This window comes from Haliotis cracherodii, unplaced genomic scaffold, assembly GCF_022045235.1.
Source record: "Haliotis cracherodii isolate W230 unplaced genomic scaffold, xgHalCrac1.p SCAF_15, whole genome shotgun sequence".
Classification (NCBI taxonomy): Eukaryota; Metazoa; Mollusca; class Gastropoda; order Lepetellida; family Haliotidae; genus Haliotis; species Haliotis cracherodii.
The window spans coordinates 12,188,284-12,332,462 of NW_027266270.1; the positions used below are offsets into that span (position 1 = coordinate 12,188,284).

The 144,179-nt window shown below is 40.1% G+C and overlaps 1 protein-coding gene and 2 pseudogenes across 1 annotated transcript; 2 read left to right on the forward strand and 1 right to left on the reverse strand.

Annotated features, from left to right (window-relative positions):
* Positions 1 to 13,978: 13,978 nt before the first annotated feature.
* On the forward strand, positions 13,979 to 20,754 carry LOC139461810 (phospholipase A and acyltransferase 4-like). The gene is made up of 5 exons (XM_071243286.1): positions 13,979 to 14,040; positions 17,871 to 17,964; positions 19,064 to 19,178; positions 19,957 to 20,086; positions 20,605 to 20,754. Exons 1-5 carry the CDS (start codon positions 14,029 to 14,031, stop codon positions 20,752 to 20,754), a joined length of 501 nt encoding a protein of 166 aa, XP_071099387.1. The 5' UTR covers positions 13,979 to 14,028.
* Positions 20,755 to 46,373: 25,619 nt separating this feature from the next.
* LOC139462124 (uncharacterized) lies at positions 46,374 to 47,315 on the forward strand (annotated as a pseudogene).
* Positions 47,316 to 49,927: 2,612 nt separating this feature from the next.
* LOC139462707 (uncharacterized) lies at positions 49,928 to 116,579 on the reverse strand (annotated as a pseudogene).
* Positions 116,580 to 144,179: the final 27,600 nt, after the last annotated feature.

Consider the following 144,179-nt stretch of genomic DNA (forward strand, 5'->3'; position numbering starts at 1 on the left):
ACTAGTATAAGTTCGTGATAAAGACTATACTTTCTGAATTTCCGTTCACTTATAAACCTGGCGAGGAAAACATTTGAAATATGTTTTACCAGCTAATCACCGTATGTCAGAAAGACTGGTGGCCTGGTTTGTCGTGAAAGTACGGGTTAAGCGTAAATGCAAACATGTTCCCTGTCTGCAAATAATCGAGTCTGGACCAGACAATCTAGTGATTGATATCACCGATCCATGCCGTCGGGATACCTCAACTCACAAACCCATGTCGGGAATCGAACCCGGGTCTTCGGCGTGACGAGCCAACGCTTTAACCACTAGGCTACCCGACCGTCTCCACCGTAATGATCAGTGTGTAGATCAAAGTTCCTCGTCCTTATCCTTGTTGTGACCTTGCCCTTGTTTGAGGCCGTTACCGACGCAATAATTCGAGCCGACACGTCAATGTGGATTTCACTTCTTCAATCCAGTTGTATAAATAAAAATGAAAATCTTTGGCGATCACAGCGGTTTCCCTTTTCCAAAATTGTACAGACATGTTTGATTTTTTTGTTTTGTTTTGTTTTTTGTGGTTTTTTTGGTTTAACGCCGCAATCAGCAATTTTCCAGCTATACAACGACGGTCTGAAAATAATTGTGTCTAGTCCAGGTATTCCATTGATTGACATCCTGAGCATCGATCCAAACAACTAGGATATGATGATGAATTGTAACTGCACCCCCTGGCCCCCGGCTGGCTACGGCACTGACCCATGTCGGGAATCGAACCCGGGTCTTCGGCGTGACGAGCGAACGCTTTAAATACCACTAGGCTAACCGACCGCCCCCACAAAGCCTGACCACCAGATCCATATGGTCGCCTCCTTCGACTACTGAAGGTTTAAGAGTGAGATACCACGAGTGTTGTAAAGTGTGGAGATACCGGTAGGGGTAGGACCCGTGAAGATCCGGGGTAGAATAGGTTTTCAGCAACCCATGCTTGTCGTAAAAGGCGACTAACGGGATCGGGTGGTCAGGCTCGCTGACTTGGATGATGCATGTCATCGATCCCAATTGCGTGGATCGATGCTCATGATATTAAACAGTGGATTGTCTAGTCCAGACTCGAATATTGCTGGAATATTGCTGAGTGCGGCGTTAAACAACAAACCAACCAACCACAGTGACGACACAGGTCCAAGGACAAACAATTATCTAGAAGGATGGCACAGTCACCTCAACAAGACGGTCCAGCGTGCCCATCCAAACATCTTCGCCTTCATCCGAGTGTTGCAGCAACTGGAGGAGACCGCAAGAAACAAACTGGTACAGTTCCAGCAAGGTGCGCGCCCCCTCCTCGCAAACGAATCTCTGTTGAACTTGACCAGAGACTGCAGAGACTGAAAGATCAGCTAACAAATGGAAAGAAAAGCGCCCTTGAATTCCTTGATGCTTCTGGTCACATCATTAAGCTTGACTGAGTGAAAGACATGATCAATGCAGAGTGACAAGTTGTTAATGTGCTATTGTAATGAGTGAGATATGATGAAGGGAAAAGGGTGGACGTTATTTATTATTTTCTGACGCAGTGATGCGCTATTTTAATGAGTGAGACATGGTCATATCAAGTGATGTCTTGATGTCATGATTTGTAATGTTTTCTTGTAGCATAGAAAAATTAAATTGTTATCACTTATCAAGGATGTTTTTCTCAGTCTCTCATTGTGGGAGAGTCCATTCATACTGAAGGTAATGGGAGCTCATGACAGCCACTGGTGACTAACATTGTTTTGATAATACTATAGGAAAAGTGCACTGTAGGTGAAACTAGACCTAACCCCGGTAGCCATATATATTGTGGATCCAAATTTCGTATTTATGAGCATGTGCGGAATGAACAGATATCTTCTCATGTTCTTGTATAACCACAGGGCCTTGTAACGCTATTCGTAAAAATAGCAGCTACAACATATATGGCCACGCCCAGTGTCAGTATACTCTATAAAAGGAAAGGGATTTAACGAGGCCCGCTGTAAATACCCTACAAAATATACACTCATTTCAAGCCAATACATCTAGATGGAGAAAATTAAAGCCGTACGTTTGGTTATAGCGTCTTCAGAAGCTCAAAATATCGTGATTTTTTATATTCCGAGCCAAAATCCCTGCTCTGAATTTGTACCGCTAACTTACCGATTTTTTGGCTTATAGGATCGTGTACACAAAAACCACGCGCCAAAACATGTCCAATCGATGGTACCTGTCAGCCCGCCCATCGTCATTCCTTCCGCGACACATAATAACACTGATGGTATAATGAGTTTACATACATTTATTTGTCTCAATAAGCCCTTTGCCCTGCGACCGCCTCCGTGGTCTAGTGGTAGAGCGTCCGCCCGGAGAGCGGAAGGTCCGGGGTTCAAAACCCGGTGGCGTCATACCAAAAGACGTTAAAAGATGGTACTTGTTGTTACCCTGTCTGGCGCTCGGCATTAAGGGGCTAAAACAAGGACTGGTCGGCTCGGAGTCAGTATACTGTGTCTGAGTGGGGTATTCATGTTAAACTGCGGCATATAAATCGGCATCAGTCCGGACTAGTACAAGCAGCCACACAAACACACACACACACGTACATGCACGTCGCTGTATAAGTGCAATAATCTTGGACGCGACGTTAAACCCCATTTCACCTCACCTCACCTCACCTTTGCCGTGCTCCGTCCGCCATAGATGACACTGGCTTTGACATAGTCCTGAAAAAGGTCACGCATTCATTTAGCAGACGATATAGAGGAAATCTTTTTTTCTTTATAGCCAATCAGATCGCTGGCTTTCTTTTTATACAGTATACTCACACTTGGTGTGGCCATATATCTTGTAGGAGGGAGGGTATTCTGGGATTTTGCATGGTGACTTAATTTTTTTCAGGTGCAGCTGCAAAACCAGATATTTTCTTATCAAAAGTATAAACCTGAATATTCTCTAAAGAAAAACACATCGCAACGATGTAATTGTTGGATGAGACAAAAAAATGTTTCAACAGTCTGAACAAAATTGTTTGTCTGCATGCATTTCTTTTTTCGTTACCCCCGACTGCCTGTCATCGTTCTCGACATCGAAGGACCTTGCTCATGACATAAAAAATCATCAATTTTCCGGTCCAGACTCGATTACTCAGTATTTACGGTCTGACATAGCTTGCATATCGCTGATTACGGCGTCAATCGACTTTCACTGTTCACTCAGCTGATTCACTGGTCAGTGAACAAAACAACCATCATAGACACACGTGTATACTTTTACTGGCGCTTCAATAAACAAACGTCTCGTTCTCAGAATTCCATTGCGTACAGTTACGTGCGCTTCTGCCAATAATAGAACACAAACATCCGTCTTCGCCGAAATAAGCGGCCCGTGTGGTCAGAAATTTGACAAATAGAGGAGCTTATTTAAACCACAAACAACAGTTAAATTCAAGATACAGAGATCGAGCGGTCTTGAACAAGCATAGTTCAAACGTTGATGAAACTAATTATTAACGATAATAGTTACTTGACAATAATATATCTCTTCTGCGCTGTTGAGGGGCGGTCGGGTAGCCTAGTGGTTAAAGCGTTGGCTCGTCACGCCGAAGACCCGGGTTCGAATCCTGACATGGGTACAATGTGTGAAGCCCATTTATGGTGTCCCCCGCCGTGATATTGCTGGAATATTGCTAAAAGCGGCGTAAAACCATACTCACTCACTCACTCACTCTGCGCTGTTGTTAGGCGTAAACACATCTGTAATAAACGCAGGAAACGACGGACTGTCGTGAAAATATTCTTCCTAAGGGAGGGGCCCCTGTGGGCGCTTTTAAAGATTGGTCTAAAGTTGAACAGGGCGCTTATCAGAAAAAGGCTTAACATGGCGAATGCGCTACTTCAATGGTCATGGTTATCTTAGCTGTTCTCGATAAAACACACACGTCCACGGACATTCAATCGCAGAAGGTACATTTGGCGCCAAATATGACAAAGTTGTTGACTGTGTTTAATAACCCAGACCTATATACCACTGTAAAATGTACATTTGTAGACACGGAGTTCATATAAATGAATCTAAACAAACATTTAAAACATAAAACTGATAATTAACTTGACATTTCCAAAATTGTAAGATATACTAGTTTCTAGGAATTGTTGTATGATGATAACGAACGCGTTGGGAGCACATGCCAACAGCTAGCGAAGTTTGACAGTAGAAGTTATGGCCGCCAACCCCCCGTAGCAAGATAAGGGTAAGACGGATTATATAAGTTGACGCTTTTGGATCAGAAGTACGTAATACCGCCACGTTTTGGTAAATATTCAGTCACTGGACCTGTCTCTCAAAGACGATTTGAGGAAGTCTGTCCCACTCCTTTTGCTAGGCCTGGCCAAGTTCAGCCAAAGTGGTCCGAACCTATGACCTTGACTCAGACGCCTCCCTATCATCTCCCAGACGTGTTCATTGGAGCAAAGGTCTAGGCTCTTTGCTGGCCATGGCAGTCTTTTGTTGTTGTGCTACTGGAGGTGAGCATTGACGCCTCGTGCACGATGATCACGGGCGTTGTCGTCCCGAAAGGCAAAACGTCGACCCGCACGCCTTGCAAACGGTACAACAACGAGTGCGAACTCTTACAATGTCTAATTACTGGGGATATAGGATATTAAAATTAAAACTCGATCCAGCACTTTAAAATTGCCTTTCATTTCAAACTCCAAATTTTCCATATAATATATTCCATAAATTCAGTAAATCTCCATGCAATGATTGAATAATATATCACACACTCCAAGAACAAGTCGTGAACACTCGTAGTATAATGAACAGTTGCAGAGAGACTCGCAGACAGGTTGAAAAAGCAGTATACCCCTAGGAAAATAGCCTAAGATATCCGCTGGCCGCACGGGCTGGCTGATTCTTATGTTTAATCTCATATTTATACTAAAAACATGCACACACGCACACACACAAACTCTGACAAAGTTACAATTAAAACGAGTTTTTTTTCCATGTACAACAAATAACTCAAATTCGGCTCTAACCTTCCGGCCTCTAATGGTTACTTGTATATGAATATAACAATTACCAAGAAATCATGGACAGAGCAAATTTTGAATGGACAACAGCGTCTCCCGAAGCAACTAGAATTAGCTAATTAACTAAATTCAATAACATATGATAATCCTGTTTGTCTTAGTTACAATCTTAGTGTCATACATTATACAATAACACTTCAAACATATAAGTCTCAAAGTCACAAAGTCCACATCACAAATCTCACATACAGTTTAAGTGTCCCTCTATAGAAGCAAGCACATTTTGCTAATTGGATTGTCCAAAACCTTTGTCTGAGTTTTCACCCTTTCTGTCAGGCATAAGCTTTACAACTTCGCCCATTGACCAGGAGTTCTTAGGCGCAGTATTGTCCACTACGAGCACAATGTCACCAATCTTCACCGGCTTCTTCTTAACTTCACCCACTTCTGTCGCTTCTGTAGTAATGGCAGGTACTCTCTTAACGATCTCTTCCTCTTCCGCCCTGTACTGCACTTGAAACCACCTCTGTCTTGGATAATGGTGGCAAATTTGTTTTTCTTTTCAAGAGCAACAAGTGATTTGGAGTGAATGCTTCCAAGTCATTTGGGTCACTTGATGCTCTGGATTGATAAATGATTATTGACAATAGCCTCTTCCTCTTATAACACTGTTCACAAAGTTTCGTCATCTAACGTTTGTTCTCGTACCAGTGTTCTCAACACTTTTCTAACAGTTTTGTTTTGTTGAACCAGGATTGAATGTTCTTTCAACATTTCTTTGTAATATCTCATGATGAATCGTACATTTGTTCCAGTTCATAAACTCAATCTCTGGGCTCACGTTCACTTCCAACAAGTGATATCTTAATCTGATCTGATGACTTTCGCTTGACTCTTCTTGCGATGAAACGGTACAATGTATTAATACAAGAGTCAGTGTCTAAACTATACACCATTTTAGGTGCACAACACACGTTACAAAAACACGTGAACATAAACTCCATACCATTTCTCATGTTTTCGTCCACGTTTTACATCAAATGGATCAAAGTAATCCACTCCAACAAAGGTAAAAGGAGGTTCACCAGGAGTCACACGTTGAGCAGGCGAGTCAGCCATTTTTTGATCACCTGCCACAGCATGATTGCTTCGGCAAGTTACACAGTGTACATCTGTGTATTTCTTGCCTCGCTGCTGCATTGGCTTTGATTATCCAATATTTCTCAAACAGGTTTGAAAGTTTCTGCCTGAATGCCCACATTCAAGATGAACATGACAAATTATCAGTTCCAAGACATGCGATTCCTTTGGTAGAACCATTGGGGTGTGGAGCATTCAGGCATGTTGTGGACCAACTCACAGTACACCGTCTTCTACAAATCTTGCAGACTCGACTACCTTTGCTCAGATAAAGTTAATTGGGTGAAGTAAGTCTTTCAAGTTCACTTGCAAAGTCTTGCTTTTGAATATAGCGAATCTACCTTTTTCAGTGCAAACCAGTCTGAATAGTGACTGATAAGCCGTACTCAGCTTGTTGTAGCAACCTTCTTTAATTCAAAAACTTTCTTCGGATTTTTTGTTAAAATGTGTGTTATGTTGAGGCCACATGTCTTCATTCTTCCACAGTTCCTGATGGCCACCTGGTATCTTTCAGAATTCTTTCCCTTACATTTTTATTGCATGTAGATCATTTTCACAATTACACGAAAAGCATATGACATGTTGACCATAACTTGTAAAATGTATCCATATTGCTGGTCATAGCAGCTGTACATTCTGACAGTTTTAATTGAATATTTGGGAAAGTTGGCAGTCTATTCTGTGTATTTTCGTAAATGAGTTTTTTAAATCAAATGTCATCAATCACGTTATTAGATGCTTTTATCTTACTCATTGAAAATCAAACAGCCAAACTATATTAATATATGTTACTTAACTTTTAACCAGTGGGACATTTATGATTGCGACCTCACGACAAAAGCATATCCTTAATAACTCTCACTCGCCTGCCTAATATTCCCTATCATTATGTTGAGATACACAGTCCTTTTGGTCTAATCCATATTTTCTGATGTCCCCTGTCGTGATATTGCTGGAATATTGCAAAAAAGCGGCGTAAATCCACACTCACTCAATGTAATCCATATAAATTTCAAGCCGTGTTTGCGGCAAATGAGAGATGAATAGAAATTTTTGGAAAATAAAGTTTTTTTTGGTAAGCGTACACTACTGTCGAGTCGTCTGGACTTGGAGGCGGACACTTAAATTTCCAAATTGCACATTTTAAACTCTTTATTCTTAATGGTTTAGTTACATTTTCTTATATTTAGCAAGCTTTAGGCAACAAACATTTACTTTTTGTGCAAATTGTTTGGAGGGTGCTACCGGTAGGGCAGGGCATGCTTCCTCATTTCGCGAACATCTGGTGTCATCAAAGAGTGGTAGTGTTATATTTCCGGATTCAGCTTAGGCAGATGGGTGTCCTGTTGGTTATTTAACACCTTCGCTTGTTACTGCGAAAATCTGGGTTCAAGTTTTAGTAGCCCCTGTTAAGCTGTCATAGCGTAGTTATGTAGTGAGTTTTCACTTTCTGACATCCACCACTCGATAATACATAGCTACTACACAAGCCTTCAAAGCATTCCACTAAATTTTTCAAAGGCTTTCGCAAGGTCCGTTAGAGTGTACAATACAGAATATCTTCGTAATTGGCATACCCGCTTGCTCCCAAACCTTTCCTTTAATAATGTGTTTTGTATGAGCCTAAAAAGACGAAGGTGTCGAATTTGACACAGCGGCCGAGGCAGTAATACCCCCGTCACACTTATTCGGAATCAAGCAGGAATCAAGCAGAACCGACCGGAATGAAGAATTTTCAAAATTCGTGCCCCATTCGGGAATAGAATTTCAAAGCTTTGTATGAATGCCGTTAGAATACTCAGAATGCACTTCGAACCCGCCTCGAATGATTCTTGCACATTCCGGGTGTATTAGCTCTCGAATGCAGCTTGAATGTAGTTGGTACCCAGTAGGAATAATTTGAATGCTGTTAGAATGCAGTCAGAATATACTTCGAATGCCATACGATTGCTGCCCGAATACCGCCCGACGTCTGGTTGAAAGGTGCCTCGAATGCTGTACTAATTCACCTCGAATGAAGCCAGAACGCCCCCGGAATGACCGCCGAATATGGTTCGAACGTCCAAGAATTTGAACAGAATGCAGCTCAAATATTTAGAATGTACTTCGAATGTACTTAGAATGTAACACGAATGTCACGAGTTTATCAAGAATGCCGCCGGAATGGTCCCCGATAGGATATAAAATGCTGCCGAATCTAGCATTTTCATGTCTCAGCCCAACCATCATAGAGTATGGACCCCCTGGACGATGTTGCTTTGCTCCAGATTGCTGTCCTCCAGCAACACCTGCTTGAAAGAGATGTGGAGGAGGCCAGGAGAGGAAACAGGAGGAGAAGATCCAGAATCTATCAGACCCGACCATGGCCGCGGCCAGTGGTGGAGTCCTTGACCTTGGCTCCCTTCTTCCTTGGCGGCATGACGTGTTGTTGACCAGGTGTCTGCTCAATGCAGACCGACGTTTCAGCGGCAGCTGGTCGCGTTTTTATGCGATTCCGTGTTCTGAATTAAGTCCAGACTCATTCGAGGGCCAATCGGGACATTCCGACTGCATTCGAGCCGCATTCAAGCGGCAATCCAAGGATTCTGACGGCATTCGAAGTGCATTACAGCTGAATTCTTTTAATATCGAAATAGATTCCGGCAGCAATCGAGATGCATTCGAGGTGCATTTCGGCTCATTCGACGCGCATTCGGGACATTCTGGCAGGATGAAGTGGCTTGGCGTTTCGATTCTCCCTATATGCGATCAGAATGTTTCAGATGCTGTTGGAATGCCGTAAGAATATTTGGAATGCAGTCAGAGTGCAGTTAGAATACTCTTCGAATGCACATTGAAAGTTTTGAGCATGAGTCACAGGAATGGGCCCGAATATTTGTAATTCACTCAGAATGCAGTCAGAAGTCTTAGAATGCACTTCGAATATCCGAGAATAAACAAAGAATTTTCATTCCAACGGCATTCCGGCTCATTCCGCCTCTAGTGTGACTAGGGTTTAAAGTACTTGTAAATATATCATAAAGAATATTCTTTGTGTTAGAGTATCAGCTACGGTGATTATGATGATCATCATCTTCAAATGGAATGTCACGCTTTCGTGAAAGAATGAAACAATCCTCGATCTCTTGATATAGCTACTCAATGAACACGTAGAATGACGTCATCGAGACAAAGAGGAGAATGTACTCATTCACCATTGATCATCACAGCCGACCGACAAACCTTAATCTTAGAAAAATCTTATTCAACCAATACCACTAACCATTTTCACACGAATAAATAAATAAAAGTAATATATTATTTTAAACATTCTCTACTTTAGTAATCTTTAGTGATATATTTTTTTAGTAAAAAGTCAGTGTTATTCTTATTTTCAATCTTTTAATTTCCACCTCAAATCTGAAAAACCTGCTTTTCTCATTTTGTACCCTAATTTTCCTATCTAAACCCTGAATCCGTCCATATGCTTCCTTCTTAAATCATATCTAGTTCACATGATATATTTTTCATCCCAAATATGATGAATGAATGTAAGTATGTTGTAAAAGCTAGGTTGAAATGAAACAACCCAAGTTCTTATTAAGGATACATGAATAGTTACAGAATATTTTTACATACTCTTCATGAAGGTGTACCATTAAAAAAGTTTTAAATGAAAATATAATTATTCAAGTAGTTGGCAAACATCACATAAAGTCATAATCTCACTGCTAGTCTTCTCCAAATCCTGTTGAAATTCACGAAACACATATCTCCGTATAGCATGTATCCCTTATTCCACACGACTTTAGAACTTGTCTCATACGTTGAGATTATGTTAAAGTCTTCAATTTACTAGCTCAACCCTATGCTGTGATATACCGAAATTAGTCTTATAGAAATAACCGCCCCCTTACGGTAACTTGTGTTTAAGTTACAGTGCCTTGTTTAGAGATAATACGTTAGTATCTATTCTGAAACTAATTCGGGCCCCATCCCACGTCTTATGTCCACACATGGCTGGCTGTATGAATGGACGGGACACTTGCTGTAATCTAGTGGCTAGCCAAGCAGATAGATGTAGGCATATATATTGTCTTCAGATAACACCCGTTTTTGTGCAGGTGAATCGATCAAAATTATGTGCACAGCACTATAGTGGCAAAAGTGTTTTTTCACGTGCAACTGGTCACGTGGCCATAATACTGCACGTGTTTTCAGCCATACTTGTTAGCAGTCATTAACCAAAAAAGAAAAACACAAGAAAACAAAAGTCTTTACGGCCTTTTGTCATGCCACGCCTTTCAAATGTGCAACGTGAACGTGCCATCGGCATGTTGCAGACGGGAACGTCCATAGCTGAGGTCGCAAGGACGATGGGTTGTAGTCGACGGACTGTTTATGATTTACAGACGCGTCTACAGCAAACGGGTACCACCGCTGATCGCCCTCGGCCAGGTCGACCACGTGTGACGTCACATGCAGAGGATCGTCAGATTGTCTTACGTCACCTCCGTAACCGATTTTTGACGGCTACATCAACCAGTAATGAACTGTTTAGGGGTAGACTGAGTGCGCAAACTGTTCGAAGCCGTCTGAGAACTGCTCACCTTCAAGCACAACGGCCATACTGCGGGCCGATTCTGACTCAATTACACAGACGTCAACGTCAATTGTGGGCACAGCGACACTTGCGATGGACTTAAAGGAATTGGAATCAAGTCGTCTTCAGTGATGAATCCCGATTTAATCTTCGATTTGCTGATGGTAGGGCGAGGGTGTGGAGGCGCCGTCATGAACGTTACGCCCAGTGTTGTGTACAGGAAGTTGACAGATTTCGAGGCGGAAGCGTCATTGTGTGGGGTGCTTTCTGTGGCAATGCACGTTCAAGGCGTCTTGTCATCCGTGGCAACCTCAACGCTGCTGCTTACCGCGACCAGGTACTGGCACCAGAACTTCTGCCTTGTATGGCAGCACATGGACCCGGTTTGATCTTCCAACACGACAATGCCAGACCCCACATAGCAATTTGGACAAGGAATTTCCTTCAGAATGCGGGAGTCAACGTCATGGACCGGCCGTCAAGGTCTCCCGACCTCAATCGCATCGAACACGTCTGGGATGCTCTTGGCAGAAGTCTGCACACTCTCCAGAACCAACCAAAGAATTTGCAAGATCTTGGCAGCGTTTTGCAGCAACAATGGCGTCGTCTTCCCAATCATGTGTTCACAAGCATCACAAGGTCCATGCGGAGGCGTTGTGTGGCAGTTGTTAACGCACATGGTGGCTATACACGCTACTGAACTTGTGTGCCATCAGATTCTCGTGCTTGGGACTTATGATTTAAACTGTTGATGTTATTACCGAATACCGTAGGTGCTTGGAACAAATTATGGTTACCACCGTTAATTAAAATCCTTCTTTGGACATTAATGATTAAAATTTACCTTCTCTGATACATTTGTCCGTTGTATTTCATATATGGGATTAATTTTAAAACTGTGAAGTTTTTATTTTGACTCAGTTTATATGCTCTCTGCCTCATAGCATATATTCACCGGATGAGGGAGTGAGACTATACTCCGAAACGTTGTGTTCCTCATAATAAAGAAATTGACACCCATAAATTCTCTTCCTTATGTGTATCACTTCTAAATGCCTTTCAAAGACTTAATAATAATATACTCTGCACAAAAGAAACTCAAAAGTATTTTTATACGTATATTTTATACGTTGTATCAATAATCAATAGATGGTAATCGATTGTTCAAAGTTGGCAAACATCGTTGTCATTGATCCAGGTTTCATATGGCACACACGAAACAGTAGATTGTCAAGGTGAAGGTCATCTGTTCTCAAAATCTCGTATGGCCACCATTAGAGTCCAAAAACTGACTGGCATGCTCGCAGTCGTTGATCCAGTGCGTCCCATATTCTGAATCTGTCCTGTTCACTGGTAATGATACGTGACCGACCGTGATTGTGTTTTAGAGATATTTCCATGTTTTCACCAAATTTCTGCCTTACCCCATCTTCCCACCTAATCAATCCCAATCCATGCGTAAATTACCAATTCATTTTTGGTGTTAATTTTGTGTGGATGTCGGCAACACTTTGTTAGATATTTAGGATTTTACTACTTTTGCGTTTCTTTTTTGCAGAGAACACTCTTCAAAAAAAGAAACGCACAGGTTGTATGTAGTTCATTGAACCTGACTACTCAAAACATCCGGTATATATATTGGATATATGTTATTGCAAAATGTTGGTGGCCTGATATTCGACAATGTCTTAAACGGCATTGTTTTCACACTTGTTCAACAATGTCATGGAGGTGGTAGTGGCTATAAAAAGGCAAGCGTAAGCAAATAATAATGTGTCATTTATTTGTCAACATTTTTCAAGTTCGAAAATGCCGAGACTGAGCGCTGCCGATCGGAACATCGCCATAGGACGTACCCGAAGAGGAGAATCGCAGTCCTCTGTTTCACGCCACTTCAACGTCCATCACAGCACCATTTGCCGCCTTTGTGACCGATACACACAGTTCAATTCCACTGCAGGCCGTCCGAGAACAGGCCAACCAAGAGTAACCATCCATGCACAGGATCGCTACATTCGACTGTTCCACCTACGTCATCGCAATGCCACAGCTACGGAGACTGCAGGCTGCATCCCTGGTTTGAGGAGGATATCTGTCAGGAACCATCTTCGCAAAGCTTGAATCCGACCCAGAAGACCAGTTATCGTCCCTGTTTTGCAACAGATCCATCGGCAGTGACGCTTGCGCTGGTGCCATACCTTACAGCCTTGGAATTTGAGAAATTGGAGACGAGTGTGGATTAGCAATTTCTTCTTCACCAGCGAGATGGAAGACAACGTGTTTATCGTCGTCGAAATGAGCGTTTTGCCCCACATTGTGTACGTGAATTCGACCAATTCGGTGGCGGTAGTGTCATGGTGTGTGTGTGTGTGTGGGGAGGGGGGATTGCTACATGAATCAAATTCTCAACCTCACCTTCTTACAATCATTGACTGCCAGAGAGAGCTGCTTCAACGGGACAACGCCCCACCACACACAGCTCGTGACACGGTAGACTACCTTCATAATGCCAACATCAACGTCATATTTGTGTCTATGATATTAAATTAAATTCATCGACTCTATTTGGTACAATAAATTTACTTAAAATCTACCTGTGCGTTTCTTTTTTTGAAACGTGTATATGTAAGCGTGACAGGAGTGAGACGGCAACTTAAAAGCACGCTGGAATGTCCATTTCCTTTCTTATGAATTCGAACGTTACTGTTTAAATGGAGTACCTGTTACGATTATCTATGAACAGTACATGCTTAATTGTTTCGCTAGACTATTGCCTCGCTAGACTCTAACCGTATGCGTATCTGTATAACGGTAACGTGCAGATTCAAGGTTTATGGATACAATTACCATTGGTGGTCATTATAGGTCTGCTATATTGCATTATTCATACTACAAGTGTTAAGCTACTTCACAGCTTCACAAAGTTAAACTACTTTTCTTTTACACATTCACGCAAGCCATATCTATGTCTCAACACTCGTGTCGTATTGTTTGCCTGAAGGATAAAGTAAATTGTCGTTCCTCGAGAAGACCGTATTACAGGATTGCAAATAGCTGGACACGGTACATGCACAAGGTCTGAATAAATAGGCGTTTCTCCTTTAAACATGGATGACTCAGCAGACATTTGCGTTCCTCGGGAAAACCGTATCACGTGATTGCATGTTGTTCATGGGTACATGTACAACCGTCCTACGACCACCACATCAGCAGTGCCCAAGGTAAAACCGGTTTCAATCTGTCTGAACAGGTAGACGTTTCTCCTAAACCATGGCCGACTCAGTAAGTAACCTTATTCATTACATTTGTACTGAACGTTTAGATACACAACTTGGCTAGTGTTAGCATAAATTACATTCTTACATTAAATGTATCTGCATCTATGGTCCAGTATCTGTACACGGTGTGGAATTTCCGGGGAGAATGCATTTTCCTCAGTTATCTATGCTTGTCAAACTCGGGGCTTTGTTGGTAGCTTGTCATCGTACTACTATAGGCACGTTTTTTCATAATATACTACCGATAAAAAATAAGGGAACTATGGAAATGATAGCGAAGGTGTAATCATGATAAATGTCTTTAAAATTAATTTCGGGCGTGTAGATCAGTATATCTGGTGTGTCCACCATGTTAGGCGATACGCGCACAACACCTTGAAAACCTTGATTAGTCGTTAGTTGATAAACGCCCGTGGTTGCGCACAGCCCGTCCATGATATTGCCCAGCCCATCTCAATCTTTGCCGCCTATGGTAGGCTGTTCGGGTCACAACCTTCACAGGGCGCTTTGCTTTCAGGCGGGCTGCATAGATCTGGTTTCAAGGGTAGATGTTGAAATACGCCTCTCTGTCATTGTACAGAGTTCTCTAACAGGTGTTGACAGTACTTTATTGCGTAGTGCATTTATTGCAATGATACGATCTTAATCTGTAATTGAAATATTTGCAAACTGGTGACTAATATTATGATAACCAACAGACGTCCGTTTGTTTAATGTGATTAGTTGCAGGTAAGCACAAACACATGTTGTTATGTAACATGCGACAGTCTTGAATAAACGGCCGGTCAGGTGACTCATCTCCCTTCTTCCTCGTATGTCGTTCCTCTCTGAGAACCCAATATTCTCTATGCGGTGGTGGTTAAAGCGTTCGCTCGTCACGCCGAAGACCCGGGTTCGATTCCCGACATGGGTACAATGTGTGAAGCCCATTTCTGGTGTCCCCCGCCGTGATGTTGCTGGAATATTGCTAAAAGCGGCGTAAAACCTGACTGACTGACTATGCGGTGGCCCAGTCGCCAAAGGCGCAGCAATTTGCTGTGCAGAGTTACGTTCCTTGGCCAATCCAGAAATCTAGGATTGTGGGTTCGAATCCCGGATCGCCCTGATTGTGTTTCTAGGTTTGTCAGCAAGTGGTAAACGTCTAAGACCTGCATCACTTCGAGCTTTCCTCCCACACAAAGTTGACACGCAGTAATATAACCGAAATACTGTTCAAAGCGACGTTAAAACAAACTCGTTCACCCACTCACATGAACCAAAAGATATTCTTGATTGAGATGGACGTTGTTGTACCTTCACCAAGGATTGAATCACTAATTGCTTCATTGCACAAAAACAAAGTTCGCATTCTTAAGATTCTTGACATGTGACGTTCTGCACCACGTTGCCTATTAATGAATTATGATGCATTTCATAGTTTGAAGGTTTTAACTTAATACTAGATTTCCATATCTCTAAACAATACGTTCTAGATCCTGATGATAATAAACAGATGACATAAAAAATATGTATGAAAGACAAAATATCCACGTGCTTCGTCAATTATTTAGAAAATATGCCAACATCTTCTCCTTATGACTCTTTCATCATTTGTAAACAAAGAGCACGTTTTTATAAATAAATCTTCAAATTTACTGATGTAACCACATAAGACAGTTTAAAAACATCATAATGACCTCATGTCTATTTTTTGTTCTGTGTCTCAAAGTATTGTGACGTTACAAATGAGCACACCCGATTAGGGGTGGGATGCGTCTTAAAATAGATCCTCAAAGTTCCCGATGAACCACATTTGTTAGCTTAAAATTGCTTAAACATCACAATAACCTCAGTGAAAGTCATTCGTAAAGTATTCTTCTTATTTTCACTAGGATGCCTTTTACTGCAAAAACTTGTGCCATGCACATAGTGGTTAAGCTTAGGGATATAACATCATACATATCTCCTTCAAGGAACTGTTTCATCATGAAGGTCATAGCCTACATGTAAAGAAAGGTTGTTTACCGTCTCGAGAAGGATTTACTGTAGGTCAGTGAAACTTGCTACATCTCATCCTTAGCCAAACAGGATGTGATGAACATGTTGCCAGTCATTCAGCGTTTTGTGGCCTTAATGTTTTGGGGGCACGGGTAGCCTAGTCGTCTAAGGCGCCGTGATTCGCTGTGCAGAGTTGTGTCTGTTGGACACGTCTAAAACATATGATTGTGGGTTCGAATCCCTGTTCGCCCCTTTTATGTTTCTAGGTTTGTCAGCACCATACCCGTGCTCGTGGGTTTCACCGAAGTGGTAAACGTCTGAGACCTGCATCACTTTGGGCTTTCCTCCCACATAAAGTTGACACATCGCGATATAACTGGAATATTGTTAAAAGCGGCGTTAAACCGTACTCACCCACTCACTCTTAATGTTTGATTGGGCCAGTTTTTGTTCAAGAGTTGATAAGGCGCACAAACATTTATTCATGAACAAAGGTAGATCAATTGATTCCATTCCTCCTAAATCAACTTTGTATCAACATGCCAAAATAGCTGCATTTCAAACTGGCCACTGTTACTGGTACGAAGCCTTGGGGCCGAATAAGACCTTTCTCACACCAACTGAGTGTGGATGGGTAATATCAGTAGCACATGGCTATGAGCCTTTGTTGACTGCACTACCACAAGCTTCTACGTCATGCCAAGAGCTTCTGAGGTGAAGTTATAAGTCTGAGAGGGGATGAAGGGCAAGGTGTGACTGTTGTGCAACGTACACCACTTTTAATTGACACTAGCGAACCAGCATTAGTCATGTACAAGCATATTTAAATAAATTCAAGTTTTGTTATTTAAAAATTATGTTATTTTCCATGTGACTATACAATCTTGGTATAGTTAATTGTATTTAACGATGTATTTCTTAAATACATGGCAAAAGAGAAAGAAAAGCATATTTTTGTCACACTTTAGATTACTGTCATTTTTTACCCTCTAACCACTAGACCACGGAGGCGGTCGATTAGACAGGAGGTGATGGCATTACAGTAGGTTCCTCATTATGTTAAATAGAGACAACATACGCCCGAGGCTGTTGTTGGCATGCATTTCAACAAAAAGGATAATGGTATGATATTGGAAATGCATAGGTATTTTTTCTGGGGAATTCTTCAAATGGCGGTAAGGGGTATCTTTCTTTTTTTAAGTGTTTGCAACTATTCTTCTTTAATTTATAAAACTAACTTCTGTCATGTATTCTGAAATTGGTAAGTGTTGATCATCATTCAAAATGACCTATTAAATATTAAACGTCGGAGACATTTGCCATACTTTAATGAGACATGGTTCAACACGGATACAAAATATATAGATTATGGTTCATGTCTGAAAACAAAAACCCTGGGCACTGTAAAAAGATTGGATGGTCAGGCTAGGTAACTTGACTGATTGCATGCCATCGTACCCTGACGGCGTGGGACGTTATTCATAACATCGATCACATGGTTTGTTGTTCGTCTGATCTAGATTTCAAACAATAAAGACACAATGTTGCGCCAATGGTTTTTAATCAAGAAACAGATAGTAAGGCTTGGTTGGTTGGTTGGTTGTTTAACGCCGCACTCAGAAATATTCAAGCTATATGACGTCGGTCTGTAAATAATCGAGTCTGGACCAGAAAATCCAGTAATTAATATCATGAACATCAATCCAAGCAATTGGGATCGATAACATGCATCAACCAAGTCAGCGAGCCAAACCACCCGATCATGATGTCAGATAGTAAGGCATTGAAGCACGAAGGTTGGTTGGTTCATGTTCCTGATGCATCTAGTTCATATTTAACTGATCCTTTGTCTTGCAGGTTGTTTGTCGTGATTCAAATCAAAATGATATCAAACCAGGCGACATCTTGAAGTTCCAAAGAGAAGCCTTTTTCCATTATGCTGTATACATAGGTACGTAGTTCCTTCCACTTTCTTTAATTGTGCACAAGTACAGTAGCGCCTGATAGTCTGGACCTAATTATCGTAATTGCTTTTAATCCTCAATCTGTTAAACACTGTAGTATTTTACTCTTATGTTAACAGTAATTTAAAAAAAATAAAATATGTAATGATTGGTGTCTTGCCTATCCCCTCCTCCCGGCCAACTCCCCACCTCGGGAAAAAAACAAATCTACTATAGGCTTCTCACTCATTTAAAAATGGATTTGGATTACATGCTTCATACTCAATACCAAAACTAACACTAAAATAGTTTTCGCTCTATATTTTGATAATGGAATGGGTGCACAAAGAGATAAAGCTGAGCTCGCCTTTGGGGGATATCTCTATGCATCAGAAAACGTTAGTGGGGGAAGTAGAATCGTGTGAATGTGAAACAAGAAAACAAAGTTAATACTTAAGTGGAAGGACATGAAGGTCGTTTTCATGACCATGCACCCGACAGTAGACTGACAGATGTGTCAAAGGTCAGAAAGAGCATTAGCGTAAGGCAATGGACACGCGTGAAACGCCTAGAGATTTTTGACGCAGAGAGCGTGTTACCCCACTTGATGAAACCTCTGCCTCACAGCTACAACCCCACCCACCGCTCATAACACTCCGACGAGGTACAAAGAGTCTGCAAAGGTGCCCTACAACATCCCCAGAACCTCAGCTGACATGATAATCCCAGAGGAAGTGACACGGACCTTACAAGGAGAAGAGTTCCTGTTCCATAACAGCGGCGTTGACCCATAATGTTCTCTCCATGAGGAAGAGAATATGCTGATGTGAACCAATTTCATTCGCATATTCAATATTTAGTCATTTGTTATAGATGTAAGAGTTGGGCTTTGGACAGAATTCCAGTCATATCACGGCGTGTCACCTTGATGTGGGAGGAAAAGCCCAAAGTGATGGAGATTACAAACGTTTACCACACTGGTCAAACCCACGTCCACGGCTATTACAAAACATATTTGGAAAAGAACTCTAAAGTGCGCTTTCGCTGAGCAGGTTTCCTATTTCATTTGTATTAAGGGAGAAGTAAAAGACGTTTGGATAATTTCAGGTGAGGGAATGGTAGTACACCAGACATGTGATCAAGGAGTTCTTAAACAAAGTCTCGGCGATGTGATTCAACAGTGCAGTTTCTACATCGATAACAGCTTGGATTTGGAAATAAGGTAGGGTCGTTTTCTCCAGTACTAATCCTAAATCAGATGAGTTAGAAAGTCGTCACATAAAACGTACTGAAATGTAAAACGTTAAGTGATTTGACCGTACGGATTTGCGTTGTAATTACTAAAATTGATTGCACAAACATGAAGCCTATTCGAACCCAAAAATGCCTTCTAGACATTGGTCCTCAATTTTAGTGATTGGGTGAAATATAATGCCCATTAACCGTTACGCAATAGGGAATTAAACCAAAGTCGTCCGAGCTAATGATTTAACCACTGGGCTTTGGCAGCACTAGCTCCACCCCACAGTAGTTATGAAAAAAAATCCCCTTATCCATCTGTACAGCAATGTCTAAACACAAGATGGATTAGAACCGAAACAGGACACCTTTTCCTCAAAGCCCCCGCAAATTTCCAAACAGACCCATGTATCACATGAACCACCTGATGTCACCAGTATATATGTGTATTCCTCTTAAATTCTTTCAGTGTTTTCTAAAGCAGCCTACATGTAGCTACACGCCTTTAGCAAGCCTGATATTAGATTAAAAGCACTTCCGATTTTGTGACATTACTCCCGCATTTAGGGAAATCTCTTGTTCAACTGTTAGACAGAACTGGACATGCCTCTAGCTACCCTAATAACGAAGTTATAAGCACTTCCGTCAGTCTATTCACACTCAGGATAGTAAGTGACCGGGTTAAATTAACTTGGCAGAATTAGACAAAGCAAAGATAAAACACCAGAAAAATTCCGATAATGATATTCTTTTGTTTTCAGTCCTAAAACTAGGACTCAGATTGTGAGTGATGCACTCAGCCGAGTGGGGAGACGCGGATATCATATCTTGACAAGTAACTGCGAACATTTTGCAACCTGGTGTAGAAATGGGCAAGCAAGATGCAAACAGGCGAGTGGTCACGTTGTTACATCAGTTAACTTCTTGAGGTATTAAGAATACAGAAGTCAGACTACAGGAGCCAACAGTTTCATATTTAACAGCATGTCAATAAGTTAAACTTTGTTTCCTTAGTATAACTAACAAGTTGTCATTATAATTGAACACATACACTACACGGCGCCTATTTTTCTCAACGGCTCATTTATTGTGTGTTATCTAGTATGCTGCACTCAGCAATAGCCCATCTCTGAGGCGTGTAAGTAATAATGTTGGGCTGGGATGTTATCGAAATAGTAAATTGTTCCCTAAAATTCTTGATAAAAATAATTATGTTTCAGACTGTTGGAAAACAGGAAATTTGCATGCCCCAACAATTTCATTATTGCAACGTGATTTAACAAATTTAGACTCAAAGCTTTAAATAAAAAGTATCTGGTTCTGTAGCTGAAACTGAAATATGCCTAACCCTGACAGAAAATCCCTTATTCACATGTTAATAAGTGTTTTGTGTCTTTTGTTGTGTACAGATTGGTGAAAAGATAAAGCAGGGCGTGATAAGTGTCAGCAGTGCTGGTCCAGGCTCTGTGTCATCATCTTCATCCAAAGGAAGCGACGTTGCGGCCGCTGACGTGTTCTGCATGGGCTGTACATCTGTTTCAAAAGCCAAACAGCAATGACATGTCTCTACAGCTAAAAGTATTGTTCGTAGTAGCTTTGATCAATGTTATTCAAACACTCGCTCAAAATTATAATGGTAGTTAATTGTTGTTTTGGCATTTGACATTCGTGTTCCTAATTAACTTCTCATACCTGATGTCTCCTCTCGTGCCTGGAAATAAACAAGGTGTACAGTGCAACATTGGTTTGCGCAATAATTTTGAAAAATATGAACTACTGATACAATATCAAGACCTTTACGTTATATTACATATTGAAGTTCAATGTATGAGTTACGCCACTTGGAACAGTATTTCAGTTACATAACGGCCTGAGAACACGATGAGAGGAAAACTTAAGCCTGGCGTGAAGCATGTCTTAGAAGAAGGGGTATGTTTTTTGTTTAACGCCGCACTCAGCAATATTCAAGGTATATGACGGCGGTCTGTAAATAATCTGGACCAGACAATCCAGTGATTGACATCATGAGCATCGATCAATGCAATTCGGATACGATGATAGTATCCACAAAGTCAACGAGCCTGACCACCCGATCCCGTTAGTCGCCTTTTACGGAAAGCATGGGTTGCTGAAGACCTATTTTATCACGGGTTTCAAGGGGTATGAAAAACAGAAGAGTTTACAAGAACATTTGCCTTTCTTATAGTCGTTAAACGATTAATTTTTTTGTATTTAACACTGACAGTGTATTTGTGACCATTTTTTGTTTTATTTTGTTTATCCACGCACTCAGAATATACTCCAGCTATATGCCGGCGTTCTGTAAGTAACAGAGTCTGGATCAGAAAATCCAGTGACTGACATGAGCATCGATCTACACAATTTGGATACGATGAAATGCATGCAAATCAGCGAGCCTGACCACCTGATCCCGTTAGTTGCCTCTAATGACAAACATAGTCGCCTCATCCGGCAAGCGTGCATTGCTGAAGATCTATTCCAAACCGGATCTTTATGGGTAGTTTGTTCAAATCAATATACTGATTAAACAGTTGGGACATTGATAACACTGTCTTGTTGAAGACGTTTTTGGACGTTTTGTTCGTCCACGTATTCCCTCATGGCATTTCAACTTCCTTTCATTTGGCCGCAAATAGCTGCAAACTTCCTCATGCGGCGGTAAGAAATAACGCATTCAGACTCAGGTTGAACAAACCCAGCAAAACAAAATTTTCCAGAACCACAAGTCATTGTACGATTCCGATTATAATTATAAGCATGAGACCCGTGAAGATTCCGGGGTAGCATAGGTCTTCAGCAACCCATACTTGCCGTTAAAGGCGACTATGCTTGTCGTAAAAGGCGACTAACGGGATCGGGTGGTCAGGCTCGCTGACTTGGTTGATGCATGTCATCGATCCCACATTTCGTGGATCGATGCTCATGATGTCAATCACTGGATTGTCTGGTCCAGACTCGATCGTTTACAGACCGCCGTCATATAGCTGGAATATTGCTGAGTGCGGCGTTAAACAACAAACCAACCAATATAAGCATGTGTTTATGAATTTCTGTCACATAATGATTATAACAGGTGTTCGCAGAATGGTGAGCGTATCCTGCTCCATCAGTGCCAACCGTCACAAACACATGCAAAACCAAATCTGAAAAAGCTCGGGAACATGTGGTACAAGTCAAAATAGTGAATCGCATCGGGCATCATTTTTGTCACAGATGCGTTAAATATTGAAATGTCCCCCACATTTCTTATCCTTGATAAACAAACAACAAACAACTTTTGAGAAAGAGTTGCATGACGCTCTTTGATGTGAAGCCCATTTCCTGTGTCCCCCGTCGTGATTGCTGGAATACTGCTAAAAGCGGCGTAAAATCAAACTCACTCACTAATATCTTCGTAGAAAGAGCATGCATTGTGTAATGTAGACGTCAAAGTGAGTGAGTGAGTTGGGTTTAACGCCGCTTTTAACAGTATTTCAGTGATATCGCGGCGTGTCAGCTTAAGGCGGGAGGAAAGTGATGCAGGTCTCAGACGTTTACCACTTCGGTGAAACCCACGAACACGGATATGGTGCTGACAAACCTAGAAACATAATCGGGGCGAACCGGGATTCAAACCCACAATCACAGGTTACGGGCGTGCCCAGGGGTGCAACTCTGCACAGCGAATCACGGCGCCTTTGACAACTGGGCCACCCGTGCCCCCTGTAGACATCAAAGACTGGGGCTGCTGGAATATTACTCGACATTGGCGAGTTTGCTTTTGGGAAGTTTAAGCCATTCCTCTTGTCACACTGTCATGTAGATAGCATTTGTCTCTCTAAATGTTTATGCGTAGATCTAAATGTGAAACAGATGCGTCAGTCACTGGATACGATGACATGCATCAACCAAGTCAGCGAGCCTGAAAACCTATGCCACCCCGGATCGTCACGGGTTGTCCAGCATTTCACATCTTGTTTTGTCAGTAAACTTCAGATAACATGTGCTTTCTTTTTGGAACATTTGTCCTGAACCTCTGACGATAGAGATGTAACTATGGTCACCACGTTAAGTAACAAAAGCCCCATGAGATTAAGGAATGTAGTTTCTCCTAAGTTTGTCGTGTGGGATACAGGGGTGTACAGAGTCGAAACATCAAATGTATTGGAATACTTGATCTTGATTCTTTTTATCCCCCGGCATATAATGCGGGGAGATACAGCGATCAGTCAGTCCGTCCGTAATCATTTCAGAACTCTATAACCATTCAGTGTATTTGATCGAAACTTGGCAAAATTATCAGTCACATACTGAAGTGGTGCCTTTTGATATTTTGGGATTTTTCGAATTTTTATTTTTTATTTTTTTTATGGAAATAAGTTCCACTGGGGATGGGGTTCGTTTCCGGGGCAGAATTCAGTATATTTGATCGAAACGTCAAAGATGTATCAGTCACATGCTGAATAGGTGCATTTTGCTATTTTTTACTTTTTAATTTTTAATTCTTGATTTCTATTGAAACAATTTGGACTAAGTCTCAAAAGGTTGTGGGTAGGTGTCGATTCTGTAGCACAACTTGAAAACTGTGAGTAAATTTTCATCCAAACTTGGTACATGTATTAAGCAAGGGCTGGAGTGGTGCACTTTGCTATTAAGGAATTTTAACCAAAAACAATTTTCCCGTTTCCATGGCAACAGGTTTGACTTTGCTGAGTGCGGCGTTAAACAACAAACAAACAAACAAAAAACTTAAAAGCGTAAGACTTGAAAAACAAGGAAAACAAAAGCTTGGTTAGTTGGTTTGTTGTTTAACGCCGCACTCAGCAATATTCCAGCTATATAACGGCGGTCTGTAAATAATCAAGTCTGGACCAGACAATCCTGTGATTGACATCATGTGCATCGATCCACGCAATTGGGATCGATGACATGCATCAACCAAGTCAGCGAGCCTGACCACCCGATCCCGTTAGTCGCCTTTTATGACAAGCATAGTCGCCTTCAACATGAAGGCAACTTCTATTTAAAAAACGAAGATTAATTTTTTTTAAATCATTAAGAAATCTTCATTCAAATTGGAGGACATTTCTTTAAAACCCATCTTCTTGCAGTATGGCTTCATGTGGCATAAATAGTACAAAACTTGTCCTATTTTAATAACTGATCCTGAATTCATACACTTTGTGAATGTATTTACATTGGAGAGACACAACAGAAATTGTCGACATGAGTCGGCCAGTATAGATCAGGCGTCAACAGAAATGTTTCCTGTGGTATATTTACATGCTAGAAATTGGCGCTATCTTGTATGCGCTATATTCCCGCCAATATATGATGATGTCATAGATATGACGTCATGGTTAAAGCACGAGTGTGAGCAGTTGCGCAGTGGCGGTCCGATGTACCAGACGTGAATGAAGTTGTGTTCTAATCAATATGCTTGTGTTGCGTTCTGTTATAAGTAAAGACTACCATCAGGGCAGTACATGACAATTGGCGACGAGGATGGGATCGATCGCTGCAAATAACTGACAAGATCGCCCGTGATCACACCAGCTAAAGGCTTCGCGTTCTACAGGTGCTCGTGTGTGAACACTTCAGCGGCGTCAACGTTAGTGTGAAAATTCAACAGGAATTTCTGGAAAAGAAGACCAAGAGACTGTCTAAAGGATATTTGGACATTTAGTTCAACAAGTGTGAACTTTTGAATATCGCGAAACATGTGCGTGATTCAGTGACAGTGGATTCAAGTGGAAATTCACCGGCAAGGATTCTAAAGGAATTCATGGATGTGTTATGGATTATGTGTAAGGATATTCTGATATAGGATACTGTACAAGCTATTATCATTTACTGGCCAGGGATCGCAATCTAGAACTTTTTAGGAGAATTGATACGGTAGTTTATAAATAGATAGAGATTTAACGAGATCTCGTGATATCCCTGATGGCGGCGCCCATCGGTTCAATGACTGAATTTGTTCCCGGTAAAGAAGATTGGTGTAGTAATAGAAAAAGGCTAGAAATTTGGAAGAGGGCTAACGAAATAAGAAACGAAGATCGAGCAAATGTATTTCTGGCTACAATAGGTCCCACAGCGTTAGAATTATTGGTTTCATTTAGGGCCCCGGAAGATATTGCCGATGTCAGTTTTGACGATTTTCTCTCACAACTCACTAGATATTATCAGCCTATCAAAAATGTTATTTGGGAAAGACAGGCATTTAGCGAGAGGAAACAGGCAGAAAATGAATCCATATCAGATTACATGCTAGCTCTGAAACGTCTCAGCAAATATTGTGAATTTGAGTCAACATTGGGAGAAAGGCTAAGAGATCGTTTTGTGGGTGGAACCAGAAGCGTGGCTATTCAGAAGAAATTACTTACAGAAAGTCAGCTTACATTGGATAGGGCCTGTGAATTAGCTTTAGGAATGGAACTTGCAGATAAAGATTCCCAATCATTCAAGCCTCAGAATTCCCACCAGGTTAACCATGTCAATAGGGAAGGAAGAAAATTCACCAAAACCCATAGGCAATCCTGTTTTCGATGCAATGGCAATCACAATCCTGCAGACTGTTATTACAAAGAGAAAGAGTGTAATTACTGTCACAAAAAGGGACATTTGGTTAGGGCATGTAAATATAAGAACCAGGATCAAAGTTCAAAGAAGTCTATGGGCAAATTCCAATTTAAGCGAAAAAGGGGCAAGCAGAACAAATCAGTACATTGTATTGAAGAAGATGATGATGGGAGTGATGATGAAGATGACTTTGTTCGTACAGAAACCTTATATTCAGTGTTTGCTTCATCATGTGAGAATGTAGATGACGGGGGTTATGAAGTTCCCATTAAAATGGCAGCGATTCCAGTTAGCTTCTGTTTAGATACTGCAGCTGGGGTCACAATCATAGGGAAAAAGATGTACAAAGAGAAATTCCCTCATATTCCATTGAATGATTGCAAGTTAAGGCTAAATGGTTATTCTGATCATCGAATTCCGGTAATTGGAGAGTTCATGGCTACGGTAGAATATGAAGACCAGATAGCAGAGCTGCCAGTGATAGTTGCTAAGGGGGATAAGGTCCCGCTATTTGGAAGGAATTGGCTGAAACAGTTCAAGTTGAACTGGCTGAAAGTATTTTCTTTGAAAGTCAATTCATAAAAATCAGATATCTTGGAAGATATTATCACAAAGTATCCATCAGTGGTTAATGGAAAAGGGTTAATGAAAGGGTTCAAGGCTGATATCAGAGTTAAACCAGGAACGGTATCAAAGTTCTACAAGGCTAGACCAGTACCATATGCTATGAGGGAGACAGTAGAACAAGAGCTAGATAGGTTAGAGAAAGAAGGCATACTGAAGAAGATTAATAGATCTGAGTGTGCATCTCCAGTAGTGGTAGTACCAAAATGGGACAAATCCATTAGGATTTGTGGTGATTACAAAGTGACTGTAAATCAAAGTTTTGAAGAAAATATCTACCCAATGGCCACAGCAGAAGACCTTTTTGCTAAACTAGCAGGTGCTAAAGTATTTACGAAGATAGATTTGGCTAATGCTTATCAACAAGTAGAGTTAACTACAGAGTCCAAATCCCTACTGGTAATCAACACTCACAAGGGTCTGTATGAATACCAACGCTTGTCATTTGGTGTCTGAACAGCACCAGCATTGTTTCAAGCAATTATGGACCAGATCATACAAGGTTTAAGATGGAGTTGAAAGCCTACATGACGATATTTTGGTTGGTACAGCTACTGAAGAAGAACACAAGGTGGCTCTTGAAGAAGTTCTACAACGACTTGAGCACTATGGGGTCAAGGTCAAGTTGCCAAAATGCAAGTTCATGACTTACAGTGTTGAGTACTTGGGTCACCGAATAGATGGCCAGGGAATCCATCCATTGCAAGACAAAGTCGATGCCATTGAGAAAGCACCTTCACCACAGACTGCAACTGAGCTTCATTTCTGGGTATTGTCAACATTTACGGAAGATTCCTACCAAACATATCAACAGGTTCTGGCACCCCTCTTTTCTATGCTCAAGAAAGAAAACAAATGGAAGTGGACGAAAGTGGGAGAAACAGCATTTAGAGAATACAAGATGCTCTTATCCAGTGATGCAGTCTTAGTTCATTATGACACAAAAAGAGCCCTTACTCTGGCATGTGATGCTTGACAGTATGGTATTGGTTGCGCCCTGTCCCATATTATGGATGATGGAACAGAGAGGCCGGTAGCTTTTGCATCAAGAACACTCACAGTGTCGGAGAAGAATTATGCACAGATAGAAAAGAAGGCCCTTTCCATCATATATGGGGTGAAGAAGTTCCATAAATATATATATGGAAGAAGGTTCACAGTGATCACCGATCATAAGCCTTTGACAACCATGTTTGGCCCCCAGACAGGAATACCAACATTGGCAGCAGCTCGCTTGCAACGTTGTGCATTGATATTGATGACTCATGACTACGACATCCAGTACAGGAAGTCTCTAGATCATGCTAATGCGGACTCATTGTCACGCCTACCATGGGAAAATACAAAAGAAGCAACAGAGGCAAGAATTTACTACTTTTCACATGTTGAAGACCTGCCGGTATCAGCGAAAAAAAATAGCTGAAGCAACCAGAAAGGATCCAGTACTATCAAGAGCATGGCTGTACACTGCTGAGGGATGGCCAAGCTATGTGACTGAAGAAGAACTCATTCCTTAATTCCGTCACAAAGATGAACTCTCAGTTGATCAAGGTTGTCTATTATGGGGGCTTAGAGTAGTGATTCCACAAAAGTATAGGAATATGGTTCTAGAAGAAATACATAGCCAGCATCAGGGTATGGTTAAAATGAAAGTTGAAGCTAGAAATTACTTGTGGTATCCTTGCTTAGATCAACAAATAAGAAATGTGATATTTGCCAGACATTACAAAGAGATCCACCAGTCTCACCACTTCATCCATGGGTATTTCCAAGCAGAGTTTGGGAGAGAATACACATAGATTTTGCTGAATACAGTGGAGACAGATATCTCATTGGTATTGACAGTAGGTCAAAATGGATAGAGGCAGTTCCCATGTCAACCACAACCTCTATGAAGACCACAGAAGTTATGAGAAACCTATTGGCCTCATATGGGTTACCTGAAGAGGTGGTATCGGAAAATGGCCCACAGTTTACTTCTGCGGAATTCAAGGAATTCCTCCAAAAGAATGGCATTAAGCAAACATTGTCACCTCCGTATCATCCAGCTTCCAATGGAGCAGCAGAAAGCAGTTCAGTTGGTGAAAACAGCGCTAAAGAAACACATGTTGGCAAAGAGAAAAGGTTTAGAGAACTTCTCAGTCAAGCAAAAGTTAGCAAGTTTCTTACTCACCTATAGGGCAACGCCGCATTCTGTTACTGGAGTCAGCCCAGCTGAGTTGTTCCTTGGGAGGAAATTAAGAATTATATTATCTTTACTCAAACCGGACATAAACAAGAAAGTACAGCAAGAACAACAGAAACAGAAGATAGCACATGATAAAACTAATTCTGTGCGTGAACTTGCTGTAAATCAACCATGTCGAGTGAGAAACACTCGGAATGGAAAGGAAGAGAAGTGGATCCCAGGTAGAGTGGTCAGAAGGTTAGGTCCCCTCACATACTTGGTAAGGGTTGGAACAAAAACTCGTTATGTTCACATTGATCACTTAGTACCAGTGCAAGACAACATTCCACGTGTTCTGGTTGAGAAGTCCAGTGAATTAGCAGAGACAATCATGAAAGATTTTAGTGCAGTACCATATGCATTGTCAGCAGAGTTACCTGTGCAGGCCACACCTGTTCCAGAGACTGTGACAGAACCTGTTGGAGGTAAATCACCAAGAACACTGCGTCATAAAGTAATGACACCAAGTGCAGTGACACCAAATATGGCATTTACACAGAGACGCTATCCTGAACGAAACCGGCGTCCATTTAAAAGACTGAATCTGTGACTGTTGCAGAACCGTGATATATTGAAGTTCCAAGACTGTTACAGAACTGCATTATATTGAAGTTCAAGACTGTGTTACAGAACTGTGTTACAGAACTGTGTTCAAGATTGCTGAAGTTTAAAAGTGACTGTCCGTTTTAACTGTCCGTGTTAATTCGTAAATTACAGTGTGCAGCAAAACTAGATCAATTATTTGAAAGACTTTAATGGTAAGCTTATATAAGTATCCTCCTCTAGTCATTTCTTGAAAGGGCTGACTTCAGATAAAGGGCCAGGCTTATTGGTAACTATTATGAACTTTTAAAGTTAAAAAGCTACATTCATGGCCATATCAGTTATTAGTTAATAGTCTTCGGATTAAAACGTAAATAAGGGAAGGAGTGTGGTATATTTACATGCTAGTCATTGGCGCTATCTTGTATGCGCTATATTCCCGCCAATATATGATGATGTCATAGATATGACGTCATGGTTAACGCACGGGTGTGGGCAGTTGTGCAGTGGCGGTCCGATGTACCAGACGTGAATGAAGTTGTGTTCTAATCAATATGCTTGTGTTGCGTTCTGGTATAAGTGAAGACTATCATCTGGGTAGTACATGACATTTCCAATTGTGTCTACGAACATTTCAATTTTGAAAATCCTTTGCATGAAAGTTAGAATATTGGAGATGATATACCATCCCCCTAATAGCTTCACATACAGTCGACCTCATAGAATGTCCAGAGAAAACTCATTGGATTCGACTGTGTACAGCGATGCCATATGGATGTAATGGCAAAGGACGTTGGCAGTCTTTCTAAAAAATGATTTGATAATGACAATATATTGAATCTGTTTCCGGCATCCCAAAGACGTCGCGCAGCCATGGTCAAAGGAAAGAGTGAAGGCCAAATGATGCCATTCATTTTGAAGATTTGTTGCCTCTCATTCAGGGACCATTGAAACTGCTCAAAGTAAGAACAAGACTATATATACTCTGTGTCATTGAAAGAAATTTCACGACTCCAGCAACAGCATAGACTAGAGAGTATAGTTGTTGATATTGCTTTAAAAAGCCTGGACAAACCAGAAACAGACTCCACTAAATCAGACAAAGACAAAGACATATCTAAACATTTGTAACAATTGAATTGATGCCTAAAATCGAAACAACATTCTTAGACAAAGATCAGTTACACAAAATGTCCTACGACCCGTGAAGATCCGGGGTAGAATAGGCCTTCAGCAACCCATGCTAAAAGGCGACTATGCTTGTCGTAAGAGGCGAATAACGGGTTCAGGTGGTGAGCCTCGCTGATCTGGTTGATGCGTGTCATCGATCTCAATGGCATGGGTCGATGCTCATGATATTAATCACTGGATTGTCTGGTCCAGACTAGATTATTTACAGATCGCCGTTACATAGCTGGAATATTGCTGAGTGCGGCGTTAAACAACAACCCAACCACTAAAGTCCTACAATATTTAAATTTCAGGAACCAACAACAATTTCATCCAGGTTGTTCAATTATAGGAAAGACGTGTTGCAGAACATGGACTTGGACGCTCATCATGTAAAATCCACTACTTGTGGCTGCCAAGATTCATCATACTGCTTTAACCTGCAGGTCATATAATCACATGTGACTTCTCTATTGTTGACAATAACATCCTTATTCACATATGGACCAAAGTACCATGAGCGACCTCCTACCAATTGGGATCACAACTTAAAAATCATTATGGATACTTTCGAAGAATATGCCCCAAAATGGGCCAAAACAGAAGAGGGACCTGTTGAATGTCTTTCAGACTGGATTATTTAGGTGCGTGGTGTTGTCATTGGTAGAGTACACAAACCCATTCTCTACCAGGCAGCTGTCAAAGAAAGTCTCGCTGCCCTACATGAAAAGTTTGTAGTTGTTCCAACTCATAAGGCCTTAAATTACATAACCATTGTATGTAAGCATCACTACATTAATTGTTTGATCAAAGAACTTGGTACAAACGTCATAACAAATAATGTCTCATATAGGGTCAGTATGTTATCGGAGGACGAAATCTGCCAAAACTATAAATAAGTACTGTCGTAACTGCTTTCGGATGTCCAGTGCGACCCTACTACAGTTAATGAAAGTATTGCCGTTCTTGGTCATCATGGTCAGTTAAGCCATGACTGGGAAACTCCCTTTGTGAGCATCGGCCCAGCTCAGTCAAGAAGTGATTGGTCTAACGACCCTTACTCCGAATTGTCTCCATCAGCATTTATACTCGCATAATTAAAAAACGCAACATCAGCTTCATACTCACATTAGTTTTACTGACTCTCAGCCCATCTATCAATACAGGATCAGACCGGCCAGGCTCGTCACTAACTGGGGAGAACTTAGATCGATGGGGATTCGACTCGATAGATTGCAAAGCGAGCTCTCTTCTAATGTTGAAGCTATCATTTTATAGTGCTCGGGCCTGGCCTGTCTTTGTCACATGTCACAATACCTCATTTTCATTCGTTAAAAGTTAGATCTGACCATGAACTCGTGTGTCGTAATCGGAAAATACAGAAGCCTATGTGCCAGATTGATCATCTCTCTATTGATTTTGTGACTCACTCTGGATGCTACAAATGAAAAGTATCTTACCTCTGTGCTTGTTTGATTTAACTAATCAACAAAACATGGAACCAATCCAATGATAAATATAAAATGTCCAGAATACTCTCGTGAGAAATGTGAAATGTCTTTTCTCTATCAATTCCTTTCGATCTCAAAGTTCTGTCACAAACTTGGTTTATCTAATGCAATTCATCATTGCAGCTATAACGGTTTAATTTGTTACCATTTTCTAATGTTTTTGAGACGCGTTTTAACCTTATAACATCCTCCGCCTGTTGACAAGAGCTGCCAACAGCTGGGATGATATGAGCAGGAGTTTTGGTCTGAGATGTAAAAAACAATAGAAGTAAAACAGGATCGATCATTCCATATATTTAATTGTAACCAATTTCAAAATTATATAAATATCCACAAAACAGTGAATACGTTAACAATCAAAAAGTATTTACATGCTAAAGAATATTAGAAATGATCCTTTGTAACTTCTCATAACCACAAAGCATAAATATCACGATATAGTATTCAAGTACAATATATAACTGATTAAGAGTGATTTATAAATGTTAAATGTCACTGCTCATGGACAAAAATGGCACCACCATTCACGAAAGTTCATGTGTCGCTGGTCCCAATCGAATTCATTGGCTCCTTTCTTGTTTCGAAAAGTCAACTGGCGGAAGGCTGTCCAATATTCTTGAGGCCTTAACTGAAAAGTTAAACAAACGGCCTGAGGTAGACTTTTCTTGTCACTGCGTGAGTGTTGACTGGACGCTGTCTAAAGATGTATAAATGTTGTATGCCGTTAGAGTCGCAGCTTGTATGCGGGGATCGTGAGCACATGTCGATGTAGAGCCCTGTCATATAAGTATAATAACAGCATGAATCGAATTTCTTGACTACGCATTACAGGTTCACATGCTTCGACCAATACAATATGAAAACACTGGACAAAATATCATCCATTCCAAACAATCCAAAACTTGGAAATACCACCATTCCAAAATTTGTCAAGGTCATATTTCCAAGCTTGGATTTTGTTTGGATTTGTTTGGATATGTTTGGATATAACATGTCATAATCATATCTGTTAAACGTTGTACAACTTTTGACCTTATGTGAGATTATTAATGACATGAAAGTAAATAATTAAGAGTATTTTGGCACTATTTACCACGAAAAGACCAAATCATGAGCAAATTTAACTGAAAGAATTTCTGTCATTTAAAGTGGTTACTCTTTATATTTAATTTCTTATCTTCCTTGTCTATTATCATATGACATTGACTATGAACTTTGAACAATTAAACAAATATTTTGTTTTCCCATACCGACTTACGGTTGTCGTAGAACAAAGACCGTTTCGAGAATAGAGGGCCTCATTATTATGATTTGAACTAATATACATATGTACATACAAATACTAGGTATAAATGAATTTTGATAAGTGTGTTCGTACAAGAATATGAACTTCGAATTATCTCGGCATTATGCGCAACACATAGGGCTGGAAATGTTATAATTGGTCTAGAACTATCTGACGGTAATTCAAAACAGGGAAACTGCGGCATGGTATCTCAGTGTGCTAGCACTATAAATCGGCATCAGTCCGGCCTAGTACAAGCAGCAACACACACACGCGTGCATGCACGTCGCTATATAAGTGCAATAATCTTGGACGCGACGTTAAACCCCATTTCACCTTACCTCACCTCAAAACGGAACAAGATTTCGTCAAATGAATCATTGAGCCAGGACTGCAACGATTTAAATGCTGACAAAATTAATCTGGAGCAGAGTAGACTTTTCATGCGGACAATTATATGCTACGTCTATTGCCAATGAAGTTTATCACCCCATGTTATAGCATTTGTTTCATATAAAATATAGAAGCCAAATAAATGGGACAATTAGTTGTTACGAATAAACTTTACCTCTGTGACATATTACGCAACTAAAGGTGAATATGTTTTTCAAATAATCGATTACAGTAATTAACCTAGTGTCCTTATTTATACACAATTTAATTACGTATTGGGGTACAATATATAATACACATATACACGGAATGATTTCTTATTTTGTCAATTTAATCATAACCCAAATCATACAAATCGAACATGTAAAAATAAAAGTAGTGACTAACTTTATGATCAAGGGTATAAATACTCAATTGTGTCTATTAATCCTAATAGTATAACAATAAATCCTGTGTATTTACTGAGCATATTTAGATACATCCGGATCTACGACCGCAGTCATATAATCAATCAAGGAAAGTATAAAGTATATTAGATTGAATTAAAAATGTGCTATCACTAAAACAAAATTATCCGTTATCCACGTAACTGACTGACTGATTTAGGAGATTTAACGTGCGCTTTCCGACTGTAGCGTATTTCGCACACGGGCCTGGCCGGACCATTTATTGTATTCCGAAAAGGGTGAAAGTGGTGTGTGCAACCCAAGAGGGGGCTTTTAGGGGTTGCTTATATTGAAATTTTGGAATTTTTAAATAAATGCCGAGGTGGGTGGAGGAGGGAACTAAGGGAGCCGGGTGAGGTGGGTGTTTGTATGTTTATTGGGTTTTGGAGTGGCAGATTAATTAGTTTTTAGATGCGCTCAATTAGGTCTGTTTTGATGAGGAATAAGCCTAGGGCCTTGAAGTTTTCTAGTTTATTTTGAGGGTTTAGTATTTCATCTAGAGTAGGAACCTTATTTAGATTGAGGGTGGTTTGTAGTGTGGTTCTGTGTGTTTGGTAGTCAGTGCAGTGGATGAGTGCGTGTTCTGTGGTTTCGGGTTGTTTGCAGTAGGGGCAGTTGCCTGTGGTTTGTCTTTTAATATTTTTTAGGTGGTGATTTAGGTTCGTGTGTCCTGAGCACTTTTTTTTATTTGGTTATTTGAGTTTTGATATTGATAATGCCATTTTTTGGTTATTTTTTGTTTGTTTACACTTCTTGTTCAATATCTGATTTTGAGATGGGTAGGTTTAGGCTTATTTCTGGTATTTTGAGAGATAATTTTGCTGCTTTATCGGCGCTTTCGTTGCCGTAAATTCCTACGTGGGCGGGGATCCACAAGAAGGTTATTTGTTTTCCTGCTTTTGTTAGGTCGTTGGAGCTTTTAAGTATTTGGTTTATTAATTTAGGTCGTTTTTTTGGTATTTTTGTTTTGGAGGGCTTGTAGTCCACTAAGGGAGTCGGTGAGAATTAGGATTTTATTGTTGTTTTTAGATTGTTGGTTATGCAGTGCTGAGGCCGCCATGCCCATAAGTTCGGCCGTGAATATAGATTGGTTGTTAGGGAGTCGGTAAGATTATGTGGATATAACTGGTTGTGTGGTATGGACTCCGAAGCCTGTGTGGTTGGAGATCGGGTCTGAAGATCCGTCAGTGTACATATGTGACACCAATTTGGCCAATTTTCGTGTATGTATGCAAGTGTGGTGGTTTTAGCTATGTTTGGGTCGGTTTGTTTGTTTATTTGGTTAGCTAGCGTTGTGTCTATTTTGGGTATTTTGAGTTTAGGGGTGAAGATATTTGATTTTTTGCAGTTTTGTTTAAGATTTTGAGTTTGGTGTTCATTGAGGTAGTTAGTTATTCTTTGGGATATTGGGGTGAGTAAGGGGTGTTTGCGAGCTAGAGCTTGGTTTCTTGGGCCAAATGTTTTGGTTAATTAAGTTTTGGATTAGAGGGTTTGTTTGGGACGCGGCCCACAAATTAAGGCTTAGATGTTCCCTGCGTAGATTTAGTGGCATTTCTCCTGTAAGGGCCTGAAGTGAGGTGTAGGAGGTGCCATGTTGGGTGCGTGTAATTAGTTTAAGGGCTTGGTATTGTATTGATTCAAGTTTTTTAGATAGAGAGTTGTTTAGGGTATTGTATATGGCGCAGCCGTAGTCTAGTTTTGATCTAATTAGTGCTGTATAGAGTGAGAGGAGGGTATCTTTGGAGGCTCCCCAGTTAGAGCCGGTGAGACATCTTAGTGTGTTAAGGTCTTTGCTGCATCTAGTTTTCAGGTTTTGGACGTGTGCCTCCCAGGTGAGGTGTTGATCGAAAATGAGTCCTAAGAATTTGGTTTGTTTTTGGAATTTGATTGTTTGGTTGTTTAGCTGGAGGGTTTAGCAGGTAGGCAGGTTTCATGTTTTTATGTTTGAATACTACTCCTGTTGTTTTATCTGAGTTAAGGGAGAAGCCCCATTTGTCTGCCCATTGTTGTATTTTATTTAGAGATTTTTGGATTAAGTTTTCTGCCATTTTAATGCTTTTAGGGCGGATCCATAGGGCTCCGTCATCCGCGAATTTTGAAGTGTTTAGTTCAGGGGATAAGCCCTCGAATAAATCGTTTATCATTACATTGAAGAGGGTTGGGCTGAGGATGCTGCCCTCGGGAGTGCCATTTTCTAGGGGACACTGGTCCGATAGCGTATGGTCTATACCCACGGTTATTTTGCGATTGTTTAGGAAATCTTGGATGAAGTTTATTATTTGGCCTTTTAGTTCTATTTTTTTTTAGTGGTGCCATACCACATCGAAAGCTTTAGAGAAGTCGAGGAATATGCCTATGGTGTATTGCTTGTTTAGCTGTCCTGTTTTTATATCCTGTTCTAGTCGGGCGAGGTTATCGAGAGTTGATCGGCCAGGAGTGCCGCTTTGGTCGGGGTTTATGATGTTGTTTTGGTCTAGGTAGTGCTGTAGCCTATTTTTAGTCATAAGATCCATTTTTTTGCAGAGATTTGAGGTTGGGGAGATGGGCCTATAGGAGTTAGCCTGATCTGCTGGTTTATTTGGTTTAGGTATTAGGATTACTAGAGCTTCCTTCCATGAGGATGGGACCTGTCCGTTTAGGTAGACTAGGTTGTATAGTTTAAGTAAAGTTTGGAGTGGTTTGGTAGTTAAGTGTTTGATTATTTGGTAAGAAGTGAGGTCTAGGCCAGGGGCTGTTCCTTTTTTTCTATTGTTTAGTACGTGATTTAGTTCTTCCATGATGTAAGGTTGGTTTATTTCTAGATTGTCTTGTCTGTTTTCTTTGGAGAATTTGGTTTCTTTTTTTTTAGTTTATCTTAGAATTTCTTACTGAAGTTACTGTTGGTACTAACTTTAGAGTAGTGTTTGGCTAGGTTGTTGGCCTTTTGGGTGGGGTTTGTTGAATTGTTTATATTGGGGCTTTTTTGTGGCGTTTGATGCCTCTGATGGCGTGAATTTTGCGCCACACCTTCCTAGCGTCGGTGTGGTGGTTTAGCTCCTCACAGAACTTTTTCAAGTTTTTGGTTTTAGCAATTTTAACTAGGTTTTAGACTTGGTGGTTAAGTTCATGGGCTGTTTTGAGATGAGAGGGGTCTCGTTTAGCTCTGTTGAAAGCTGATTTGCGTTTTAGTCTAGTTAGCTCTATTTCCTCATTCCACCAAGGGACAGTGGGTTTTCCTGGGTTGGATGATTTGAAGGGGATAGCGGATTTGGCTGCGTTGATTATGAAGTTAGTTTTGACAGAATGTTTCGGGGTCTTTTGTTTCTAAATCGTTTAGATTAGCTTGGTTGCATAATTCTTGGAATTTGTCCCAGTTGGCGTTTTTGTACTGAAATTCATGTTCCTGTTTAGGGGCTTGATTTGGTATTTTAAGAGTTCCTAGGGTATATTCATGGGGAAGTGGTCGCTGCCTAGAGGTACTGGGTGGACGTCCAAAATCAGACTTTGTGCTAAGTCTGGCGTACATATTGTAAAGTCGATAGCCGACATGGTGTGGTGGATTTTGTCGTATCTAGTTGGTTGGTTATTGTTTAATAGTATTAGGTCATTTTTTTCGATCCACTCTGATATTAGTTGTCCATGGTTGTCTAGTTTATCTGCAATGCCCCAGGTAGGATGATGGGCATTGAAGTCTCCTAGGAAGATGGTTGATTTATTTCCTAATTGGTAAAGGATGTCTAGGTCTGTATCTTTAATTGGTTTTAGTGTTGAGTGATAGATGTTAATGATTTTTATTTTTTGATTATTGATGGTGACTTGGATTCCATTAGCTTCTAGATTAGGAGTGTTTACTTTAACTTCCTCGTAGTTAATATCCTTCCTAACGTAGATGATTAGACCAAAGATTGTCCATTTTATGATCTTAGGCACATGTCGGCACTCTTACATGTGAGCCGTCTAGACGACTGTCTGTTTTATAATTAAATGGCAGCTGCCATCCAGCCAAATACTAATCTTGAGGCTTATTATTGTCTAGTCGAGTCAAGTGGGTGGCGTCCACTAATGCCGGTCTCCTCCCATTAGTAAGAGTTGTGAGACACCTTAAAACAACAATGTCATACAGTCTACAATAAACAAAGTCATGCACCAGTGATTATCAGCAACACCTACTATCAGTGCTACCCAACCTCTAACTGGACAAGTCCACTTTAGTGGAATAATGCCTATAAGCGACAAAAGACAGAAAATTGAATGAAATCACAAGGCTCTCACTCTAGAAGCAATATAGCTTGGTTAGGTGACGTGCGTTGTGAGCTTGTGATAGGTGCTGGCTGGCTAAACGAGAGTCTATGTTTAGTGTGTGGGTAACTGAGTTTTAGGCGCAGACGTCGGAGAAGACGACTCGCGGTGAAAATTTGGATCCCGATCCGAAAATGACAGGAGTTTGTTGGCTAATGTAAGAGTGAAATTGTTAAGTTTTGTTTGGGAAGATCTAAATTTTGTCGAGGAGGTCGGCTTTAATGATGAATTGTGTTATGGCATCGAAGATGTGGAGGGGGTTGGAGGGATTGAGGAGTAGTGGGAGGTTTTGTTTGTAATTAGGGGGGACAGCTTGGTAAAGTTCAGAGTGGAGAGAGTTGTAGAAAGGACAGCTGTTAAAAATATGATACAAGTCTTCAGGTTTTTTACAATATGTACAATTTCCGTCGGGGTGTCTTCCTTGTTTGTAGAGATTGTGGTTAAGGATTGTGTAGCCGCTGATAATTCTGGAGATGATATTGTCTAGATGGTTGGATTTGTTAAAGTTGCAACATTTCAGATTGGGATGGGTAAAAATTGATCTGAGCCATTGGGAGTTACAGTTTTGAATTAAACTATGGTAGTTTGGGAGTTTAATGAATCTCTTTATTTTATTCTTAATTTCTGCTTTGGACGTGTGGAAGTAGATTTCTAGGGATGGTTGTTGGGTCGCTATTTTGGCTGCAGTGTGGGCTGTATTGTTGCCTGGTATATTGATGTGTCCTGGGGCCCAGAGTAGATTGATTTGCTTGTTATTATCATTAAGTTGGTTGGTGAGAGTGATTATTTGGTTGATAAGGTCAGGCCGAGTTCTGGAGTGTTTATTTTGTATTTGTTTGAGTGATGTTAGTGAGTCGGAAATTATTAGGAATTTATGTTGGTTAATTGTTTTAATGGCGTGTATTGCTGTAAGAATTTCTAGTAGTTCCCCGGTGTTATTGTTTGAGTAGTTTTTATAGTGGAAGTTGGTAGTGAGCGGGGGTGTTTGGTCTATGTGTATTCCTAAACCTGTGATATTGTTTGAACGTAGTGTCATTGTTTAATTGTTGGAGAAACAAGTTATGTTCCCTATATGGGCACGGAAACCTAAACAACCATCTTAGGACACACTTGGTATAACAAATCAACAGCCAAATCATTGTAAACAACAACTCGTCAATCAACTCAAACTACTGGGATCTCGAACTTCCAACCTGGACACAAGCCCAAGCCCGGGATTCGGACCCCCTGTGTAAGCCGGCCGGCCAGCCGCCATTACAAACCATCGCCTCACCCCCAAGCCCCCCCACGGACTCGGGACAATCTGTCAAGATAGATAAGTTACCATCTTTTCTCCCCTACCTTTTCAATAGCGTTATCCATATTCCCAACTTTTATGTTCCCTCATGTTATGCTTGCGCTTTAAAAGCTCAATGCTCCATCACTGTAAATAGACTGTAAATACTACCAATTATTCACCATTTTTATATATAGCCTTGTTTTGTGTATTACCTTGTGTTGTATATATCCCACCACCGTCACCCTCACCCCCCCCCCCCCCCCCCCCCCCTCCCAACCATGGACTCTTACCATTTCGCCCCCAGGGACCTCCCCTCCCCTCTCCTATCCACTTCCATCTTCTCAACCCCCGACCCCAAAGAATTTCCAGGACTCCCAACTACCCAAAACATTAACATAATCCCCCCAAATTTTGGATTAGACCTGGAAATCATCACCCTCTCCCGACCAATCACTAAACCCTTATCCCCCCCAAAAAAAACCCAAATACCACCAAAAATAACAAAAGGTCTATTGACTCCCCCACAGAAATTCAACAAAATACAAAAAAAACTGTGATAAACAAACACCCCAACAAAACAACAGCTCCAATCCCCCACCCACTAAACAAATCCTACTAGCTTTCCACGCCAACTCTACCACCCCACTTAACGAAACCTTCTCTGCAAACAAATTTGCAGTTTGCCTGAAAAAATCAGCCCTCAACTTCAAATCTATTAACTCCTTCGGGAGAGGTTTTAAAATCACTTTCCATGACCAAGCCTCGCTCAACTCAGCTATCAGAACCCCCATAATGGATGGGCTAAACATAAACTGGCAAAATTCCTAAATGGCAGTCTGAAATACAAGGAGTCATTTATCTGGACGCACGCGATACCCAAGAGGACATACAAGATTATATCAATATATCAAACCAATTCCCCACACAACCCCAAATCACCAATTTCCGAGCCATAAATAAACGCCAACTCACCCAAACAAACCATCTTTCTTACTTTCAAAACAACTTCCTGACCAAACTACATCACTTTTGGAGCACTAAACTATAAAGTACACCCCATCAGAAAAAAACCTCCCAGTGTATCTACTGTCACTCTTTCGACCACAAGTCTTCTGACTGTAAAAAAGCCGCCCCTATGCCCTAAATGTGGCTCAGAAAACCACTCCATTCAGGAATGTTCCTGGGCCCCGTACTGCATTAACTGTAAGGCAGAGGGCCACACCTCAAATCAAAATACCTGCCCAACTAAGCAGAAATATATACTAAATCTGAACAAAAACCTTAAGCAAACTGACCTTCCCAAACCAGCCAAAATCCCCTTCCTACAATACTTCTCGGAGGATAACCCAGATGATCCTTACCACGCCACTGACCACGACCTGGATTCATCCTTCAGCTCTTACACCCAACCACCCACCCACCCACCCCAGCCAAAATCACAAATCACTTTCCCCCACCCAAGGGCCAACAACCAAAAAGTAGCCCAAAGTGTTCTCCCTAACACCACCACTATCACAGCAGATGTACACCACAACCCACCCCACAAGCCCGCCCCCCTTGCTCACCTTGCCCCCCCCCCCCCCCATCCACTACCCCTCCATCAATTCCCCTGGTCCCAGCCCTTCCCCCTGTCACCAACCCATCCACCCTGCCCAAACATATTCAAACACCCCAACTCCCAGCCCTGTAACGGCCTGCGGGCCAACGGCCATGAACTCAAAGCCTTAATCTCTTTAAAAAAAATACAACCCCTCATCATTGCCCTACAGGAAACCCCCCTCTCACCTAAAAAAGAATTCCCAATTCCCGGGTTCCAAACGCTCCGCAAAGATCGCCCTCGCCCACAAAACACCCCCGGGCCCCCACACGGAGGACTCGCATTGTACATCCACAATTCACTAAATTATAGCACTGTCTCAATCCCTACCCCAAACTTGGAAACACTAGCCATCGATACAACTTTCCACAAAACTAATCTTCGAATAATAAATATCTACCACACTAAAACCATGCCGTTTAACTCACAGGACCTTGATATATTATCCCAGCACTTAACCCAAAACACCATAATACTTGGTGATTTTAACGCCCATCATCCTCTCTGGGGAACAAAAAATTATACAGATAAATTCGGAAGACTTCTGGTGGATTGGATAGATAACACTAATCTCATATCACTCAACGATAATCAACCTACCAGATACCCAACATCCTGCCTACAAAACCCTACAGCAGTCGATTTAACATTAATAACCAACAAATACTCACATCAAATCAGCTGGGATGCCAACACGGACATCTGGGGCAGGGACCACTGCCCCATCAAAATCGAAACAACTCTCATCCAATTCAATCAAGTCAATTAAAGGAAATTTCCGGAAATCTGCTCAGCCCAACTTCAAAAATTGCCCATCTAATAAAGACAAAGCAAACCACTTAGCCAACCATTTTGCTAACACCAGTAGCACGGCCAACTACCTTCCCCTATTCCAACACTCAATCAAATAGCCCCTCACCCCCCCCCCCCCCCCCCCCCCCCCATACCAAACGCCCCGACCTAGCCCATCTCCCCATTAACAAAGCAATTAATATACACGAACTTCTACATGCACTGCACAACAAAAATACAGCCTCAGCCACTGGAATTGATAACATAAGCTACATAATGCTAAATAAAATACCACCACAAATACAACAACTACTACTACAGCTCTACAATCAAATATGGTCATCAGGCACAACACCTCAAACATGGAAACACGCAAAAGTCATCCCAGTCCTTAAGCCGGATAAACCCCCCAATGACCCCGACTCTTTCCGTCCCATATCCCTCACGTCCCACATATGTAAAATCCTTGAATCCATTATATATAACAGATTAAAGCATCACATCTCTTCCAACAGACTTATAAGCCCAGACCAGAGCGGCTTCACAAATAACAGACAAACACTAGACCACATCCTCCATTTAGAACAAGACATTAGAACAGCTCAGTCAATGAAACAATACACACTGGTCATTTTTATAGATTTCAGCAAAGCTTTCGACATGGTTTGGCATACTGGCCTTCTAAAAAAACTTGAAAACAACCAAATCAATGGGAGAGTACTAAACTTCATACACTCGTTCTTAACAGACAGACACATCACCGTTAAATCCCACCAAACACTCTCCGACACCCACCCCATTTAAACGGCACCCCACAAGGAAGCATCCTATCACCAACGCTATTCAATTTCATGATTAATGACATCTTCTCAATATCAAATACTCGGAAAAAATCACTACTGCAAAAATCGCAGATGACGTTTCCTTTTGGACCTCCTCGGCCTCTATTAAAAATAAGAATCCAATCTGTCTTAAATAACATTCAAAATTGGGCTTCCAAATGGGGTTTCCAAATGAACACTAAAAGAACCATTGGCATGCTATTTAAAAAACAATATATGCAAAATTATACACCCAAACTTCACCTTAATGACCAAAAAATCACTTATCAAAAAGAAGCTAAGTTCCTAGGTATTACATTTGACCAACACCTTACATGGGGCCCCCAAGTACTGAAAACGGTCAACTCTTGTGAAAAAGATCTAAATCTAATGAGAGCTATTAAAGGTAATAACTGGGGGTCCGACAAACAAACCCTCCTCAACATATTCAAAACACTCATCCAATCTAAAATCGACTATGCCGTTCCGGTCCTATGCGGCATCTCAACCACTAACTATAATAAATTAAAATCAATACAATACAAGGCCCTTAAAATAGCCACCGGCACAAGGACTGGGACCTCACACAACGCCCTACTATTACTTCTTTGATAGGCATTTAGAAGTTGGAGTACTAAGTAAGGATGCCCTACTATTAATCACCAATACGCTCTCCATCAAACACCGAATACAACAAACCATCCTCAACTACTGGGCTGGGGCACAAAACAACCCAATTTTCAAAACAATAAAACAAAAATACGACAACATCAACAAACAGACGGCACACAAATTTCAAAACTCCCCCGACAAGGCTCCATATATAACCCACCTGCATAAACTACTAATCACCCACAATCTAAACAGTATAACCCATACATGATAACTCATGAAGTTTCTAAAGAGTATTTATCCTCTACTCAGTTAGTTCGGTTAATCCTCTGCTAAAATCACAACTACGAGGAGCATGGAGATCAACTCGTGTTCAACAATAACTTGACATAATCCAGTTAATTATATTTATGTTGAGAAATGCAAATCTCCAGCTGAAATGAAAGAGCATTAGTGGATGTTGGCATTAGTGGACGCCGCCCATCTAACTTAAGATCGCTTCTCAAAGAAATCTAATATTGGAAGAGTTCATTCCTAGCATGGGTATGTTGTTTTCATTGTGTACACATTATTCCACACTGCTTTATTTTTTTGTAGGCAATAGTAACTGTAGGCAAAAGTGGACGTAGGCATTAGTGGCTGGAACCGTCAAGTGCGGGTCTCTTTCTCACCTTAGGGAGAATGCGACTGTATAAGCCCCTCGCTAGACAGACAAGTAGTGAATGTTTGAGATAAGTTTATTATTTATTATATATAGTTTAAACTCAATAGATAATTCATAGTCTTTTTATTGTTCAAATTACTAATAAAACATATTCTAACTTGTTCCTTCTAAACATACTTCCAAACCATTCCAAACATTTCCTGTGTTGGAAATATGTTTGGAAATGTTGCCAATCCAATTTTAGATTTTCCGTAAAGATCGATCCTTCCAAGCTTTGGAAAGGTTGGAATGAGCGATCTTTCCAAAGCAATCCAACGTTCATTCAAAATTGGAATGGACGCTCCATGGTCTTGTGAAAGTTAATTGATAAGCACGAACAAATCGCAAAAACTTACAACTTTCAGTAAATGCTTTGTTGTTAATAACACCAGAACGAACAAAATATATAATTATGGGATGGACTGAGAGCACACATTGAAACACCGAGAGTAATTGGACGGAGCGAGTAATATAGAAGATATACAATTGCAATAATAAAGTTAAGTAACGTATTGTAACCAAGTGACCATCATATGAGAGAACCCAATTCTAAATACAGGTCTTGACTCTATAGAAAAGTAATTAATTCAATATTGTCACAATATTGACATGTAATTAGAAGAAATAAACTTTCTCCTTAATTTGGTATCTGTAAAGGGGGATAACTAATATGAAAACATATTTCAAATTCGCAACCATTTTTTTTTATAGTCTAAAATTCTCACTGTACCCAACTGACAATCGTTTATAACACTCACAAATAACTGGTCTGTAAATGGTTAAAACAAAGCCATTACAAAATGAAATATCACGGGCAAGAATAACCTATCGTCTCATGGCAGACGGCAATTAATATATGAATTATGTCAGAGGTAACGGAAAAACGATACCACAATGTTGAATACCATAAATGCAAAAATTTTCAAAAACATTTTTTTATGGGAAAAAACCCAGTTGCGCTTCATGTGCGCTGCCCGGTTACACCTCATGGCGAGAATCAATACATCATTAAAAAGGATATGACGTAAACGGTGACGTCATCCACGTTAGCTTTCTGATTAACGCGCATCTCTGCTTGGATAGCCGCCCGCTCCAGACGTGTTTTGGTCTCATTTTAGCAACTTTAAATTACTTAAAAGGACGTAAAGGGATTGAGGACTTTCAGTTCTCTTCAAATCAAATCGTAAGTACGATCCTTTCTAGCGTCTTGGTGTTGTTCGATTGTAATCATGGATGTATCAAAAAGTCAGCTACATAGAATGCCTGGGTCAGAACGTATTTTGATTGTAGGACATTCTTTCATTGCTAGGCTAGGATATCAGGCCCCTATAAACAGTTTCCACTAAAGGATTTTCATCTATCCCCAAAAAGTCCCAGGTCAATTTGGAATGATCCATCACCTTTCTTATCCTTACAGTAACTCTGTCAAACGATGGTATACCTGAAAAGGCGAGCAATGTACATTATGCTTCCTGAAATGAAGCAATTGAAATTATTGTTAGGATGGGTTTAGGGTCTTATATGGGGAAGTGCGACATTGAATCAGCTTTCAGAATTGTAGCTATTCACCCTCAAGATTATCACCTACTTGGTTTCACCTGGAAAGGAGAATATTATTTCGATAAGTGCTTGCCAATGGGTTGTTCGTCAGCATGCAAAAATTTCGAGACGTTTAGCATTGCGTTGAACTGGATTGCAATTAACAAGCTCGGGATAGGACATATGCTGCATATTTTAGACGACTTCCTCATTATTTCTCAGGGCAGGGGCAAGTGTCGTGGAGAACTTGAAGCTTATGCGGAGATATTGGGGTTCCTTTAGCGCCGGAAAATACAGTAGGGCCTGCCAACTGTCTCCAGTTTCTAGGTATCGAAATAGATACTATTGCCATGGAAGCCAGGTTACCTTCAGACAAATTAGTTAAGGCTAGAAGCTTGACCGCTGATATGTGCAAGAAGAAGAAGGTTAGACTTAGTGAGCTGCAATCCTTATTAGGCTACCTTAATTTCACTTGTAAAGTGTGGTACAAGTTAGGGCTTTTCTTAGGAGATAGTATGATTTAACTGTCGGGACCCATAGACCCCATCATCGGATACGGTTTAATAAGCAGGCTCGGGAGGATCTTAAATTGTGGCTGCATTTCTAGGTCAGCATAACGGGATATCCGTATTGCGGAAACAGGTGTGGTTGTCGAATAGTGCGCTCCATCTCTTTACCGACGCTGCAGCGGAGCGGAAGACATACCGGGAAGACATAATGAGTCGGCAGACCCAACTTTCTCGTTTACAGATATTAAAATTTCTCAGTCAGGCACCATGGGCAGACAAGCAGGAAACGCGGATTCCTCCGCCCCTACAACCCGAGAATTATCTATTCACTTAGATACTTTATTAGGGGCAGCTCTATGTAAGAATAGTCAGGCTACATATACCAGGTCGTGGGATTTGTACAATGAACTCTCTCGGGATTGTCTAGGTATTTCGCCGGCGCTACCGATAGCAAGACCTAACTGGGCACTATTTTTGGCGTATATGTTTCATTTGGAGTTAGCACCTTCAACAATGAGGACCTACATTTCAGCGTTAGGTTACATTCATAAAATTCGCGGTTAAGAGGACATATCAAATTCTTTTCAAGTTCAGGAGTTGTTACATGGGGCTAAGTGTCTAAACTCTTCAGTAGACCAGCGTCTACCAATCACAGAGGACATACTGGGCAGGATGATTGACTCATTACCTGTGGTGTTTTCCAACCCTTCAATCAGACTACTTTATGACACAATGTTTTTAGCCTTTCACAGTTTTTTTCGGATTGGTGAACTGACGGTGCGTAGTTCGGATGAGGAAGCGCCCTTGCAGGTGCAGGACGTTTCACGTTCCAGCTCCGCGGCCTATCTTAACATATCGACGTATAAACACAACAGCGGTAAAGCTAGCAAGATCGTAACACTAGACAAGTTAGACAGTAAACTTTGTCCAGTTGCTGCGCTCAAACGTTACCTACGACAAAGGTCTCTCTTCCCAGGCCCTCTGTTTTGTGACAGATGCTTTAAACCGGTAACAAGATCCTCCTTTAACGAGGCACTCAGAGTTGTATTTAACTTTTTAAGGTTAGATTCTAATAGATACAAAGGACACAGTTTCCATATAGGTGCAGCATACTCGGCAGCAAAGAAAGGCTGGTCTGACGCAAAAATTCGGTAAAGGGGCCGGTGGAATTCAGATGCATTTAAAGCATACATTCGCGTTCAGCTCTAGAGAAAGGGTTGTTGTCGGTAGCGTAGCTCAGCGGAAAAAGAGCCTATTCGCTGAATAGGGCCAATTAGCAAGGGCAGTTTGGCTATCTAGAGTTTTATTTATCACTTAAAGGGCAAGTTCACACGGAAATGAACCTTTTTTTCTTGTACTTTTTCCACATTAAAAGTGTTAACATAGAAGTGTCATAGACAAAAATATAAAAACATCATATTTAATTAACATATTTTTTGCACTAAAACGATTTATATTTTTCACATTTACCAAGTGTTCTATTTCCATAACAAAAACACCATGGCTTATGTCCCTTGCAATATGACGTCATTGGTGCCAATTGATAAACATTATGACGTCATCATGCTTTGATAGAGCCGCTTCACGTGGTGTAGGTATAGTTTTGTGATTCTAGCATCTCAGATGCCAGCCAGAATTGTGTTATGCTGAGTCACCACTGCGCCGGAGTGTGTCGTAGACCATGTTGTTTTACCGCAAACTGGTCCTTGATATCTTTTGCGTTGAGAATAGACAGGGACCAAGTTGAATTGGCACCAATTACGTCATAATCTAAGGGGGATAACTCAGGCCTATTTCGCTCGTAAAACGAAGGCCTCATAACGGCATATCACTTTCACACTATTGTGAGCTTCCTACTTTCGCTGTGAAAAAAAATGAGTGTATATTTTCAAACACAGATACTAACTAATTCTAAAATTGCGTTTTGTTTAGAAAAAGAAAGAAAGTGATTTTTGCGTGTACACTTCCCCTTTAAAGGTAGGGAAAATGCGATTGTTATTGATCTACTCATACAGCTGCGATTACAGAGTAGAGTCTGTTGTTCAATGTATCACTTACTATGTTATAATGTGTGTTAACTTGTTATGGTTCATTATCCCAAGACAGGGAGTGTGGTGTTTCGCATGGGCAGACACTATGCTTCATGGTCAGGCGAGTTTGTTCAATTAAAGTCTGTCATTAACTAATTTTTGAGTAGTTACATGTAAATATTTACACGTCACAACAATGGGCCTTTATGAATTACAGAGTAGAGTTGGGTGTTGTATGGTTGAATTTTATACCTTACTCTTATAATAAGTGCTAAGACAGGGGTGTGGTGTCTCACATGAGCAGACACTATGCCTCAGGGTCAGGCAATTCTTGCATAGAGTAAGGGAGGGGGAAGCTGCTTTAAATTTTATTGATACGTTACTAAAACTCGTCCCGAGACCGTCGTCGGGTGGGGGCATAGTGTTCCACTATTGTGGCGTCGATTCCCCCACCTTTGTGGCTTATTCATACAATTTCGGATTGGCGAATTGTAACGCTTAGGCGTTTATATATAGCTTGTAATAAATTTGTCCGCCTTTTGTGCTGGCCTAAACAACAATTTTTATTGTCTGTAATTTTTGCCACAAATGAACTGGACGTTCTCGGGTCTGAGGGTTTTTGAGTATAAAGGCAAAAAATTTCAAAATAATTTTGTTTATGGGAAAAACCCAGTTGCGCTTTATGTGCGCTGCCCGGTTACACCTCATGGCGGGAATCAATACATCACTTAAAAGGATATGACGTAAACGGTGACGTCATCCACGTTAGCTTTCTGATTAACGCGCATTTCCGCTTGGATAGCCGCCCGCTCCAGACGTGTTTTGCCCTGTCTCATTTTAGCAACTTAAAACCACCTCCTCCCAACTCCCCTCCTCTCTATCTCTCTAGTTATGTTTCCTTTTTTTTCTTAGTCATGTGCGTGTATGCGTCGATTCTCCCGCCTTTGTGGCTTATTCATACAATTTCGGATTGGCGAATTGTACGCTTAGGCGGTTATATATACCTTGTAATAAATTTGTCCTCCTTTTGTGCTGGCCTAAACAACAATTTTTATCGTCTGTAATTTTTGTCACAAATGAACTGAACGTTCTCGGGTCTAAGGGTTTTTGAGTATAAAAACACATGTCTTTGAAGGAAGCCAACTTACACAAATCTTTCCCGAAATATGTATATATATATATTGTGTCGGGGTTCGAATTTCCAAATTGTGACAATCAAACAGTAAATAATAAATAAGGAATATCCTCTGAATACAAAAAATTAGCTAAAGGATTTCCAGCCAGTTAATGTGAGGTCTCGGTGACAAAGATAAAATTGTGAGACAACAATTTCATGACAAGCAAAGGAATTTGTCAAATGTGACACCAACGACGTAAATTGGTCGATTGACTTTTTTTTATTCCTCGAAAAAGTAAATAAATACTAGAAATAGTGTCGATATGATCAGAAAAACACATCCTAAATCTAGGAGGGGATAATTTCGAGAGGGTGTAGTTTGAGGTGTCTTCTAAATCGTCAAACCGTCAGTTGGGGAGCCTGCCGTAAGTAAGGTCAATGCAAAACATAAGCGTCGAACTTTAATCCATAGGAAAAGAACGATTATTAAAAGAAATAGGGATAAACCCGCGGCTGTGCTTGCCGTTAAGGGCATGGTGGAAGGGAATCCGCCCAATTACCATCAATTAAATTATCCGAAATGACCTGCGCCTTTTCATACGTTGCGAAATAAGGCGTAAATCAACATGAAATTCGTCCCTTTCTACGAATTTCATCAAAATAATTATCATCAATTAATAAATGTGGGATCTTAAAAGCGGAATCCTCGAGAAGAGGTTGTAAACTTTCAATGTTTTTTTTGAAGATGGATGCATTAAAAAATTTCGATAGAAGTAAAAGATTAGGTGAGTATAATTTTGAAGCAGTCTTTCTCTCACAATTATGAATTCCCATGTCTTTGTCGAATTCATCCAGTGTCAATGCACAGTGACAAGGAATTTTAAATATACAAAACTGACAAGCTGGACGCTTCTCAATGCGACCCTTGCACGTTAGTATTATGTTGTTGTTTTTTTATGCCAGTTAAAAGAATTGTGCCTGGTTTGATTTCGAGGGCGATTGAACATAGCCCACTTAACCGGAATATTGTAGCACACATGGATTTAATTTCTTTTGTGTCTTGAGTAAACAAAGCAAGTGCGCATGTGAGCGATGTTTTTGGTTTCGGACAATGAAAAATAGGACAGTGTTTTTCTTGTTCACCATAACATGTTTGAAAGTCCCTAGCCGAAAATTCAATATACTGATCTTTAGCCTCCGAAACAGCAAGAAAATCCGGTAAATTCATAACCCGAGTGACATGCGTACTTGATTGATTAATTGGCGAGTCAAAAGAATGTATTCGATATACATCAAGGAGAGTAGAATGAGTCTGGATGGGAACAATAAGCGAAATTAATATTGAATTTGATTTCCGAGAACAGTGAACAGTGCGTTCCCGATAATAACAAGAGTCATCAGAAAGATGACATATCCCCCCGGCAGCTGTCTGTAAAGTAACCACCAGTAAATGTGCAATTCTGTATGTAATGAGTCAACGGTTGAATGTTCTTTAAGAAGCATACATTGTTTACCCACTGAATGGTTTTCGAATTCTGACCCGGAAATGAACCCGTTCCCCAATGGAGTCTATGTGCAACTTTCTTTCCATAATAATTGTAATAAATAAAAATTCGTACATTTTTTTTATCAAAAGGCACCACGTCAGTATGTGCCTTATAGCTATGCCAAGTTTCGATCAAATACATTGAATGGTTTTCGAATTCTGCCCCGGAAACGAACCCCATCACCAAATGAGTCTATGTCCAACTTCATTCTATAAAAAAAATTAAAAACATAAAAATTAGAAAAATCTCAAAATATCAAAAGGCACCACTTCAGTGTGTGCCTGATAGCCTTGCCAAGTTTCGATCAAATACACTGAATGGTTTTCGTATTCTGCCCCATAAACGAACCCCATCCCCAATTGAATCTATGTCCAACTTCATTACATAAAAAATTTAAAAAATAAAAATTAGAAAAAATCCCAAAATATAAAAAGTCACCACGTCAGTATGTGCCTGATAGCCTTGCCAAGTTTCGATCAAATACACTCAATGGTTTTTTAATTCTGCCCCGGAAACGAACCCCATCTCCAATTGAGTCTATGTCCAACTTCATTCCATAAAAATTAAACAAAATTAAAATTAGGAAAAAAAAAATATCAAAAGGCATCACTTCAGTATGTGCCTGATAGCCTTGCCAAGTTTCGATGAAATACACTCGATGGTTTTTTAATTCTGCCCCGGAAACGAACCCCATCTCCAATTGAGTCTATGTCCAACTTCATTCCATAAAAATTTTAAAAAAATAAAAATTAGAAAAATCCCCAAATATCAAAAGGCACCACGTCGGTATGTGCCTGATAGATTTGCCAAGTTTCAATCAAATACACTGAATGGTTTTCGAATTCTGCCCCGGAAAAGGAAATGATTACGGACAGACAGACTGGTTGATCGCTATATCCCCCCGCATTATATACCGGGGGGATAATAACCTGGATCCTTATTTGCAACGTGAAACAACCGGTATTCTGCATTGAGACGTTTTTGAATCATTTGTAATGCTTTCTTTACTTCCGAGACTGCGAGTAAAGATGGACTCAGTCGTTGATTAACTTCCTGTTGAATGCCCAAATACATTTCATCAATTTCTTGTCTAATTGTAGTTAGGAACGTGAGGCGATCTAACAAGATTTTCATCATAAGAAAAATAAATCTTTTAAAAATCTTGTATTTGTGCAGTGACTAGTTTGATATCGTTATGGTTTGTTTGAAAACTCGCGAGAGCGGATGAAGTGCGTTTATTTGATTTAGTCACAAAAGACGACATCTGACGAACTTGCGATTGAAAAGCACGTGAAGTATTAGCAGCAGGCAACAACAATTGTTGAACATACTGCGCCAGTCGTTCAACATCCTCGACTGTAGCAGTACCAAACAGCGAACGGCTTATTGAACCAATACACGGAAGTATCGCTAGTTTCATGTGGGAATCCTGGTGGAAAATGTTAATATGGGGAATTATTTTAATGTCTTTATTGACATTTGTCCAATACGCGAGCAACTCTCGCTCGGCCTGCTCTATATATCCGTCTACCGCCGTAACGGTATAACAAGCCAAAGCATTGGTTGCACATAAGTCTCGATATCTTGATCTATTGCCCAACCCATCTAAATCAGGTAATATATATTGAAAAATATGAATGTATTTATTTTGAGAAATGTCGATTCGTGACATATGTATGAAGACAACTCCCCGTGGATGTCGGAGTTCCATATGCATGGAATTAACCCGATTCTGGATGCTAACAAGCACAATGAGACCCATACTGGTCGGAGGAGGCCTCTGGATTCTAAAATTCAAAGAAATAAGTACATAAACATAAATATTAACTTCAAATAAAATATCATGTATCACTCTTGTTTCGTAAGAAAGGTTTCCATGTATTGTGAAACCTAGTAACTGTCTGACTCACCCAAGTCACCATACTACTGGCCCCTACTACTGTCAGGCTCATTGACAAGGCTGATCATCGCACCCCGACAGCGTGGGACTCATAATGTCAGTCACTGGTTTGTCTGGCGAGTTATAGGTAGAATATTGCACAGTTAATATATATAGTCCTGACTAGAACCCGAGTTGTGTCTTCTTAGATCTTTCACGCTACATATTAATACGTAACCTATAGTACGTCTGTATCGCCAGACAAACCAGTGATTGATATTGCGAGCAAAGTACCACACTGTCGGGGTTTGATTACATGTAATCAAGACACTGAGCTTGACAGCTGACAGCCCGACCTAACGTCAGCAGGTGAACCACAGCGTAATGTGAGATTTAAAAGTCGTGAGTTACAGTGTCTGGGCACTATCTTATTTTTATGAAAGGAGGAGGCGAACACAATGTTCCCGTCATGTGAAATCCTACATTATCCTCCGTGGTCTATTGCATGGTCCAGTGTATAGAAAGTCTCCCCATCCTGTTACCCTGCCTGGTGATCGGCACTGAAGGGATAGAACAAACACTTGTCGGTTCTAAAGGTTCTATCATTGTGGGCTAGCACTATAAACCTGGCATTAGCCTGGGCTGATACAAGTCAGACACACGTCACCTCACCTGTATTATTCAACAGAACTACATCATTCAAACAGTTTGTTTGTAAGCTTTTATTGGTCCTGTTACACACAAGAAAACGACGAAGTTTCGTTACAACAACATGATGTTTTAGAAACATCGCAGTGACTGCCTGCATGTACTGGACGGCAATTCGAGCATCAGCAATCTAAATAGAGAGATGCATGTTAATGTGGGGTACACGAATTTGGAAAAACTTACAATCTCATTAAAATCAGATCTGAGTTCTCGCTGCCGCTAAACAAAGATCTGAGGACACCCCATTACGGGTCACGTCAGAACGACCTTTTGCGACCACTGAAATGACTAACAAAAAGTCGACATCAGTCAATTAGAAAGCAGCTTTCTCGAGCTTTACGGCAGTCGTTTCAACCTGATAACTTCCATTTTAGACTACGCTTGAAAAATATGTTGACACAGTTCTCGATTAAAATTTTGAAAACTGAACAAACGAACATGCCGGAACGTCTAATATATGGTTGAGATTGTATGGCAGTGCTTCCACGGAAGCGAGAGATAGACGATAATTTTGACGGAATCAGTCGTACGGCCGTAACTGTCGTTCGGAATACCCCATGTTAACGTTTGAGGATGCATGATTAGACAAAATTCTGACCGTCACTTTCATGATCTGGTCAGCGACGCTTTGATTGGTCGGATGAAAGGTCGTTCTGACATGACCCGTAATGGGATGTCCTCAGATTTTTGTTTAGTGATAGCAAGAACTACGATGTGATTTTAATGAGATTGGAAAAAACTTATGAATTAATCTCATTAATTTAATCTAAAACTGTGCACTGAAACGATTTGATAGCAAGACTCTCCCTCGCCTCGCATTGCCTTATGAGTATTTAGCGTAAAGCACAGTTTTTTAATCAGATATGAACACAGCAAATGTGTCTACTACAGCCACATTAAATATTGTCCAACCTGCATGGTGCAAAAATAAATATTTAAGGAAACAAAACAAAACACCAATTTAGATTAAACATATCTTGACATGAAAAATAGTTATTGTATGAAAGTGGCACTTTTCATAATCAAAAGAAATCTCTGCTACAAGCAGAGCTGATTGCACGATTGAGGTCAAAGACATAGAATTACGGGTCTCAATTTTCCGCCGAAACAGACTGCACTGGGTGTAAAAAAGAAAACAATGATGGCAATTATACGACAAAATTAGTTTGAAATTAGGGATGAACATAGCCATAACTAATACCCCATGACCAACTGATTGATGCCTTTATGCCACTTACAGTCTGCAACATACTTACCCTTTGATTCACAATGGCTCCCAGTGAAACCATTCGGACACATGCATCCGGACGCTGCGCAGACTCCCCCATGCTGACAAGGAGGGTTACACAGCGGATCTGAAAGTAAAGCTCACTTCATAGAGATTCAATCATATTTAATATCCTGGAAACAGTTGCTGGTTTGACGTGGTCATCGATTTGATGGTAGGGTCGATATGTGGCGTAGACGCTTACTGATTTGAATGTGGTCATCTATGTGATGTAAGGGTTTGCAATGTGGCGTAGACGCTTACTGATTTGAATGTGGTCATCCATGTGATGTAAGGGTTTGCAATGTGGCGTAGACGCTTACTGATTTGAATGTGGTCATCCATGTGATGTAAGGGTTTGCAATGTGGCGTAGGCGCTTACTGATTTGAATGTTGTCATCTATGTGATGTAAGGGTTTGCAATGTGGCGTAGGCGCTTACTGATTTGAATGTTGTCATCTATGTGATGTAAGGGTTTGCAATGTGGCGTAGGCGCTTACTGATTTGAATGTTGTCATCTATGTGAAGTAAGGGTTTGCAATGGTTCGTAGACTCTTACTGATCTGAATGTTGTCATCTATGTGATGTTAGGGTTTGCAATGGTTCGTAGACTCTTACTGATTTGAATGTTGTCATCTATGTGATGTAAGGGATTGCAATTTTTGGTAGACTCTTTCTGATTTGAATGTTGTCATCTATGTGATGTTAGGGTTTGCAATGTTTCGTAGACTCTTACTGATTTAAATGTGGTCATCTATGTGATGAAAGGGTTTGCGATGTTTCGTAGACTCTTACTGATTTAAATGTTGTCATCTATGTGATGAAAGGGTTTGCAATGTTTCGTAGACTCTTACTGATTTAAATGTTGTCATCTATGTGATGAAAGGGTTTGCGATGTTTCGTAGACTCTTACTGATTTGAATGTTGTCATCTATGTGATGTTAGGATTTGCAATGTTTCGTAGACTCTTAATGATTTGAATGTTGTCATCTATGTGATGAAAGGGCTTGCAATGTTTCGTAGACTCTTACTGATTTGAATGTGGTCATCTATGTGATGAAAGGGTTTGCGATGTTTCGTAGACTCTTACTGAATTGAATGTTGTCATCTATGTGATGTTAGGATTTGCAATGTTTCGTAGACTCTTAATGATTTGAATGTGGTCATCTATGTGATGTAAGGGATTGCAATGTGGCGTAGACTCTTACTGATTTGAATGTGGTCATCTATGTTATGTAAGGGATTGCAATGTGGCGTAGACTCTTACTGATGTGAATGTGGTCATCTATGTTATGTAAGGGATTGCAATGTGGCGTAGACTCTTACTGATTTGAATGTTGTCATCTATGTTATTTGTAAGGGATTGCAATGTGGCGTGGACTCTTACTGATTTGAATGTGGTCATCTATGTTATGTAAGGGATTGCAATGTTTCGTAGACTCTTACTGATTTGAATGTGGTCATCTATGTGATGTTAGGGTTTGCAATGTTTCGTAGACTCTTACTGATTTGAATGTGGTCATCTATGTGATGTTAGGGGTCTGTGTGATGTAAGGGATGCAGATGTTGAAGTTGAAGATACATAATTATCAAAGCACATTAGCTTGAACATATAACATGAAATATGTACTCATATTCACATATTCCATGTATAGTGCTTGCATCGGTTCAAATCAATTACCTTAGCTGAATAGACCATTTTCTCACTTCCATAACAACTGCTCTCTCACTTCCATAACAACTGCTCTCTCACTTCCATAACAACTGCTCTCTCACTTCAATAACAACTGCTCTCTCACTTCCATAACAACTGCCCTCTCACTTCCATAACAACTGCTCTCTCACTTCCATAACAACTGCTCTCATACAATGTAAGCCACAATTTGTACACTTACCGTTTTCAAGAATTGTGACGGGAACAACTACGTCTCCTGCCACTGAAAACCCTGTGTCCACACTGAGGCGAAACTTCTTGTCAGAAGTAGGTTCCTGGAACCAGAGTTAAATGGTTTTGGTGAGAATAATTGAATGGACTGTGACCGCATTTCGTGTTCATTTTAAGTTACATTTAAGATAATACTTTATTTGTTACGTGAGCCTCCGTCCTCACCTAAGTACCCTCTGTCTTAAGATATAATTCTGGTGTTTCGAAAAAGCTTAGTGTTGATCATGTCACTTTTTCCAAAGCTGGATCATGTCAATTCTCAAAGCTTCTCTTTCCAAACATGCAAGCGTGACTCGCCTGACTACAGATGGGACAGGACATGCTGGTCCTTTTCCGCGAGCGTCAAGTGTCGTCACTGAGATCCATGCAAATCATGTTCACTGCTATTTTGCCTTTTACCCCGAATGGAATCTGTTTCGGCGGATACTCGAGGCTGATTATTCTCTGGCGTTGACATTTTATATTTAAAAATAAGATGAGCCACAAGAAATATCTTAAAGGTTGAATAATAATACTCACGGTGTCATCAGTCAGTGGTATAACAACAGACACGATGTTGGCATCAAAAGTACAAGTATATTGCGTCCTTGAGTACATATAATCCACACCTTCTGTAGCAGTGCCGTCTGAAGCCACAACAAAAAATGTGAAACTATTCGAGTCAGATGGAAATGCACAGGTTAGGTTGATCATAGCTTCTGTACCCTCCTCGAAGACAGAATCCGAAGCGGTGATGGTAACAGCTGAAAGTAATAAGGATAATGAGAATGCAACTCAAATGCGAGGTAGATGAAAAATCAATGTTATATCCAATTTTCCTTTCATGCAGCGTTGGTAGAATTAAATTAGATTCGTGGTTGACAATATTTTGGGAAAGCCTGCTTTATTTAAGAAATAAACGACGAGTGGGAGTTATTTATCGTTCAACACTACAGGGAGAAAGAGGTGAGGTCAGGTGAAATTCGGTTTAACGTCGCGTCCAAGATTATTGCACTTATATAGCGACGTGCATGCACGTGTGTGTGTGTAGCTTCTTGTGCTCGTCCGGACTGATGCCAATTTATAGTGCTAGCCCACTGAGATACCATGCCACAGCTTAACATGAATACCCCACTCAGAATACTGACTCCGAACCGACTAGTCCTTTTTTTAGCCCCTTAATGCCATGCGTCAGACATGGTAACAATAAGTACCATCTTTTTACGTCTTTTGGTATGACGCGGCCGGGGATCGAACCCCGGACCTTCCACTCTCCGGGCGGACGCTCTACCACAAGACCACAGAGGCAGTACAGGGAGAAAAAACATGAAGGGTGCAGCGCAATGACCGAACGATCCCAAAAGGCTGTACAAAATGTTGATATCTCATATAAGAAATAAACGACTTGTGGTCCCTGTTCATCGTACAATAAAACACTGGAGGGAGAATAAACCACTTCATAAAAGACTTGATGTGGCCACACGGTCTCAGTTTGAATTTGAATTTGCCACCAATACAGTCTATGGTCCGGTCTGGACACACCAGTGATTGACAGAATAGAAACCAATCTACACCATTGTGGTACATCTATATACGGCACGCCACGAGTGAAGATCCAGGTTAGAATATGTCTTCCGCAAACCATGCTTGTCGTAAGAGGCGACTAACGGGATCAGGTAGTCAGGCTCGCTGAGTTGGATGATGCATAGCATCGTATCCAAATTGCGTAGATCGATACTCATGGTGTCATTCACTGGATTGTCTGGTCCAGACCCGATTATTTACAGACCGCCGTCACATAGTTAGAATATTTCTGAATGCTGCGTTAATCAAGGCAGCGAGCGTGACAATCTGATCCCGTTAGTCGCCTCATACGACAAGCATGGGTTGCTGAAGACCTATTTTTACCCGGATCTTCATGGGTTGAATCCGATCGTATTGTGTCTTCTCTTAAAAACAATGATGTTTGGGTTCTATTCTAAAACGGAATCCCCCTTGGTGTCGTAAAGAAAGACGCATTATATAACCTACATATCATTATGAATATGTGTAAAATGTTTCGTAGATTTTAGACCGTACCATAGGGACAACAAATAAAAGTATCTGACATTATCATTTGTCCTTCTGGGCTTATTACCGAGGTGCTGACATTAGGATGATAGATATTTTAGTGTTTGCAAATGACTCATTTATTTCTTTAGACTGACATTACTGTTTAAAAATGTTCATAGACCTCATTTATCGATTTTTGGATTAAAACATTTCAGGAGGCATGGCCCCTCATCTAATATTTGCCATCCATGTAACGGGGACTACATGTAGGTGTTTAGAAAATCGAAACATGAATGGATTAGGAGCCTACAATGAAAATAGTTTTCTGGGACCGCAAAAGGTATATTCACTTACGATCATTATCCTCGATAGTGATCTCGACGGTTGTCTCGTTTCCTGTGGCCTGGTCCCTTAGGGTAATAATCAGGTTCTCCAGTTCCTCATTTTCCTTCAAATTACACAGTTAATAAGCCAAAGGCAACATATAGACCAGTTATATACTGACAACATGATCAAATGACAGATGTTGGTGTTCAGTTTTAATAGTGCCAGCTTCACGTGAGAGTTAAGCCACACGTCCTGCCACGTATTTCGACAAAACTCTTTCCATATTCATAAGAAATCTATGCTGAAAGCAGAGTCCATTGTACGATTCCGGTTATCTGATAAGCATGTGTGTGTGTGCATCACTGCCAAATGGGGGCGATACCAGGTGCCCGCGAATAGGTCAGCGTATACTGCTCCACCGGTGGCACCGATCACAAACACATGCAAATTTTAGTCAAATTGTCGCTTGAATAAATACAGTAAACTACGGTTATAACGAACTCAAAGGGACCACTAATTTTAGTTCATTATAACCGTATTCTTTTAAGCATATATATATATACATAATTACTACAGCAAATAGCGACAAAATAGGTAAGTTCGTTATATCCGTTAGTTCGTCATAGTGAGTGAGTGAGTTGGGTTAAACGCTGCTTTTAACAGTATTCCAGTTATATCACGGCTTGTCAGCTTAATGTGGGAGGAAAGCCAGAAGTGATGCAGGTCTCAGACGTTTACCACTTCGGCGAAACCCACGAGCACAGGTATTTTGCTGACAAACCTAGAAACATAATCGGGGCGAACCGGGATTCGAACCCACAATCATAGGTTTCTGGCGTGCCCAATGGACGCAACTTTGCACAGCGAATCGCGGCGCCTTAGACGACTGGGCCACCCGTGTCCCCTAGCTCGTCATAAGCGTCCTCGTTATAAACGTAGTTTACTGTAAGTGTCAAGTTAAAATAGATTGCTTTGAACATCTTTTGTGTCACTGATGCGCAGAATATGGAAATGTCCTCCGCATGTCTACGGTTAAACGTTTTAAGAGCTTTACTGAGGCTATTTATATAAGGCATGCAATATTTATTACATACAATTCAGCTGAAAGGTTTCAGTAAATATAAGAAGACTCTAAATCGGCATACAAGGTTTACAGGGTATATATACACAGATCCAGATACTCACATCGTCATCGAATATTGAAATCGGATGCTGAAACGGTGCATCAGTTACACTGAAAGTAGTAGGCAATGCTCCATAGTCTGCACCGGCTGTTGCAGTTCCAGAAGTTAATACGTTTAATGTCAAGTTCGTAGAGGCCTGTATTTCCAGTTGTATAGTGCCTGCGGACTCGTGTCCCATCCCCACGAGATTGGCACTAAATTCAGTCGCTGAAATATGAAGTATAAATAAAACTTCACACTTGGGTGGAGTACCACGCCTTTTCACTCTGAGAGAATAACTAGCCTAGATTTTCTGCCGAAACAGATTCCATTGGGAATAAAGGGCAAATAGCTTTTGAAATTATATGAATGGACCACTGACACTCATTGATGACACTTAGTGCTCGCGAAAAAAGTAACAGTGTCCTTCCCTACCAGTAACACGCGCCATTCATACAATTTGCATCAAAATGCAAGTATTTATTGCCTGACGCAGCACAGCAGTACTCCGGCCATGCGACTGCCTGTAAACAAACCCGACAATCAAGTGACCGGTGAACCAGAAAACCCAGTGACAAGAGAGTACCAGTACGAAACGTTAAGAAATATATTCGTTTTGATACACAGAGGGGTGCAGTTATGATTGGTTTGGTTGGTTGGTTTGTTGTTTAACACCACACTCATGATATTAATCACTGGATTGTCTGGTCCAGACTAGATTATCCTATTTATTATATACTTTTTGTGTAGTTGTCTTCCAGAAAATTAAAATATTTCATTACAAATGTAAAACTTTAAATTCTCCTTACCTAACACACAGGGACGCATTTTGCGACTTAAAAAGTAGTTTCGTGTTTGCAAAATCTTAAAAATATATAAACAACAGTATCAAAACACATTTAGGGTCACTAACAAGTTTTTATCATACATTTAGATATATTTATATACAAAATAAACTTAAACAAAAAATATTCTTGAAAACTAGGAGACCGCTGTTGGAAGCGAAAGAATACACGCACTTTGCGAAACGAACAGTCTCGATTGACTAGTTAAATGAGAAATTTACAGTTTTAAGAAAACATTTTTGAGAGAATAACATGCGGCAAGAACTGATATTAACTCCTTAAATGGCCATCTGCCATTGTCCTGCCTTGTCAATGTGGACCCAATGAAAAGGGACGTCAACAGTTTGTGCACGTGCTGGACGCTTACAAGCTCCGCACAGCGATAGCCCGTTCGCGGAGCTCTCTATACTATCGTCAAAACTCCCCACTTGTGATAGGTTGTATCAACCATGCTTGGAGTTGAACTTGCAACCGACATTCCGTTATGTTTACAAATAAGCGCTGACTGCGACACCGAATACTCTTACCCTAACTAAATTATTTTCTTTGTTTGTAAATTTGAATTTCTCTTTCATTTCAGCTATCATGTAATTGTTTGTTTGTTTGTTGTTTAACGCCGCACTCAGCAATATTCCAGCTATATGACGGCGGTCTGTAAATAATTGAGTCTGGACCACACGATCCAGTGATGGACATCATGAGCATCGACCCATGCAATTGGGATCGATGACATGCATCAGCCAAATCAGCGAGCCTGACCACCCGATCCCGTTAGTCGCCTTTTACGACAAGCATGGTCGCCTTTTACGACAAGCATAGTCGCCTTTTACGGCAAGTATGGGTTGCTGAAGACCTATTCTACCCCGGAATCTTCACGGGTCTATCATATATCATGTAATTGGTATAGTAAGAATGTAATGGGACATTTGAGTGATTTTCCGTTCGTCTGCAATCTCGAACCAATCTGATCAAACAAACAAAAAGTTTAATTCATCTGAGAAATAATCTTTATTCGTAAACCTTTTAAAAAAAAGAAGTGTATTGGCATTCCCAAAATCATATATAAAAGTATTAACGTTATTATATTTGGGGTTAGAGGGCAATTTTCAAGATTCTTGTAATGGCTGCGTCCACACTGGTGGCAGCGATGTTACCGAGGGTGTAACGAGACAAAGGGAGACAGTTCTGGGTTAGAATAGGTCACCAGAAACCTATGGTGGTCGCAAGAGGCAACCAAATGGATTGGGTGCTCAGACTTGGTCGGGTGGTTGTCGTTTTACCTCTACAGCTATCTATCGTTGTCCACAATTTTAATCATTGGACTTTTTGGTCCAGACTCGATAATTTACAGACCGACGTCATCGCCGAAATTGCCTGGAATATAGCTGAGTGCGGCGTTACCCCCTGGATGTCAGAGGGATGTATTTGTTCCTTTTCTTCAACCCTCACTTTGAAGTCGAATAAAATTCAAAATACATCACGCACACAGATACACTACACATTTTGAATAATGTGGGAACTTCCGTTTTGTGGTGTCATCCACTGTGATTTTAGGCCAAGCAAAATTACAGAAAGTGACCTTTGAAAATTAGGTATATGTACATTGTAAATGTCGCCATTTTTGACATATTCCTAAATCACTGCTGTAAACAGGGAATTTTTTGCGACCGTTTTATCATTGCGAGTTTTGCGAACGAGACTCAATCGCAAAAATTAAAAACGCAAAAATAAGTATAAATAATACATACATACTTTATTCATTGCAACACGTCATCAAATGTTGAAATCACCAATCAGAACCACAAGTTACTCTATAAGTTCAATAACACAAATGAATGCAGAACGGTCACACAATACATCACAAATGACCGTGTAAACAGACCAATTAGTGTCACTGTTAACTCACAGTAATCATGCCTTCTTCCAACCTCGCTTGATTGCGCCAATGTCCTTTGCAATTTGCTTACTTACTTACTTACTTTGGAGATTTAACGTGTGCTTTCTGACTGATGCGTATTTTGGCGTTATTTACAGCATGTTTTGAAATCTAAATTTCGGATCTTGACTCGGGAGAAATGAATTTCAAAATTAGCATATTTGTGATCAAAGGTATCTTGTCTTTTATCAAATCACCAATGATCATTCCTAAAACGTTGAATGTTTTTAGAAATATGCAAACATGAACGCCGAGTGAACATTCTGCCATATTAGATAGTGTTTACAAAATTACGTTCTACGCATTCGAGTTTTGAGACGCCTGTAACATCACATCTGTTTCAAACTCAGCTACAATACATACATCCTTGAATTCCTCATACATTTTAGAGTGAAATGACCAATGGTCGTTGTCACAAATACAAAGTGTCCAGATAAAATCAAGCAAAAAAAATTAGGTGTGAAAACGAACACTGTGCTCGAAAAACTGCACTTGTTTGAAATGTAAACAAAGTAAAATTCAGATTTTACACATTGTAGCATTTTCTCCTATTTTGAGCTATCCATTAGACTATTCGTTGAATGCATTTGCTCAGCATTTTCAGAATATGCATGGGAAGAGAATCGTAGGAAGAATAAGGAATTAAAAACAGATAGATTGCAATGATTTGATATTTACTACTGAAATTGCCAAAGTTGCCGTCCTGTGTGACGTCATGAGTGACGCAAAATCACGCCCAACAACATTTATCGTAATTTCTGACTATTTACGTTGGTTTCAATGAAAAATATAACAACCAATAACAGTACACAGATTGTCAGAATGTTTCTGATAACTTACATGTCACATTTAAGTATATATGTGGCCGAGTTGATTTTATTGCTATTTTGTAAATAATTTTGTAAAGTCCTTTAATTGTCTTGTTTCTGTTTTAGCCTGTTTTTGTCTCAAGCTAGAGTACTTGAGCAGTATAAAAACAATTAGACTAGCTCAAATACTTACATAACTACTAACATAACAATGGCCACTTTCACCTATACAGTCACCAACAGCACAAGCGTCTTGGTTAGTTTTCTTTCCAAGCTTCTGTATTATGTAAGTAAAAGGTTTCTTCTTTTTTTTGCTGACTTTGCTAAATTAGTTGGAAATCAGTGGTTCTGTGGACTGGATTCAAATCAGTGGATGATATATTTGTTGTGTTCAGGATCTCTATAAGGTTAATTTGTGTTTGGTTCATATTTATGTATCTTGTAGATATGTCTGTGTATTAAGTTTTATGAATTAGATGCATTAAGGTAAGGCATTGATTGGTAATTATATATATTTTATATATATATATATATATATCTATCTATATATCTATATATGTCAAACTGAAAATAGTTTAAAACATAAACAAGTACTTCATAATAAGTATACATGTTATCTTGATATCTTCAGATATTCCATACCTTCCCTCTGAATGTGTTAAACACTTCAGTTAAATCTAAAGTAAATCTATAATCAAATTTAACTATTAATCACTACTTAAATACCATCTAACTACATGTGTGAATGCAGTATGTAAGTATGTAGATTATGATTGAATGGATACATATGAAAAGGTCATTTTACATGTTCTTAATTTTATTGGCCATTTCCTTTTTCTTATGCGGCCTTATTGTTTCAATTTTTTCTAGAATATGGCAATCGATGTTACGATGCCTGTGATCTGCCAACTCTAACATAGTTGCCAGTTCATTGCCACACAGTGGTAAATTATATGTATATTTTGTGTATATTGTGTTTATGTTATATTTATATCATGGCAATCTGTAGAGGCGGTATTTCTGTAACCGTCTTAAGTATTTTTATATGTAATTTGGCTTAAAACCACAAGGATAAGTGTAACTACTGCTCGGCATGTTTGATACGTTAATGTAAAATATCAAGTATAAATAATGTTTATAGTATGCACAGCATATTAAACTGGATGAGCTGTTTATGCATTGGTGTGTTGATACTATGTGATATGTTTGTTATATTTCATCTATTAGATATTTTCATTGTATTTTTAAACATATTTGCAGAGTTCAGAAACAACTAGCGTGTGTGCAAATAAAATCAGCTGTCAACTCACACCCCAGTAGCCTGTTCTGTGTTTGCTGCCCTAACCGGAGCCTTGCCCGCTGCTACATATACGAGCCCTGAATCAATGAAAGTCTCCCCGTAAAATCCCGCGTCCTGTTTGTTATGTTTGTTAATGTCATAAGCATTGTTATTGATGTAAGCGGTCGCACATGCGCATTAAAAACTTCCTGTTCCGCCATGCTTCGTCATCGTTGCCAAGTACACAACGCTGTGGACAGTGAACACGCGATTTAGTAAAAGTCAGTCACCGGTAGGGATGTCATACGTCAACATTGTTGTACATATTTGGTTATTTCTTTGAGGTGAAGGTCCTTGAACATGATGAATGAAAGTAAACAGGATCATTGTATCCTGCTGTTTAAGTTTCAGTTATGAGTGAGTGAGTAAGTGAGTGAGATACACTTAAACGTCGCATTGGTATTGTTTCAGCCATAAAGCGACAAGACCTAGTTTATTTATTCACAATTTAGTAAATTATGCAAAGTAGTATTTAAAAACAATTTATGAAACATATTTGAGTGTACCATATTTAAAAACAATTCAAGAAACATATTTGGGCATAACAATATCATGTATACAGTTTCAAAATACGGGCTATAGGTCATCAGTAACCAAAGCTAGGCCACCTCACTGGGGATCATGGGGACTTACAGTACCTCTGCTTTCTGCATGACACCCCAGCAGGATTTACGTCATCACTTTAGCCACTGGTGGTTGTGCACAATGCTTAAGCAGATATTCGTGTGTAAACCGACTGTGGCCGATACGACATCGTCGTAAAAAGGACCTCGTCATGTCTGGTCTGACAACCCAAGTATGTTTGACCGATTGTTTGTTTTAATTCGTGAAGTTTTATTGCTTCCTACGTGGGTGTCCCACCTCCTTTGCAGTTTGAAAGGTCTTCAGCAACCCATACTTGCCGTAAAAAGCGACCATGCTTGTCGTAAAAGACGACTAACGGGATCGGGTGGTCAGGCTCGCTGACTTGCTTGATACATGTCATCGATCCCAATTGCGTGGATCGATCATGATGTCAATCACTGGATTGTCTGGTCCAGACTCGATTATTTTAGGGACCCCCGTCATATATCTGGAATATTGCTGAGTGCGGCGTTAAACAACAAACAAACAAACAAACTAAAACTGAATATATTACTTTAAGAAAAAGGATAATATTTTTCGTCAAATAATATATGCACACATTTCTAGAAGAATTATCCTGATAATTCTAAACCAATAGAGCTTTCTTCGCATCATTTATTGCATAATTCTGAGACGAGTTGAAGAGAAAAGTTGTAAACAATTACATGTCCAATATTCAATATTATTTTGTTTGTTTTGAAATATTCTGAGTAACTGATTACGTCAAATTAATGGTAAACAGAATGGTGTCTTGTTCAGTTAAGATACACAGTAAACCATCTATTCAAGACATTATTTAAATGGTAAGAGCAGTCGTTTTATGTTGAGTCAAAAGAGCGTCAAATTCCGTTTTACATATCGATATTTTCCATACACGAACGAAAATCAGGACACCCCCAAAATCAGTCGAAGGACACCCCCAAATGAAACTCGCTATAACTGTTTAATGAGTACGCTTTGCGTATTTTTATGTGTGTTTTTACGTGTGTTTTGCATAATTGCTCAGGTTATAAAAAAATTAAGTAGTTTATTTGCATGAAAAAGAAAACATCGTGAGTAAAAAAAGTATCAACCAAATGTATCAGCACACGACTACCAGAAACGCCCATGGTTGACTTTTGGCACTTCACGCCCATGGTTGACTTTTGGCACTTCACGCCCATGGTTGACTTTTGGCACTTCACGTTGAGCCGCAAGCAGTACGATATTTTCTTTATAATTTCATTATTTTTGATATTCGATCATAATTTTTTGTTTGCTGACTAAAGGAAAACACTCAAGATCCTTATTTTCTAAAAATTAGCAAATTTCAATGTAATTAATTATAAACAAAAACAATCTGTATCATAACATAATCGAATGGATGGAACTTGTACGAGGTAAACAAACAACTCCACATGCACAGTGGTCCTGTAGGACTATTACAATAATTTTGTTACATCTGACTTAATTTTCTCAAATTATTGACACGTATTTATAAATCTTTGTTAAAAATATCTCATTTTTATAGAGTTTGCGAATGATTTCGTTTGATAAACTTTGGGACACATTGACAAGCCGACAAACGTCAGTTTAGTTAAACAAAGTTAACAAACGCTGCAAATAATAACAAATATTGAATGATACGCAAAATCCGAACTGATATACATTCTAGGTAAACCATTCAACAGCAAAATAATGCAGTTTACGAAAAATAATCAAAATACTTGCAATTTTAGCTATAATTTCTGAAACTGGAAGCATGACACACAAACGTAGCAAAATATGTAAAAGTTTGTAAGTTATCATAAAAATAAATCCGAAAAAATTCAAATTATAAAGAAAATACATCATTTTTACTATTTAATGATCTTGATAGCAGTCTTCACTCCTATTTGTTTCATATTTGTTTGTGATTGCCGCTGGTGCGTAACATCAAATATGTAAGTCTAAATCCGAAACCGTAAAGGATTTTACGCTCGATGATTTGTAAATTATTTTCTGAAAAGGACGGTAGCGTAGAGCGATTATAACATATTGATATGCCATAATAATAACACCATAATATTGTTATTGATCTGTCATTGCAAGAAGAACAATTTAGAATATTAAAGATTGTTTTTGAAACGTTTACTCCCCCTCTACAATCTTCGGAATGGATGAAAGTAAGTATTCACGTCGGATGGATGAATGTAGGACCAATATGATTTTGTACCCAAAACAAAACTGTACTTGGTGATTTTGTACCCAAGAAAACTAAACTAAATCTGTCTGATTATATTTATTTTGTCATATTTATCGCAAACAATGAACTGAACATTATGATAAAGGATTTGATCAAGTTCATAATATGGTTAACCTAAATGTACGTGGTACTTGATTGAAGTCAGTCCACATTGGCACAACTCAAACTGATTGATTCTGATAGGTTGGTTGGTTGGTTGTTTAACGCCGCACTCAGCAATATTCCAGCTATATGACGGTGGTGTGTAAATAATCAGACCCGTGAAGATTCCGGGGTAGAATAGGTCTTCAGCTACCCATGCTTGCCGTAAAAGGTGACTATGCTTGTCGTAAAAGGCGACTAACGGGATCGGGTTATGACATTAATCAGTGGATTATCTGGTCCAGACTCGATTATTTACAGACCGCCGTCATATAGCCATATGACCAAACCAACCAACCAACTGTAAATAATCGAGTCTGGACCAGACATTCCAGTGATTAATATCATGAGTATCGATCCACGCAATCGGGATCGATGACCGTGCATCAACCAAGTCAGCGAGCCTGACCACCAGATCCCGTTTTACGACAAGCATAGTCATAATCACGACATAGCATGGGTGATTGTGATAGGAAAGTAATAAATACTACAATTAACTAACAGTTCACCAATTTACTGACCTCTTCTTCAATGACAAGAATTTATTACTTTCCGATTGTGATAGGAAAGTAATAGATTCTTGTCACTGAAGAAGAGGTCAGTAAATTGGTGAACTGTTAGTTAATTGTAGTATTTTGACAGGAAAGTGATACAAAAAGCACATTTCAAATGGATTTTGTGGAACGATGGAAAAGATTTCTCATCAGTGGAATTCCTTTTCACATTTAAAAACAAGCATTTGTTTACGCATTCAAACCCAGGTAGACGGCTCATGTTTTGACCTAAAAGTAAAATAAAATCTGCAGAGTATTGACACCTCAGAAATGAGGGTTTTTAAAGTTATGATTCTATCTAACTTGTCAGATGGTTTGACGTTGGTCTATCAAAGAAAGTCCTAATGAAATTTCAAAAAAATAATTCATGACACTGAAAATGTCAAGCACTTAACCTGAGTTTCTTCAAGGAAAGACAAATGTGTTTTTTTTTATTGCAAATACTTTTGTTTTTGGCAATTGTTGTCTCAAGATGGCAAGGGCACTATTGTACACACCAACTGAGGAACCAGTAACACACCAGCTGATGACGTTTGATACTGTGATTGCATACAAGGAGAAAACAGGTTTGCAGCAGTACATGTTTGCGAAAATGAACCACATAAGGTGACATAAAGTCAGGGGGTGTGGCTGGCAGGATCAAATACATTTGACAAGGGTAATAATGTTTACAGGGACATTTCTTTTCACTCCACCCAGAAGGCTGAGACACATAGAACACGATAAGGACCTCTACTGACTGGATATTCAGAAACCAATCAAATGATCAAAGATGTCAGATCCAAAGCTGGTGATGATCTGCATCTATTTTGAATTGTTGTACATCACATTGACTGACAGACTGAATTCTGTTCATCACATTTCACAATGGTTCATGTTCCTTTAGGGGACATGGATGAGCGTCACTGTCAAACACCTGAGCATACTGCAACAAACCTGGAAAGTCCTGCCAGACTAATCCAGACTAATTAAACATTATTTCATTGGTGAGAACCCTGAAAAAATGTCAATGTACGAATATATGTGCCCTATTCCTTTTTCAAAAGATAAAATTCTCTTATTCCTTTATAGATATATGACAAACTCACCAGCTTAAGTGCCCCCCCCCCCCCCCCTTGAATAACGACATCAAATAGTTTTTTATTCACATATTTGATGTTCAGGTGAAAGTTAATAATTGTTGAATAAACTGTCTTAAACTGCTGATGCAAAGACCAATATGTAGTGTCCATACACATAATCATTGTGGAAAAAAGTTTTTAGAAGCTGTGAACAGCTGTAAATAATTAAACATTAACAAATCTATCATCAATATGCAATCATTGGAGGTCTTCATATTTATGGAATTCATTATAAAATGCTCCGTGAAATTGTTCTAAAATCACGCTAGAATCGATATATGTATTATAAAAGGAACATTTCTTTAACTATCCCACATGGAATTAGAAACTAACACTGAAAATATGTATGTGGTATTTTATTGATATATACATCACGCACCTGCGTATATTCTATCATATTCGGCATCACTTGAATGCTATTTTGAAACACGTTTTGTCACGCCTATTTTCACGCACCTGTTGTGGAGGGCGATCATTGCCGGTCGACGATATCTATAGACGTATTGCCTGGTACACAATTATTGTAGTGAAAACACAATCACCAGCGTGTACATCGCAGATACATGAATCATATCCATTTATCATCAATGTAACATCGAATGGTGATCCTTTTATATCAAAAAAAGTTCAAATAATAGATACCTAGAAACTTGCATGGGCGTGTTGATTAATCTACTACCTTTTCCGGGTCACGGGAGCATGCAAGGTCAAATGGATGAAGAAATACGCCAATTATATCGTGAAAATCACATTGTTATTTCATATTGGTGGTGATTACTGATAATATGTGTTGATTTGTGTTTATTCTGTACGTGACAGACGAATTATTTCAAAATTGACAGTAATTGTTTTGTAACGAAAGATTATCAACCGACTACCCCTGTCTCTGACATCACATCCGGTGACCTTTGCACTTACTGAAATATTGCTGTCAGAATTCACGATCTATATTTTTTGTTTTTCTCTCGTCATATTAAACGGAAAATGACAAATGAACATTCTTCGATTTAGAAGATCGTCAACTTCCGCCAAGGCATGTATATGAAGGCAATGTAAACTTTGTTGATATTAAAATAGCAATAAGTTATGCCGAGGTCGGGCGAAGTGCGCCATGTTTGATTTTCGAACGTCTGCTAGCATCATGACACGAGATTTGTATTTTCGCATATCGTAAATATTCCACCAAAACATTTGAAATTAGGATTATTTATGAATATTTATGAGTCATTAATTGTTTCCTGCAATTTTAGATTAACCCGAATGTCGGAATGTTTTTTTTTATGAAGTACGATATCATCATTTCTCATGAGTTTTTTAATACCTAAATGTTTCAGTATCGATATTTGTGTTGGACAATTTTGGTTCCTCATGAACAAAACACCACGAAAATATATTGGCCTTACCCACAGATAATTCACACCAAGTGACCTGAATAGTGCTAAGCATAGCGGAGTTATGCCCCCTTTTATTTGTACGCGTGTAACCTCTCTGTCGCCTTTTGAGGTCATACAGGAAAATTAGTTTTCGTCATTTGCGGCAGGCTATTTTTTACATTGAATGTATGTCCTTATACATTTGCATATAGCTCCATTTCAGATATATTTATATCGTTCAGATATTAGGCAGTGTTTTGTTCGCTCACAAGTTAACGTAATGCTGCTAAATAAAAAACAATATAAAGCGGAGACATTTCCTGTTTTTCAACGCAGAATAAATTCTCGGATAACACTCAGCAGTGTGTTTTTTCAAACGGGTGTAATATTTGAAGTAAAATTTACACTATCAGATAGGAAATTTAATATTCTACATCAATATGTAATTTTATAGCCGGAGGTAGATCCAGTCCCATGTGAGCGCAATTTTCACAAAACGTTCACTTTTCCGATCTTAGGACAATGTGCGGCAGAAACAACAGCTCGGCATCCAGTTGGTAAACAGCAAAAAAAAAAAACTTGAGCTAACTGTGAGTGAGTGAAAATATAAATTCACATGGGCAGTATCTCAGCCATGTCATTTCAATGATTATACGTAATAATTAAACGCAGACTGTAAAAACCTGTCACAAACGATAGTAAACATATTAACTTTCACAGATCTGTATTTAAAACTCTCTGCTTCAGGTAAACGTTGTTATTCGTCAGAATTTCATTATACAACTGACCAACGATCATCTCCATACACACACAATCATTCCAAAATTCTATGACAACACAAAACACAATCGAGGTAACATTCTGTACTTACAACTGTCAGCTTTACCGATACAATTCACGTGCTATCATAACAACACCAGCACTTCCGGAATGAGAGATATTGCCCTTAACTTACTAGCATATAACCATAAAAATATACCACTATTCATAACAATACATTATAAAAAGAGTTTTAGATATCTAGCAATCCAAATAAAATGAGAATAAACATTATTAAAAAGGTCCTTGCCAGTTTTTACACTGGAATATTTAGGATACTCTTTACCGTGATTCTCTCATCACAGGGAACACAAAACGGAGGATCGTTACCTTTCAATAAATAAAAGTGTATGTCTAGTATGGAAAATACGACATCGACAGTAAGCCTGAGTCTTTTTCAGTGCCTAGGTAACTCTATTCTTTGGCTGGGGCGGTCGGGTAGCCAAGTGGTTTAAGCGTTCGCTCGTCACGTCCAACACCTGGGTTCGATTCCCGACATAGGTACAATGTGTGAAGCCCATTCCTGGTGTTCCCAGCCGTGATATTGCTTGAATATTACTAAAAGCAGTGTAAAACCTCACTCACTTACTCACTCACTATTCTTTGGTTGGTGTATATATCAAAGTATTTATGTCACTGGTGTTATGTCAAATATTCTTATTAAGGGGATGAAACACTGCATTTTACATCATTAACTTATATTTTATATCTCTTAATATGCGTATAAATTCGATTTAATAATTTTCTGTTGCAGCCGCATGACGTTAATTTCCTCTCTGTCGGGACAGCGTGGTCTTCACCTTTCTAAACTACTACACAACTGTGTTTACACGTGACGCCACGTTAGTGAGTATGTTGCAATCAATATTTTGGTCACTTCACAAATGCGTTTGTATTAAAAAATATACACCGGAGCTAAATGTCCAGGTATTCATATTTAAATAACTATAAAAAAAAGAGAATACTTCAAAGTAAATATACCTCCCTCACTATCAATAGGATTTAGTTAACAAATTATTTGCCTGTTGCTATGATAAGTGATTCCTATTTCAAACATATTGGTGAACAGGTAAAATATGGCATCAGTTGGTCAAATAATAACAGTATATGATATATTGAAACTGATTAATGCTTACATGCGTGGGCTGTGAAGGCCAAGATGAGGGTTGTCCACATGCAAATCATTGTGTTTCATCAACTCTCCAAAGTTCACCTGCTAGTTTAAGGATGAATAGCTCAATATATCCATAATAATGTCATAAGATACGTCCCATAACGATCTCTGATTGGTTGATTCAGATCAGGCTTGTGAAAATCCAGATTTGTGTTAACCAATCAGAGATATACACACATCTGTGACAGGTGCAATGTCAGGACCTTTTACCTCAGTCATTCTTTGTGACACCTGATGCTTGGGAACAGGTGTAAATGTAACTGAACAATATTACAAAAAAGGTCTCAGCAAACCTTTCAAAACGTTTTATATCAGATGCCAATGCGACGTTACATTTTAACTCACTCACTCAGACATGTGGAGGACATTTTCAAATGTGAAGCATCAATGACAAAAATGATGTCTGGTGCAATTCCCTATTTTGACATGTAACATATGTGTTTTTCCATTTTTGTAATCGACACGGAACAGATATTTGGGATTTCTGTTTACGCCTACACTTGTATGGTGAAAGACCACAAAAGCTTTTCTTACTATTACAAATTACACAAGGAGATCTTTTAATATTCCCTGTTCAGATTTATTTAAGATCTTTCACTGAATTGTTACGCCAATTCTCTGTTATGGTTCCGAGATATAGAGAGTTAAATATTCTTAAGAAATTGAAAAAAATCATTCTGTAGCGTCATCACGTGCGGCTTGCCATGTGTGTTGCCAGTCTGTCTGTAACGTCCAAACAGTCGGAAGATGGCTGTAGGTGTACGTCTGAATGTTTTATCCCTGCCGGGCACTTAAAAGACACGGAAGCTGTTGGTCACACACACACACACACACACACACACACACACACACACACACACACACACACACACACACACGTGCAAGCTCACGCACGCACCCACACCTCGGACTGGCCAATGTTTCGCACACAAGCAAATATGCGGACCGAATTATGCCATCCTAAGAACCAAGTTGTCCGAAGTCCCATCGTCCTCAGTGCCTTAGGTTTGGTACCTTCCAATCTGTTGACTGATATTGGGAGATTACCCGGGTTTGCTTCCAGAAATGCAGCCCTTCTGACAATCTGGGCAAAGCAGAATGCACATTCTCCGAGATGTTCTGGGTGGGTTTTACTAGACAGCGCTTCCTGGGAGAAGTCCCATTCGCTGTCTGGGCTGCTGTAGAGAGGGCAAGGGTCTGAGCTGATGATGAGCGTAACCAGCCTGAATCACCCTAATCCTCTTTGGTGCATTTTATATTTTAATCTTTACATAAAAATAAGGTGTCTATCATTAATGACCCAAATCTAGAAGGTTCCCACGACCAGCTAAACCTACCGGGGAATCATTCACTGCTAGGAGAACAGAGGCATATTGCGAACAAAGTCAATTTTTTAAGGAGACGCCATATGTGTTTTAGTGTGCGGCAGGACTGATGCCCAAGAAACTCTCAGGAATCAAGTTTGCTGAATGAGATCGCCGATCCATCGGCTCTCCGCGACCATCGTTGCTAAAGTTTACCTAATTTGTGGCCAGTGTGGTGTTGACAGGATCACGTGCCACTACATGTCATTATGAAACATTAATTTAGTATGGGTGAGTGAGTGAGTTGGGTTTTACGCCCGAAGTGATGCAGGTCTCAGACGTTTACCACTTCGGTGAAACCCACGAGCATGGGTATGGTGCTGACAAACCTAGAAACATAATCAGGGTGAAACGGGATTCGAACCCACAATCATAGGTTTCCAGCGAGCCAAAGGTACGCAACTCTGCACAGCGAATCACGGCGCCTTAGACGACTGGGCCAACCGTGGCCCCTTACTTTCGCATGACAATGACAATGACAGTATTTGCATATATAACTTGATTTAAACTAAACTAAACAGAACAAAGTTTTGGATCATGACTATTTTTGGGAATATATTTTATAAAATTATATATTCACAGTTCATTATTAAACCTATAACACTGATTTGCATTATGAGTCCCACGCTGTCGGGTGCGATGATCAACCGAGTCAATGAGCCTGACGACCCGACCTAAAGCAAGTACTGTATACCCACGGCGGAAATTTAAGATTTCAAGATTTAAGATTTAAAATAAAAGTGACAAAAACATTTCCATGCATTTCGTTGCATTTGTTAAAACTTGTTCGTCAGTGTCAGTTTCATTTCGTAAGGCTATCAGAGACTGTTGTAGAGACAATCGTCAAGGCATCCTATACACTCAACCCAGCTGTGTGGTAGCCAGATGCTTTAAATCAATGAAGTAGTCAATGAAAGGCCCACAGTCACCTCGTGTTAGTACCTTAAATTTTAAAATATGTGTATGTTTAGCCCATCATGGCAGCTTTATTGAAATATCTGTTTTAGGCCATTTATTTTTTTGTAATGAAATTTGTTATATGTGGAATCTTAAAGCGCCAGCAACATAGGTCTTTAGGCCGTCATAAGTCTGGGCGAGCACAAAACAGCCACACACACACAGGTGCAGTCATGTCTCTATATAATGACAATATCGCCTCTCATTTAGCACCAGCATCTCCCTTTGTGCTTATCAAATCTCCTGTATGCACGCAAAATCTTTCTCCGCCCAATGGCTCTTCGGGTGTAATGAAATCTTGATTGTAGTCATAGGCGACGCACAACCGCAGCATATGCATGGTTCAGGCCACCTTCAATATCTACCTATTATTTATCGTACACCTTTCAACAGGTGTTAGAAACAACTATTTCGACTTCATAATTACAAATAGTTTGTATGACCCCGTTGGTACAAAGACAGATGTACACAATGTTGAATGAATTAAATTTATGTTTAACAGGAGACTGGGTAACAGGATGAACATCACAGAAGGACAGAGAGTAAAGGAATGTTAAATCAGCCAATACAACTGTTCATTGTGTGTTTATGTAGATGCTCATTGTATATTACTGAAACAAAATTCAACTTCCTTATGAATTATGCATATATGTCAAATGTTATTGTGACAAATTTCTGTCCTATCGGGATACCCTGATAATTGTGATAACATGAGATAAGTGTTTGTCAAGATGTTTGTATATATTTTTTTAACAGTGTAAGAGTGGCATCCTCAGCTCCTCTGACGGCTCTGTAGGCAAACTGAAGTGGGTCAAGTAAATGTTCTGTCTGTCTAATAAGGAAAATTTTAACAATACGTTCGAGACATTTCATAGGTATGGATGTTGAAGCAACGGGTCGGTAACCATTATTAACAGAAGGATTTGGATTTTTTTTAAACAGGGATAACATAAGACGTCCTCGAAAGTAAAAGGGAGTGAGTGAGTGAGTTGGGTTTAACACCGCTTGTAACATTATTCCAGTTAATTCACGGCTTGTCATCTTAATGTGAGAGGAATACCTGAACTGATGCAATCATAGGCCTTAGACACTGGACAAACCGTTCCAAACCCCTCAAAGCACATTAGCATTGATTCGGTAAAGGTAAAGGTACACAATTCTATATTGTCAAAGTTTGGACCAAATCTCCAAGGTTCAAGATAGCGCTATGTTTTTGTGTCTCGATGGGAGATTAACGGCCAAATGTATAATTTCTTTTATGCATTTATATAGTGAGGCGGTCGGGACCGGAGAATAGGTCTTCAGCAACACATGCTTGCCATAAAAGGCGACTATGTTTGTCGTAAAAGGTGACTAATGGGATTGGGTGGTCATGTTTGCTGTAGATTGGGTGGTCAATTGCGTAGATCGATGCTCAAGATGTCAATCACTGGATTGTCTGATCGTTCCATGACTCGCTGACAGGCTCGCTGACTTGGTTGATGCATGTCTTCGATCCAAATTGCGTGGATCGATGCTCATGATATCAGTCACTGATTTGTCTGGTTCAGACTCGATTATTTACAGACCGCCGTCATATAGCAGGAATATTGCTGAGTGCAGCGTTAAACATACCAACCAACCAACTTTATGTCGAGCAATAATCCAGCAGCTCAAGTCCTTCGTGTTTACATTTCACAACATTTGATTTACAATCAAGCATGCTCTTTCTAACAAGGTTTAAAAGAGCATCATAGGACTCTTGCTCAGAAGTTGTTTGATCAAGGTTACAACATTCAAGGCCTCAGTAAAGCTTTCAAAAAGTTTTATGATAGACATGTGGAGGACATTACCAAATTTGATGCATTAGTGACAAAAATGATGTCCGATGCAATTCCTATATTTTGACTTGTACTTTATGTTGCATGTTTGTCCAGGTGAACAATTGACTTGCCTTTGCGTGTGTTTGTGACGGTTGCCACTGGTGGTGCAAGATACGCTCATCTTTTGCGAACACCTGGTGTCATTACTATTTGAAAGTGATTCATAAACACATGCACATACTTTTGTCGGAATCGTACAATCTACTCTGCTTTATGCAGAGATTTCTATTGGATATGGAAAGGGTTGTGTCGCTTTATTAATATATTTCAAAATATTAGTATAGCATTACAATAATAATGTTGTTTGACGCCGCACTCAGCAACATTCAAGCTATATGACGGCGGTCTGTAAACAGTCGAGTCTGGACCAGACAATCCCATGATTAATATCATGAGCATCGATCCTCGCACTGGAGATCGATGACTTGCATCAACCGAGTCAGCGAGTCTGACAACCCGATCCCGTTAATCACCTCTTACGACAAGCAAAGTCACCTTTGGGTTGAGGGATGAGAGAGAGAAGGTATTGGGAGCTAGCCTACAAGCCAAAGACGAGAGAACTATGAGGTCCCTGGTTTTATTCAAGTCAGTGCCTAGACTTGTCATTCATTTCACATTAATTAACTCATTTATAATAATGAAATACAATAATGATAATAATAATAATAATAATAATAATAATAATAATAATAATAATAATAAATAATATCCCAATACAGTTTCAGTCTATGTCTGGGAATACATGCAATGTGTGTTATATTGGAATGTGAAATGTAAATGAGCATAAAGTCGTTAGAAGGGATACACATTTACTTGTGTAATAACGGTAATGGCAAACAACATAGGGTTTACAGACAAATCAGATAAATTGTGTACGGTACAACCTACATTACAATTCTGTATATGGGATATCACGCCTGTTTGGGTAAGTGTGGTGAGAATTAATGACTATCGTAAACACGAATTTTATAGAAGGAAAAAAAGGTACGTAGGGCATTTACTGTAAATAAAATAGGAGGGGGGTTAATCCGAATAAAGAAACGAATGTAGACGGTGGAAGTTAGAGCTCAGTTGTTATGACCTAGACATAAAATGTAAGGTACGAACACGAGGCGACTGCTGATCCTTTCACCGATTTCTCCATTGATTTAAAACATCTGGTTATCACGCTGCTTAGTGGGGTGTACCAGATGGCTTGGGGATTGTCTCTTCAACAGAATCTGATCGCCACATGAATAAATTGACACCGGCGATCTAGTTTTAACAAATGCACCGAAATGAATTTAGAAAGTTTTTTGTCGCTTTTATTTTTTATCTTAATTCTTTAAATCTTAATTTTCCTCCGTGGGTATCCGCACTTGCTTTGGGTCGTGTTGTCAGGCTCATTGACAAGGCTGATCATCGCACCGCGACAGCGTGGGACGCATAATGTCAGTCACTGGTTTGTCTGGCGAGTTATAGGTAGAATATTGCACAGTGAATATATATAGTCCTGACTAGAACCCGAGTTGTGTCTTCTTAGATCTTTAACGCGACATATTAATATGTAACCTATAATACGTCTTTCTCGCAAGACAAACTAGTGATAGATATTGCGAGCAAAGTACCACACCGTCGGGGTTCGATGACATCTAATCAAGACACTGACACAGCAAACACGAAAACGTCGTTTTTTCCGAACATGGTCAATGGACGGAAAAACGACGTTATTTGGACGCTTTCCAACCATCGTTTTTCCGTCCAAATAACGTCGTTATTTGACATAGGAATTTACTGGGAGAGAACGATATCATCAAGCTCCTCCCTTTCTTGATTGACATTGTCAATCAAGCAACAGCGTCTACCGGTATTCCTACTTCTCAGATTTCATTGGTCAGTTCTCGCATGTTAGATTACAGGCCCGAGTTTGATGTGTACTCGAAGCGCTTAGCGGAAGTACTGAAATCAATCGTTCTGCGCATGCGGATTACTTAATGCCTTGTCCAAATTTTCTGTTCTGTGCATGCACGGTTTCGCGTATTGTTTCCACTATGTAACCTCTATTTGACAATGATTCATAAACACAGTCTCGTGATAAGTTCGGAATCGTACAATGTCGCTTTAATTTATGGCACGTACTTCATCGGCACGATTAACTAATACAATGATAAAGGTAATAATTTAAGTCAAAATAATTAGGAAAGCACAAGGCTCAGGAACGCCTGAGTATAGGAAAAGAATTTATACTTTCGAAAGTTATATAATCGTCAAATACGCAAACGAATATCAACCGGCTTTTAAAACTTATTTTTGTAGAAGGTGATCTCTCGGTGTATATTGCCAGATATTATATGCATATACATTTTTCCGACATTGTTTATTTCAATGTTTAATAATACTTTTAAGGTTTGTCCCCCTAATTGACGGGATTCCACTTTCTCATTTGTACATGACACTTAAGCAGTGTCCTGTTACTATAAACAGATTAGTTTCAAATTCCAAACTGGACATTTCTACTACGAGATAGTAAGCCTAACGTTTACTCACCGGTAGAACGTAGACTATATCGCTAATAGAGATATCACGTATTTGAATGTTAATACTTAAGACAAACACTCATTATTTTTGCAGTGACGATATAACACTTATACACGTTTATTGGTGACTTCCATCAGTTTTGCTATTCATTTTAATAACTTTGTTTTCACATATACAAGTAGCAATACCCGACTAGCCGTTCATACTTACTTATGGGGCAGTTTTCGATCTTGTACTGACTTACTCTGTGTTCCTGAGCGAAGCTTATTGGGTTGGGTGTTATACCCCGTTTTTCTGGTAATCCTATTATTACTTCATATTTATCTAATGACACCCTCTCTTCTTCAGCTCTACTTAATTTCTGTAGATACTCCTCCTCCCTCTCTCGACGTTCTTGTTCTCGCCTTCGCGTGGCCGTTTCTCACTGATATTGTTCTCTGTATATCCTTTCCCGTTCCCACTTCAGTACCTCCAGGTCCCTTGAGTACTTGTCCAAGGGCGAACTTGGATATTCAGCCCTCTCTACTCTGTCCGAAAGAAATGGGTGGTGTCTGCCGCCTAATAAGGGGGGTGGAGCGCTGGAGCAGCCCCCTGACGTTGAAGCTTCTAGACTTGATGGCAGGTCACGACGGTGGTAATCAGGAATGGGTGAATGGTGATGGCCAGACATAAATCAGATAGATTGTGTACGGTACAACCTACATGACAATTCTGTATATGGGATATCGCGCCTGTTTGGGTAAGTGTGGTGAGAATTAATGACTATCGTAAACACGAATTATATAGAATGAAAATTATGTACGTAGGGCATTTACTGTAAAAAATAGAAGGGGGGTTGATCCGAATAAAGAAACGAATGTAGACGGTGGAAGTTAGAGCTCAGTTGTTATGACCTAGACATAAAATGTAAGGTACGAACACGAGGCGACTGCTGATCCTTTCACCGATTTCTCCATTGATCTAAAACATCTGGTTATCACGCTGCTTGGTGGGGTGTACCAGATGGTTTGGGGATTGTCTCTTCAACAGAATCTGATCGCCACATGAATAAATTGACACCGGCGATCTAGTTTTAACAAATGCACCGAAATGAATTTAGAAAGTTTTTTGTCGCTTTTATTTTTTATCTTAATTCTTTAAATCTTAATTTTCCTCCGTGGGTATCCGCACTTGCTTTAGGTCGTGTTGTCAGGCTCATTCACAAGGCTGATCATCGCACCGCGACAGCGTGGGACGCATAATGTCAGTCACTGGTTTGTCTGGCGAGTTATAGGTAGAATATTGCACAGTGAATATATATAGTCCTGACTAGAACCCGAGTTGTGTCTTCTTAGATCTTTAACGCGACATATATATTAATATGTAACCTATAATACGTCTTTCTCGCAAGACAAACTAGTGATAGATATTGCGAGCAAAGTACCACACCGTCGGGGTTCGATGACATGTAATCAAGACACTGACACTGCAAACACGAAAACGTCGTTTTTTCCGAACATGGTCATTGGACGGAAAAACGACGTTATTTGGACGCTTTCCAACCATCGTTTTTCCGTCCAAATAACGTCGTTATTTGACATAGGAATTTACTGGGAGAGAACGATATCATCAAGCTCCTCCCTTTCTTGATTGACATTGTCAATCAAGCAACAGCGTCTACCGGTATTCCTACTTCTCAGATTTCATTGGTCAGTTCTCGCATGTTAGATTACAGGCCCGAGTTTGATGTGTACTCGAAGCGCTTAGCGGAAGTACTGAAATCAATCGTTCTGCGCATGCGGATTACTTAATGCCTTGTCCAAATTTTCTGTTCTGTGCATGCGCGGTTTCGCGTATTGTTTCCACTATGTCACCACAATTTGACAATGATTCATAAACACAGTCTCGTGATAAGTTCGGAATCGTACAATGTCGCTTTAATTTATGGCACGTTCTTCATCGGCACGCATTTCCCATTAACTAATACAATGATAAAGGTAATAATTTAAGTCAAAATAATTAGGAAAGCACAAGGCTCAGGAACGCCTGAGTATAGGAAAAGAATTTATACTTACGAAAGTTATATAATCGTCAAATACGCAAACGAATATCAACCGGCTTTTAAAACTTATTTTTGTAGAAGGTGATCTCTCGGTGTATATTGCCAGATATTATATGCATATACATTTTTCCGACATTGTTTATTTCAATGTTTAATAATACTTTTAAGGTTTGTCCCCCTAATTGACGGGATTCCACTTTCTCATTTGTACATGACACTTAAGCAGTGTCCTGTTACTATAAACAGATTAGTTTCAAATTCCAAACTGGACATTTCTACTACGAGATAGTAAGCCTAACGTTTACTCACCGGTAGAACGTAGACTATATCGCTAATAGAGATATCACGTATTTGAATGTTAATACTTAAGACAAACACTCATTATTTTTGCAGTGACGATATAACACTTATACACGTTTATTGGTGACTTCCATCAGTTTTGCTATTCATTTGAATAACTTTGTTTTCACATATACAAGTAACAATACCCGACTAGCCGTTCATACTTACTTATGGGGCAGTTTTCGATCTTGTACTGACTTACTCTGGTGTTCCTGAGCGAAGCTTATTGGGTTGGGTGTTATACCCCGTTTTTCTGGTAATCCTATTATTACTTCATTTTTATCTAATGACACCCTGTTCTCTGGATCACGGTTCCGTGACTATCCATAACAATTAAGATAAACATTCAGATCAAGAACATGAATGAGTTTGTTTTGACGCCATAGTCAATCAAAGACCAATGCTGTGCGGTTTGATTACACACTTCTACCAGGTCGAACATCGTGGATCTTTTTTTTCTACTTAAAGAGAATCATAGTCCATATGCTAATCCATCTACGAAAACCGTCCCGCTCAATCAAGATGACCTTACTTGTTGTTACATCCATCATCTATCCCCTCACTCTCACCCCCACGCCCCCCCCCCCTCACGCACACACGCACCACGCACGCACACACGCACGCACGCACGCACGCACGCACGCACACACACACACACAACGGACCTAAATAACCTGGACATGAAATACAGCTGATAACCTCTGGTCAACACCGCCGCGCTGCTACAGAATGTTCGTCCAACTCTGAGGGGGCATTCTTAGTAGCTTCAAACGCGCTGAAATGTTTTCGCCTTGCATCCAAGATGGTGGATAAGTGAAATCGTATGATATTTGGCTATTTTAGGTCGATATGTCTTTTTGGATTACCCAATAAAGTCAATTACACGGTTGTGAAGAAGCTTACAACTTTATAACACTTATTCATCTCCATCTCCAATAGAGCTACTCGGGCTCACATAAAGTTGTAGTTATTATGTCACTGTTTTATTTCTTGAAAAATATATTACGAGTTCATCAATAACAATTAAGATGAACATTCAATTTCCGATACAAGTAAATGAATTAGTGTGTTTTAAGCCACAATCAGTCAAAGACCAAAGTTGTCCGGTTCGATGACACACAATCTACCAGGTACCACATTATGTTCACCCAATCCAAATTTAAGTCTCCTCTGTGTGGATATTACTGCCGAAATACTTGGGAATCACTTAAATACATTCATGCGCGGCATTTTCTACCTTAAAGTGAGGTGAGGTGAAATGGGGTTTAACGGCGCGTCCAAGATTATTGCACTTATATAGCGATGTGCATGTACGTGTGTGTGTTTGTGTGGCTACTTGTACTAGTCCGGACTGAGATACCATGCCGCAGTTTAACATGAATACCCCACTCATACACAGTATACTGACTCCGAGCCGACCAGTCCTTGTTTTAACCCCTTAATGCCGAGCGCCAGACAGGGTAACAACAAGAACTATCTTTTAACGTCTTTTGGTATGACGCGATCATATGACGACTGGTAGACCTTCCGCTCTCCGGGCGGACGCTCTACCACTAGACCACGGAGGCGGTCCTACCTTAAGAAAATCATAGTTAACATGCTTATCCAACTCGAACTACCATCCCGCACAAGATGAATGTTTTATGTAATATCCAACAGTCCCACATTTACACACACACACACACAATTTGTAATTGCGACCACCATGTTCCAATCGTCTCAGTGATCGAACGATTGGGAAGTATTTGTAACTTGTGTAAACTGCCGGGCAAAAGTAAGTATGCACCCATGTTTGATGCTGGTTAAAAATGAAACAAAAAAGAAATGGTTATTCGATGGAGATATATTTGCTTCGGGTATCTTAGACGATACTACATGCATCATATCAATGAGTGTCTCACAACAGGTGACGTGCACATGACGTCTTAAGGAACACGGGGATCGCAATTTCACTGAACACAAGAGTGATATTAGAATAGCAGGCATTTTCTTTTGCCCGGTAGTGTATGTATATATATATATCCTGGGAATATAATTTTAAACAGTTTGAGAATTGGTGTCGTTATTTTCTTTTACTGTTCTAATATATTGGATACTGTACAGCAGTAATGAATAGTTTCCTAGACAGAAAGCGTGATCTATGAAACGGTTTCTGGTAGTTCGTAACACTATTTGGACGACATCAATCTCATTAAAATCAGATCTTAGTTCTCGCTACCGCTAAACAAAGATCTGAGGACATCCCATTACGGGTCACGACGACATCCACCTCGTGTCTGCAATCCGACTAGCCCCTCTTTCTGGTAAGTTACATCATGTCAATAGGTCTTTGTGTGTCAAGGACGTAAGAAAATCAGCTGATGCCCGATGCTGAGGAACCGTGTTCACAGATGACCGACTTGTTATTTTTCTGCACTGACAGAAACTGGATATACTGACACACAGCAAAGTCTTTGTACAGGCGATGCAATGGGCTATTCATGACATTGTAAACCGGCCTCGCGATGTCTAATCCGTTGTCCTCGCATAAATATTAACATATTTTCGAGATCCGTCTGAGTGAATGGCGTGACAACATTCAAGAAGTACGTTAACGGTAATGTAAAATATAAGAATGATTCCTCCACAGAAGCCAAATCTTTAAGTTGTTTTATTCTTCGGTAGCATTTTCAGTAAATGTTGTTCACGAGAGGTTCCTGAATACATTAATCGAGATTACGCTATCCGCAGGGATGACTCAAACAACAAATAAAACAATCAATCAACTTCATAAAACAATACAACCAATATAACAAGTAAATCAATCAATAAAACAACTCATTCAAACAATTTAATCAAACAACTCAATCAAACAACTCAATCAAACAACTCAATCAATTAACTCAAACAATTTCTCAATCAAACAATCAATCGTGCTTTCTAAATGCAAGAAAATGGAAATCGAGTGACGGATGCTTGACTCATTGTAAATCTTTGTACGCCATTGTATCGTTGCTAGTGGTACCAGTTACCAGTTTGAGCAAGACGAAGCATTGACGAAGCAAAGAGTTTAATCAGACGTCTCTCTGAGGGAGACTGGTATCACAGCTGTGATCCCTGGCGATAAGAAATATGGCATTGCATAATAGGTCTTCAGGAACCCATGCTTGCCATAGAAGGCGACAATGCTTGTCGTAAAAGGCGACTAACGGGATCGGGTAGTCAGGCTCGCTGACTTGGTTGATGAATGTCATCGTATCCCAATTGCGTGGATCGCTGATCATGACATTAATCACAAGAGTGTCTGTCCAGACTTTACAGACCGCAGTTACCAATCCCTGAATTGAGGAGACATGCGTTACGAAGCTCCTTCAAGTCGTTATCAATATCCGAAAATGTCTGTGATATTATTACCCATCCAAAGCCGAATATACATTTATTGTGCTTTCTTGACAACAAATGTTATAATTGGGATAACACCTTCTTAGTAACATACAGATGCTCGTACGTTTTTGGGTTGAGTCCCGTCCGGGATTTGAACCTACACTGTGAGTGAGGCACCCAATCACCAGCACACAAAGTCAGCGATCTTACCCAGCCATCGATGCTTCCGCCAAAAATAAAAATCAGACAACTTTTAGTCCCGATCACGTACTTTGTGTAAATGGCACGGCTCCCATGGCCGAAAGCCTCGAACACACAATGCCATTAAGAACGTGGTCAAATGTAACAAATGTTATATTTGGATAACGCTTTCTTAGTAAAGTACAGATTCTCGTACTTTTTAGGGTTGAGATAATAGACGTTGATAGTTGATTATCAGTGGACAAATTAAAGCCAAAACTTATCTTATGAATGATTGGTAATGGGCAATGGACAATGGGCAAACGGGAGGCCGGGGTAATTAGCGCCAATTACTTGTTGGCTTCCCTTGTTACGTTTCCTCCTTTGCTATCTTTTTACTTTTGTTGTTCTTACAGGTACATATATATGTTCTCTGCCTCATAGCGTTAATTCACCTGATGAAGGAGTAAGTTTTTACTCCGAAACGTTGTGTTCCTCATAATAAAGACGTTGACATCCATGCATTTTCTTCCTTGTGTGTATCACTTCTTAATGCCTTCAAAGCCTCAATCTAGCTTTGTTTTTAAATGTGGAGATATTTGCTTGGAATATAATATGGTCATGCCTATAAACATTTGGATCTTTGTTTACATGTGCATTTAGACATAAATTTTATAGCTAAGGAAATTGCTAAATCTGCAGGGATGAAGTACACTTCATAGCAAGCTGTGACAATTTAGATATTCGTAATGGAGATCTGAAGTTTATCGTAATTTTCCGCAACTCTCACATTCTGACCAGCTGAACGTCTTAGTGCATTCTGATGCCATTGTAAATTTCCAGGCTGCCCTTCTTTCTGTGATGTTTTGACGGATGAAATCTATTGCGTTATAATACTCTCTGTTTGCTGATATTAAATATGTACATATTGTAAAATATTTACGATATTTTAAACGTGTAATTCGATGCATGCAATGCAATGTGAACATGAGTGCGGATGCATGAAGGCGGTTATAGTTATAGTTATAGTGCGATGGATGTAGGGGAATGGTAGGAGGGTGTATGTATGTAAGCACGAATACCGATACATGAAGGCGGATATAGTTATAGTTCGATCTATGTTTGGAAATGGTGGGAGGATTGATTATGTATGTCAGCATGCGCATGTATCCATGATGGCTGACGTAGACATAATGAGATGGTTGTAGGGATAAAGGGGAAAGATGAATGCGATGTGTGTGCGCGTGCGTGCGTTGTGATTCGAGGGTTGGCGAACATGTAGTGAGATGATTGTGTAAGTAAGTTAAGTGGTTGAGGATGTGGCAGGTATGAGTATTGATACATGCAGACTTGGTGTTGGGGAACTGGATGTGCCTGTACTGATGTCTTTTGATTCATTCACTTATAATGTTTTCTTTGACTCAATAAATGTTTTACGCAATTTAATGACTGAAAATGTGGTGTCTCAAAGGTCATACTGGCCGGGCATTCTACATATCTACCCAAACTACGTAGCCATTTTTATGCTGTACAATTCTTCTTCCACACACGCACACGCACACGCACACGCACACACACATACACACACACACACACACACACACACATTAATTGTTTTATTAATTGTATCCTCGAGAGTCAGTAAAAAACTGGAAAACTAGAAATAACTGCCTTTGTTCTGTAAATCTCAGCAAGTTTCAGCTTTCGCCTCGTCCTTTGTGGAATGAGGTTTCACATTTGTAAAATGATCTCTGTTATCTGTCTGTACCACCAACGTAACTGCCCTCACCCCCTGCAGTTTTCCCGTCCCACATTGCCAAGCAGGTGACCCACAAGGAGGAATACGGCCCTCCCTCAGTCAAGAAGCATGAGTTAAACTGTGGCTACCACAATAAGTTGTGAATACGTAGCCATGCTGTGACCAAACATTTTGTAACAATTTGGCAAACTTTGATATGTAAATAGTACATATAATTCAGTTTTATTTCATCTTAATATATCAGTTGAATCCCACTTGACCTTTGAAGATCCGGTATAGAATAGGTCTTCAGCTACCAATCATGCCGTTATAGGCGACTATGCTTGTCCAAAAATCAAGACAGCTACGCGATAAATCGCAAAGAACAAAGAAGAAGGAATCGATATATATTTCACGATAAAACATTGTTCTATCATGACGTCCTTTATGGAGAATCGAACATGCACTCGCAGCTTGAGGACGTCGTAAATTTGACGTTATTTGTGAGAGGGAAGTGTCTAGTGAGTTGTTCCCAATAGATGTAGCTGGGGAAGGTAGATAAATGCAATTGCCGGAACAATCGCATCCGAAAGTGAGAGCGAAATGACAATCGGTATTGGGAGAAAAGGTACATATAATCGACGGGAAATTGTGAGAATATGCGGGAAAGACCAAATTCAACCCCTCCTGTTCATAAAATGGATTTACCTGGCAATGACGCGGTCGGATTCTATTCAGGGAGTCATCATAATTTAAGTATGGGTAAATATTTCTAAAGCGTGTACTTTTTCCTAATTTAACACCCTTAAAGAGGCTGTACGTAATGTTGATATCTCATATAAGAAATAAACGAGTCGTGGTCGTTGTTTATCGTACAATAAACAACACCCACTCGCGGTTTGTTTTTTAATTATATGACCATATACACTGACATTATATCACATGTTTATCAGTTGACAATAACGACATAAGCCATTCCATCATCACAAGAAACCCTTGCCAAAAGTAGCGACAACTGCACGATTCCGACAACACCAGGAGCATGTTTCATTATTCACCATAAAAAATGATGACACTTGGTGCTCGCAAAAAGTCGAGCTCATCCCGATCCACTGGTGGCACCTGCCACAAACACATGCAAAGGCAAGCGAACTGATCACCTGAAAAGGCACGGAAACACACGGTACAAGTCAAAATAGAGAATTGCGTCAGACATCATTTTGGTCATTGATACGTCAAACCTGGAAATGCCGTCTAAACGTCCAACACAAAGCCCAAGTCAGGACCCGAATCCTTTGAACCCGCCCAAACAACCCCCTGAGCATGAAGCTTGCCGAATCCAAAGTTCTATTAATTACAATGTTACACCTTAAGTAATCTATACTAGTTCTGAAGTAAATCGTATTTACCCGCATGAATCGCCTTATGTCATTTATTGCCGATAAACAGAATATGCACACTTTCTGACAGTAATGTGTGATAAGTCACGCACCAAACCTTTACTCTCGATATACATGTTGCTCTTACTTAAAACACTATTGGGCTGACAAGATACGTATATTAAAGTGCCATGCTTTCCTGATGTGCTATCATTCTAATTTGAAATAATGACATAAATAGTTACCACTCATCCTTCAATATTTTTCAAGGTCGGGTTAATCACAAACATATTTGAATATATACAACAGCTATACTTACTTATCTTTATACTTAAAAGCATTAGGTTTGTCTGTCATACAGACCCCGAAACAAATATGTCCAATACAGCCCAAAATTTGGCAAAATGAAGAAAGTCTCTTGGCTCCTTTTTATTATATTTTACAACTATTGTTTAACAACTGGGTTTTTTTTCTGTAAAATATGTTCATTTCTGAGATTAGACGTTATTCTAGCATCAGGTCTGTGGTACGTTCACTTCATCAGCGTTGACATAAATACGATATTTACATATATAAATACATACAGAGGAAATGCTTAGCATTTCTCTTTTAAGGAAGAATGTGGGAATGCTTAATACATATGTATGTGAACATATATGTATGGATATTTGGATGAATATAGATATACCTCCTTATAGATAGTGATCGTAGATGATTGTAGAACATGCATGAAGAAAATGGAATACGAGGGCCATTCAATATATAACCAGCCTAACCTATTTGCTACTGCTCCTCACTTCTTCTTTTTCCACATAATCACCATTGAGGTCTATGCACTTTGTCCAGCGATGTGTGAGAGCTAAAAGCCTGTTGTAGTAGAAACCATGGGGTTGTTCGTGTAACCACCTTTCCACTGCTGTCGTGAGTTCATCATCGGATCGGAAATGACGTCCATGCAGTTCTTGGTGCCAGGTCTGGTGAGTAAGGTGGATGAGGCAATACTTTGAACCCGTTCCGCTTCACTGCGGCAACCGCAAGTCGACAGGTGTGCACTCTGGCATTATCATGTTGGAGCAGCACACCTTTTTAGATCTTTCGACGACGTTTGGCAAGAATAGCAGTCCGCAAACGGTCCAGATCGGAGTAGTACTCTCCAGTAATATTCTGGCCACGTGGCAAGTAGTCAATGAGCAAGACCCTTTGGTATCCCAAAAGATGGTTGCCATGACTTTGCCAGCCGATGGTTGAGTCTTAAACTTTTTTGGACGGGGTGAAGCAAAGCCAGTCCACTGCTTACTCTGTTCTTTGGTTTCTGGGTCATAGTGGTGTACTCAGGTTTCATCACCAGTAACAATTCTCTCCATAAAGTTGACTGCATTGCGTCAAAAGTGCCTGACACATTGACGCACGTACAGCCTTCTGATCATCACTCAGACATTTCGGGACCGATCGGGCAGACAGCTTCCTCATACCCAGACGATCATGCAAAATGGTATGGACACTTCCCTCTGAAATGTGCAAGGCCTTGGCCATTTCTGACGCATTCATTCGCCTGCCTTTGACAACCAGTTGTCTTACAGCTTCACTGGTTTGGTCATTGGTCACCTCTACTGGCCTGCCAGGGCGTGGCTCATCTTCCAGGTTCACCCGACCCCTCTTAAATTATGCAACCCAGAATTTGACCTGTGCATACAAAGGTGCACTGTCACCATAAAAATCTGATAATTCATCATGTATCTCTTTTCCCGGTTTCCCTTTTAAGTAGAGGTACCTAATAACAGTCCTGTATTCAACCTTTGACGAACAACTTCTTTGATAGGCATTTAGAAGTTGGAGTACTAAGTAAGGATAAGAATTTATGGATGAACAACTTCTTTATTACAATTAAGAGCGACGTTTCGGTGTAGGTTCTAACACCGTTATCAAGCAAGTGATTTACAGAGTACTTACTTACTTACTTATATTGGAGATTTAACGTGCGCTTTCCGACTGCAAGCGTATGTCGCACACGGGCCCGGCCAGGCCATTTAATGTGTTTCCAAAAAGGGGAAAAGTGAGTTTGTGCAACCCAGGAGGGGGGCTTTAGGGGTTGCTTATATAGTAATTTTGAAATTTTGAGATTTGGAAAGAATGCCAAGAGTGGGTGGGGGACGAACTAAGGGAGCTGTGTGTGTTGGGTGATTAAATAAGGTAGTTTTGGTTTTAATATTTTATTTGGGGTTTAAATGCGGCTAATTAGTCCTGTTTTTATTAGGTATATGCCTAAGGCTTTGAATTTTTCTAATTTATTTTGCGGATTTAGGATTGATTCTAGTGTAAGTCCGGTTTTAAGATTTAGGATGGTCTGTAGTGTTGTTCGGTGTGTTTGGTAGTGTGTGCAGTGAATGAGTACGTGTTCTGGTGTTTCTTGTTGTTTGCAATGTGGGCAGTTTCCTGTTGTGTGTAGTTTAGCTATTTTACGGTGATTATTTAGTTTGGTATGGCCTGTTTGTAGTTTGGTAATTATTCTGTCGATTTTTTTGGATGGGTGTAGTATTTTGGGTTTATTTAGGGGTTTTTTTTTAGTACTTTCCTGATTTGGCTATTTGAGTTTTGGTATATATTTTGCCATTTTTTGTTGATTTTTTTGTTTAGTGACACTTTTGATTTCTGATTTTGAGCTGGGTAAGTTTAAGCTTATTTCTGGGAGTTTAAGGGATAATTTTGCTGCTTTATCTGCCTTTTCATTTCCAAAGATTCCTACGTGGGCGGGGATACAAATGAACTCTATTTGTTTACCTTCCTTAGTTAAGTTGTTTGAGCTATTGAGTATTTGATTTATTAGTTTGGGGCGGTTTTTAGTGTTTTTATTTTTGAGGGCTTTTAGTCCACTGAGGGAGTCGGTTAGGATGAGGATTTTTTGGTGTTTTTTAGATTGCTGATTGTGTAGTGCTGAGGCCATGCCCATTAGTTCGGCCGTGAATATGGATTGGTTGTTTGGGAGTCGGTAAGATTGTGTGTCTTGGGTTGGTTGTGCGATGTGGACTCCGAAACCTGTGTGTTTTGAGATCGGATCTGAGGATCCGTCTGTGTATATGTGACACCAATTTGGCCAATTTTCATGTATGTATGCTAGTGTGGTGGTTCTAGCGATGTTAGGATCGGTCTGTTTATTTAGTGTATCGGCTAGTGTTGTGTCTATTTTTGGTATTTTAAGTTTTGGAGTGAAGATATTGGATGATTTATTGTTTTGTTTAAGATTATTTATTTTGTGTTCATTTAGGTAATTGGTTATTCTTTGGGAAATTGGAGTAAGTAGTGGATGTTTCCGGGCTAGGGCTTGGTTTCTAGGGCTAATATTTTGTTTTATTAAGTTTTCGATTAGTGGGTGCACTAATGGAGTTCACCATGGAGGAAGAAACCAATCGACAGCTCCCTTTCCTTGATGTACTCGCACAGAAAGATAAAAACGACAGACTCCAGACCACTGTTTATAGGAAACCCACCCACACAGATCAATACTTACACTATGCATCCAACCATCCACCTCAAGTCAAGAAAGGAATTGTGTCAACCCTAGCAAGACGAGCCCACAGCATCTGTTCCACGAAGCAACATCTAACTACTGAACTTAGCCACCTCAAACAAGTATTTACACAGCATAACTGCTATCCTGAGCAACTAGTACAACAGACGATAAAGACCATCACCAAGAAATCCCAGAAATCCCCACGACCACAGTCTGCACCCTTTGTGATCAGCCTCCCCTACTTTGGAACAGTTAGCCACAAAATCCAGAGACTCTTAAAGAAACAGGCCAACATTGATGTAGTCTTCAAAAGAAGTCAGACTATTCAGAACTCTATTAAAGCCATAGGGAAACCACCATCCCATTTTTCAGATATGCCCTTCAGTTGTATTATGGTATATATCTCCAGATAGATGTTTACATTGTAGTTCTCATTATTTGTGGATAATTAAAAAAGCAACATAGAAAATATATATTCTACCATGACGAAAGAATACAGAGTATACAATAACTCGCAATTGTTCAAAACGATATTTCAAATCACAATAACATATCTGATGTAAACAGAGGTGGTGATGCTTTAATCTCTACATTGTGCCCTTGTCCGTGAGCCCTTGTTCTATTCAGCAAACAGCCCAAACCCGAAACAATATATCCGATTACACTAACCATGATGGCCCCTGCTGCATTCTCCCAAACGTCAGTTCTCCATGCGATACTGATACCCTTGTACGTCTCCCAGATCATAGAGAATACATTTAAAAGGATTCCAGCTCAAGTCTAGAACGATTTGGCAAGCCCAGATTGCCTCAATTCTATCCATGGAAGAAAGCATTAATAAAACAATATTGTTCTTGGCTCCTTAAGATTATATTTTAACTACGAAAATTTTACTGACGCCGGTACTGTCCCTGTTTAATTTCGAATTATCGTCCATTGTTCGATGTCAATACATCGATGACACGTTAGGATATCATATAGTAATCGTTGATGACGCGCTACACATTATAATCAAGTTGACTAGTATGTGCATTACTACAGTGAACATGTACCTGATCATGCCCTTCGTAATTTCAAATACTAATATGTTATTGTGTGATGAATTTAACTGGATTATTGGTGACATGTGATATTAATATTCCATCATTTTCTTTCCTGGTTGGTCTATCCATGTCTACAAATTAAAATTAAAAAAATTAAAAGGAGGACAGAACAATTTTTAATTTCAGGCTAGAGCTGTGGAAATATAGACTTTTTCAATCATTGTAGCCTTGCGTTGGTCTCATTTATTACTTTATTCTCTTGGGTCTACGTCACAGCTCATACCACACAATAACAAGACCAGTTTGACCAACACCTTACATGGGCTCCCCACATCAATAACGTGGTCAACTCCTGCCAAAAAGATATCAATCTAATGAGAGCCATCAGCGGCTCTCACTGGGGAGCTGACAAACAAACACTATTAAACATATACAAAACTCTTATCCAAGCAAAAATGGAATATACCGCTCCGGTTCTCCACTCTCTAACAGATAAACTGGAAAAAAGCTCAATTCAGTACAATATAAAGCCCTCAAGATAGCCCAGGGGACTAGAAATGGCACCTCCCTAAATACCCTACAAATCATCACAGGCATTACATCAATCCAACTCAAACGCCACCAATCTATACTTAGTTACTGGTCTGGGGCACAACAAAACCCTATTTACAAAGAAATACTCCATAAATACAAAAACTCAAGACCAGCTACCCTAAAAAAGTTCAAAAACAAGACAAACATAGCACCCTTCATAACACATCTGCAAAATCTCATTAGAACATACAACCTAGAACATATAACTCACTCGCCCCCAGACAACTCATACATTCTTGACCTCCCCCTTCCCCCCGAAACAGACACATCCCTAACCAAAATATTCAGCAAGCAAAACAAACTCACAAACATAGAAAAAGGAACAATATCACTTAACTATATCCATGACAACTGGCGGGACATACACACATCTATACAGATGCATCTTATAACAGTAATAACAAAAAATCAGGGCTGGGTATCCATACACCACAACCCACACCAAGCACAACGAAATACCAATATGCAAACTACTCACATACAAACACAGCAGAGCTTTTAGCCATTCTCCCACTTTACAACCATGCAGAAACAACAAACCATAACAAAATCATCATTATTTCTGATTCATTAAACTCAATAAAACAAATTGCAGACAATTTCTCCAAATCCAGACCCGACTTAATCAAACAAATAATAAATACCCACTCAAAACTCAAAATAGCAAATAAAACAATAACACTAGTATGGATACCCAGCCACACAGGCATACCAGGAAACGAAATCGCAGATCAAACAGCAAAAATAGCTACAACTGACCAAATACCCACTCTACAAATTCATACAAGCAAAACCGAAATAAAAACACTAATAAAACACAATATAATACAACAAAACTTTAACAATAACATCCAAAAATGTAAGTCTCAATGGATCAAAACACTGTTCATCAAACCAACAACAAAATGCAAAAACTATACAAACTCCATCCTAGCAGACAAAATTATAAACAGAATACAAAGCAACCAAACTAAATTAAATGCAACACTATTCAAGCAAAACAGACATACAAGCCCAAACTGCATTCACTGCAATACAATAGAAGACATAAAACACATATTCACCACCTGCAGCAAATATAAACAACAACAGTTAACACTATACAACTCTCAACCACCCAGATACAAAAACAATATTACAATGCTATTTAAACCCGATAACCCACCAGCCACCTACCTACAAATAGCCACCTTTCTCAAGGACACCAACTTAATAGAAAGAATTTAGACCCTCTTACTTACTTACTTATATTAGGAGATTTTACGTGCGCTTTCCGACTGAAGCGTATTTCGCACACGGGCCCGGTCGGGCCATTTAGTGAGGTTCTAGACGGGACGAGAGGTGTGCAACCTGAGTGGGGTTTTTTAGAGGTTGCTTAAATAAATTTTTGAAAATTTGGAAATTTGGAATATATGCCTTGGGGGTGTGGTTAGGACTAAGGGAGAGTGTAGGGGTGGGTTGGTGTATTACATGCTAGTGTTTATTAATTGGTTGTGTTTAGATTCGGTTGATGAGGTCCGTTTTAGTTAGGTATATGCCTAGGGCTTTGAATATTTCTAGGTTATTTAGGGGGTTTAGTAATGCTTCTAAGGTAAGAGCTGTATTTATTTTCAGTTTGGTTTTTAGTGTTGTTCTGTGGTTGTTGTAGTGGGTGCAGTGTAGGAGGGCGTGTTCTATTGTTTCTGAATGTTTGCAGTGTGGGCACTTCCCGTTTGCGTGTTTTTTTAGTTTTTGGAGATGGCTATTTAGTTTGGTGTGACCTGTTTGGAGTTTGGTGATTAACCTGTCGATTTTTTTGGAGGGGTGGAGGATTTTTGGTTTGGGAAGGGGTTTATTGAGGATTTTAATGATTTGGGTGTTTGTGTTTTGATAGAGGTTATGCCATTTTTGGGAGATTTTGCGTTTGTTGATACTTTTGATCTCTGCTTTGGATATTGGTAGCTTTAGGCTGATTTCCGGGATTTTAAGTGATTTTTTAGCGGCTAGGTCAGCGTTTTCGTTCCCGTATATTCCTACGTGGGCTGGGATCCATATAAGTACTATTTCCTTGCCTGCCTCTCTTAAGTTATTTATACTTTTGAGAATTTGGTTAATTAATTTGGGTCGATTTTTGGTGTTTTTGCTTTGGAGGGCCTGTAGTCCACTTAGCGAGTCTGTAAGTATTAGGATTTTTTTTTGGTTTTTAGTGTGCTGGTTATGGAGGGCTGTGACCATACCCATGAGCTCTGCAGTGAATATGGATTGGTTGTTTGGGAGTCGGTAGGATTGCGTATTTCTGGTTGGTTGGGCTATGTGGACTCCGAAACCTGTATGATTTGTGATCGGATCAGCGGATCCGTCTGTATATATGTGACACCAATTTGGCCAGTTTTGATGTATGTAAGCTAGTGAGGTGGATTTAGCTATATTTGGATCTGTTTCTTTGTTGATTTTGTTTGCTAGTGATGTGTCTATTTTTGGAATTTTGAGTTTAGGGGTGAATACATTGGAGTTTTTGCAGTTTTGTTTTAGGTTTCCTATTTGGTGTTCGTTACGGTAGTTTAATATTCGTTGGGATATCGGTGTGAGGAGGGGGTGTTTCCTGGTTAGAGCCTGGTTTTGGGGACGGATATTTTGATCTAATAGGTTTTGGAGGAGAGGATTTGATTGGGCCGCTGCCCAGAAATTTAGTGTTAGATATTGTCTACGAAGATTTAGTGGCATTTCTCCTGTTAAGGCCTGAAGTGAAGTGAGGGAGGTGCCTTGTTGAGTACGTGTGACTAGTTTTAGAGTTTGGTACTGTATTGAGTCTAGTTTTTGGGCTAAGCTTTTGTTTAAGGTGTCGTATATGGCGCAGCCATAGTCTAATTTGGATCTGATTAGGGATGTATAGAGGCTGAGGAGAGTATCTTTGGAGGCACCCCAGTTGGAGCCGGTTAAACATCTTAGTGTGTTTAGGTCTTTGCTACATTTGGTAATTAGGTTTGCGACATGGGCATCCCAGGAGAGATGTTCGTCGAAGATTAGGCCTAGGAATTTGGTTTGTTTTTGGAACTGGATTGGTTTGTTATTTAGTTTGAGATTTGGGGTGGTCTTTCTCATACTTTTATGTTTAAATACTATTCCTGTGGTTTTTTCTGAGTTGAGGGAGAAGCCCCATTTATCTGCCCATTGTTGAATTTTGTTTAGGGATTTTTGGAGTAAGTCCTGGGATGTTAGGATGCTTTTGGAGCGGATCCAGAGGGCGCCGTCGTCAGCAAATTTAGAAGTGTTTATTTTAGGGGATAAGCCATCAAAGAGATCGTTTATCATAATGTTAAAAAGTGTGGGGCTAAGAATGCTGCCTTGTGGGGTGCCGTTTTCTAGGGGACACTGCTCCGACAAGGCCTGGTCTATACCCACTGTAATTTTGCGGTTTTGGAGGAAGCTTTGGATGTAGTTAACGATTTGACCTTTAAGTCCTATTTTTTTAAGTTTTTGGATTAGCCCATTGTGCCATACCATATCAAATGCTTTAGAGAAGTCCAGAAAGATGCCTGTAGTGTATTGTTTATTTAGTTGACCGGTTTTAATATCCTGTTCGAGACGGGCCAGGTTATCTAAGGTTGAGCGGCCAGGAGTGAAACCGCTTTGATCTGAGTTTATTATGTTATTTTGGGATAAATAGTGTTGAAGTCTATTTTTGGCCATGGATTCCATTACTTTGCATAGGTTGGAGGTTAGAGAGATTGGTCTATAAGAGTTGGCTTGGTTGGTTGGTTTACCGGGTTTAGGGATGGGTATGATTAGTGCCTCTTTCCAGGGGGTTGGTACATGACCTTTTAGATAGATTAGATTATATAGTTTAAGTAGTGTCTGAAGTAGTTGGGGAGGGAGTTTTTTAATTATTTGGTAGGAGGTTAGGTCTAGTCCTGGGGCTGTTCCCTTTTTCCTGTTTTGAAGTACATAGTTGAGTTCTTCTATTGTGTACGGTTGATTTATTTCTAGGGCATCATTATTTGGTTCTTGGGTAGGTTTGGTTTCTGTTTTGAGTTTTAGTTGAAACTTATCACTGAAATTGTTATTACTGCTTGTGGCCGAGAAGTGGTTTGCTAGGTTGTCTGCTTTTTCGCTAGGGGTTGTTGAGTTGTTTATGTTAGGTGTCTTTTTGTGACGTTTTAGGCCTCTAACGGCGTGGATTTTACGCCAGACCGTTCTGGCGTCTGTGCGGTTGTTTAGTCCCTCACAGAATTTTTTCCAGTCTCTAGTTTTAGCTATTTTAACTAGTTTTTGTACCTGGTGGTTTAGTTGGTGAGCTACTGGTATGTGGTTATGGTCGCGTTTGGCCTTGTTGAAGGCTGTTTTACGTTTTTGTCTAGTTAATTCTATTTCCTCGTTCCACCAGGGTACAGAGGGCCTACCCGATTTATTGGGTTTATTGAAGGGGATTGCGCTTTTGGCTGCGTTTACTATAAAGTCCGTTAGGTTTTGGCAGTATATTTCTGGGTCACTATTCTCTAGTTCTAGTAGGTTAGCTTGGTTGCAGATATTTTGGAATTTATCCCAGTTAGCCTGGTTATAGTTAAATTTGGGTTCTGAGCTTTCGGTTTGGTTTGGGACGTTAGTGTTTCCTACGGTTATGTTTATGGGGAAGTGATCACTTCCTAGGGGGGCGTCGTGAACTTCCCATTGGGTACTTTGAGCTAGGTCTGCTGTACATATGGTTAGGTCGATAGCCGACATGTCTCTATTGCTTTTATCGTATCTGGTGGGATGATTGTTATTTAGAAGTACTAGATCGTTAGCTTCTATCCATTCTGATATTAATTTGCCGTGATTATCTAGTTTATCCCCCGTGCCCCAGGAAGGGTGGTGGGCGTTGAAATCTCCTAGGAAAATGGTAGATTTGTTGCCTAACTGTTTGAGTGTGTTTAGATCCTCCGGTTGGATTTTCTGTTGTTGCCAGTGGTAGATGTTTATGATGTTTATTTTTTGTTTTTTTAGGGTGATTTGGATACCATTGGCTTCTAGGTTTGGGGTATTTACTTGGATTTGCTCGTAGCTTATATCTTCTCTAATTAGTATTAGTAGGCCACCCGATGCTCTAGTTGTTTTGGATTTAGGTCGATCTTGTCTGACTATGTTATAGTTTGGTAGGTAGAATTTGGATTTATTGGAGAATTTAGTTTCCTGGATGCACGCTATATGTGGTCCTTGTTTTAGTTTAAATCTAGCTTTTAATTCGTGGCTGTGGGAGTTAAGCCCGTCCGCATTCCACTGAAAGATATTTAGGCCTGTCATTATTTGGGTTTTTAGTGTTTGGAGATTATGGTTTTTATGGTTGTTTGGATTGTCTATAGTCCTGCGGTTGCTGTGGAGTAGTTTATTAGGAACTCATTGTAACTTTGAGTGGTGAGTTTTAGGTTTAGGGCTACTTTGTGAAGATTTTTGGAGCTAGCCACAGGTTTGATTTGTTTGAGCATGTAGGCCAATAAGATTGTGATGTTGTTTAGTTTGGAAGTTATGGGGGGTTGTGGTTGAGGTTGATTTTTGCGTTTGCGGTTTTTGAGTTTTTTAGGGGCTGATCGAGTAATTTCGTTTACGTCATCTTCAGTTTCGAATTCGTTTTCGTCTAGTTTGCTTTGGTTTATTTCCTCACTCTCCATGGGGGTTGCTTGTGTGTTTGGTGGTGCTTGCGTGTGCGTGCTGGGCATGTCCATGGGTTGGATGCTGTTTGCGTCTTCGGGTAGTGCTTGCTCGTGTGTGGTTGTTGTTGCCCTGATGGCTGAGGGTTGTATGGTGTTGGTTAAGGGTAAGGTGTGTATGTTGCGGTTTGTTTTGCGTGCGGGTGTGGATGCAGAGAGTGGCTGCGGTGTGGCGAATGTTTGGGGGTTGTGTGGGTGGTGGATGAGTGTGGTTGTTGCTTGGGGTATTTCCTTGGGGATGCCATCCCATGCGGATTGTAGGTGTCGGTCGTTGTTTGGTTGCGGTGTGGGTAAGAGTGGTTTGTTTGTATGCTGTGTTTGTTTTCTTGTTTGGAGTTTGGCCGAATCAATGTCGATGTGTTTGTTGGCCTGTTGGGTGAGGGTGTGTCTGTGGGGGCATTTGTTGGAGAGTGAGGAGTGGTTAGTTGTTTTACAATGTATACACCAGGGAGCGCAGGCTCCTGGGCATTGGGTTTGGGCACAAGTCCTACATTTGGTTTTTTTGAATGTACAAACGTTAGCAGTATGATTGTATTGTAGACAGTTTGAGCATTGTTTGACTTGTTTAATGTAGGGTTTAACCTCTAGTTTGGTTGAAGCGCCGAAAGAGATGAAATTGGGGGCTTGAGGGTACTTTGCTGACTTCTGGAAGTTTATGATAACAATTGGTGTGTTTGTAGTTTTGCCGTTTCTATTTGATGTTATTCTTCTGGTGCTGGTTATTTTGGGTTGAGGAAAGGTGTCAGTATTTAGGTTGGCTTCATCTATGTAGAGTGCTAAGTCTTCGTCTGATTCCCTAGGGTTAACTCTGATTACGCCTCTAGTGTAAAGTTGCCAGTTTGGGGTTTGATGTGTTACTGTAAATTGGAATATCTCCGTTACTTTTTTAGCTAAGTTTAGGGATTCTAGGTCCGGAAAGATGATTTGGTAGCCTTTGTGAGCTTCTCTGATTTTGTCATAGTGAATTTTTTGTTTTTTAAACCAGAGTCCTACTTTGTTAATTGAGAGTACCTTAGTTAGATTGATGACAGGGCCTGCCGCACAGAAGTAGAGGGCAAAGGTGACCAGTGATGCAGTTTGTGATGTAAATGAGGTGTTGGAAGAGTCCAGCTTCCGTTTTTTAGGGTTTGTCGTGGTTGCAGTCGATTCGGAAGTTTTTGGAGGGTTGACTGTGGTTTTGTTTCCGAAATCGTGTGGTATGAGGGTTTCGGGTGTCCGATCGGAGGTGTTGTGGGCTTCCGATGGTGTAGGAGTGTCAGTCTGGTGTATGTCTGCCTGGGTGACGGTGCGTGTGTTGGACATGGTGAGTTTGTGTGTGGGTGCGTTTGTTGTGTTGGGGTTTTGTTTGGGGGTGTTTGTAGAGAGTGCCTGGGTGAGTTGTGTTCGACTGGTTTCTACTCTATTTGCGTTTGGTTTGAGTGGTTGTTTGTTTTGGTTAAGAGATTTTAGGAGTTTGTAGTTTTAAGTGGGCTTGGGTGTGAGATACTTTGGTCTAGTATTGAAAGGGTGTGTTGTGATAGTCACGGATTGGTTTGGGTAGTGGTTTGTTTTAGCTAGGGGTTTAAGGTGGTTTGGTGTTTTGAGTGGGCTTGGGTGTGAGTAATTTTGACCTAAGTTGAAAGGGTGTGTTTTGATAATTACCGAGGTGTTGCTCTTGGGCTGGCTATCAGTGGGAACTGTGCTGGCTTGGGAGGCTTGCTAGGTGAGGTTGGCTTGGTGGCTGGATGGCTTGGGTTGCTTCGTAGGCTGAGGAGGTGTTGCTAGCTTGGAGTACAAACTGCAGATGGGTTTAGACCCTCCCAAACAACATCAGCAAGTAAACTCCTACATTCACAGCAAAACTCTAGATTCGGATCGGGATCGAAATTCTCAGCGCGGACCGTCTTCTACGACGTCCGCGCCTAAAAATTCTATAGCGGATTGTCTACAATGACGTCCGCGCCCCCAACCCGTAGCGCGGATTGTCTACTCCGACGTCCGCGCCACAAACCCACATATCCATCCATTAAAATAATATAGCCGTTTAACCAGCCACCCACCCATAGCCAACAACAACCGCCCACTGCCAATCACGCTGACACACAGCCTTGCCCCCACCACCCACCCCCCGCGCTAGGCCCCTGTTTTTAACTTAGGGTACTTACCCATATCCACTTTATAATTTATTTTAATTTATTTTTTATTTTATTATTAGTAGTTACACACCAGCTTAACTGATTACTTCTGTCACTCTACCTATCTTAGTTATTACACCCCAATAAAACTTAATATAGGACTTTTTTATCCCTCCTCGGCTCTCTACGGCCACTAAAACCTCAACCTCTCTTCTCATTACTTTATCCCCCTTCACTTACAGTTTTTTGGGCTAGACGTTTATTATCATTCCCACTATTTTATATTTTATAAAAACCGTCTGCCCCGAGTGCGAAATAGCCAGAGGTTGAAGCGCTCGTAAAATCTCCAAAATATCTATCTATCTGTTCCACCAGTTGTGTCACAGGTCCCGTACTGTACGTTTCCATGGCAACAAGATGGACTTAGGTTCGAAACTCTTCTCTTTTTTTACAATTTCAACCTCGGTTAAAAAAGGTTAGGGTTTGTTTAGATGTCATAAATTCTGCAACAGGAGCGGGGGATATAGCCACGTTAGTGGCAAACTCTTTTTCTGTGTTGTACGACATTGGATATATGCTCTTGTACCGCCGCTGATCGACTGAGAAAAAAAGCTAGACGAACATGCAATGAACGCGATTTATCTAAATATGGAAAACAGAGAAATAAAGTAAACAATTTGAAGAAAGCTGCCAAGGAAAACTCTTATCTTAACTATTATTATCAACACAAATCAAGGAAAACAGTTTGTTAAACTATGTGAACATGAATTGGATTATACCATTATTGAAAGTCAAGAAATAACAGATCTCATAAAGTCCCTACCGGTAAATAAAGCAAGCGGACCCGACAACCTGAATCACAGATTACGTAAATATATATCACTATCTATAGCCAATCCCTTACGCTTGTTATTTAATTTGTCTCTTGAACATAGCACATTCCCATCACAGTGGAAACTTGCTAATGTAATGCCTTTGTACAAAAAGGGACATAAATCCAACCCTTCCGGTCCAGCTACAGGCCTATTTCACTGTTGTCTTGTCTTGGGAAATTATTTGAAAGACTCATTTTTAAAAGAATGTATAATTACTTTCTGGAGAATAAGCTACTTTCCAAATATCAATCGGGATTCATGCATAACAATTGTACTACATATCAATTAATTGAAATTTACCATCACATTTGTAATTCACTTGATGATCATAAATATTTTTGTATGATATTCTGTGAAATTTCTAAGGCATTCGACAGGGTATAGCACAAAGGTATATTGCATAAACTTCAACAATATGGTATAACTGGTAAATTATTAGCTTGGTGTCGTAGTTATCTGTCAGCCTGTTGCCAAAGAGTATTTATTAATGGTAGTTCATCAAGTAAAATATTCACTAAAGCAGGTGTCCCGCAGGGCTCTGTGCTGGGGCCGTTCCTATTTCTAGTTTACATAAATGATATTACTGATCAGCTTCAAAGTATTACTAGGTTATTCGCCGACGATACATGTATAGGAACTTCATCTACTGATATGGTCGTAATTGAAGACAGACTAAATGAATACCTTCTCTCTCTCCACCAGTGGGCAAGCACATGGCTTGTAAACTTTAATCCAAACAAGAAAAAAATACATGCTTTTTAGACACAAACAGGTACAGGATTATCCAACTATTTGCTATGCTAACAGTGCCATTGAACATGTTGAAACCCACAAACATCTGGGGGTCACGTTATCTCAAGATACGAAATGGACTAAACATGTTTCAATTATTGCTAGGTCAACAGAGAAAATGGTTTCAGCTATGGGTAAACTTAAATATAAATTAAATAGATATAATCTGTCAAAAATCTATCTGACATTTACAAGACCTATTCTGGAATACTCGTCGGAAGTATGGGACAACTGTTCTGCTTATAACGAAAATAAACTTGAATTAATACAACTTGACGCAGTCAGAATTGTGACTGGCTTGACCAAATTTGCCTCGAGAGAAAGTTTATATTTCGAAACCGACTGGCTACCACTTAAAGAGAGACGAAAAATTAATTATCATTTATAATAGACTCTTTAAAACAATGGAAATCACAAAATGAAAATATTAAAAACAGTTTCTCTGTATCTGAATTAAAAACTAAAATTTATCCAATTGTTATTATCTCCAAATTATTTCAATTATGGAAAGCGTCAAATTAATATTATCCACACAAGACTTAGACATAGATGTAGCAATCTAAATGATAATTTATTTATGGTTGATTTGTCAGACACTAGTTCTTGCCTTTGACCCGCAAAGGGAAGAAAAACCATGCGAAAATGCTTTTCACTATTTTCTTGAAAGTACAAAATATTCTTTAATAAGACAATCTTTGTTTATCAACTTTAGGAATATAGGAAACAATTGAAGAACAAAATAACTTAATTTCCAAATATGTCCATAAATTTATTGCAGAAACAAACAGATTTTAAATTGTATCCTTATACAACAAGAACTATAACAAGAATTATATTTCACGAGCTACTTTCAAATTATCTGGATTTTACAAGTGATTGGTACATATAATAAATACATGATTGTTTCAACACTCTGATTTTGATGTAAAACAATAGCATTCCCTGTAACTATCACAGCTTAGTTACATTCTAGATTTCCCGCCCTTCACATAAATTTAACATGTCTATTACATGTAGTTTATTAACTACTGTTATTTTATAAATATACTAGCCACATAAAGAAACTGTGCACGGAGAAAATATATTCTGGATTGAAATACAACACAGCAAGAACAAAAGGATGCAGACGCTGTAGCAGCTGAATGATCGGACCATAAGAAAATGTCAACGGTACCTGAACAACATCTGTTACGACGACGTCAGAAGATCAAAATGGAGTAGGGGGTCATACGACAACGTCACAAAGTCAATAACGGGTATGACCACCCTGTGCGTGAATCACAGCAGGGCATCGGCGACGCATGGAGTCCACCAAATGGGCATGGAAGGCCTGGGGAATGGCCTGCCATATCCTCCTCAAATCCTGTGCCAAGTCACGGACGTTATCGGGAGGATGTGGAAGACAACGCAGACGGCGCTCCATTTCATCCCACACATGCTCTATTGGGGAGAGATCTGGAGAAATTGCAGGCCATGGCAGTAACATGACATTGTTATGGTGAAGGAAATCCATTGCGACCCTAGCCGTGTGAGGACGAGCGTTGTCCTGTTGAAATGTCAATCCCGGGCCATGACGTTGCAGGAAAGGAATGACCACAGGCCTCAGAATCTGATCTCTGTAGCCAACACTGGTGAGATTGCCCTGAACAACCACCAAAGGGGTTCGGCGCCGTGCTGTTATCCCACCCCAAATCATCACAGAGCCACCTCCAAAACGGAGATGTGTAACTCGAATCCATCTATCCTGTCTTGGCGTCGTTACCCGGGGACGTCCTGAACGTGGGTGGTCGGCAACGTCATTTGTGTTCTGATAACGCCTCACCAATGCCGATATCGTGTTACGATAGCATTGGAAATGTGTTGCCACCTGTTGTGGCCTCATTCCCGCTCGGATCATTCCAATGGCTTCATGACGCTGTGCAGCTGTCAATCTTGGCATGATTTGCTTGTGATATGCTTGTGTCTGCGCCTGAGAAGTTTTGAATTTTTGAATAACCACAGATCATGCTTTCCAAAGTGACAGCGAATTTTGAGTTGCACATGCTGTATACAACTACACAGGATGCACGTGCAGTAACACATTGCACGTCCATAGGCCCCCATCCATGACGTCATATCACATGGCACGTGCATGAGCGTTTGAATGTCTCCAATAATTGCTGTGTTCAAACCTATATTTCTTATATGAACGGTGTGCCCTTATATCTATATTTTCTCCGTGCACAGTTTGTTAATGTGGCTAGTATATATCAGGTACCATTGTATACCAAAAATGTAAATTCATCATACGTTTATATGTAGATGTATGTGTGAGTGTATGTAGGTATATGTGTTTGTTTGTAATACTGTATATATATGAACATGTGTGTGTTATCATATTTTCTCATTACTTGTAATTCCTATGCACTGTACATATATTCTGCACCACAAAATTCACATACCACAAGGTAATGAAGTGTATATAGGAGAAGGCCTCGTAAGTGTGTCACTTGCGCCTAATCCATTTGGTTTTCTGAAATAAAATATGTTTAAATCAATACCGAAGCTGGTAGTTTAATTTGTGAAAAATAGCAGGACTTTCAACTGTCGGGGTTATGGGGCAGTGCGTGATTGAAGGTTTGTGATTGATTGTTACCAGCCAGCGGGGGTAGTAGATGACACACTTTCCAACTATGCTAAATATGAGTAGGCTGGTTATCCTCGAAGACTAGCTTGGCTAACAGATGACTCACCAGTCTAAGATGTATTGAAAAAAACCACAATTCATTCCCAACCTTATCTAATGCTAATTCAACAAATGACAGAGAGACACATAGTTGTTGATAGGGGCTACTTGTTATAATATGTTGTTGATTAAAATATGTATGTATCTCTGGCTGTCTTGTCATCCCTTCATTCAGTAAAGTGGACTGTTCCCATTACCCACATTACCTAGTTATAAATCTCATCCAGGCATGGCATAGCCACATCACCTAATTGTATTTTGGTACCTTTTGGGGAGAAATTAGGCGATCTGGGAAGACCCCGTTATATCATCTACCATGGCCAACTCTGCTCTTAAGTAAACAAGAACCTAATCAGTGAGGGGTCCTTTATCATCCATATTTGACTGCTTATAAAAATCTTTTATCTCTCCTCGCAGCTGGTTATTATATATTTTTGCTGCTGAATATTCGAAACAGAGTGATTGAGTTGGTACTACGCATGTATACGGTTCCATTTTAAATGACTGCAGCGCTCCATTATGAAAACAAATTGATTTAACGCCGCTCTCATCAGCATTCCAGATATATATGACGGCGGTCTGTTGTATATGAAATAAATGCAAATTGAATCTTGACTCTTGATTGTCGCAGCTTTTCCGCAAATCAGTATCACATGCCGTTTACAGTATATCAACTGCAATATACTGTATACAACATGCAGTATACAGTGTGTCGCGAGCTCAGCGCTGGGCTGGAGCACACATTTCCTGCCCCTCTCCCTTCGGCAAACACCTCATTGGGGTGTAACGAGGTCACAGGTCAGGCGTGAACTCGTCAGTTGTCTAATACGGTCAAGAGTAAGATCTTCCGGACGATCACTGCACTAGAGAAATGTGGATTGTTGATGAGGTACAACGTGTTTGGAACTGGGAGTTGAACACTAAGCACTTATAGAGAAGAGCTCACCATAAAACGTTATGGACTCGCGGACGGACTTGTGTTTTCAATTCAAGACGTACATGTATCAAGTTGAACTTCTACGACAGATAACTTGGTTACCGCTTCCTAACTGTAACATTAACTGAACTTTACGCCTTTTATACATATTTGTGATGGGGCGACAATGCGACAACGAGGACATATTTTGACATTGAAAAATGTCGCTTTACGGCATTGTCGCCCTTTTGTAAAATATAGAAAAAGATTATTCAAAGAGCGACAATGCGACAACGCGACAATGCGACAAATGGCCAAAATATCGCGCTGTCGAATTTTCGCGCTTTGGTTAATTTCGACACGTTTTGCTTGTTTTTGTAAGGGCGTCAATACGGCAATACGACAACGCGACAATGTCCAAACCAAGATTCCATAGTGATCCGTGCAATAAAACTGAGTTATGAAATTGAAGTTTAACATGCCAGTTAAAAGATAAAGTGTAAAAATGCACTGATGAGTTCATCTGCATGCCGAGTCTATACGCTGTGATCAACAATAATGCTCTGAGCCAATACATTTTGTCAAATGTATGACATGTATTACCTGTAGAAACATATTGCTTATACTCGTCCATGTTTTTGACGGACAATATAATTTACATGCTCGGTAATAGTGAGGACGGGCATCATTGTGTGTTTCCGTGCTTTGTTCAGGTGAACAATTGACTTGTCCGTGCATGTGTTTGTGACGGGTGCCACATGTATGACAGAATACGCTCACCTTTCGCGAACACCCGTTGGATGGCCTGAACCACTTCGTTTTTTTATTCCACATCAGTCTGATACAACGTGATATAACTAAAATACTGTTCAAAGTGGTGTTTAATGCGATCACCGTAGTGTGTTACTGCAACTGTCTAAATTTTGTGTAGTGATGTTTTGTAATATATAAAATAAAGCATATTCAATTATCCAATTGATTTGATTAGAATATACTTGCGTCAGTGTATTTTATTAACGCCCAAAACCGTATTTGTTAAACACATATAATAACAGATCATATACACGCATGGTGCCTTGACTTACTATTAGCTTTAATAGGCCATTCCGGAATAAAATAGTTCCCCCCAAAGCGAGGAACATGTTTTAGTTTGTTTACAAGAAATGTATTCCAAAAAATATCCTTATTAGATGAGAAGGTCTGTTAAGAACTACCTCAGTAAGTCAATCACAATGACAGAGCGTCGTAATACATTTACATCAAGTACAAAATGGCCGACACGATAAACGTGACGGGAGATATTTCCGAAGTTGATAATTAACCTGTGGCGATTTCAAGCCTTTGTCATCACTGATCAATTGGCCGATCATTGAAAGGTGATTGTAAAGATGTGTCAAATAGATACTAAGGTAAATTCATAGATTGCTGTAGATTGTCACTACGATATTTTGGATTATTTTTTTTCTCCAGGATAGGTATCCTTGAACGGGCATGCAACCAAACTCTATGACTTATCCCAGAGTATGCTAAGACGCTACGTTCAAAATTAAAGGGTCTAAATGATGAAAAACAACGCTTCTGTAGGAAGCTTCTTGGGAATTCCCAGGGTTTTCCCCAGGAATGTGGAAGTAGTCAGTGTTTACGTAATTTCAAGAATACAGTCACGTGATAAACGTCATGTGACCCACCTCTCGTCCTATGGAAAAGCCGTATATCGTGTAAACTTCACATTACAAAATTAGTTACTGTTATAACCAAATGAAACGCAACCCATTATCCGATAGAGGTAACTGTGCATAGCGGAGGGATATGTTATCTCAATAATCTTGGTAACATGGTTTGGTTTGACTTCTTGGCATGTGTCTGAATTACATTAACATGTTACATATCCTAAAACTGACTAATCAGCAAATCTCGCTGCACTGCGCGCGACAGATACGAGAGCAAGGCATGCCAGAAATACGAAACCTAATGCTTCCGAAAGGAAGCCTAGGGCATCACGTGCGTCGGGGGACCAGCGCCATCTGATTGGCCGTTAACAGTTGTACAAGGCGGAGCAAAAAGCATCGTTTTCCCGTCCATTTTACGCTTGAAAAACTCGACGCTTTTCTGGACACTTTCTAGACGCTAACCAATTAATCAATTTTATTGAATTTTTAGTCGTTTTTCCGTCCAATGACCATAAACCGAAAAAACGACGTTTTCGTGTTTGCAGTGTGAGCCTGACAGCTGACAGCCCGACCTAACCTCAGAAGGTGACCCACAGCGGAAATGTGAGATTTAAAAGTATGTTTCTAGGTTTGTAAGCACCATACCCGTGCTCGTGGGTTTTACCGAGGTGGTAAACGTCTGAGACCTGCATCACTTCGGGCTTTCCTTCCACATTTAGCTGACACGCTGTGATATGACTTGAATACTGTTAGGAGCTGCGTTAAACTCACTCACTCACTATACTATACTGAACAAAAAGTTAGGGATCATGTATATGTTTGGGGATTTTTAAAAATATATCCCCCAAAATAGTCATGATCCCTAACTTTTTTATTCAGTATAGTTTAACTAAATTGATATATCCAAATCCTGACATTGTCAAATGTATACGAAATAAATATTTTATTATGTAGTGGTTTGTTTGTTTGTTTGTTTGTTTGTCGTTTAACGTTAACAATGTTCCTGTTATATGACCCCGGTTTGTAAATAATCGAGTCTGGACCAGACAATCCAGTGAATGGCGCAATTGGTTTACGATGACATGCACCAACCAAGTCAGCGAGCATGACCACCAGATCCCCTCAGTCGCCTCTTACGACAAGCATAATCGACACTTTAAACTGTTGACCACATATTCAGGTGAGTTACAGTGTCTGGGCACTATCTTATTTTTATGAAAGGAGGAGGCGAACACAATGTTCCGTCATGGGAAATCCTACATTATCCTCCGTGGTCTATTGCATGGTCCAGTGTATAGAAAGTCTCCCCGGTACGAATCCGGCCGCGTCATACTTGTTGTTACCCAGCCTGGCGATCGGCACTGAAGGGATAGAACAAGCACTTGTCGGTTCTAAAGGTTCTATGCTTGTGGGCTAGCACTATAAACCTGGCATTAGCCTGGACTGATACAAGTCAGACACGCGTCACCTCACCTGTATTATTCAACAGAACTACATCATTCAAACAGTTTGTTTGTAAGCTTTTATTGGTCCTGTTACACACATGAAAACGACGAAGTTTCGTGACAACAACATGATGTTTTAGAAACATCGCAGTGACTGCCTGCATGTACTGGACGGCAATTCCAGAATCAGCAATCTAAATAGAGAGATGTATGTAAATGTGGGGTACACGAATTGGGAAAAACTTACAATCTCATTAAAATCAGATCTGAGTTCTCGCTGCCGCTAAACAAAGATCTGAGGACATCCCATTAGGGGTCACGTCAGAACGACCTTTTGCGACCACTGAAATGACTAACAAGAAGTCGACATCAGTCAATTAGAAAGCAGCTTTCTCGAGTTTTACGACAGTCGTTTCAACCTGGCGACTTCCATTTCAGACTACGCTTGAAAAATATGTTGACACAGTTCTCGATTAAAATATTGAAAACTGAACATTACGGAACGTCTAATATATGGTTGAGATTGTATGGCAGTGCTTCCACGGAAGCGAGAGATGGACGATAGTTTTGACGGAATCAGTCGAACGGCCGCAACTGTAATTCGGAATACCCCATGTTAACGTTTGAGGTTGCATGATTAGACAACATTCCGACCATCACTTTCATGATCTGTTAAGCGACGCTTTGATTGGTCGGATGAAAGGTCGTTCTGACATGACCGGTAATGGGATGTCCTCAGATCTTTGTTTAGTGATAGCAAGAACTAAAATCTGATTTAAATGAGATTGGAAAAACTTATGAATTAATCTCATTAATTAAATCTAAAACTGTGCACTGAAACGATGGGATAGCAAGACTCTCACTCGCCTCGCATTGCCTTATGAGTATTTAGCATAAAGCACTGTTTTTTAATCAGCAAATGTGTCTACTACAGGCACATTGAATATTGTCCAACCTGCACGGTGCAAAATAAATATTTAAGGCTGCTTATCCTTCCCCATCTACAATAACTACGTTTATAACGAACACGCTTATAACGAACTGACGGATATTACGAACTTATTTTTTTGTTCCTGTCATTTGCTATATAGATGTTGTATATATGCTCATAACGAACTACGGTTATAACGAACTAAAATTAGAGGTCCATTTGAGTTCGTTATAACCGTAGTTTACAGTATGTTGACAGTTCCGGTGATTTGGTGATGTATGCAGTGATTCAGTCAGCTGTAAAGTAACAAAAACTGTCTCGTTACAAAAGAAAAACAATGCGCTTTAAGCGAGAAGTCGCCATGGCACCATTGTAAACCGTCACTTCATTGGCGGTTTCAAATGACGGGTGCCAACACATGCCAAGGGGTTGGTGCATAATTTACAGTTAATGCTCCTGGTAAACGATCATTTTGTGCCAATACAGAATCAGGAGTACCATTTTCTCACTTCCATAACAACTGCTCTCTCACTTCCATAACAACTGCTCTCTCACTTCCATAACAACTGCTCTCTCACTTCCATAACCACTGCTCTCTCACTTCCATAACAACTGCTCTCTCACTTCCATAACAACTGCTCTCTCACTTCCATAACAACTGCTCTCTCACTTCCATAACCACTGCTCTATCACTTCCATAACAACTGCTCTCTCACTTCCATAACAACTGCTCTCTCACTTCCATAACAACTGCTCTCTCACTTCCTCTTATGTAAGCCACAATTTGTACACTTACCGTTTTCGAGAATTGTGACGGGAACAACTACGTCTCCTGCCACTGAAAACCCTGTGTCCACACTGAGGCTAAACGTCTTGTCAGAAGTACGTTCCTGGAACCAGAGTAAAATGCTTTTGGTGAGAATAATTGAATAGACTGTGACAGAATTCGTGTTCATTTTAAATTACATTTAAAATAATTCTTTATTTGTTACGAGAGCCTCCGTCCTCACCTAAGTACCTTCTGTCTTAAGAAATAGACCTCTGAAGATTCCAGGGAAGAATAGGTCTTCAGCAACCCATGCTTGCCGTAAAAGGCCACTATGCTTGTCGTAAAAGGCGACCAACGGGATCGGGTGGTCAGGCTCGCTGACTTGGTTGATGCATGTCATCGGTCCCACATTGCGTGGATCGATGCTCATGATGTCAATCACTGGATTGTCTGGTCCAGACTCGATTATTTACAGACCGCCGTCATATAGCTGGAATATTGCTGAGTGCGGCGTTAAACAACAAACCAACCAACCAACTAAAGAAATAATTTTGGTCTTTCGAAAAAGCTTGGTGTTGATCATGTCACTTTTTCCAAAGCTGGATCATGTCAATTCTCAAAGCTTCTCTTTCCAAACATGCAAGCGTGACTCGCCTGACTACAGATGGGACAGGCGCCAAGTGTCGTCACTGAGATCCATGCAAATCATGTTCACTGCTATTTTGCCTTTTACCCCGAATGGAATCTGTTTCGGCGGATATTTGAGGCTGCTTATTCTCTGGCGTTGACATTTTATATTTAAAAATAAGATGAGGCTCAAGAAATATCTTAAAGGTGGAATAATAATACTCACGGCGTCATCAGTCAGTGGTATTATAACAGACACAATACTGGAAACCAAAGTACAAGTGTATTGCGTCGGTGAGTACATATAATCCACACCTGCTGTAGCAGTGCCGCCTGAAGCCGAAACATTAAAAGTCAAACTACTCGACCCAGATGGAAATGCACAGGTGAGGTTGATCATAGCTAGGGTGCCCTCCTCGAAGACAGAATCCGAAGCGGTGAAGGTAACAGCTGAAAGTAATAAGGATAATGAGAATGCAACTCAAATGCAAGGTAGATGAAGAATCAATCTGTTATATCCAATTTTCCTTTCATGCAGCGTTGGTAGAATTAAATTAGATTCGTGGTTGACAATATTTTGGGAAAGCCTGCTTTATTTAACAAAATAAACGACGAGTGGGAGTTATTTATCGTTCAACACTACAGGGAGAAAGAGGTGAGGTCAGGTGAAATTCGGTTTAACGTCGCGTCCAAGATTATTGCACTCATATAGCGACGTGCATGCACGTGTGTGTATGGCTTCTTGTACTAGTCCGGAGAAATGCCGATTTATAGTGCTAGCTCACTGAGATACCATGCCGCAGTTTAACATGATTACCCCACTCAGAATATTGACTCCGACCCGACCAGCCCTCGTTTTAGCCCCTTAATGCCATGCGCCAGACAGGGTAACAATAAGTACCATATTTTTACGTCGTTTGGAATAACGCGGCCGGGGATCGAACCCCGGACCTTCCACTCTCCGGGCAGACGCTCTACCACTAGACCACAGAGGCGGTACAGGGAATAAAAACATGAAGGGTGCAGCGCAATGACCGAACGATCGCACCCAGAATTGGGAGAGAAATGACAATTGCTATTGGGAGCAAATGAAGATAATCGTAGTGAAAATTGTGAGAATACCACACTTAAACCCCTTGTATATAAAATGGACTTGTCCGACATCGCCGATTGCGGATTGTATTCAGGGAGTCATTATAATTTCAATACGGGTAAATGTTTCAAAACCATTTACAATTTATTGACATCCTTAAAAAGGCTGTACAAAATGTTAATATCTCATATAAGAAATAAACGACTTGTGGTCATTGTTTATCGTACTTATAATAAAACACTGCAGGGGGAATAAACCACTTTATAAAAGACTTGATCTGGCCACACGGTCTTTGAATTTGAATGTGCAACCAATACAGTCTATAGTCCGGCCTGGGTACACCAGTGACAGAATAGAAACCAATCCACACCATTGTGGTACATCTATACACGCCACGAGCGAAGATCCAGGTTAGAGTAGGTCTTCCGCAAGCCATGCTTGTCGTAAGAGGCGACTAACGGGATCGGGTGGTCAAGCTCGCTGAGTTGGATGATGCATGTCATGGTATCCAAATTGCGTAGATCGATACTCATGGTGTCATTCACTGGATTGTCTGGTCCAGACTCGATTATTTTTCAGACCGCCGTCACATAGTTAGAATATTGCTGAATGCTGCGTTAACCAAGGCAGCGAGCGTGACAATCTGACTCCGTTAGTCGCCTCATACGACAAGCATGGATTGCTGAATACCTATTCTTACCCGGATCTTCAAGGGTTGAATCCGACTCAATAAGTCGTATCTTACAACAAAGACGCATTATATAACCTACATATCATTAATGAATGTGTCTAAAATGTTTCGTAGATTTTAGACCATACCATTATAGGGACAACAAATAAAAGTATGTGTATGGACACTGACATTATCATTTGTCCTTCTGCGCTTATTACCGAGGTGCTGACATTAGGATGATCGATATTTTAGTGTTTGCAAATGACTCATTTATTTCTTAAGACTGACATTTCTGTTTAAAAATGTTCATAGACCTAATTTATTGATTTTTGGATTAAAACAATGTATGAGGCATGACACCTCATCTGATAATTGTCATCCATGTAACGGGGACTGCATGTAGGTGTTTAGAAAATCGCAACATGAATGGATTAGGAGCCTACAGTGAAAATAGTTTGTTGGGACTGAAAAAAGGTATATTCACTTACGATCATCATCTTCGATAGTGAACTCAACGGTTATGTCGACTCCTTTGGCCTGGTCCCTTAGGTTAATAATCAGGGTCTCCGGTTCCTCATTTTCCTTCAAATTACACAGTTAATAAGCCAAAGGCAACATATAGACCAGTTATAAACTGACAACAATATGATCAAATGACAGATGGTGTTCAGTTTTAATAGTGCCAGCTTCACGTGAAAGTTAAGCCACACGTCCTGGCACGTATTTATACAATCGACAAAACCCTTTCCATATTCATAAGAAATCTATGCTGAAAGCAGAGTCCATTGTACGATTCCGGTTATCTGATAAGCATGTGTGTGTGTGCATCACTGCCAAATGGGGGCGATACCAGGTGCCCGCGAATAGGTCAGCGTATACTGCTCCACCGGTGGCACCGATCACAAACACATGCAAAGTTTAGTCAAATGGTCGCATGAATAAATACAATAAACTACGGTTATAACGAACTCAAAGGGACCACTAATTTTAGTTCATTATAACCTTATTTTTATAAGCATTTACATACAGCATTACTACAGCAACTAGCGACAAACGCCACTTTTAACAGTATTCCAGTTATATCACGGCTTGTCAGCTTAATGTGGGAGGAAAGCCCGAAGTGATGCAGGTCTCAGACGTTTACCACTTCGGTGAAACCCATGAGCACGGGTAGGTGCTGACAAACCTAGAAACATAATCGGGGCGAACCGGGATTCGAACCCACAATCATAGGTTTCTGGCGTGCCCAAGGGACGCAACTCTGCACAGCGAATTGCGGCGCCTTAGACGACTGGGCCACCCGCGCCCCCTAGTTCGTCATAAGCGTTCTCGTTATAAACGTAGTTTACTATAAGTGTCAAGTTAAAATAGATTGCTTTGGACATCTTTTGTGTCACTGATGCGCAGAATTTGGAAATGTCCTCCGCATGTCTACGGTTAAACGTTTTAAGAGCTTTACTGAGGCTATTTATATAAGGCATGCAATATTTATTACATACAATTCAGCTGAAAGGTTTCAGTAAATATAAGAAGACTCTAAATCGGCATACAAGGTTTACAGGGTATATATACACAGATCAGATACTCACATCGTCATTGATTAGTGAAACCGTAACATTAAGCTGTCCATCAGTTACATTGAGAACATTAGGCAATGGTACATAGTCTGCACCGGCTGTTGCAGTTCCAGCAGTTGTTACGACCAATGTAAAGTTCTCATTGGCCTGTATTAGCAGTTGTATGTTGCCTCCGCCCTCGTTTCCACTCAAACCTGGACTGACATTAAATTCAGTCGCTGAAATATGTAGTATAAATAAAACTTCACACTTGGGTGAGGTACCATGCCACGCCTTGTCAGTGCGAGAGAATAACTAGCCTAGATTTTCTGCCGAAACAGATTCCATTGGGCGTAAAGGGCAAATAGCTGTGGAAATTGTTTGTTTGTTTGTTGTTTAACGCCGCGCTCAGCAATATTCCAGCTATATGGCGGCGGTCTGTAAAATATTCGAGCCTAGACCAGACAATCCAGTGATTGACATCATGAGCATCGATCCACGTAATTGAGATCGTTGACAGTATCAACCAAGTCACAGAGCCTGACCACCCGATCTCGTTAGTCGCCTTTTACGACAAGCATAGTCGCCTTTTACGGCAAGTATGGGTTGCTGAAGACCTTTTCTACCCCGGAATCTTCACGGGTCCTTTGGAAATTATATGAATGGAAATTATATGAATGGACCACTGACACTCAGTACTAGTGATGACACCAGGTGCTCGCGAAAAAAGTAAGTGTCCTTCCCTACCAGTAACACGCGCCATTCATACAATTTGCCTAAAAGAGTAAGTATACAGCAGTACTCCGGCAATGCGACGTCAGCCTGACCCGTGAAGATTCCGGGGTAGAATAGGTCTTCAGCAACCCATACTTCATAAGGACTTTGACCAAGATTTAAATGTGTATCGAAAGGAAAGAAGGTATTTTAAGAAGTTATTTTCACATAAAAAGAGCATATATGTGAGTAAGCAAAGAGATTTATTATCTTCTTCCAGTTCAGACCCTAAGCAATTTTGGAAGCTATTGAAGAATCAGAGACAAAAAGGTAGTTCATCTAACATCACCACTGGCACATGGTATAACTATTTTAAGAACTTACTTAATCCTACAGTTTATAATTTTTCATCTTTCCCTAATAAAGAGCTGCAATTAGAATAGGACACTGGAGAAGATATACTATGCTTGGACTTAAACAAACCCATGTCAGAAGAAGAAGTTTATCACTGCATTAGAAGTCTAAAAAATAATAAAACTCCTGCACCAGATGGGATTGCAAATGAATTTTTGAAGTCAACCAGAGACTATATCACTCCACTACTTACAAAACTCTTAAATCAGATATCTTTTACTAACACATTCCCAGATCTTAGGGGTCAGAGCATTATATGTCCGCTTCATAAAAGTGGATCGGTGCAGGAGCCTGGAAACTATAGAGGCATATCTCTCATTGACTCCTTTTTTAAGGTTAATAGCAGTGTTAAACAATAGACTCAAAGACTGGTGTGACTGTCACAACATACTATCAGAAACGCAAGCCGGCATTAGATCTACACATTCAACAGCGGACCATATTTTCACTCTGCAAGCAATGATAACAAAATATCTTTTGAAGAAAGGGGGGGGGGGGGGGGGGGGGGGGGGGGGGGGGATTTTACTGCATCTTCATAGATTTTAGTAAAGCGTTTGACTGTATAAATCATGATGTTCTTTTTCAAAGTCTTCATGATGTAGGGCTCAGAGGAAACTTCTTAAATTTTATTACATCTATGTACACCAAACTTTCTGCTTGTGTGAGGACAGATTCTGGTTTGTCTGATTATTTTAAATGCAGCACTGGTACCCGTGGTAGGCTGTATAATGCGTCCTCAAATCTTTGTGATTTTCATAAACCAACTTGTGATAAAATTGGAGGAAAAGCGTGGAAGAGGAATTTTTATAACTAATGATATTCAAGATATATTCGCATTGATGTATGCACATGATGTGTCAGCTGTTTCAGACTCAACAAATCAACTTCAACAGAAAATTAATGTACTAGAAGAATTTTGTAATTCAACAGGAATGAAGATAAATCTCGATAAGACTACACTTATGGTGTTTAGGAATGGTGGCCCACTGGGGAAATGTGAGAAATGGTATTTTAAAGGTGAACAAATAGAAACAGTGAGTTGTTATAAATATCTGGGAACTCTCTTCATAACGAAACTTTCATGGACTAAAACACAGATATGTCTAGCCGCTCAGGCCACTAAAGCTTTATTCTCACTTCAACAATTTCAACCAAAGTTTGGATATATTCCTGTTGGAGAAGTTTTTAAATTTTTTGACTCAATGATAACTCCCATTTTATGCTATGGATCTGAAGTATGGGGAATTAACTACTGTAACACTATTGAGCAAGTGCATCACAGATTTTGCAAAAGATTTTTGAAACTTAATAAATATAGTAATTACAACATGGCTCTAGGAGAATGTGGGAGAGTGCCACTTCAATATCAGTATATGTCCAGAGCAGTGAGTTACTGGTGCAGAGTGATCCATATGGAGCATCAAAGATTACCATATTAGTCCTATTGTATGCTCAAGTCACTTGATGACTCTGGTAAAACCACATGGGCATCACACATCAGGTATATCCTGTTTCAACATGGATTTTATTTTATTTGGATAGCAATTATTGATGATGAAATTTAAACAGAGGCTGTATGACTGTCTTTCTCAAAACTGGCATCTCTCCATAGAGCTCTCATCTAAATGCAAATATTTCTCACAGTACAAATCTCTCCTTAATGTAGAAAAATACTTATTATCATGTGAAACCTCTGCTTATCATAAAAGATTAATATGTATGTTCAGGTGTACCAACTTTAAACTTGCAGTTGAAACTGGAAGACATTCTAAAATCCCATATGAAGAACGTGTGTGCGTGTATTGCCACTCCAAAGGTTTAACTCTAATTGAGGATGAGTATCATGTATTGCCACTCCAAAGGTTTAACTCTAATTGAGGATGAGTATCATGTATTGGCAATCTGTGACAGATACCGAACTGCAAGAAGAGAATGCTTTGCTGAAAGTGAAAACAACTTTAGCACATTTCAACAGTTTTTAAACCTTATGTCAACAAACTCCACAAGAACTTTAAAACACATTGGACTATTTCTATCTAAAGTTATGAATATACGTAACTCATCACTGTTCTAACGTATTCTAAAACTATTTGTTTTAACATAACGCCGTAGTATATAAACATGTATGATCTACATTATGTTAACATGTATTATGGGCTGGAGGCCTGTCTGTCTGTCCATTGTTATTGGATATAGCTATGGGCATGTCCGTCCGTGTGTCCGTCTGTTTGAATCGTTTCCGGAGCAGAACTCACAAACCGTTCAATATGTTTTTATGAAACTTTGCAGATCTGCCAGGTACATGCTGAAGTGGTGCCTTTTGCTATTTAAAGCTTTTAGAAACATTTATTTTATACGTTTCCATGGCAACAAGATCGACTTAGGTTCTGTGAGGGGAGGGTTCGTTTCCGGAGAATAAATCATAAACTGTTCAATATTTCTTCATCAAACTTTGCATTTATATCACTTAAGTGGTGAAGTTGTGCTTTTTGCTATTTTGGAATTTTTCGAATTTTTTACTTTTCATAGGTTTAAACTACATACAGAACTGGTGCCTTTTCTCCGCGGAAGCAAATTCAACTTAGGTTCAATTTGGGATGGGGTTCATTTCTAGAACAGAACTGAGAAACTGTTCTATAGTTCTCCACAAAACTTCATCTAGATACTGAGCTAGTCACTTTTGCTATTTTGCTCTTTTTCACATTTAAAAAAAAATTATATGAATTATATTTAACTTGATTGATATTTTTCTGTCAATCATTTGATCAAGGAATATTTGTCAGTTTTAATGTTTGAGTCAATAAAGGTGTCTGAGAGTGGCAAAAGGGCTGTTTTACAGAAGGTATTACAATACTGCATGTTCCACTGAGTATTATGACATGATAACATGTAAAATGATAATGAATTTGTATGTATTTAACCAAATTGTATAGTTCTGTGAAATAAAATGATTTTTATGACTTTCAACATACTAAATATTTGCTTCCGATTTTCGTCATTGGTTATCTGTTAATTTGATCTGTATGTATATGGAGATATTGCTGGCACTCGAGCAGCCTACTTCCTCGTAGTGAGAGCTGGTAACATGAACTGCAAGATGCGACCAAAGTGTATTATACTTATATTTACATTACTTTTCTTTGGTGGTGGTTGGTTTTTGTTTGTTGTTTAACGCTGCACTCAGCAATATTCCAGCTATATGACGGCGGTCTGTAAATAATCGAGTCTGGACCAGACAATCCAGTGATTAATATCATGAGCATCGATCCACGTAATTGGGATCGATGACATGCATCAACCAAGTCAGCGAGCCTGACCACCCGATCCCGTTAGTCGCCTCTTACGACAAGCATAGTCGCTTTTTACAGGAAGTCTCGGTTCAAATATTTCTTTTGTTGTTGACTCAGCATGGTTGTTTGGTTTGTTGTTTTACGCCGCACTCAGCAATATTCCAGCTATATGACGGTGGTCTGTAAATAATCGAGTCTGGACCAGACAATCCAGTGATTAATATCCTGAGCATCCATCCACGAAATTGGGATCGATGACATGCATCAACCAAGTCAGCGAGCCTGGCCACCCGATTCCGTTAGTCGCCTTTTACGACAAGCATAGTTGCCTTTTACGGCAAGCATGGGTTGCTGAAGACCTATTCTACCCCGGATCTTCAAGGGCCTGACTCAGCATAGATAAACCAGGTCACCAAGCCAAACCATGCAATCACATTGTGGTGCAAGCCTGACCACCCGATCCCGTTAGTCGCCTTTTACGGCAAGCATGGGTTGCTGAAGACCTATTCTACCCCGGATCTTCACGGGTCGTAATTTGAAGAGATGACAGAATGTGAACTTTTGACTCGTTGTTTACATATGCATGAATATTAATCCTTATATGTATCTGACATTATAGTACTTTGCATCTGTGTAAAGATTTCTTTGATTGTTTCAATACGCTCACTCACTCACATTTCCCTTCACGTCACAGTAGTAGAGAATGTTGTCTCATTATTTAGAATTTAAAAAATAGTTTCACATGTTTTTATGAACCTACTCTAACAATTTTAAAAGCGAAACTTAGATTTACTGAGCTAGTCATTTTACTAAATGCGTATTTCATGCATTGGTTTATTATGAAGCTTGAATGGATATTGCATCTCTGAGAACTTAAACTTGTAATCCTGCCTATGTCACTGTCAGAACGCATTCTGACAATACTGATATATTTGTTTATTGTTGTGTATTTTTGATCTAATAACCTTTGGTTTTTTCAGAATTGGTTATAATCAACAGACGTCTACCTCATAAAGTAGGTGTATAAATAAGAACTTTTTGAGATTTGCTTGATTCCCTTCAGTAATGGAATATCTTCTCTACCGGTATATCAAATATTTCATTTAGTTGAGTAACTTCAAGAAGTCATAAAATAAAGCAAAATCAAATATGATGGTTTTTTTTATCTGACATTAATGCCAACCAAGGACCGTCAGAAGAGGGACAAAGCGAGAAAGGCTACATTACCTGTGGGATGTGACAGACAGGCAGAATCAACATTCACTGAACAGACTGAAGTATATCAGGAACAATAGAGCGCAGACATACAGAATCTCATCAGTTTAATCCACAGGGTTTGTACTCCCTATTTGTCTTTAATAAGCTTAATCCTGCTTATTCGACATAGACAGAGTTATAACCGTGAATCGTAGGAAAGTAACTGAAAGTTGTGACCATAAAATACTCTTTCCTACCTAACATTCATTTTGTTATCAGAGATGACATAAGTAGAGAGGTCTGTGGATGTTTCCTTGTCTGAAATACATCCAGTGATTGTTATTTCATTGCAGGATGTAGGTGTACATGAACAGTCATTCCACAACTTTAATCCTGATGATGTCATGGAGGGTATGGTTACCATTGAGACAATGGACTATGTATCACAGTTATTGAAGGCTCAATTCACTACTTCTCATGGACTTAACATTCCCTCATGTCTTTATACACTAAGTCTCACCAATCAACAGTTACCAGGACCAAAAGTCCCAAAAGATATTGATTGTGTACAGATTCACTTTTGCATGCACACTTTGTAGTGTCAGCTCAGCAAAGTGGATTCTTATATGTCTAAGACAGTCTAAGAAATGGATCTCGAGTTCAGTCATTGGTAAGCCAATTACAACTTCTCTATGAAGTTATTGCCATTTCCCAAGTACGTTATGAAGTACCACAGTCACAGGGACGCACTAATCTATGTGCAATGTTTGCCACCTCAAGTGCCCTGATTTTGCTGATGGGGAGAGACCCAAGATATAATCAATATGATAAAGGAAGAATGAGAGAACATCTTAGAGATTGTTTACGAAATGGAAATATACTTCCTTTTCCAGAGAACATAACTGCTGAGCAGACAAGACAGGTATCGAATCACACAAGGAAAAAAAACTACCGTGACAGTGAGAGACAGACATTAGGCAGAAAACAGAAGAGAAAAGATAGTGACTATCAACCGGCTGAAACACAGAGACAGACATTGTGGAGAAATCAGAAGAGAAAATATAGTGACTATCGTAATACTGAAAAGGAAAAACACCAACTTGCAAGGAAACGGAAAGAGAAGATAGTGAATATCAACAAGCTGAAACACAGAGAGAGACATTATGCACAAAACAGAAGAGAAAAGATAGTGACTATCAACAGGCAGAAACAGAAAGAGAAACATTATGTCGAAAAGAAAAGAATATCGCCAAAAAGAAAGAAACGACAAAGCAAGCCAAAAGAAAATTATTGGCACCGTCTAGTTTCTCTGACCATGTAAAACAGTTTCATTACAATGTGTCACAGAGACCTTCATATGTTTGTAGATGTTGTGAGCAAATGTGGTACGGACATTCCGTACTTCAAGCCTCAAATTGCTTATCAAGCAAAGCTGATGTATGCCTCAATGGTATTATTTCCCACGATGGAAAAGAGTGGCTCTGCAAGACTTGTCATAACTACTTAAAAGAGAGATAAGATGCCTCCTTGTGCCATTGCCAATGGATTGTCTTTCTATCCAGTTCCTGAAGAGCTGCAAGAATTGCATTCCATAGAGTTACGTTTAATTGGCTCCAAGAATTCCATTTATAAAAATATATCAAGTACCTCGTGGTCGCCAGCTGAAACTGCATGGAAATGTGGTGAATGTACCTTGTAATGTGGTTAGCACTGTCTCGACTTTTCCAAGAATGCAGAGTGTTGATGGGACAATAAAGGTCAGTCTGAAGTGCAAACTCACATACACTTCAAGTGTCATGGATGAAATTATCAGACCTAAAAAAGTTAAGAAAGCAGCTCAATGGCTCGTTCAGCATAGAACATTATATCAAAGAGAGAAGATAACTTTTGATGAACACTGGACGTACACATCAGATAAATCACCGTCAGAAAATGACAGTCAGATGTAGACAATGAGTCAAACCATCAGTGCCAACAAAATCAAGACACAGAAATCACTGAACAGAACAGTGAAAGACTTGTAGGTGATGATCAAGAGTTTGAAACAGAAGAGGCCCATGTTCACAGAGGAACTACAGATACTATGTTTTCTGATCCATCCTTTATTGAGGCAGAAGAAAGAGATTACATCTGGTCATTTGCTCCAGGTCAGCATAATCAACTATTATCAATATTTAAAGACTTGTACAGTGAAGAACTGTCGTTTCCTTCCATTTTCTGTGGGCAAGCTCGAAATGATAAAGAAAGAGAAACAAGAGTATTTTACAGTGATATTGTGAAATCTGAATTAAGACGGAAAGACAGGAGGGCTGCCAAAAAAACACAAAAGAAATGCCACGACTCACAGCCGAACAACGTGAACGAGCCTTGGGTATGGTACAGATGGGAGCCACCCACGCCCACATTGCACGAACCTTCGGTTGCTCCCGTACGCGTGTTGCCGTTACCAACTTGATGCAACGTTACAGACAGACAGGGCGGACCGCTGACAGGCCAAGAACAGGCTGACCCAGGGTGACCACGCCCCATGATGACCGGTACTTGCGTACCTTGCACCTCCGAAATCGCTTCCTGACAGTGACATCATCGGCGACAAATGCCTTAGGTAACAGGGTTAGTCGACAGACAGTGGCCAGGAGACTCTGGGCTCAAGGAATCAGGGCTTTTAGACCATGCAGAGGACAGCTATTGACAGCACAACATCGTCGTCTGCGATTGAGATGGACCCGTACTGTACGACGTTGGCAACGACGTGACTGGCAGAGGGTTGTCTTCACTGACGAAAGTCGATTCTGTATGTTTAGAGCTGATGGAAGACAACGTGTTTTCCGCCGAAGGGGAGAACGAACGGCGGCGTGTTGCGTGCAGGAGGTCGTGACATATGGTGGAGGGAGTGTCATGGTGTGGGGAGGGATCTGTGGGCAGGAGAGGACACCGCTGCTCATCGTTGACGGAAACTTGACAGCTCAGCTTTACATGGATAACATTCTTCGTCCAGTTGTCCTACCATTTCTCCAACAGCAGCCACGTGGTGTCATTTATCAGCATGACAACGCTAGAGCCCATACAGCCAGAATTGTCACTAACTTCCTCGCAGTCAACAACGTCAACGTCCTGCCGTGGCCTGCACGCTCACCCGACATGTCCCCAATAAAACACCTCTGGGACTTGATGGATCGTCGTGTTCGACAACGACCACATTCTCCAGCCAACCGGCAAGAACTGATCTTGGCCCTCCAAGAAGAATGGCGTCAAATCCCACGTGACCTCATCAGACGACTGACTTTTTCTGTGCGCCGAAGAGTTTTTGCTAGTATTGAGACATTTGGTGGTCACACACGCTACTAATGACTTGTTATTGAACGTGAGCGATTGTTTATATACTCTGCCTATTGTCCATGATTCTGAAAGCTCGAGTTTTGTACCATACCCAACTTTGTGGGGTCTCTGACGTCATTCTCGGTCGCGGTATGATTGTCATTTTCAGTGTTGATTATGTTGATATATTGATATTTTTTCAATACACTCTACTTCATGCATGTATGTTTTGTTGTTTTTGAGCAAGAGTGATTTCAAACTCTGGTAAAGTTTCTTTTGGACGTCAGTTTATCTGTACCTCTGATCTCGCCCAAAGCACTTGTGGGAAGTGCATGAAGAGTCACTCGGCAGCGACCACTTTCCAATCCACATAACCATAGGAAACATAAATATCCAAACCCCAAATGAACCCCAAGAACCAAAATTCAATTACAGCAAGGTAGACTGGGACAAATTCAAAGCACTATGCAAACAGATCAACCCAGCGGATCTCGAAAATAAAGACCCCGAACAATACTTAATAGAATGCATAGTCAACATAGCAAAAAACTCTATCCCCTTCACAACACCAATAATAGGCAAAACCACAGTACCCTGGTGGACCGAAGAAATTTAAAAAACTAGGAAAAAACGCAAAAGCGCATATAATAAAGCAAAACGAGACTACACATATCTAAAGATAGCACATCAATTAAATCATGAAGTAAAGCTTAGTCAAAACGCCAAAAGCCAAAAACTGGAAAAAATACGGCGAAGAAATAAACCATCACACAGTCGCAAGAACAGCATGGTACAAGATACACGCAATCCGAGGCATTAAACGAACGAAAAAAACACCAAATATAAATAAGTCGACAAACCCTAAACAAAAAGCAAATAACCTCGCAGACCACTTCTCAGCCATTAGTAGTAATAGTAACTTCCCTGAGGAATTCCAAAACCAATTAAAAAATCAAAATAAATTCTTATAAATTACCCAAAGATGAAAACCTAGAAATTAACCAACAATATACACAAGAGGAACTACGCCATGTACTAAATAAAAGAAAAAAAGGAACAGACCCAGGACTTGACCTTACCTCATACCAAATAATTAAACAGCTACCCCAAAATCTTCTGGAATCACTTCTTTAACTATACAATCCCATCTACCAAAACGGCCAGGTTCCTACTTCATGGAAAGAGGCATTGGTCATCCCAATACCAAAGCCGAACAAACCAGCAACGAAGCAAACTCCTACAGACTAATCTCCCTAACCTCAAACCTTTGCAAAATCATGGAGGCAATGGTCAAAAACTAGACTCAAACACTATCTAGACCAAAACAATACAATAAACCAAGATCAAGGTGGATTCGCCCCAGGCCGATCAACCTTAGACAACCTCGCCCGGTTAGAACAAAACGTCAAAACGGGACAACTAAACCGACAATAAAGAATAGACATATTTCTAGACTTCTTTAAAGCTTTCAATATGGTATGGCATAACGGGCTAATACAAAAACTAAAAAAGGCAGGACTTAAAGGCCAAATAATAAACTATATCCAAGACTTCCTAACTAATCGCAAAATAACCGTGGGTATCGACCAAACGCTATCGGACCAGTGTCCCTTAGAAAATGGCACACACCAAGGCAGCATTCTAAGCCCAACACTTTTCAACATTATGATCAATGACCTATTCGTGGGAATACCCAATAAAATTCAATCTTCCAATTACGCGGATGATGGGACACAACCGTCACTTTACAAATGACTAATTAGATAAAAAATAGACTATGGGTGCCAAAAATACAACACCTTAAACTCCTCATTAAGCGATAAACTAAACTCAATTCAGTATCAAGCACTCAAGATAATCACACGCACTCAGCATGGCACGCCGCGCATATCGCTACAAGCACTAACAGGCAAATACCCCTGGATCTACGCCGAGAACATCTAACAATAAATTACTGGGCCTCAACCCAACAAGACACAACACTAGCCAATACACTAAATAAACGGACTGACCCTAACATCGCTAAAACCACCACACTAGCATACATACACGAAAATTGGCCAAATTGGTGTCACATATACACAGACGGATCCTCAGATCCGATCTCCAAACACACAGGTTTCGGTGTCCACATCACACAACCAACTAAAATCACCAAATCCTACCGACTACCAAACAACCAATCCATATTCACGGCCGAACTCATGGGCATGGCCTCAGCCCTACACAATCAGCAATCTAAAAAAAACAACCCCACATCCTTATTCTAACCGACTCCCTCAGTGGACTGCATGCCCTCAGAAATAAAAACACTAGAAAACTGCCCCAAACTAATAGACCAAATACTCAAAAGCTCAAACGACTTAACTATGGCAGGCAAACAAATAGAATTCATTTGGATCCCCGCCCACGTAGGAATCTTTGGCAATGAAAACGCCGATAAAGCCATATTATCCCTTAAACTCGCAGAAATAAGCTTAAACCTACCTATCTCAAAAGCAGAAATTAAAAGTATCACTAAACAAAAAATCACCAAACAATGGCAAAATATATACCTAAACTCAAATAGCCAAATCAGAAATGTTCTTTAAAAAAAAACTAACTAAACCATAAACAGGCCACACCAAACTAAATAACCAGCTTAGCTAATAGCTCAACTACACGCAACAGGAACCTGCCCACACTGCAAAAACAACAAGAAACACCAGAACACGTACTCATTCACTGCACACACTACCAAACGCACCGAACCACACTACAAAGCACCCTAAATCTTAATACTGCACTTACTCTAGAATCAATCCAAAATCCACAAAATAAATTAGAAAAATTCAAAGCCTTAGGCATATATTTAATTAAAACAGGACTAATTGGTCGCATTTAAACCCCAAATTAACTAATAAAATCAAAATCACATAAACTAGCAAACCACCCTCCACACACAGCTCCCTTAGTTCGCTCTCTACCCACTCTTGGCATTCATTCCAAATCTCAAAATCTCAAAATTACTATATAAGCAGCCCTTAACACCCCTGACCACCCGATCCCGTTAGTCGCCTTTTACGACAAGCATAGTCGCGTTTTACGGCAAGCATGGGTTGCTGAAGATCTATTCTACCCCGGATCTTCACGGGTCGTCAAGACACTGACTTTTTTCTACGGGGACTCTCGGTATGTTGTTATAAATATCAGTTTATTACATTGTGGAAGATATTTTTTGATTCAAACTCAATGAAATGTGCAAAACTATACGTTTGTGGACATTTGAAATCTGCCTGGATATGCACGTTTCGTTTTAATATTCTGCAATCCATGTTTAGTATTTACCGCTGGCCCGGCCCGACTTTTCTTGGCCCGACAATTAGGCAATCCGGTGGACTGTGGCGAAATGGATTACACGGGATAACACCCGAACAATTCCATGGCGGCTTTACGCTGTACATTATCGATTTTAGTAATGATCTAGGCGCGAATGAAGGACATCACTACCCTAAACAATCGGGCAAAGTAGGAATCGAACTGTACTTTTCACAACCGCTAGATCACCCTTTGACCAGTTGGTTGGTTGGTTTATTGTTTAACGCCGCACTCAACAATATTCCAGCTATATGACGGCGGTCTGTCAATAATCGAGTCTGGACCAGACAACCCAGTGATTAATATCATGAGCATCGATCCACGCTATTGGGGTCGATGACATGCATCAACCAAGTCAGCGAGCCTGACCATCCGATCCCGTTAGTCGCCTCTTACGACAAGCATAGTAACCTTTTATGGCAAGCTTGGGTTGCTGAAGACCTATTCTACCCTGGATCTTCACGGGTCCCCTTTGACCATGATTACCTATTTGGAAATGAATAACTGCATTGAAGTGGACGCGTACCGTAACGTTATGATGACGTAAAGAGGTTGTACACCTCGGATATAGACGCTTTCGTGCGAGGACGTAAACAAAGGCACATTACCAAGGGATTATTTACTATGTACGCATAAACGAGAGACTTTACCGGCAGCCTATATCGTGAACACTGCGCCAGCTTCCATCGGGATTACAGTGGATTTGCTTTTACTACCGAATAAGGATACCGTAGAAAGTTTTGATTCATTCGGTTTGAATAATTCTCTTATGTATGGTGAATTCAATAGTTTTAAATATCTATACGGTAGACGCGTGTTGAAATATTCTAGTAGAAAGCTTCAATGTTACGATAGCGTTATTTGCGGTTGTTAATGTCTCTATTTTCTAAACTAGTGTCCAAAAGAAACGATACCAACTTATTTTCAAAATTGTTTTTTACTAAGTGAATTGTCTAGTATGAAGACATGCCAATTCGTATTGCACATCCCAAACACAGCATAGTCGATAAAAAATACCGGGAACACGTGATCACTTCCGGGGAAAAAACGTAAATTCCGTGAAAGTGACATTTCCCTCTCTAGCATGTTCTGCACGTGCATAAAAACTGTATAAAACGGCTGATCAGACACGTTGATATCACAGCAACAAAAAGAACACAAGATATGCCACGTTTGACAGCCATCTAGAGAGAGAGAGCCGTTGGAATGGTCCAACAAGGAGCGTCACACGTCGACGTCGCCAGAAGGTTGGGCTGCGCACGCATCACTATCACCAGGTTGATGCAGCGGTTACGTCAGACAGGTCAGACGTCAGACAGGTCCGGGAGTGGAAGACCACGAGTAACCACGCCCCGTGAAGATCGTTACATCCGGGTATTACACCTGAGGAACCGCACCGTAACAGTGACGTCCACGGCGGCTACAGCACTGGGACACAGGATCAGTCGACAGACCGTCTACAGGAGACTACGGCAGTATGGTATCCGGCCACGTCATCCCTACCGCGGACCGCTCCTGACGCCTCGACACCGGAACAACAGACTGATCTGGGCCAGGCGAGTTCGACGTTGGCAACGGCGGGACTTGGCACGTGTTATGTTCTCTGATGAGAGCAGATTCCTCATCTTCAGAAACGATGGACGGCAGCTTGTATACCGACGATTTGGTGAACGTTTGGCGCCTAACTGTATCCAACAGGTCCGGCCGTTTGGAGGTGGAGGGTTAATGGTTTGGGGTGGCATATGTGGTGACGTCAAAACGATGCTTGTCGTAATTCGTGGAAACTTGAATGCACAGCGTTATCTTGATGACATCCTACGGCCTGTTGTGGTGCCCTTTATTCAGCAACAGCCTCGTGGACTCCTTTTCCAACATGACAATGCAAGGCCACACACAGCAAGATTGACACAGAACTTCCTTGCCAACGCCAACGTACAGGTTTTGCCATGGCCCGCATGTTCACAGGACATGAATCCCATCGAGCACTTATGGGACCACCTCGATCGGCAAATCCGACGTCGCCGTGTGCCTCCAGTCAACGTCCAGGACTTGGAACGATGTCTCCTCGAGGAATGGCAACGCATCACTCCCAACGTCATCAGACGTTTGACGTCATCAGTCCGTAGGCGTGTTCTGGCATGTATTGATGCTCACGGTGGACATACCCGCTACTGACTTGACTTTGAGACGTGTGGTGTGACATTTCCCGTTGTTTCTGTGATCAGTGCTCTAACGAAATGTTCATTTTTCGACCCCACCCATCTTTAAAGGCTTGTCATATTGGTTGTACAGATTTTATTGAAATGAGATTTTTGTACAGATGTTGTGAAAGGATTTCTCAAAAGCATAACACCAATCCTAAACTTCTGCATTGTTTAGTTTTTCTTTTATGTCGTTGCAAACAGGTGGTATCGTTTCTTTTGGACACTAGTTTATATTATCGGTGTCGACACAACTCGATGAGTCGCATTTTAAACAATTTCACCGATGATTGTACTATAAACGATGATATCGTACACTCTTGGTATTGGAATAAAAAGCGTTAAAAACGTAGATGCTACTTTTTTGTTGTTTATTCGGATATTAAAGCGACGTACGGCTATAAGTTAAACAGCTGATAATAAGTATGACATATTCGTACATTCGATGTGATTGGGTGTGAATAGCTCCTGTCAACGGGTCGGTCAGACGTACGAAGGGCGATTGATAAGTTCTAAGCCTAACAAAGAAAACAAAGTCAGTTTGATACCAAAGCTTTTTATTTTTTGACATAGTCCCCTTTAAGGTCAACACACTTTCTCCGCGATGTTGCAATGCCATTATGCCATTTTTGTAGAAGTCAACTTCTTGGACACTCAAAAAGTTGTTGACCGCTGTAATGACGTCATCATCTGACTGGAAATGAGTTCCAGCTAAATGCCTTTTCACCTGTGGGAACAGATGATAGTCCGACGGAGCCAAATCAGGTGAAAAAGGTGGATGTTGGAGAAGTTCAAAGCCACACTCATGGATTTTGGCCATTGCTATCAGTGATTTGTGTGCTGGAGCACTGTCGTGATGATAAAGCACACATTTCGTCAACTTTTCACGTCGCGTAACTTTGATTTTCTCTCTTAACTGTCTCAGAAGTTCAACATAGTAAGCTCCTGTAACAGTACGGCCTTTAGGAAGCTAGTCCACCATGATCACACCTTCAGAATCCCCAAACACGGATGCCATGACTTTCCCAGCTGAAGACACAGACTTTGCTTTCTTTGGAGTGGGAGATGTGACATGTTTCCACTGTTTAAACTGTTGTTTTGATTCAGGTTCAAAGTGGTGGACCCATGTTTCGTCCATTGTAACAAATCGTTTGAGAAAGTTATCTGGATCACCTTCAAAAAGCTTGGGGTTCTCCCTTGAGAGATTCTCTCTTTGACGTTTCTGATCAGCTGTCAACAGTTTGGGGACCCATCGAGCAGAAACCTTGTGCATTCCTAGAATTTGTGTGAATGAAATGCACTCGCTCCTGAGAGATGTCCACTAAGTTGGCTATCTGTCGCTGTGTCACTCGTCGGTCGTCCATGACTATGTCCAGGATTCGCTGTACCATTTCAGATGTTGAAGACACAACAGGTCGACCAGGACGGCGTTCATCATCAGAGCTCGATCGCCCACGTTTAAACTCTGCCACCCATCTTTTCACTGCTGCATATGACGGGGCACCTTACCCTAGTGTGGATAACATATCCTCATATATGGCATTGGGTGTTAAGCCTTTCTTGTAAAGGTATTTGATAACAGCTCGCTTTTCCTGTTTCTCCATTTTAAGTCATCTCATAACCCCCCTTGCACTCAATAGCTTATTCTAAACTAAATAATCTGTCCAATACAACAATCATCCTGTGTATGTCAATGTACTTGATCAGTCTATCGCCACCACAACGGAATTCATCCATACCACACTCCTTCAGAGGTAGGCTCACAACTTATCAATCGCCCCTCGTATTCAGCGTCAGCGACCCGTAATCACCAATCTCGGGCGATTAACGGGTTAACAACGGCAATGCGGCCAGGGCCAATGTTGCTTACGCACGGTGTCATAACTATTGTTTAGAATTTCTAGTGTTAGTTTCAAATTGTTCGCAGCTATCGAAGGTAATGAAAACAGTAACATATTTCTTAATACATAAACATGCTTAAATACGACACTCGAAAGCTCAAGTATAAAGACAGTATCTATTCACGACATATTGTACGTAGTCTCGCCTATTATGGAAGGTCCATGCTTTCCTTACGCAGTAACGTTAAACAATCCGAGTTCAGACTTTATCAAAGGTAGCAACTGTAGCATTGTTCTACATTCTTCCATAGACATTGCTCTTCCTTTAATGGTCGCCTTACCGGCCAGAAACATTCTCACGTCCAAAAGAGTACGGTTTAGTCTGGTCACTGCCGACAATTTGAACTGAATAAGCGAACACTTTTCGCCACGGGTGTTCAGACTTTTTATAGCCTCAGATCTGGGTAGAAATTTTAATGTCTGGAAAATAGCGTCAGAGGATTCGATCGTAGAATTATTAGTTGTCCTAGTGATCCATTCGGCTACCGAAGAACCGGTTAGAAGACACATCAGGATAGATGTACCTATAATCATAATATGTTTCTTTCCTTTAATGGTCAAATTTCCACCCAACAATCCGCAGTTAGCGGTAGCGACCATGGAAGTTCGTCAAAAGGCTGTTCCATGTTTTCTCAACTGTTGAATTAGTTAGTCGTTCGCCGGTTCCGTGTATACTGTTCAATTCCACAAACCGGTCTTATATAAATCTAAGTTACCGGGTTTGAGTGCGGGTCATTGACCCGGAACTGCGACGTGATTGTCCGGTGTTCACTGATTATCCGGCTGGTCACGTGATTTGATCGCCGGACTGTCATCACGGTTGTATCATTTGCGGCTCAAGCTGTTCGAGATATCGGACGTGAAAATTGATTTAAGCACCGATTGCGACGCTAGTGTCGACTACGGATGTAAATGTTTGGATGCGGATAGCTGTCGGAGTTCGTGGACAGCAGGATCGGATATTATGGACATTCCCGATCATCCTTCCTACAGGTATTTAAAAAAGCGATACCTACTACAAATTTCCTATTCAAATTAAGCAGACTCCTCGAGCTGGCCAGGTGCGGGTTTTTCTACACGGGAATGAACGATTGCGTTCAGTGCTATATGTGCGGTATTAAACTGTACAAATGGAAATTTGAAGACAAAATATTACAAGAACATAGAAGACATTCCCCCAACTGCGGTTACCTGAAGACCGTATTTGGCTCACCATCCACGACGACCTAAGACGTCGTCAACATCCCCGTATACATCCACGAAACACAGGTTTCCTTTTGGAACCACCAAATCTCACAAAAGAAAACTTTAAACATTTTGCTTAGAAGCTTTCATTAAAGATATCCTTTCTCTATTTCTTTTTTTTAGCTGGAGAATTTCACTTTGTAATTTTAGAACTTCTGCGGGCAGAAATCAGCCAATGAGAGGACAGCAATTAAAAAAACGGGCAAAAGTGCATGTTATACTTTTTTTTATTATTGTATCCACTAAGCGTAGTATATGGTGTACTCTTTATAAATCAAGAAATAAAAAATAATTGTCTACCCTGGTTAAGGAGATACATCTGATTATTTTGCGGGCAAAAATCAGCCAATCACAGGTCAGGGTAAAATATACGTCATCGTTACTCTGAGGTGGGGATAATTGTTGTTGCGGGCAGAAATCAGCCAATGAGAGGGCAGAAATATATGACGCCATTACTCTGGGTTTGGGGGGAGGGGGGGCCTGCTGGCAGAAATCAGCCAATGAGAGGACAGCGTAATCGAGGTTACGCACGGTGTCATAACTATTGTTTAGAATTTTTAGTGTCAGTTTCATACTGCTCGCAGCTATCGAAGGTAATGAAAACAGTAACATATTTCTTACTACATAAGAACAACGGGCAAAAAAAAACGGGCAAAAGTGCATGTTATACTACTAACACTATCAGATAGGAAATTTAATATTCTACATCAATATGTAATTTTATTGCCGGAGGTAGATCCAGTCCCATGTGAGCGCAATTTTTACAAAACTTTCACTTTTCCGATCTTAGGAAAATGTGCGGCAGAAAAAAACAACTCGGTATCCAGTGGATAAAAAGCAAACAAACAAAACTTGAAAGCTGAGCTAACTGTGAGTGAGTGAAAATATATATTCACATGGGCAGTATCTCAGCCATGTCATTTCAATGATTATACGTAATAATTATACGTAGACTGTAAAAACCTGTCACAAACCATAGTAAACATATTAACTTTCACAGATCTGTATTTAAAACTCTTTGCTTCAGGTAAACGTTGTTATTCGTCTGAATTTCATTATGCAACTGACAAACGATCATCTCCATACACACACAGTCATTCCAAAATTCTATGACAACACAAAACACAATCAAGGTAACATTCTGTACTTACAACTGTCAACTTTACCGATACAATTCACACGCCATCACAACACCAGAACTTCCGGAATGAGAGATATTGCCCTTAACTTACTACCATATAACCATAAAAATATACCACTATTCATAACAATACATTATAAAAAGGGTTTTAGATATCCAGCAATCCAAATAAAATGAGAATAAACATTATTAAAAATGTCCTTGACAGTTTTTACACTGGAATATTTCGGACATACTTGACCGTGATTCTCTCATCACAGAGAATACAAAACGGAGGATCCTTACCTTTCAATAAATACCCATGTGTATGTCTAGTATGGCCAATACGACATCGACAGTAAGCCAAAGTTGCAAGTCTTTTTCAGTACCAAGCAAACTCTATTGTTTGGTTGGGGCCGTCGGGTAGCCAACAACATTAACTTATTTTTATATCTCTCAATATGCGCATTAATCAGATTTAATAATTTTCTGTTGCAGCCGCATGACGTTAAGTTCCTTTCTGTCGGGACAGCGTGGTCTTCACCTTTTTAAACTACTACACAACTGTGTTTACACGTGACGCCACGTTAGTGGGTATGTTGCAATCAATATTTTGGTCACTTCACAAATGCGTTTGTATTAAAAAATAAACACCGGAGCTAAATGTCCAGATTTTCATATTTAAATGAACATAAAAAAGAGAATTAATACTTTAAAGTAAATATAACTCCCTCACTATCAATAGGATTTAGTTAACAAATTATTTGCCTGTTGCTATGATAAGTGATTCCTATTTCAAACATATTGGTGAACAGGTAAAATATGGCATCAGTTGGTCAAATAATAACAGTATATGATATATTGAAACTGATTAATGCTTACATGCGTGGGCTGTGAAGGCCAAGATGAGGGTTGTCCAGATGCAAATCATTGTGTTTCATCAACTCGCCAAAGTTCACCTGCTAGTTTAAGGATGAATAGCTCAATATATACATATTAATGCCATATCACATGTCCCATAACGATCTCTGATTGGTTGATTCAGATCAGGATTGTTAAAATTCAGATTTGTGAGATATAACCACATCTGTGACAGGTGCAATGTCAGGACCTTATATGTCATTCTTGGTGACATCTGATGCTTGAGTGAGTGAGTGAGTGAGTTGGGAGTGAGTGAGTGAGTTGGGTTTAACGCCGCTTTTAACATTATTCCCGCTAAATCACGGCGTGTCAGCTTAATGTGGGAGGAAAGCCCGAAGTGATGGTCTCAGACGTTTACCACTTCGGTTCAACCCACGAGCACGGGTATGGTGCTGACAAACCTAGAAACATAATCGGGGCGAACCGGGATTCAAACCCACAATCATAGGTTTCTGGCGTGCCCAAGGGACGCATCTCTGCACAGCAAATTGCGGCGCCTTAGACAACTGGGCAACCCGTGCCCCGTCATGATGCTTGAGAACAGGTGTAAATGTAACTGAACAATCTTACAAAAAGGCCTCAGCAAACCTTTCAAAACGTTTTGTCAGACATGTGGAGGAAATTTTCAAAATTGAAGCATCAATGACAAAAATGATGTCTGGTGCAATTCCCTATTTTGACTTGTAACATTTGTGTTTTTTCAAGTGAACATTTGACTTGCCTTTGCGTGTGTTTGTGGCGGGTGTCACTGGTGGGGGCAGCATAAGCTCAACTTTTCGCAAACATCTGGTATCATCAGCATTTGATAGTGATTCATAAGCATATTATTTTCATGTAATAGATGCTAAACTGGGGAAATTTGATGGACAAGTTCATGTACCTTAAATGAAATAAAAACCCATTTTTGGAATCGACACGTAACAGATATTTGGGATTTCTCTTTACGCCTACACAAAAGCTTTTCTTATTACAAATTACACAAGAACATCTGGTAATATTCCCAGTTCAGATTTATTTAAGATCTTTCATTGAATGGTTACGCCAATTCTCTGTTATAGTTCCGAGATATAGAGAGTTAAATATTCTAAAGAAATTGAAAAAAATCATGTTAAATTTTGAAAGTTGCTTCTTGGAGTGCGTTGTAATACCACAAACTTTATAGTTCTTTGTGATTGTGCGGCGACTGATGCAGCCGTTGGTGCCGTTACCGTCGCTGTGACGAACGTATTGTGCAAATGCAAAGTGCGCAAGTACCGGTCAATCTGTAGCGTCATCAGCGCGGATTGCCATGTGTGTTGCCATTCTATCTGTAACGCCCAGACAGTCGGAAGATGGCTGTAGGTGTACGGCTGAATGTTTTATCCCTGCTGGGCACATAAAAGACACTGAAGCTGTTGGTCAAACAATTATACAACCACACACACGCACGCACGCAAGCTCACGCGCCTCGGACTTGCCGACGTTTTGCACACAAACAAATAACTCCAATATGCCTGAATGATTTAGTAGTCCGACATAATAATATATTAGGAATATAGTTGCTGTGGTCATGGTGACCCTTGCCTGAAAACCAGAAATAGGTGCTGTTATCAGCAGACTGAAAATAGCTCATATAAACTTTTAGTCAGGTGAGCTAAAATGTATTTTGGTGACGAGATATCGTAGATTGAAAGTTATCGTTAACGTTACTTGCTGTTTAATTTATATTTTTGTTTATTGAGAAAATAAATATATATTTCAAATGGATAAATATCTAAACGAACAATTTGCGAACATTCTGTAAGGGTTATTAAACTTTTTGAGACGAAAGGGACTATATTTTCAAAGGTATAACGATTTGTAAAACTCTACGAGTTGCAAAAGTTACAACTGTAACAACGTGTAAAAACTGGTAAATTATGAGGTATATGTTGTAAAATACAGTAAGGTTTCAGTAGAAAATAAAATTGTACAAAAATATTCAAATAAATATTCAATCAGTTAGGAGAGAAGACTTTATACAAGTCGGGAGTCAAATAGTTAATGAAATTAACACAGTCTCATGCGTGAGTATTATGTGTATTATATTGTTCTGACACGTGTTTTCAACTTCAAAGAAAGCATTGGGACACAAATAACCCAATCGTCTGAACGGCACATTTTTCAGATCCTCACAGAGAGAGGTATAGTAGTCCAGAACAGGAGATAGGTTTATAGATGAAATATTTGTTGGACATGTAACTGCTAAAAGTATGAATGGTGCATCACATCACCACCAAGCCTTTTACTGACTTCTTCATTGACTTGAATCATCTGTTTATCAAACAGCCTATACGGGGAGTATAGGAAGGGTTGGAGGATTGGGTGTCCAGCAGCTTTGATCGCTTCATGTGTCATTACTCTGAAAGCTTTTATTTATATTAACGATTAATTTCGATTTGAATAATACATCACTACCATCAAAACCTTTATACTAAAGTGATGCCATGAATTTGAGTTTAGTTTTGTTTTTCTTCCTTTCTTCGCGACACGTTTAACCTATATCTGTAAATTATCGAGTCTAGGCAAGACAAAACAGGTGGATAATATGAGGAAAGCCCACGCTGTCGGGGTACGATGGTCAGTAACCAATCAAATCTATGAACCTGACTGAGCTCTACCTATACGGGATCATCATTCAAATAACCCATTACATCATCCAAACAACCACCACCCAACGACTCCCATCTCTATTTATTTATTGAGAGAGAGAGAGAGAGAGAGAGAGAGAGAGAGAGAGAACGAACGAACAAAATAGAAACAGTTTGGACTGAGACAGTAAAACTGTCCCCTGCTGTGTTGCAGACGGGACTGCTGCAACATATGGTTTAGATTGCAATCCTCGGGTGGTCCTTGGGGCATAAGTTCAACATGAAGGCAATTAACAAACATCTTTCCAATCGTGTCTACCAACATTACAATTCTTTAATATCACTCAACCCTTTGCATGAAAGTCGACCTTATAGAATGTCTAGAGAAAATAATTGGATTCGACATTTGTAATGATAAAATAAAAGACGTTGGCAGTCTTTCTAAACAACGAACTGCTAATGTCATTGTATTGAGTCTGTTTCCGGCTCCACAGAGAAAGGAAGAAGGCCATATGAGGACATTCATTTGAAAGATTTGTTGCCTCTCCTTCAGGAACCATTGGGACAGCACAAAGTAAGAACAAGACTGTACTCTGTGTCATTGAAAGAAATTAAACGACTCCAGCAACGTTTGCTAATGGGTGGATCTACAAACGGTAAGAGCCCACAGTATCGACTGGAGAGTATAGTTCTTGATATCGCTTTGAAACGTTTGACCAAACCAGAAACAGACCCCACTAAATCCGACAAAGACCGCAATGTCTTAAATTTAAGTAACATTCTCAGACAGAGATCACTTTCACAAAATGTCCCGCAATATTTAAAATTACAGGAACCACAAACAATTTCATTTTCCTATACGAACACAATTTTATTCAGGTTGTTGAATTTATTAACGTGTTGCAGAACGTGGACTGGGCAGCTCATGATGTAAATTCCACTACTTGTGGCTGCCAAGACTCATCATACTGCTCTTAACCTGCAGGTCATATAATCACAGGTCTATATTGTTGGCAATAACAACTTTAATCAAACATAGACCAAAATACCGTGAGCAAACTCCTACCAAATAAGATCACTACTTTAAAATCATTACGGGTGCTTTCGAAGAATATGCCAAAATGGGCCAAAAGAGGAGAGGACTGGATTATGCCAGTGCGTGATGTTGTCATTGGTAGAATGCACAAACTTAAAAAGAGGAAACGGAATTGGAATAACCCAATCTGTCCAAGCGAGCGAGTCTGGCTGCTCTACATGAAAAGTTTGTAGTTGTTCCCACTGACAAGGCCTCAAATAAGATAACCATTCTATGTAAGCATCACTACATTAACTGTTCTTGGCGCTAAAGTTGGCTGTGTGTGACAAATTCCATCTGTATCTGTATGGAAGTTGTTTTGAAGTAAGAACGGACAACAATCCTCTTACATATGTTTTGTCAACAGCCAAGCTAGATGCAACTGGTCATAGGTGGCTAGCTGCTTTATCCACTTATGATTTCAAGATTGTCTGTCGTGCAGGGAAAATCAACAAGGATGCTGATGCATTATCTCGTCACCCTCAGTTTTCTCAGCATATTCAGGCAGATGTAGTAAAAGCAGTTTGTTGTTGTCAGACCGTGAATGCTGTTGAGTGCTTGACTGTTAGTCCAGCTGTTGAGGAAAGCAAAGTCCCTTTTAATCATGTTGATTGGGCATTTGAACAATCTAAGGATCCGGATATAGCTAGGACAATGGTACAAGTTTGTGTTTGAGGGATGGTGTCCTCTTCAGGAAGAGGTGGCATCAAAACAGTTTAGGACACCAGCTTGTCTTACCAAAGCAATGGCAAAAACTTGTTCTTGATGCACTGCATGATGATATGGGTCACTAAGGACGCGATAGAACATTGGATTTAGCACAGTCACGATTCTATTGGCCTGGTTTAACCAGTGATGTGGATAGAAAGGTACGTTGTTGTGGGAGATGCATCAGACGAAAAAAACAAACCAAGTTGCTGCTCCATTAGTTAATGTGACTACTAGTCAACCCATGGAGTTGGTTTGTATAGATTATCTCTCACTAGAGGACGCTAGGGGCTGTGATAATATCCTAGTTATCACTGATCATTTTACTAGGTTTGCACAGGCTATTCCTACCAGAAATCAGACTGCTAACACAAGAGCGAAGGCATTGTTTGAATTTTTCCTTTATTATGGATTTCCAGATCGGCTGCATAGTGACAAAGGACGCAACTTTGAATCTAAGGTCATTAGAGCTTTGTGAAGGCTTGCAGGTACAGTTAAGACTAGCACCTCAACATATCATCCTATGGGAAATGGTATGGTAGAACGGTTTAATCAGACTCTCCTCAAAATGCTAGGTACTTTGGAGGACAATCAGAAGGAAAATTGGACAATATATGTTTGAAGGAAAGGTTGAATTTTGCTTACAAGGTTGCTTCCGCAGAATCGGGAAAGGCTGCCAGTCGGCACAAGAAGAGATATGACCGTAGAGTGAGGGAAGCTGTTCTTTCTAAAGGTGACAGGGTTCTTGTGAGAAATGTAGGTTTTAAGGGAAAACATAAGTTAGCAGATTTTTGGTCTCGTGAGTCTTATGTTGTTCTTCACCAGCCCAACCGAGACATCCCAGTATACATCGTCAAAAGAGAAGATGGACAAGGCCCCAGAAAAACTTTGCACAGAAACATGTTGCTTCCTTACATGTCTCTTCCAGTTCCACATGAGCAGGAACCTAGGCAAAGTCAACCAAGTCAATGTGAGATACCTGAATCCGATCATTCCTCGTCGGAGGACAGTGATTGCGAGGACATGGTAGTTTTCTCTGTTGGGAGTGGTCATGGAAACCATGATATTTCAATCACTTCATCTTCCACTGAGACGGATAATACTGCGTCACAGATTTCCAATGATGTTAATGTTGAAAATACAACTCAAGAACAGAATATGGCTCTTGATCCAAATGTAAGCCCATTTGTTCCACGGCGATCCAGTCGTGAAAGAAGACCACCTGTCCGGTTCAATGATGGCAACTGGGTCATGCAGCACCAGGCTGATACTGAAATCTATGTCTGATTTCTCAAGTTGTTCAGACAATTTTTGTATCTATGTGCTAATTTGTTGCTTTTTATTTTCAGATGCTGTTCGTAATTGAAATGTCAGGGACGACATTTTACAGAAGGGGCGAAGGTGTCGCAGGTTAAGTTTTACTAATCTGTTAATCAATTATGTCACCAACTTTTTTCCATTTCTATCTAATATTGGCTTGAACAGCCATCCTTAACTGTGGTCTGTCAGGTACATCCTGGGCCCTGGCACATGCAGTCCCTGCAAATGATGTAGAGGCAGATCCCATGACTGTCCTCTATAAAGACTGCAAGTGTTAGGAACCCAGCACACAACCATGCCGGACCACCAAGCCACAAAACATGTCATTTTGTTATAATTACAGGTATGCTGAATGAGTTGCATGAATGCTCTTTTAATCTTTTTTTATCTAAATTGAAATAGGTTAAATCTTCATGTGTGAATTATAATAGTCCAGATAACTGTTTAATTATTGAAATGAATATCAATAATAAAAAATAAAATAAAAACAAGTACATGGTCAGTGTGAGTACACACCATGCCGGACACACCATGCCATATAACATTTAATTTTGTTATAATTACAGGACTCTTCATCATCAATAAAACATCAGCCCAGAGCACGAACTTTGTTGTTCCTGTGACAGAAATGTTTTGCAAAAGAAAGGAATAACATTTATTTTGTTCGACTGTTTCAGGTATGATTAATTTTGATTATGGCTTTTCCGTTCTCACCAATTCTTATCAGTCTAACAGCGATGCAAGCACTCTCACTACAGGTACCTGAACACAACACATATCAATGAACAGTAAAAGGAATTTATTCCAGATAAGATGTTAGGACAGTCTCACCTTTTCGCAAACGCCTATAACATATTGTTTCGCATAATTATATAGATATGCTACTACAACTGCGACAGTGAGTTGCATGGCAATATATATTTATACATCAAGATGACCGTATCGCTAGCTCTCCGTTGGGATTCGATGACAGCACGTGGAACCGTACAACCAATGTAAACAAAGGATAACTACGCAAAAACAAGTAGATGTTCACGTATTAGGATACTTTCTTAATGAACCGTAACCATTCTTTGACATTTGTTTATGAAAATGTGTAGACTTGTCAAACATGAAACGGATGAAAAGCATATGCAATATCTTGAATGGACTGTGAAAGATGTGACGAATCGTCACATAGCGCTGGCCTGTGGCAGAGGTACTATGCCGGCTGGCTGCCTGCCGCATGGAACTCTGGGTAAGAGAGTGGCGCGCGTGATAGGGCCGTTTTATCTGTTTTCGAAAGAGTTCGCAAGGGGGGGATAATAAATCAGGGGGAGATAAGAACTTATTGGAAAGGACTATTAGTATCTTACTGAGAAGCGTCCGTAAAATCCTCTCGGGGTGATACCGCGCGTCTTTTGTCCTGTGAACTTTCTGACCTGTGACGTGTATCTAAATGGGTCTTTTGTTTGCTATCTGAATCATGTGATCTAGATCTGGTCGTATCCTTCAGATTTGCATGTTGTTTTAGCTTATTTATATCCTGTGATATAGCTTGGAAACGTTTGTCAAATATTTCGGACATGGTTTTTGTCAACGATTGAGACCATTCACTCATACTCAAGGGTGGGTGGGGGGACGGAACAGGTTTGGGCTCCGATGTTTCTTTAAAACCATGAGTGACCAAACTACCCGTAGCACCCGGGCATAAGGCTGCGGCCCCAAGACCAGAGCTGGATGCCTGCTCCTTAGTTTTGGGCGGGTGGGTTGAGCAACGTGATTTTTCCTATAAAAAAAGACGGGTTCTCTTTATACAACACCCCTTTTGTGCCCGTGTGTTTCTCTGAAGAAGTCAGTTTACCTAAGAGACAACACTTTTCCAAATTTGATTAAGATTTAGTTTTGGTTTTGGGAGAAAACGATGTAGACTTTTTGTCCGATGATCTAGTCTTCCTCTTGGATTTAGACTTAGGACAATTTAGGGCTTAATAGAACTTGTCAAACTTTTCCTTTGATAAGTCCTTGCAATACGTGCATCTTGATCTTGGAGTGCACGTGCTCTTTCTATAAGTACTACATTTAGAGTGAGGACCCCCGACGACGGTAGTGGGGAGACATCCATACCCCACAATACGTAAACTAAATCTTCCTACTTGCGTCAACGATCTTTCTTCTTATACCACCGTTCTCAGCAAGCTTGACGGTCGTAGGTCGACTGCTACAAACTTGACGATCGTAGGTTGTCTGCTATAATCCAGTGATGATCGTAGGTTGTCTGCTATAATCCAATGGTGATCGTAGGTTGTCTGCTTTAATCCAATGATGATCGTAGGTTGTTTGCTATAAACCAGTGATGATCGTAGGTTGACTGCTTTAATCCAATGATGATCGTAGGTTGTCTGCTATAATCCAATGGTGATCGTAGGTTGTCTGCTATAATCCAATGATGATCGTAGGTTGTCTGCTATAATCCAGTGATGATCGTAAGTTGTCTGCTATAATCCAATGGTGATCGTAGGTTGTCTGCTATAATCCAATGATGATCGTAGGTTGTCTGCTATAATCCAGTGTTTATCGTAGGTTGTCTGCTTTAATCCAGTGATGATCGTAGGTTGTCTGCTATAATCCAATGATGATCGTAGGTTGACTGCTTTAATCCAACGATGATCGTAGGTTGACTGCTTTAATCTTTTAGATCTATACTAGCTGTGAATTATTATCCGATACATGTTTGGATTGATGAGCAAATACTTTTGCATGTTGATCCAACACACAGAGGCAAGAAGTGATGTTTTCCCGACTTGCCAATGCGCAGATGCAGTTTGACAAGGTATAGGGTTTACCTCAAAACTATTGGGATAATTGGCAGTGAAGAGGACGTCTGTTGAAAACATCCTAAGATTTTATGGTTAGATAATTGCCAAAATAGGAATTTATGGCTATGATGTAATAGAGGTAGGATATTCGTAGGAATTATGGAATTTATCTGTC

Coding starts and splice junctions, on each gene's coding strand:
- LOC139461810 (XM_071243286.1), top strand. Junction 17,965..19,063: donor CCATTATGCTGTATACATAG/GTACGTAGTTCC, acceptor GGATAATTTCAG/GTGAGGGAATGGTAGTACAC. Junction 20,087..20,604: donor GGCAAGCAAGATGCAAACAG/GCGAGTGGTCAC, acceptor TGTTGTGTACAG/ATTGGTGAAAAGATAAAGCA.